Source organism: Hippocampus bargibanti, linkage group LG06 (assembly GCF_051943395.1).
Source record: "Hippocampus bargibanti isolate YZ-2025 linkage group LG06, ASM5194339v1, whole genome shotgun sequence".
NCBI lineage: Eukaryota > Metazoa > Chordata > Actinopteri > Syngnathiformes > Syngnathidae > Hippocampus > Hippocampus bargibanti.
In genome coordinates, this window is record NC_142739.1 from 5,994,028 (window position 1) to 6,138,206 (window position 144,179).

The window sequence follows — 144,179 nt, forward strand, 5'->3', positions numbered from 1 at the left end:
TCATCTGTATCCTCTTCATCGTTCTCCTCATTCTCCTCATTCTCCTCTTCATCTCCCATTCTGTCATCTCTTGTCATCTTGCTGGTGTGTGATGTCGACCCCCTTATTTCGTTGTCTTCCACTCCTCCATCCGCCACACCCAAAGCAGGCTCCCGGAATGGGTCTGCACCCACGTCTAGTCGTCTCTGAACCTCAGCAAACCATTCTCGCACCTTAATGGAACGAAAGATAGAGAGGAATACTTAGATGGATGTTGTTATTTCAAGTGTAACACTACCTCTAAAGTCACGTGGGCTACCTAAGTCAAAGATCCAAATTGCTAACATATTTCGTGAACAACAGACAACCCGCATACCTACAAGTAAGTGAGCAAATACATTCAACAATATTTTTTACTGAGCCCAAACATATACTTCCCTTTTCATCAGTCAGTGTCCCAGTCCCACTTTGATATAGGTCTTGCCCTGGTGTGAGTTAGTATGTTCTTCTTCTTTCGGCTTTTCCCTTCAGGGGTCGCCACAGCGAATTAGTGCCCTCCATCTAACCTGGTTTTGTGCATCCTCTTCTCTCACACCAGCTACCTTCATGTCCTCTTTGACAACATCCATAAACCTCCTCTTTGGTCTTGCTCTCGGCCTCCTCCCTGGCAGTCCAAGGCTCAGCATCCTTCTCCCAATATAGTCACTGTCTCTCTTCTGGACATGTCCAAACCATCTCATTCTGGCCTCTGTGCATTTCTCTCCAAAGCCTCTAAAATGAGTTGTCCCTCTAATGTACTCATTCCTGATCCTATCCAATCCGGTCACTCCCAAAGAAAACATCAACATCTTCATCTCTGCTACCTCCAGCTCTGCTTCCTGTCTTTTCTTCAGTGGCACTGTCTCCAGTCCAAACATCATGGCTGGTCTGACCACGGTTTATCCACCTTGCCTTTCATCCTAGCTGAAACCCTTCTGTAACACATCACACCAGACAATTTTCTCCAGCCGTTCCAGCCTGCCTGGACACGCTTCTTGACCACTTTTCCACACTTTCCATTGCGCTGGAAAGTATAACCTAGGTACTTGAAATCCTCCACCTTCTTTATCTCTTCTCCCAGTACCATCACACTTGTACTCTGATCCCTCTCATTCACACACCAATATCCCATCTTGCTGCGATTGATCTTCATCCCTCTCCTTTCCAGGGCATACCTCCACATCTCTAGTTTCTATATATATATATATATATATATATCTTCGGGCACGAGGCGGGGGACACCCTGAATTGGTTGCCAGCCAATCGCAGGGCACACAAAGACATACAACAGTCACTCTCACACTCACACCTAGGGACAATTTGGAGTGGTCAATCTGCCTGCCATGCATGTTTTTGGAGTGTGAGAGGAAACCCGGAGAAAACCCACGCGGGTCCAGGGAGAACATGCAAACTCCACACAGGGAGGCCAGACCGGGACGCGAACTGGCGACCTCTGCACTGTGAAGCCGGTGTGCTAACCACTCGACTACCGGGCCGCCCTATATATATATATATATATATATATATATATATATATATATATATATATATATATATATATATACACATTCCAAAAACATGCATGGCAGGCAGATTGAAGACTCCAAATTGTCTCCAAGAAAGTTGTGAGGTGTGCTGTCAGTGTGACAGAGGAATATATATATATATATATATATATATATATATATATATATATATATATATATATATATATATATATATATATATATATATAGTCGGATGGTGACTAAGAGGGGCAAGGTAGTCCACACTGAAGGGGTCTCACTCCCTGAAGGAACAATAGCAGACATTGAAAACAGCTAAAAGTACCTTGGTATACCACAGGCCAATGGCAACCTCGAACTAGCAACAAGGAAAGCGGCTATGACCAAATACCTCCAGCGGGTGAGGCAAGTCCTCAGAAGCCAGCTCAATGGCAAGAATAAGACCCAGGCAATAAACAGCTATGCCCTGCCAGTGATCAGATACCCTGCAGGAATAATAAGGTGGCCAAAGGAAGAGATTCAGACCACGGATGTTAAGACCCGAAAACTCCTCACCATGCATGGAGGGTTCCATCCCAAGTCCAGCACCCTGAGACTGTACACAAGCCGTAAGGAAGGAGGCCGGGGACTAGTGAGTGTGAGAGCCACTGTCCAGGATGAAACATCCAAGCTCCATGAATACATCAAAGAGAAGGCTCCAATGGATGATGTACTCAGAGAATGTCTCAGACAATGGGGAACAGAGGATGAGGTGCTGGAAGAGGGACAATCATGGGAGGAAAAGCCCCTACATGGGATGTACCACCGAACCATAACATAAGTGGCTTATCTCAAGAAGTCCTATCTGTGGCTAGAGAGGGCTGGCCTAAAGGACAGCACAGAGGCACATATCCTGGCTGCTCAAGAGCAGGCCCTAAACACCAGAGCCATAGAGGCAGGGATATACCACGCCAGGCAAGACCCAAGGTGTAGGTTGTGCAAAGAGGCACCTGAGACAATCCAACACATAACTGCAGGGTGTAAGATGCTGGCAGGGAACGCCTACATGGAGCGCCATAACCAGGTGACTGGCATCGTCTACCGAAACATCTGTGCGGAGTATGGACTAGAAACCCCAAGGTCAAAATGGGTAACACCTCCCAAGGTAGTAGAGAATGACCGAGCAAAGATCCTGTGGGACTTCCAGATACAGACTGACAAGATGGTAATGGCCAACCAACCAGATATTGTGGTCATAGATAAAGGGCAAAGGAAAGCCGTTGTCGTGGATGTAGCGGTCCCGCGTGATGGAAACATCAGAAAGAAGGAACATGAGAAAATCGAGAAATACCAAGGGCTCAGAGAGGAGCTGGAGAGAGCCTGGAAGGTAAAGGTGACAGTCGTGCCTGTGGTGGTCAGAGCACTCGGGGCAGTGACCTCCAAACTCGACGAGTGGTTGCAACAGATCCCGGAAACAACATCAGATATCTCGGTCCAGAAAAGCGCAGTGCTGGGAACAGCACGGATACTGCGCAGAACCCTCAAGCTTCCTGGCCTCTGGTAGAGGACCCAAGCTAAAAAATGGGGGAGGGATACCACCCATGAGGGCTGAGACGAGGAATTTATATATATATATATATACATACACACATACACACACACACACACACACACACACACACACACACACACACACACACACACACACACACACACACACACACACACACACACACACACACACACACACACACACACACACACACACACACACACTATATCCATCCATCCATTTTCCGTACTGCTTATTCCTCATTAGGATTGCGGGGATGCTGGATCCTATCCCAGACGTCTTCGGGCACCGGATGGGAGACCCCCTAAATTGGTTGCCAGACAAACAGGGCTCACGGAGACAAACAACAATCCACACTCACACTCACACCTAGGGACAATTTGAAGTGTTCATTCAGCTTGCGTCTAAGTGGGTACGCATGTGCACAAGTGCGGTAACAGGATGGGAGGTTGATTGAACGAACAAAAAAGGTTGGGCAACCCTGCTCTCCAGATGCACTGCAAGGAAAAAAACTTAGTGAAGGCTCATTGGGTATTTGAAGCTATCTTACGTCATTCTGATATGAGGCTAATATAGATACATATAGCATATGTTGCCTTCATTATACGTTTTTTAATTTTTTGCAGCTGTAGACATATTTATGGATATTTGTTATTTTATTTTTTTGTCCGAAATGGGTCTTTCAACGTTTTGGGTTGCCAGCCCCTGCAATAGGCCAACAGGCTTTTCAGGAGAGGACCTAACAATGACATGCAAGTTAAAAAGCATTTGTGTTACCCGTTCATAGCTCATGTTGGTCTTGGTGACAAGCTCGTCCAGATCTTGCTCATTGAGGAAGCGGTGTTTCAGGTAATACTCCTGAAGGATGTCCCTCCCACTCTTGGATTTCTTTGGTGGCGGGCATCTCTCCAAGTCTGAACCAATGGATGCTACCCGCCTTGAATGCTTTCGAGTTCGGGATCGCCCCCAACCGCGATTTCGGACACGTCTTTTTCGACTGCCAACACCTCCCATTTTGTGACTTCCACCACCATTTGGGCCTTGCACATTACCACTTTGATACTGAAAGAACCATTTCAGGTTGCCATTCTTCCAGGAATACCGTGAGTCCCCGAACCAACTAACAATGTAGGGTCGGGGGAGGCCGCTCTCCTCGACGAGCTGGTCATACTCTTCGGTCGTGGGCCACTGAGTCCGGACAAAGGCACTTTTCAAAATGTGGAGTTGCTCTGGAGTTTTTTTGGTCTTATCTTTGATGTCTCTGCTGCTGCTGCTGTTATTGTTGCAGCTGCTGGTTGGCATCTGCTTACTGCGTCCTCCAGGTGGAGTTTGACTCCCTTTATGAGAGGAAGAAGCGGCACGGGAAGCTGCAGTGATTTCCCCAGCTTTCCCTCCTCCTGCATCAATATGTCCTGCCTCAGAAGTCTCCGGGGAAGGAGTACAAATTGTCTGCATTTTCCGTCTTTCTGTGAACCATGCATCAATCTCCCTCCGTGTCAATTTAGTCTCCGTTCTCAGGCGACTCAGCTCTTCATCAGATGGTGTGCTGCCCTTCTCAAAGCTCTCCTCTAACACCACCAACTGCTCGGGTGTTTTCTCTTTAAACTTCTGCAGAGTAAAGTCTGGGAATGGATTCCATGTCTTCGGCCGTACCTCCTTTTCCTTTGCAGGGAGTGTGCTTTGAGGATGAGGGGAGGCTGGGGTTTCGTCGCTGGAGTCAATGACAATGGTGGCGTTCCCGCCGCTGATACAGCTCACGCCTCCTTTGCCGCCTCCCTCAGGGAAAACAATGACATTGCTGTTCTTTGAGTTGCGCTGGTTGTACCTCGTGTCACTAAACCATTTTTTAATTTCTCCCTTGGTTAGATTGGTGATCTTAATCAAACGGGCAATTTCTGCATCGCTGACAAAGTGGTGTTTAAGATAGCTGGCTTTCAACTCCGCCAGCTGCTCTTTGGACTTCTTTGGCCGCAGACTGAACGTGTCCGCACTCAAGGCAGAGTTCTCCTTGCAAAGAGAAAGGTGCAGTTACATGTGAAACAGTTTTATAGTTTGATATTGCAAAGTGCATAAATATACATGTATCTACAACTGTGCGGAGAGCACAGTATCACAGACTTTTAGGTAAGAGTCAGAAAGACAGCGATACCTGTGGGGAAAGTGAGGGGGGCTGTACAGTGGTTGCCCGTTTAAGCTCATTATTTGTTGGGGTCGACGGACAGGGAACTTTGCTGGAGCTCTGGGACTGGTTTGGTAATCCTGCCACTGTCAAGGTGATGGGATTGGTCACTGGAAGGTTCCCTCCCGGTGCAACCTGGAAACATAGAATTGGAGACCAAATACTCATTTACTGCTACTACTCGCAGACAAGTGTTAAAAATATATATATTTAAAAAAGTGTTGAAGTATATTTTTTGTTTGGTCGTATTTTTAATCATAATTAAGTTCAGTTTTTATTGACATTGTCAGAGGTGAACAGTTAAAACTGAATTTTTCCTCATGAGATTTAATGAGAAGAATCTAGCGCTTTACCCACAATGAAAAGTGACAGCCGGCGACTCTATGATATGTAGAAATTAAATAAGTAGCTGCTGTATTTGCAATAAATGATAGCATGACATTTTAATGTATCAGAAAACGTCCAGCTCAGATGTGACAAAGGGTATTACGAATCCAAACTACCTAAGGTTTTCACTTTTGCAGTAATCCGCTTGTGCTCTGATGCAATTTCGTTGCCATGCTTTTCAACTTGAGACTTCCAAACAAGAATAACCAATGAATTAACTAACTAATTAACTAAAAACTATTACCAACAAGCGTCGAAGGAAGAGAGTCTAAACATATCAGGAGAGCACTCACTAACTGTGGGTAGTCATAAGTGGTCATAAGTGGTCATTTAACAAATGTCAGAAAGAAAGAATAGGGAATGAAACCAAAAATTCTGAAGATACAAAAAGGAGAGGAGTAGCAGTACCTTACATTGCAGGAGTTTCTGAAAAACTACAAAGAGCCCTTTGGCAACACAAAATTCCTACTTATTTCAAACCGATAAACACTTTAAGGCAAAAATTAGTACACCCAAAAGATAGGCTGCCAAATGAAAAACAAAGTAATGTAGTTTATTCAATACATTGTAAGAATGAAAATTGTAAAGAGCAGTACATTGGGGAAACTAAACAAATTCTCAAAAAAATACTATCAACGTCGCAGGGATAATACTAGTGGGCCTCAATCGGCAGTACATATGCACCTAAAAGCTAGCAACCACTCATTTGACGACAATGAGGTTAACATCTTAGCGAAAGAACATAGATGGTTTGAAAGGGGAGTAAAAGAAGCGATTTTCATAAAACAGCTGAATCCTTCTTTAAACCGATATGGTGGGGTGAGGTTCAATTTGGATCATTCGTACAACAGCCTACTTGGGCAAAATAGGATTAGGAATACTGATGAGGTAGTACCGGTGGAAGTGGGCCATTCAGGCTAGTCGTTAGACAATAGGAACCATCAATGGAGTGGCAGGGAGTAGTCCTCTGCTCCCCCCAACCTGAGAGCAGGGGCCTATCATAGCAGAGTCCGGCACCGCCATGTCTGGACAGTAAAGATATATATATATATAGGGCCGAGACTACCAGTAAGTCTTTAGTGTGCTGACGAAGTTTCTTGGATAAGTAGCGACACGTCCGACACCTTCAAAGTACAGATGACGGCTGAAGAAACTTTTTCATCGATGGACCACTCCTGTACGACTGAGAGCTTACACAGACCAATGAATTAACATTCACGCAATTGCCCCAAAGGACATTTGCTACACCTGTTGTCTTTTTGAAACAGGGTTTATATGTCATTTAAATTACATTTGGTTTTGTTCCCTCCTGCCCTTTTTGGCTTCACCTGTTCTCCATCCACGCTTCCAGTATGTTAAACAGTCACCTCCCTCAACCGTTTGTGTCCTGTCTCTGTCTTTCTTGTGGTCTGGTCTTGTCACCTTTCTTGTATTTAGATCCCTGGATTCTGTCAGTCTTTGTTGGACCATTGTGTGTGTGTGTGTGTGTGTGTGTGTGTGTGTGTGTGTGTGTGTGTGTGTGTGTGTGTGTGTGTGTGTGTGTGTGTGTGTGTGTGTGTGTGTGTGCGTGCGTGCGTGCGTGCGTGCGTGCGTGCGTGCGTGTGTGTGTGTGTGTGTGTGTGTGTGTGTGTGTGTGACGGTGTCTGTGTCTATGTATGCGTGTGCGTGCCCATGCTACTGTTAGGTTTGGTTCCGTCAGGTTTTTTTGTTACTTTGATCCATGATTTTCAGGAATTTGTGAGTATACTTTAGTTGGGTTTTTTGTGTGTTTTCCACCCCTCCCACAGCCTCTTCAGCCTGCTGCCATCGGGTAGGAGACTGCAGAGTCTCCGAGCCAAGACCAGCAGACTCAAGGACAGTTTCTGCCACCAGGCAGTCCGGAGACTCAACTCCCTCCCAGCCCTGCCCAGCCTGCCCCTTCCCACTGCCACACTCGCCGAACTCTGAGTACACCCTACATGCTGTACGATCATCCTGAACTCTATTTTTTTGTTCTTTCTCATTTTTTTCTGCAAGACCTCACTTCAACCCTTTCTTGTTGTTTGTTTTTGCAATTACGACATTACGTCACTTTATGTATGTCACTTCCTCACTTTACATATGTCACTACCTCACTTTACATACGTCACTCCCTCACTTTCCAGACGACACTACCTCACTTTACATACAGAAATTACAAGTATTGTCTGTTGTCAATTGTATGTCTTTTAGCCACGTTATAAGTGCCTTGCATGTCTTGCACGCTGGGTCCGAGAGGACATTAATTTTATTAATTAATTTGTGCTGTATGTCATGCATATTAGCGCGTTTGACAATAAAGCTGACTTTGACTTTGACTTTGAAAAAAAGAAGGTACAATACAGTGAAACTCCTTTACAGTAAAACCTGCAAATGCGAAAAATATTCTAAGTATTTTGAATCAGAATCATCAAGAATGTAAAACACGCAAGAATTTTGTCCACGGAAGTACACACTGTCATAGGATCATCATAAACAAGGACATGACAAATAAGTATGGAAGGACATTCCGTCATGCAAGTGATCCATTGTGCGGTGGTGCCACACAATGACAACTATGAGACAATGTGCCAGGTATCAGGCATAACTAAAGTGATCTGTGGTACAATACTGTACAATATTATTGTATAAGAATTGTATAGTTGGTGCAGAAAATCATTGAACCATTTTAAAGTGACCAGCACCAGTATTTGGAGTACAACAATTATTAATTTGCCGATGTCCTTAAGTGCTTTAAAGTGCCTGGTGCTGTGGAATATAAATCAATGACAGTGGTTCAAGTGAGTACAGAGCTGGAACTACAATGACTATAACATGATGTTGTTCCACAGGGTTGTGCAAAATTGCAAAGACCCACTATCCAGGTTGATTTAGGTTATTGTTTGCAAGTTAATGGCTAGAAGGAAGAATCTGTTTACGTGTCTGCTGGATTTGGTGCCCTGAGGGTAGTAGCTGAAAAAAGGTGGTGGGCAGGGTGCAGAGGGTCCTGTAAGCTCTTTCCGGCCCTTGTCTTTGTTCTTGCAGTGTGTAAGTCATCAAGAGTGGGTAAGGCGGTGCCAATGATTTTTTTCCACACATTCTAACTGTCCGCTGAAGTCGGATTTTGTCCTTTTTTGTGGCGGCCCCAAACTAAAGCGTGATGGAAGAACACAGGTTTAATTTTATGTCTGCCGCGTAGAACTGTTGTAGCACCTCCAGTGGCAGGCCATGCTTCCTCAGAAGCATCGGGAAGTACATCATCTGCTGGGCCTTTTTCAGGATGGAGTTAGTGTTGACCTCCCACGTCACGCCGTGGGAGACTGCGATTCCCAGGAACTTAAAGGTCTCGACGGTTGACACAGGGTAGTTGGTTAATGTGAAGGGCAGCTGTCGTGAAGGATGTTTTCTGAATTCCACGCTCATCTCTCCCATATTGAACGTGTTATGCTTGAGGTTGCGTTGGCTACACCAGAGCTCCAGCCGCTCCACTTCTCGTCGGTATACAGATTTGTCGCTGTTTTTGATGAGACTGATGACTGTGTTGTCATCTTCAAATTTTGAGTTTGATGGCTGGGTGTGTTGAGGTGCAATTGTTCGTGTAGAGGGAGAAGAGCAGTGGAGAAAGGATGCATCCCACTAAGGCTCCAATGTTAGTGGTGCGTGTAGATGATGTTGTTCTTTCCAGCCTCACTTGTTCTGTCTGTCCTGTCAGGAAGCTGAGGATCCAGCAGATGGTAGGGACACACTGTGCTGGAGAAGTGTGGAGGTGAAGAGGTCTTCATGCATTAAAGCCAATTCCTCTTCTCAATTACCATTGTTGCGTAATACAAAATCATTTCCTCCATCATAGCTTCGCAATGAGGTCAAACACATGGTTCACTACAACGAAAACGACCCTCAGCCTAATCAGTTTAATCCAACCTCAGCCTGCTAAAGCGACTCCTATTGGTTAGCTCGGGAACAGTAACAGCAATCACCACACTGGTTTTCACATGTTCAGTAGTACAGAAAGTTATGTCGTGTGTTATTGTTATCTCGTGGTTACAAACATCACTCGTACACTGTACAGAATGTGCTGCTTGGTGTAAAATGGTTACAAAATTGACCTTTGCAGACCAAGGCTCTTCACAAGGAGTGAAGAAAAGAAACACTTTAACACTTGAAGACAGGATAATAGTAATAAAAATTAAAGAAAAATGTAAGAAATTGATGTAAGTCAAAGTGAATGCTGTTCGTAAATTTTGCAATTTCCTTTTTTTCTCATTTTTGTCTGTCTGAAAGTGCTCTACAAATACAATTGAGTTAAGTTGAGAGAGAAGGAACACATTGGATGCATGGCTTGAAGACACCGTAAGAAAATAATATGGTATGTGGCTACTTTACATATGATTGTCTGTCATACTTAAATACGCTGTGGACACCAAACAATATGAATGAAGCATGCAATTTGTGAAAAGGCTACAAAAATACAGAGGGCACAAACAAACACCTGGCTGGCAACCAATTCAGGGTGACACCCGCCAAGTGCCCGAAGACGGCTGGGATAGGCTCCAGCACCACCCGCGACCCTAATGAGGACAAAGCGGTCTGGAAAATGAATGAATTCATCAATTTTGTTACTGTTTGTCCTCCTAAGCTCTAGGTGAGCTCAGCCGAAGCCTAGGTGAAACAAACAAACAAACAAACAAACAAACAAACAAACAAACAAACAAACAAGGTGAAACAAACACATGCACAGCATACAATGCATACACAATGCACACAATTGCATAAACAGCATAGAACAATGACCCGACACCGAATGGTTGTGCCGGGAGTCCTTTTAATTGTCACTGATTGGGAACGACCAGCACCTGCGAGGCAGCAGGCAGGGCTGACAGCGCTACCCTTGGTCGCCAATCAGAACGTGGCAGTCCGCCACAAATCGGGACGACCAGCACCTGTGCAGGTGCAGGCGGGGCCGATGGGTTCCGATGGTTGGTCGGCATCGGAACCCGCAGGTACAATAGACCGGTCTCATTTCCACGCTGTGCCTGGCAGTCAACGTCCATGTCGAGCCGATGCTTCGTCCCGTGATTGTGTGAAAAGGTTCACACTCACGTCCACGACAAACGGTGCCGCTTGCACGTCCACGTCAGGTCGAGACCTCCTTCCAGGTGGCCGTCCAGGGTGACACTGGGTGTCTGGCAGTGCACACCCACGTCCAGCCATGCTGTCGTCGTGCGTGTTGAATTGAGTCGCATTCACGACGAGCCGTGCAATGTCCACGTCCACGTCAGTCCGAGACCCCACTTACCGCTGGATCACCTAGCTGCTATGGACTGGTCTTGTTTCCCCGGTGCCGGGCAGTCGCATCCACGTTAGCCCACACCGCGTCGAGTTTGAATTGAGTCACTCGACGAGCCGTAACGTCCACGCCAACGTCCGGTCGAGACCCGTTCCCATACGGCTGTCCAGGGTGCCACTCTGCACCTGGCAGTGCAACGTCCACGTCGCGGCAGGCTGAGTCCCGTTCCCATCAGGCCGCCGCCCATCATATGCTAGAGAGGCAACGGTTGCCGTCTCGACCATCGTTTCCTGGCGAGTTGGACCTTTTGGGAGACTGTTGGGACTTCTGGAAGCAGGCCCTTGAAGGGGGGGGGGGTACTGTCATGATCTGGTTGGTGACCAACGGGTGGCGCTGTTGGCCCCACCTGCACCTGCACAGGTGCTGGTCGTCCTGATCTGTGGCGGACTGCCACGTTCGGATTGGCGACCAACGGGTAGGGCTGTCAGCCCTGCCTGCTGCCTCACAGGTGCTGGTCGTTCCCAATCAGTGACAGTTAAATGGACTCCCGGCACGACCATTCGGTGTCCGGTCATTGTATGCATTGTATGCAATTGTATGCATTGTGCGTTGTGTACGCATTGTATGTTGTGCATGTGTTTGTTTCGTCTTGGCAGACTTTTACTCTTGGTTTTTTCTTTGATACTTTGTATTTTTCTGTTCAAATGATTTTAGCGTTTTAGATTTTGTTCCTGTTGACTTTATTTTAATACAATTTCTCAAATACAACCTGCTGCTCCCTCCTGCCTGCTTTTTGGGATCCACAACTGCCATCACCACCTCGCAAACCGTGGAAGTGGATGGATGTGCTTAAAAGTTGATCACTGTGCCACCCTAATCTAAGACATGTTTTTAAAAGGTGGAAGGAAGCATGGTATGCCCAATAAGGCAAGAGCCAAAGTGTGAGGCCCAAAAATTGGGACTGTGAGACAGATATGAACCACTATTCCACTGTGTTATCTCGGTCTGTCACCAAGAATAAATACATCATCACAAAGCAAACTGCAGAATGTCATGTAGTGTCAAAGATGGTTTGCCTTAATACATCTTAATAAAGCAACACTAATTTGCTCATGTAAGCCTGATATTAAGAATGCTCATTCATATTTGTTCTCCAGACTTGACTATATTTACCCGATCACTGAACACAGAGGGCAGGTCAGGTCAGCACCAACTACACATGCTACCCGTATGTGCAGTTGCCGCTGACCTGTCTTCATCAACATACCTGTGTGAACACCAAGCCAGGCTGGCCTACAATCTGGCAAGTCTGCAAAATGGACTGTAGGCCATTGGCAGCAGAGAGCTGGTGAGCAGGTATGACAGTGATGGTTTGAGGAACTGTGTGCACAGTGCCATTAAACTGTTTCCTCCTGGCCTCCTCAACTTCTTCTGGGGTCCAGCTGACACCGTGTTTCAGTCGCTGGGCTGAGAACCACACCTGGACATAGAAGTGCATTCAATCATTTTGTGGATTAACCTTGATCTTCTTCTCCGGATGATCTTTCTCAGCAGAGATGATTCAGCAATTGCCTTATAGTAGGGATGTCCCAACCATGCATTTTTTTTAAATCATCCGAATCCGAGTTTTTGGTTTTAAATAGCTGCTGATACAAAGTCCCGATGCATAAAGAAAAACTTAGCGTGCATTAGTTTTTCTCAAATTAGGATTGCAACATACAAACAGACGTGCATCGATGAAAGGGTTTATTCAGCCGTCATTTGAAACCTTTTCACCGATGGACCACTCCTGTATGACTGAGGGCCTACAGAGACATACAGACGTGTATATATTTCAAATTGTATGTTATACTGTATGTCATTATATATGTATATTATATGAACCAATTTTACCAAATAAGAATCAATTAAATGTTTTGAAACTCTCTCAAAACACAGTTCCATAGGTTTTTTTTCTATGAAGTATTCCATTGGCCAATGTACATTTTGAACAACTCAAAGTGTGTATTGGTCCACCTACAACTTTTTTTTCCATGTCATTCTTTTTGAACTGAAACACATTATGGTTTAAAATGATCAAATCCAGGAACTCTAAGCATGATGTGAACACTTATTGAATGTTAACTTTGAACCGAATACATACATTAATATTCATGCGGAGGTTGCTTGATATAAATGCACAAGTATTTTTGGAGAACTCTTTGGGGAGGGAAATGGCACCTATTTAGTACAATTTCTCATGTAAGCTTGAAGATAGAATGAGGAAATCATCCGGTGGAGTGCATTTGATTTATTCGAAGCTCAACGACATACGCGTACAGTATTTTTAACTGCATAGGCTGAGGGGAAAAGCCGAAAGGAAAAGAAGGCTTGTAAAAGGCTAAAATTAAGAATCCAGGCAACTACATAGTTGTTGCGTACTTGCATGACATCTCACATCCAGAAACGACACTATTGGTTTTTACGATTTTCAAATGCAATCAGTAAGGAACAAGCATGCTTGTCACCAAATAATTTACATTCGTAAAACTTGTATTTGAAGTGAAGTCACTTGGACGGGTCATTGCAGTCACAAACCTGTCTGTCGCTCTTTCAACCTGTTTCACGTTCAGCGAGGAGGTTTCCTCATATCAGGGAGGGCAGACATATTTGGCAGTATCTTTCAGCTTGTCTCTACCTCCAATCGAGATTCAAAACTGGAATTCGGCCACTGCCTATAGGGGAGCTGAGCGCAGTGGGGAGACGTGCGTGTGTGTGTGTGTGTGTGTGTGTGTGTGTGTGTGTGTGTGTGTGTGTGTGTGTGTGTGTGTGCGCGCGCGTGCTCAGAGGTGCAGCTCTTACACTGAGACAAAAAAATGTTCTTTCACCAATACTGGATCTGTTGAAAAGCACGCGATTGGCCCCAATTTCTGATTACGTGATGGGATTGGGACATCCCTACCTTTTAACTACCTTAATTTGCTCTTCTGTGAACTGCGTCTGCCCTGCCTTTGTCGCTGTTTTTGATGAGACTGATGACTGTGTTGTCATCTTCAAATTTTGAGTTTGATGGCTGGGTGTGTTGAGGTGCAATTGTTCGTGTAGAGGGAGAAGAGCAGTGGAGAAAGGATGCATCCCACTAAGGCTCCAATGTTAGTGGTGCGTGTAGATGATGTTGTTCTTTCCAGCCTCACTTGTTCTGTCTGTCCTGTCAGGAAGCTGAGGATCCAGCAGATGGTAGGGACACACTGTGCTGGAGAAGTGTGGAGGTGAAGAGGTCTTCATGCATTAAAGCCAATTCCTCTTCTCAATTACCATTGTTGCGTAATACAAAATCATTTCCTCCATCATAGCTTCGCAATGAGGTCAAACACATGGTTCACTACAACGAAAACGACCCTCAGCCTAATCAGTTTAATCCAACCTCAGCCTGCTAAAGCGACTCCTATTGGTTAGCTCGGGAACAGTAACAGCAATCACCACACTGGTTTTCACATGTTCAGTAGTACAGAAAGTTATGTCGTGTGTTATTGTTATCTCGTGGTTACAAACATCACTCGTACACTGTACAGAATGTGCTGCTTGGTGTAAAATGGTTACAAAATTGACCTTTGCAGACCAAGGCTCTTCACAAGGAGTGAAGAAAAGAAACACTTTAACACTTGAAGACAGGATAATAGTAATAAAAATTAAAGAAAAATGTAAGAAATTGATGTAAGTCAAAGTGAATGCTGTTCGTAAATTTTGCAATTTCCTTTTTTTCTCATTTTTGTCTGTCTGAAAGTGCTCTACAAATACAATTGAGTTAAGTTGAGAGAGAAGGAACACATTGGATGCATGGCTTGAAGACACCGTAAGAAAATAATATGGTATGTGGCTACTTTACATATGATTGTCTGTCATACTTAAATACGCTGTGGACACCAAACAATATGAATGAAGCATGCAATTTGTGAAAAGGCTACAAAAATACAGAGGGCACAAACAAACACCTGGCTGGCAACCAATTCAGGGTGACACCCGCCAAGTGCCCGAAGACGGCTGGGATAGGCTCCAGCACCACCCGCGACCCTAATGAGGACAAAGCGGTCTGGAAAATGAATGAATTCATCAATTTTGTTACTGTTTGTCCTCCTAAGCTCTAGGTGAGCTCAGCCGAAGCCTAGGTGAAACAAACAAACAAACAAACAAACAAACAAACAAACAAACAAACAAACAAGGTGAAACAAACACATGCACAGCATACAATGCATACACAATGCACACAATTGCATAAACAGCATAGAACAATGACCCGACACCGAATGGTTGTGCCGGGAGTCCTTTTAATTGTCACTGATTGGGAACGACCAGCACCTGCGAGGCAGCAGGCAGGGCTGACAGCGCTACCCTTGGTCGCCAATCAGAACGTGGCAGTCCGCCACAAATCGGGACGACCAGCACCTGTGCAGGTGCAGGCGGGGCCGATGGGTTCCGATGGTTGGTCGGCATCGGAACCCGCAGGTACAATAGACCGGTCTCATTTCCACGCTGTGCCTGGCAGTCAACGTCCATGTCGAGCCGATGCTTCGTCCCGTGATTGTGTGAAAAGGTTCACACTCACGTCCACGACAAACGGTGCCGCTTGCACGTCCACGTCAGGTCGAGACCTCCTTCCAGGTGGCCGTCCAGGGTGACACTGGGTGTCTGGCAGTGCACACCCACGTCCAGCCATGCTGTCGTCGTGCGTGTTGAATTGAGTCGCATTCACGACGAGCCGTGCAATGTCCACGTCCACGTCAGTCCGAGACCCCACTTACAGGTGCTGGTCGTTCCCAATCAGTGACAGTTAAATGGACTCCCGGCACGACCATTCGGTGTCCGGTCATTGTATGCATTGTATGCAATTGTATGCATTGTGCATTGTGTATGCATTGTATGTTGTGCATGTGTTTGTTTCGTCTTGGCAGACTTTTACTCTTGTTTTTTTCTTTGATACTTTGTATTTTTCTGTTCAAATGATTTTAGCGTTTTAGATTTTGTTCCTGTTGACTTTATTTTAATACAATTTCTCAAATACAACCTGCTGCTCCCTCCTGCCTGCTTTTTGGGATCCACAACTGCCATCACCACCTCGCAAACCGTGGAAGTGGATGGATGTGCTTACAAGTTGATCACTGTGCCACCCTAATCTAAGACATGTTTTTAAAAGGTGGAAGGAAGCATGGTATGCCCAATAAGGCAAGAGCCAAAGTGTGAGCCCCAAAAATTGGGACTGTGAGACAGATATGAACCACTATTCCACTGTGTTATCTCGGTCTGTCACCAAGAATAAATACATCATCACAAAGCAAACTGCAGAATGTCATGTAGTGTCAAAGATGGTTTGCCTTAATACATCTTAATAAAGCAACACTAATTTGCTTATGTAAGCCTGATATTAAGAATGCTCATTCATATTTGTTCTCCAGACTTGACTATATTTACCCGATCACTGAACACAGAGGGCAGGTCAGGTCAGCCCCAACTACACATGCTACCCGTATGTGCAGTTGCCGCTGACCTGTCTTCATCAACATACCTGTGTGAACACCAAGCCAGGCTGGCCTACAATCTGGCAAGTCTGCAAAATGGACTGTAGGCCATTGGCAGCAGAGAGCTGGTGAGCAGGTATGACAGTGATGGTTTGAGGAACTGTGTGCACAGTGCCATTAAACTGTTTCCTCCTGGCCTCCTCAACTTCTTCTGGGGTCCAGCTGACACCGTGTTTCAGTCGCTGGGCTGAGAACCACACCTGGACATAGAAGTGCATTCAATCATTTTGTGGATTAACCTTGATCTTCTTCTCCGGATGATCTTTCTCAGCAGAGATGATTCAGCAATTGCCTTATAGTAGGGATGTCCCAACCATGCATTTTTTTTAAATCATCCGAATCCGAGTTTTTGGTTTTAAATAGCTGCTGATACAAAGTCCCGATGCATAAAGAAAAACTTAGCGTGCATTAGTTTTTCTCAAGTTAGGATTGCAACATACAAACAGACGTGCATCGATGAAAGGGTTTATTCAGCCGTCATTTGAAACCTTTTCACCGATGGACCACTCCTGTATGACTGAGAGCCTACAGAGACATACAGACGTGTATATATTTCAAATTGTATGTTATACTGTATGTCATTATATATGTATATTATATGAACCAATTTTACCAAATAAGAATCAATTAAATGTTTTGAAACTCTCTCAAAACACAGTTCCATAGGTTTTTTTTCTATGAAGTATTCCATTGGCCGATGTACATTTTGAACAACTCAAAGTGTGTATTGGTCCACCTACAACTTTTTTTTCCATGTCATTCTTTTTGAACTGAAACACATTATGGTTTAAAATGATCAAATCCAGGAACTCTAAGCATGATGTGAACACTTATTGAATGTTAACTTTGAACCGAATACATACATTAATATTCATGCGGAGGTTGCTTGATATAAATGTACAAGTATTTTTGGAGAACTCTTTGGGGAGGGAAATGGCACCTATTTAGTACAATTTCTCATGTAAGCTTGAAGATAGAATGAGGAAATCATCCGGTGGAGTGCATTTGATTTATTCGAAGCTCAACGACATACGCGTACAGCATTTTTAACTGCATAGGCTGAGGGGAAAAGCCGAAAGGAAAAGAAGGCTTGTAAAAGGCTAAAATTAAGAATCCAGGCAACTACATAGTTGTTGCGTACTTGCATGACATCTCACATCCAGAAACGACACTATTGGTTTTTACGATTTTCAAATGCAATCAGTAAGGAACAAGCATGCTTGTCACCAAATAATTTACATTCGTAAAACTTGTATTTGAAGTGAAGTCACTTGGACGGGTCATTGCAGTCACAAACCTGTCTGTCGCTCTTTCAACCTGTTTCACGTTCAGCGAGGAGGTTTCCTCATATCAGGGAGGGCAGACATATTTGGCAGTATCTTTCAGCTTGTCTCTACCTCCAATCTAGATTCAAAACCGCCATTCGGCCACTGCCTATAGGGGAGCTGAGCGCAGTGGGGAGACGTGCGTGTGTGTGTGTGTGCGTGTGCGTGTGTGTGTGTGTGTGTGTGCGCGCGCGTGCTCAGAGGTGCAGCTCTTACACTGAGACAAAAAAATGTTCTTTCACCAATACTGGATCTGTTGAAAAGCACGCGATTGGCCCCAATTTCTGATTACGTGATGGGATTGGGACATCCCTACCTTTTAACTACCTTAATTTGCTCTTCTGTGAACTGCGTCTGCCCTGCCAAACTGCTGATCTCAGCCATGGAGGGATAGGGAAACTTCTTGTAGATACTACCCAATAGAGGGTTGATGTCCATAGCTGCACTATAAGAGGGAATGCTGCTGAGAGGAATCAGCAATTGGGGTTGAGTTGATGTATTCTGCTGGGCCTGGAAAGCAGAAAGTACCTGAACAAAATAAGGAGGAGGAGTTACAATGCCACAAAACAAAAACATGTTTGGATGTTTGGACGTGTTTTGGACGTGTTGGGATGTTTTGGCGACTGCAAGGTATAAAACATGTATACAATCTATTACTAAAACATGTTCACACACTACCTGTGCCAGGCCAGGAGGAATAACAGTGGGATTTAGTATTGATGACTTCCTTGGCTGCTCCAAGGATTGGCTGACCAATTTTCCTACTCCAAGCTTCATGGAGTCATGAAGGAGCATCTCTAGAGAGGTTGTTGGTCCCAGAGGAGCTTCAATTGGCTGCTGCTCCGCTTCTAACTTGCCTTCGCCGCCCCCTTGAAAATATTCCACGGTTTCATCTGAAGTTTTAAGAGACACGGAAATCCTTTTGGGTTCAGATTTTGTCTTCATCCTCATGATTGGGGTCTTGCTTAGTGAGATGGCACCAGCACTAGTGGCATCGGCTCCGACTTCCTTGAGTGCATCACAATACTGATCCTTGCTCAGCTGGTCACAACCCTGACTCTCAGGGGGGGTCGCAGAGCTACAGTTTATAGATGGACTGAGTACCTCCAGGCTGTTGGACTCACCTACAAAGACAGACATGAGTTGAAACAATGAGGTCATGTTCAAAGAGGGTTTTGAGGTGACGAAGCAGGGCAGAATGGGCCAAAGCGCTTTTACCCGTATCTGGTGGTGTGGGAACAACCACAACTGTTTGATCCAGCTCCAATGACGTTTGGACTTCATCTACTGTCCCATCCAAACACTCTACTTTCGTTGTCCTTTCAGCTGTTGCTTCCAACTCATCAGAGGGTAGCACCATGCAAGGCGTGGTGGATTTTCGGCGGCTCGACATTGTCAAAAGTTGTTCTACTCAGGTAAAAGACAGTCTGAGACAGAATCGTCCAGTCTCACATGTCTCAAGATCCTGTGCTCACGTAGCAAGACACCTTCAATTTCTGGTGGAAGAAATTTGTCAGAAAAGGTTTGTTAGTCCTGTTTGGATGATTTAATTTTACTGTTCATATAATTTTACATCCATCCATTTTCTAATCCGCCAATGCTAACATGGGTGGGCGCCGTGTGTTCTGGAGACGATCCCATGTGTATTCGGGCAGTAGGCGGGGTACATACTGCATTGGTTGCAGAGAACACATACACACACTCACAATCACAATTACACCTCGGGACAATTTAGAGGGTTTAACCGAAACCAAGGGGTTCGACAGATGTCTTGGATGTTCACACGGACCCAATTCAACATGTCAATAAATTACACCGACTGCAGATTATTACATATTACATATATATTACACCACTTGTCCAATCAGTGCTGCGGGAAATTCAGTTCAATAGTCACCGTGTGAATGTCATGATAGTATATAGTGCATTTTATTTTTTTTGAAATTTGTTAATGGTAACTATTGTCAAGGGAAAAAATGTGGTCGGACGAATATGTATAACATGGATTGTCATGCATCACGGAATGTGACGGGACTCAGCGTCTTATCTGCATGATTCGTTATGCCGAGATGAGCAACTCTCGTCTCATACCAGCAAAACGTCTTGAATCCTATTTTTATGTTTTACCGATGAAGGGTTTGATGGATGTGCGAATGAACTGGTTGGGTTTGTTACCTCCAACAAGGCAAATAATCACTGATTTAGCGCATTGATGCCAAACTCCGGTCGTGGAGGGCCGCCATTTTGCATTCTTTCTATCTCTCTGTTGCAACACACCTGCAGAAGCCATGATATTGATTCTGTCCATTTGAATCGGGAGTAATGCAACACAGAGAGATGGAAAACGTGCAGTACAGGAGCCAACCAGTTTGACACCTATGATTCAGAGTTTGCAATTTACATGCATGTTTTAGATAGTGGGAGGAAATTGGTGGACCCGAAGAAACTCACACAGAAATGGGGACAACATGCAAACTCCACACAGGGATCAAACCCTGCACACTGACAAATACTTTTTGAATCTAACCACCCACTACAACACAGACTATGAGTTATCAGAACCCTCCAGCATAGGGCTAAACTATTACCAACAATCGTCGAAGGTAGAGAAAAGGAGTCAAAGCATGTCAGGAGTGCACTCACAAACTGTGGTTACCCTCAGTGGTCTTTAATTAACAAAGAATAGCGAATGAAACCCAAAATCCAGAAGATACTAAAAGGAAAGGAGCAGCAGTTCCTAACATTGCACGAGTTTCTGAAAAACTACAAAGGGTCCTTTGGCAACAGAATATTCCTACTTATTTCAAACCGAGGGTGGCCCGGTAGCCGAGTGGTTAGCACACCGGTTTCACAGTGCAGAGGTCGCCGGTTCGCGTCCCGGTCCTGCCTCCCTGTGTGGAGTTTGCATGTTCCCCCCGGACCCGCGTGGGTTTTCTCCAGGTCCTCCGGTTTCCTCCCACACTCCAAAAACATGCATGGCAGGCAGATTGACCACTCCAAATTGTCCGTAGGTGTGAGTGTGAGAGTGACTGTTGTATGTCTTTGTGTGCCCTGCGATTGGCTGGCAACCAATTCAGGGTGTCCCCCGCCTCGTGCCCGAAGACAGCTGAGATAGGCTCCAGCAACCCCCGCGACCCTAATGAGGAATAAGCGGTACGGAAAATGAGATGAGATGAGATTTCAAACCGATAAACACTTTCAGACAAAAAATCCATCTAAAAGATAGGATGCGAAATGAAAAAAGTCTTCTTCTTTTCCTTTCGGCTTTTCCCCTCACGGGTCGCCACAGCGAATCAATGTCCTCCATCTATCCTGGTTTTGTGCATCCTCTTCATTGCTCTGGACAGTTGACCCCAAGTACTTAAAATCCTCCACCTTCTTTATCACTTCTCCCTGTAGCATCACTCTTGCACTTGGATCCCTCTCATTCAAACACATATATTCCGTCTTGCTGCGACTGATCTTCATTCCTCTCCTTTCCAGGGCATATCTCCACATCTCTAGTTTCTCCGCCACCTGTTCTCGCTACAGATCACAATGTCATCTGCAAACATCATGGTCCAAGGAGATTCTTGTCTAACATCGTCTGTCAGCCTATCCATCACCATAGCGAACAAGAAGGGGCTCAGAGCTGACCCCTGGTGGAGTCCCACCTCCACCTTGAATTCCTCAGTCACACCGACAGCACACCTCACAACTGTCTTACAGTCATGATACATGTCTTGCACTGCTCTGACATACTTTTCCGTCACTCCAGACTTCCTCATGCAATGCCATAGCTCTTCTCTGGGCACCCTGTCATACGCTTTCTCCAGATCTACAAAGACACAATGCAATTCCTTCTGACCTTCTCTGTACTTCTCTATCAGCATTCTTAAAGCAAACACTGCATCTGTCGTACTCTTTTTTTCTTTTGCATGAAGCCATACTGCTGCTCACAAATGTTCACTTCTGCTCTTAGTCTAGCTTCAACTACACTTTCCCAGAGTTTCATTGTGTGGCTCATCAACTTTATTCCTCTGTAGTTAGTACAACTCTTCACATCTCCTTTGTTCTTAAAAATGGCCCATTATCTGTTGTGATAGTGTCAGGCAGACCCCATCGTGCGAAAAGAGAAGATAGGAAGTCTGTGACGACTTTGGTTGTGACTGACCCGGCCGGCAAGACCTCAGGCCACTTCGAGTGGAGGTCGTATGCTACCAGGAGGAATCGCTGGTGTTGAGGCATGGCATGGAGCTCACCGCAAATGACAACCTGGATTTGATTCCATGGGCGGGTCGGCCATGAAACGGGCTGCAACGGGCAAGCGGGGGGTTGGCCAGTCTTGCCGCTTGCGAGGCATGCTGAACAGTCCTTGACCATAGTTTCCACATCTCTGTCTATACCTGGCCACCAGACTAGGCCCCTACAGCGTTGCTTGACCCTCACAATACCCAGATGTCCCTCATGAACCATGGTCAGGATGTGGGGCCTCAAGGTGAGGGGAACCACAGTACAAAGGCCCCGAGCCACACAGACGTCGTTCCAACATGAGAGCTCACCCTTGACCCGGTGGAAGGGTGCAAGTTCCTCAGGGACCTTCGTGGGCCAGCCCTCTCGAATGAAAGTCCGGAGCTTTGTCAGTGTTGGGTCTTCCGTGGATGCTGCCTGCAGTTCTTGCAGTGACAGTCGATTGGAGGGGCGTCTGGAGCATTAGGATCAAACCGCGTTCAAAGGAATCCTGTTGAGTGTCCGATGTAGGGCTTGGGGTGGCACAGGAAAGTAAATCCGCCACCACATTGTCTCTTCCTGGTGTGAACTGGGTGGAGAAATTGTAATCCTGCAATCTCTCAGTCCACCTATACAACCGCAGCGGCTTATGCCCTGGCTCGGTTGTTGCCAACAAGGCTGTGAGAGCCTTGTGGTCAGTGCGGAGTGTAAAGTGACGGCGATACAGGTACATGTGCCACCTTTCACATGCCCACACACAGGCTAGGGCCTCCCTCTCCCCGACCGAGTACTTTTGCTCAGTTGAAGTGAGCGACCTCCACGCGAAGGCTATCGGGCGCTCCGTCCCGTGATGGAGCTGGGACAGCACAGCCCCAACCGAAGTGTTGGATGCGTCACAAGTTACGAATGTTCGGCTGTCTAGGTCAAAATGGGCGAGTACTGGTGGGGAGGTGAGCTGTGTCTTGAGTCGGCGAACAGCTGCAGAGCATGCTGGTGTCCATGACCAAAGGGTGTTCTGCTTTAGGAGGGCCGGAAGTGGCGTGGTCGTGTCGGAGTAGTTCGGGAAGAAACGCAAGTAGAAGGCTGTCATGCCCAGAAAAGAGGACAATTCTGCGGGGCATGAGGGTTCTGGCAGGTGCAGTATTGCTTCTACGTTTGAGTGTATTGGACTCAGGCCATCGGCGGTCAGGCGAAAACCCACAAACTCAATAGCCGATGCCGAAAAGATGCACTTCTCCCCATTTAGGGTGAGGTTGTGGCGAGCCAGCACATCCATCACCTTGGCGAGGTGGCCGTCATGTTGGTCACCCGATGCACCATGCACTACGATGTCATCCAGGTACACGACCACACCTGGGATGCCTGCAAAGATGGTGGCCATGATCTTTTGAAAGCAGCTGGGGGCAGAGCTGAGGCCAAAAGGCATCCGTGTGTAACGGAAAACCCCCATGTGCGTTACAAAGGCTGTAAGGTTGCGACTGTCTGGGTGCAGGGGAACCTGGAGGTAGCCTTGGCGCAGGTCCAGCTTTGTGAACACAGTTGATCCATGGAACTTGGCAGCTAACTCCTCTGCTGTGGGCAGTGGGTATTTGTCGGGGATCACTGCCTTGTTAATCCTTCTGAGGTCGACGCAGGGCCGCAAACCGCCTGTCTTTTTTTTCGCCGCCACCAGGTTTGAAATCCAAGGGGATGCGTCAATCCGCTCGATGATCCCAGCGTCAAGGAGTTTCTTTAACTCGGCTGCAATGTCGTCACGCAGCGCGAGGGGCAAACGGCGAAGGGGCTGGATCACGGGGGCCACGGTAGGGTCAAGAAGTGGTTGATGGTCGAAGGCAGTTATACAGCCCAACCCCATAAAGAGCGATGGCCAACGATGCTGCCAGGACGTAGTTACTGTCAGAATCGTGGCGCCCACATTATCAGTGATGGAAACCCCTAGTGCGCAAAACAAGTTGAAGCCCAAGAGGTTGGCGCCGTGACGGGACACTTGGAAAGTGAAAGCAGGAGAGTCCTTGAGCCATAGCGCACCGTGAAGGTGGCAGTGCCCACCATGCCAATCCTGGTGTGGCCGTAGACAAACAAGTCTTCGGCGTTGGCCTTGATCGGGAGCCGAGGAAATAGGCGCCGCACGGTAGACACGTTTAACAGCGACTTGGAGGCTGCAGTATCAAGCAGGAGTGGCAAACTCACTCCGTCCAGCTCTACTCTGCACCACTTAAATGGCTTGGCGCAGGAGCCCAGTGAGTGGATAGTGGTCCGACTCGACCCGCCCGGGGAGCGGGGTGATATGTTTGTCGACGTAGGGGCGGAGCGGCACATCCTGGAGAAGTGCTTCATCTTACCACAGCGTTGGCATCGTTGTCCGGTGGCCTTGCAAGCGGGCGCACGTGTGGCGTGCGAGGCAGACCCACAGTTGGCACAAGGCGTGTTGGCCCGTTGACGTCTGGCCACATTTATCTCGGCACCGTCGTATGTAGAGGTGGAGTCGTAGGTGGAGGTGGCTTCTGGGAGTGGCGAGGTTGGAGCAACAATCTGTGCCAATGCGGGAGAGTGTGAAGGTGTGGGTGGGTTCACAAGCCGAGCCGTTAGTTGTGCTGCGTTCTCCAATTGGAACGCCATCTCCACAGCCTTCGATAGTGGGAGGTCATCAGGCGACAATAGTAGTTTCTCCCGTAGCTTGGGATCAATTGTGTGCTCCGCTAGTTGATCCCTAATCATTTCCTCCTCCAAGCAGCCGAATTTACAGAGGGCCCCTAAACACCTCAAATCGGCCACGTAGTGGTGCATTGGCTCGCCCGTCTGTTGCAGTCTTTGACGAAAGGCAATCCGGCGGACAATCACGCTCTGAGGTGGGGCGAAATGTCGGGCCAATAAAGTTACACATTCCCCGTATGTCTGCGCGGGTCCAAGTGAGCGAAAAATGCACTGCCCCTCACTACCTAAGCTGTGTATTAGCATAGCCGTTCGCTGCTTGCCTCGTTTAGTCCGGTCGCTGTCAGATACGTCGTAAACGAGTCATACCAACGGGACCACGGGACTGGTGGCTCACCGGGGAGCGCGAGGAACGAGGGGAGGAGTGCTGCGTGGAAGTCCATCTTCGTCGCCAATGTTATGTCGGAGGAACCAGAGGAGACGACTTGTCTGTGCAAGGTATTTATTTCAACTAACATCATCTTAACTTGTTGCCGTCAACAACCCTGTTTTACGACACTGCCGCGATGTCATGTGGCAGTGTGGCATATACTACACCCCTGGTCCTCTTTTTTGGGACCAGTGCTTTGTGTTGTAAATAAATAATAATAAATCATCCTGCACGGACCTCTGTCTCTGTCGCGTTGCTGTCTGTAGCAGTGGCAGCCGTAGAATTAAATGGAAAGGTCTGGCGGTCGTGGTCGTAAGTACGGGTGGTCGTAACTCGCGCCGGTTGTAAATCAGGTGTTACCTGTGTGTGTGTGTGTGTGTATATATATATATATATATATATATATATATATATATATATATATATATATATATATATATATATATATATATATATATAGATGGAGGATACTGATTTGCTGCGGCGACCCCTTGAATGAATATAAGAAGAAGATATATACAGTAAAGTCTCGTTATATCGATATTCTCGGGAGTCGGAAAAAATATCGATATATATATACTATCGATATAACGAGACTTTATTATATATATATATATATATATATATATATATATATATATATATATATATATATGGTGAGTATAGTTTTTGCTTTTTTAAATGTTGCTGTGCCGATGACCATTTTGTGTTTGGGAGCCTTTTACTGAGCGAGTTGCTTGTTCTGTCGCCACAAAGGGACATAAGTCTTCTTGTGCCGGTCCCAAGCCCGGATAAATACAGAGGGTTGTGTCAGGAAGGGCATCCGACGTAAAAGCTCGGCCAAAACAAACATGCGGATCAAACCTCTAAAGATGGAGGACACTGAATGCTGTTTAGAAGAGTAAATAAATATCCAATTACTTGGCACAGTGTGTGTGAATTGCCACAGAATTCGAATTTTCTCATCATCACTTAGAAATACGCAAAGGGTTCGGATATTTGTAACAGTAATCGGGTTTGACGCGGTAGTTCTACCAAACCGGAACTACAATAAATGATTGTTAGCTCACAATACCAATCAAAACTAAGCAACACTACCTTTGTACGCTTATTAGTGGCCATAATATTCTGCAAGTGGATATATGCCAACTGTGTGTACTAACGTGATGGCGACAGCCGTGCATTTAGTGTAAAACAGGTGTGCACGTCTGTGCTAACTTCTCGTCAGATCAAGAGTACGTTCACAATAACCCTGGCGGAGACTATTTGTATTTAAATTGTGAGTCTCGGACAATCGGGGGCGAGCTCACGACATTAGCACGTTGTTTTGAGGAATTTAAGGGAATATTTTGAGTGTATATTTTTTGCAATGGGATATTTAGCATGTGTATGTGGGCCAACTAGCCAGTGCTAGGCGTCATGAAATGCTTTCAATGTCTGCTGGCTCACTTACTGCAACTACAGGAACGTATACGGGCGCAGTGTGGCTGCCAGGCTGTCGAGGCGAGGACTCATTTCCTGGGGGTCCTCGTAGAAGCTTTCGGCGTCTGTCTCACGAAGACTGCCCAACCAGTGGCTAACGATTCAACCAAAGCCGGGCCGAGACGGCGCGTACGGTCACTGGGCTCCCCTTGGTTCCCCGAAGCCGACGGTCGAAGGTATCAGCACAAACGGACCGGTCGAGCGGCTAGGACGCCCGTCTGCAGATGCTGGGAACATCGGCCATCGCTCAGTCTTCCGAGCGGGTCCTATGTCCATCGTGTAACGCTTCATTAATGAACACCAATGTTACGACTACTGGGTGTTTACGAGTGCTTCATTGGTTCGCTGACCTAATTCTGAAATTTTGACAGCGTTTTTTTTAAACAATGATCAGCGTCATTATTCAATATGTGACGTCATTCCTCGGCGACTTTTGTTGTTCTCAAAATGTAATAATATATATTTACATGTAGATATATCGGTTTATATTTGTGAGAACATTGTCATTCTGGTTAGCTTTTCAGAGTGAAATAAATGTGTTCGTTTTGTTAAGTGCAAATTAAGAAGCTGCATTACGTCTCGGTTGCAGTGCCAGAATGTCCTTACATGACCTATGAGGGTAGCACGAGAAGCAACGCGTGGCCAGATCTGACATTGCACTTTTTTCAATATGCCCAGCCTTAAATTATTCAGTTGGTTATAACGGGGCGGACTACTAAATAGTTTTATATACAACGTTTTGCTATTGTATTCCTGTGGGTAACCCATGAGTAAACCAACCACCATGTATAATCACATAATCATTCGCTGAATTTGCACCTACATATTTCTCAAACAGATCAACATTTTGTCAACACACAATCATATGAATTCAAGAGCAAAAAAAACATTTTCCAGACAAAATCAATTAAAACAGTGCAATTTTTCCCAAAGTTGTTGGAAAAAAAGACATTTTATTAATAAAGAGGAATCATTTTAAATAGAATCAAGAAATAATACAAAGATTTATTTCATGCACAAAAAGTAGAACAAAACCACATACTGTAATTTTCACAGGTGATGGTGCTAACCATGATCTCTTAAGCATTATGTGTGTGATTCAAACTGGAAAATGTCAATTCCTGGAGAGCTGTCAACAGAAATCATTGACCTCTTGCTCCAACTCCTATTGCAAGAAAATATCGAAAGAGGAATTAGTAATAACTACAACCCAGTTACTCAACACTGACAACATTTGTCGTTCAAAATGTACTTACTCCTATCCTGGACTATAGTGTCATCAATTATAAGGATTACTAAATGAAATACCAACCCTGATTAATGCATCTTTATGATGGGCTTTTCTGTGTCTGTAGACGCTTTGGCAGAGGAGAGCGTAGAGTTTCTCCAACTTGTGCACCTCATAGCCATCAGTCTTAGTCACAATGTTTTCCAATAGCTCCTTGATAAAAATAAAATCAAAATGATGCGGGCAAAATTTCAAATTTACCAAGTGTGGAAGTAATAAAGGTTATCCCAGTTAATCTTTAAAGTCATGGCACATAAGTGTCAAGAGCAGCAATGGGTACCCAACCTTTAATTTGTCCCTGTCCACTACCAGTGAAGGTTGTTCCTGGTCACCAATTTGCGGAGGTTTTTCCATTTCAATCTGCTGCTGGTCAACAGTGTTCTTTGAGGGCCGGGTCATGAGCCTCACACTTTTCTCTACGACATAAAAAACACAGAACCACATGGAAAAACATGAATGTAGCTTGGAGTGAAGAAACACAATGATGCTTCTGTGGAAAGCAATGAAGTCATCCATATTTTCTGAGAACCACAGCGCCGAACCCAAACCTGAGTCTTTATCTCCTCTGAGGGCTCCTGAGTGCTCTGTGCTGGCATTGTCTATGATAACCACTTCCATTGGTTCAGGCTCTTGTCCTGCCCTCTTGTGCTGTGTTACGTTTCGGTTGCATGTTTGACCAGAACCTGTGTCCAGCTTTCCATGGTTATGTTCTTCAATGCTCTTTGAGGTGTGACCCACTGGGTTCTGTGCTGTAACTTCTAAATCAGACTGATCTTTGTTTGCGGTTTTGTTTTGTGTGCGGTCCTCAGCACTGCTTTCTTCTCTTTCAGTCTGAACACCATCATTTAAAGTAGATTTAACCACTTGAACAACCTCTTTGTCATCTTCATCATCGAGCTCTGTGGTCATTCCTTTCTCTATCTCAGTTTCTTCATCTGCATCGTCATCGTCCGTGCCAAAGTGGAGATCCTCTTTGGCGACGTGAGACGAGGATACCTTCTTTGAAAAGAAGCCAGAGGACCATCGATTCTTCCTACGTTTCTTCCTTTGCACTGGAGGATCAAACAATGATTTGTTGCAATTTAATGTTACTCATTTTCAAAAATACCTACCTGCGCTTTTAGGTGTATTATGTGCAGAGGAAGATGTACTTGGAGTGAGCACCGTTGGGGCTTTGACCAGCTCTCTTTGTGGCGTCTTCTCAGGCATCTTATTTGCCTCCGTCAGAATTTCGGCCTGTTTGGGTAGGACATGGTAAAAGGATGGAGTATACTGTGCAGTGGAGTAACCTGTGAACAAACACAAGTTAAAGGTGAAAATAAATTAGAAAACAGACTTTCGCTGATGAATATCCTGTCACTAAATAATGTCAATGCTCAGTTTAAACTGGGATAAACAAAGTTGGGTCAATCCAGTTGCTTGGAAAGATATATTGCTCACTCAGACATGCGCACACACACCTCTATTGATGCGTGAATCTTTGATTTCATCACACATCTTCTCAAAATTTTCATCCAATTCATGTCGTATGATGGCATGCACAGTGTCTTTAAGTGCGCAGGCCCTATGACGAATCTGGCGGTCTGTAAGAAAAAGTCAGTAAACAATAGGAATGTATGCAGTCTAATGAGTCCTTTTTAGTCCAACAACACAATGTGTACCTGAGGGGTCCCTGTCTGGGTTGTACTCAAGTGCATTCTGCCAAATGAGATCGACATCTTCAAGAAAGTCTTTGACCGTGACATACTGATGGAGGTCAATATTTGAAAGCACAGTTGACAAGTCCATAGGCTTCTTTATCACAGCAGCATAATCTGGAACCTAGGTACAATGAGAGTACAAACAGCACAAGCCTTGATACAAGTTCGATAGCGTTAAAAGCTTACTTTGGCGACCCCTAGTGTGAAAGCCAAACTTCACATTAATGTCACTAACAAAGTATTTGCGTGATTTGGAATTCACAGATAATTCTTAATAACAGATCAATTACCACCTCTTCCAAATCCACAGGCTTTGTAAAAGCCTTGAAGCGTTTATCCTGGGACAGGCGGTTGGTGACATCCCGCAAGAATAGGCGGAGCTCTCTGAGGGTGTCTTCCTCTTGTCCTGCTAGTTTTATGGCCTCTTGCTCGGCCAGCTGACGTGGCGGTGGCGGAGGAGCAATAGGAAGCACCTCCAAGGAGTGGGGTGCTTTTAGGGAAAGTGAAGTTTTGTTTCAATGTAAAATTCAATAATGCACCCCCCCCCCCCAAAAAAAAAAAAAAAAAAAAAAAAAGGAGAGCTTGTCTCACTGGATTTGTTTTTCGAGGCAGGAGCTTTGGCAGCCTGATTTAGTATCAGGTCCTCAAAGAAATTTCTCCTTTCCCGGCTGCTGGGGGCTGGGACATGGTAAACCTCCCCATAGCACATCTTAAACAACTCCTGAACCTGCACAGAAAACATTGTGATGTGAAGGACCTTTCTTTCAGACCAAACAGTGTTATCTTCTCTTCATTTTAGTAAATAGACCACTTGTAGATCCCCGGGTCGCATGGGTGCATTATGTGGGAGGGATCAATCCATGGCTACCAACTTCTCCCTTAGAACTACAGTACTGTAAAGCAGTAGACAAAGCTGCAATTGTATTTTTTTCCTCTTCAATATTACTTGACTCTCCTTACATGGACCACATTCGACTGAGAAATGACACTAAAGATAAAATGTCATTGATATTTTGGTAGATGTGCGCAATGCTTGTATCTAAGGATGACACCGTGAGGACATTTGTGGTTATTTGCTCAGTCCAACACTGCGAGCAAGACGAATCCACTGAACAAATGTGTTGTTTTCCTCACATGTGAAGTCATGTGCGGTAGCATAACACTCAGCAAATCATCACCAATGTAACACAATCTTGAAACGGGCAATTGTTTCTCAAGCTCAAAAGTGACAGCAACTCAGTTAAATATCAATCAATCATTCAAAATCAAATCACACACACACACACACACACACACACACACACACACACACACACACACACACACACACACACACACACACACACACACACACACACACACACACACACACACACATATATATATATATATATATATATATATATATATATATATATATATATATATATATATATATATATATATATATATATATATATATATATATATATACAGTAAAGTCTCATTATATCGATATTCAAGGGAGTCCGAAAAAATATCGATATAACCGGGACTATCGATATATCCGACCCTGTTTGCATGTAATTTTCTCCGTGCGTGCATAGAAATAGTATCGATATAACCGGGACTATCGATATATCCGATATCGATATAACGAGACTTTACTGTGTGTGTGTGTGTGTGTATATATATATATATATATATATATATATATATATATATATATATATATATATATATATATATATATATATATATATATAGTGAGACCTCAATTTACAAACACCTTATCTTACAAACTTTTCATCTTACAAACATCAAATTTATGAAAATTAAACCTTATAATAAGCACTATTTTCATAATACACACCCACCACGGCTGGCGGAGTGATCTTCGGCGGAAGCACGCGACCGAACAGCACCAGAGGTTAAGTTACCAACAGTCCTTATGGAAGGTGACTCTCCTTTCATAAGCCATCAACGACCATCAAAAAGGTAAATGTGTGTGTATATATAACATTTACACATTACCTTCCTTACAGTACTGTATTTAGCCTGTGCAGTCCCTATTAGTTTCAAAGTAAAGTATTAAAACAAAATTACAGTAAAAAAAGAACCTAGATTTTCTTTCTTCAATCAACAATTTTCGTCTTTCTTGCCCATCTGAATCTTTTCCTGTGCATTGTGACAAATGCATGTTTTGCAATTACATCAACATTTGAGCCTCGAAATTCCATTAGAACAGTAAAAGCACAAGGCACACCCGTTGTTTTGTCACATTAGGATTAAAGCCTTTTAAACAATGCCAATGATGTACTGACATCCAAAAAGTTTTTGTTTCTGAGTCACACATGCGCAGCGGATCTCTCCAAGTGGGTTATTTTTGGTGACCTGTCGAAACCAAACATGGTTTCCCTGATCTTCATACCTCAAAACTGAGTTCAGAGTACTGTAGACTGCAGGTAGCGAGTAGCAGGATAGGAGCAAAGGCAGGGAGGGAGCCAAGTAGGCTGAGGAAAGTGGCTTTTAATGCAGGACCGACTGTCTCCCACCATTGTCCAATATGAGGGATGTATAGGACACTGGGAGAGGTCCGCTTGGCCTCGACAAAAATCTGCAGAGCATGATATTGTGGCATGAACAAATGTTTCAATCAATATATTACATCAGAAATGTAAAACCACTGACAAAATTGTCCTGAGAATTGGCTATCCCTATTTTATTTGATGAGACAGAAAACTAATGATACCATCAAATTTCCAAGGAGAATTTTTTTAAAGAATGGCTGGAAATTAAAGGATTAATCAAAAAAAAATACCTGTATCAACCTACAAGCAATACTACAACAAAAAAAGCTGACATTTCAAAGGGGCTTGCTTTTAACAGAGGCTTTAGGGGTATAGTTGCACATTAAGTTACAAACATAATTCTGTGAGCCTGTTTGTGATTTGAAACGGTCATAAATTAAGGTAATTATTGGACATTAAATTGAATAGAAATGCAATGTCCGGCCACTAAATTTATCATTATTTTTTTCAACCAGTGTGTTTAAAAATAAACAATGCAATACAGAAACATGTGAAACCACACTATGAAGAAATAATAAAACAAATGCTTCTTAACTTTAAAGGACAACCTACGTCACTTTTGTTTCTTAACTGACATTAGAAAAACGTTTTATAGCATCTAAAACACCCAAAACACGCAGTATGATATTTTTATTCAAATGCAAAACACCAATAAAAATGACTTAAAGTGTCCAAAATCTGCAAAAAATTGAGCTGCGAATTGGGCATTTTCAGAAATTCCCGCCCCCAGTTGGTGACGTCACGCCAAGATGCCTTGCAATGCTGGAGAATCAAAACAATGGCTTCAGATTCGGAGAATATGCTTTCTTGTTACACATCCAGTTATGAATATGATTCAAATAGTTCTGAAGAGGAAAGCATACATGTTTGCGTCTGTGTAAGCACTCAGTCGTACAGGAGTGGTACACCGATGAAAAGGTTTCTTCAGCCATCATCTGTACTTCTTTAAAAGGTGTCGGACGTTTTGCTTCTTATCCAAGTGCTAAAGTCTGTCACAGCTATGATAGGTCCCTACTGAGAGCAGGGACCTATCATAGCAGAGTCCGGCACCGCCATGTCTGGACAGTAGGGATATATATATAGGGCCTAAACTACCAGTAAGACTTTAGTTTGCTGACGAAGTTTCTTGGATAAGAAGCGAAACATCCGACACCTTCAAAGAAGTACAGATGACGGCTTTTCATCGATACATGTTTGCAATCGATGAAAGAATTTATTCTGTGCCATTTTGAGGCAACATTGGGCACAAAATGGCCACCGAGCTGTTGTGAGGAATGAATCAGCCAGTTTCCACAGGCTGATAAATTCCTTCCATGGAGCTTGGATGCCCTCTTCTGGCGGCTTTTGGATGCAACACGAGGTTTTCAGACCAAACAAGTACAGCAAAATACATTGACGTGATGGAAGGACTGCTACAATGTGTCTTTTTTTCGGTCAGGGGCGTTCCTTTAGTGACGTAATGTACGGACTTGTCACCAACTCAAAAACAAGACTTGAATATTCAGCGCGAATCTTAAAACGTAAACTATAGCTATATGCGGTGGAATCTTATTAAAATACACTCAGTTGAAGTCATTTGAAGTTTTTTACAAATTATGGACACAACTTGTCTGGAGACGTCGGTTGTCCTTTAAGGCTACTTCCAAAATAGCATAGCATTGTAATTCATTACCGTCCACATGATGTGCCAGCTGACAGATTTAAAATGTGGCATCCATGGAAAAACCAGCGACACCATTTCATGCTCTCTATCGCAGGTGTTTTTTTACTCTGTGTTTTGTCAAGAACTCCACTCCGACTGGTGAACACTCATAACGATCTATGTTGTCTGTCTGTATCTATCTTGCAATGCAAATTCACTTATTATGGTCCTTGTATCAATGTATGATTGAAGGAATGAAATTAACCTAATCAGAATTATTGACATCTGTATTTTGATGGAATCATTTATGAACTCACACTCAGTGATTGACTTGTAACAGTGTTCTGACCAACCTGTGCACAAGTCTCTTCTGGTGCAGTGGCACTGGCTCCAAACAGTACTGCCATGTCTAATGTGTAAACTGTGAAATTTTCAAGACAGTGGAGAACAGCAGGAGCAAGATGTGAACTTTGACCTGAGCCGGGACGACCCTCCAAAAGGAGCCTGGGACGGTAAGAGGTTGGGTGGCTCAACACACTTCTGTGCAGAGATTGACAAAGGAAAAGATGGGATCAGCATTTTAAGAGTTGATCAAATCACAATTTGATATCATTATTAAACCTTTCAATGCTGAGAATTTCCCTTGAGACAGTCTTCTTTTGAGGTGTCTGTCCACTAGATCGCTCCTCATCTTCACTAAACAAGAGGTCATCGTCAGACACACAAGACTGATCTGGAAACAGACATTCAGTTCTGAATACTGACCGATCAAAGACATTTGACATTCTAAAATGTACCATACCTTGTGTCCTCTTCCTTTTTAAGCCCAGTTCAGCATGAGGGAACACTTTGCTGACAGTGTGGAGGATCTCCTGCAGGGCAGCGCTCAGTAATGGACGTATTGCAGGCATCAGAGCCTTGGCTGGTGACACTACAGCCCTAATGATTACATTCAGCATCAGAATTATACCCATACGTGTATGAATTTACTTAATTCTTTTTTGCTGCTCATCATTACTCTTAAGAATTACATTCCATACATGTATGTATCTGCTTAATAATTCTGGTTTGCTGCTCATTATTACTCTATTCGATACCAAGGATGTCAAACTCATCGTTTGCCTCGGGCCACATTGCAGTTCCAGCTTCCTCTCGGGGACCATTATGAATTTGAGGAAGCCATTACACCAGGGATGGGCAAACTACGGCCCGCGGGCCACATTAGGCTTTTTAATCCGGCCCGCCGAACTTGTCCAAATTATAGTAAAAAGTGTCTGAAACTCGTGACAAAAAGGTTGCCTGCCCCGTTTTTCACAACTTGAAACACGATAAGACCATCGTCACAAAGTATTAAGTTTTTTTATATTAATTAAGGCTGTACCTACCACAAATGTTACCTTGCTTAATTTACGGTAAATGTCCAAGGCTGCAGATTGCGCTGCAGTAGTCATTTATCACCATGGTGTACAATGCAATGTTTGCATTGCTTGCTACAAGCCACTCAGCCCCTTTCATAACTCTCACGTACACTTTACAGTCACGGTTTGATATAAATCTACATTTTTTAGCATCACACATGTTGTTAGCTTCTTTTGAATCTTTCTTCTGGGCTGAGGTTCTGTGCATCTATTTTGGAAAATGATATGCAAATGCACAACCTTATAACGCTTGCGAAAGTCCGGAAGAAAGAAGCAGACTTCTGATTGGCTGCCGTGCCGAGTATGCAAATTTCAACTGCAGGTAGCCTATGTCTGTGTGCTTGGCGACGGTACACGTGCACTGTTTGCGCCTGAAGGCGAGGGTGTCCGTGGCGAGTTTGTAGAGCACGCAGTCAGGACAATCCATCCATGATTTAGCGGAGTTTAAGGTATTATTGAGCTTGAATATTTCGTTGTGGAATAATATGTTTTGAATGTTGAAAGTGATTCAATTTTTCAATAAATGTTGATTTCTTAACTTTGCACCGTCGATTGAAACTTATTAAAAACAGACGCAATCTTGATAAATCACAGTGCATGTTATTTTAATCTATTTCCATTTCCTCCTCCCAGTATCTGCGAAATAGTCTGTAAATGCCATATCTTGCATATTCCTTGAGACAAATTTATTAATTGATCAGGGATATGTTTCACATTTGAAAGACAGTTAATAAATTGGGTTGTAGTGTTCTTACTGTGCTATGAGGTTTGTACACACTACGTTTAAAGGACAACCGGCACCATTTTTTTGTTTCCTACTGACATCAGAAAAACGTTTTATAGCATCTAAAATACCCAAAACACGCAGGCTGCTATTTTTAGTCAAATGAAAAACACCAATAAAAATGACTTCAAAAAGAATCCGGAAATTGCCAGTTTCAGAAGGTCCCACCCCTAATTTTGTGACATCACGCCAAGATGTCTTGCCTTGCTCGAGAATCAAAATAATGGCTTCGGATTCGGAGAAGATGCTTTCTTGTTACTCATCCAGTTATGAATATGATTCAAATAATTCTGAAGAGGAAAGCATAAATGTTTGCAATTGATTAAAGGAGTCCTCCCATGTCAATTTTAGCCGTCAATGACAACAATGCAGCACCCAGAAAATGCAGAAGATGGGGCCCAAGCTCCGTTGGAAATGGGCTGATTTGTCTGCTGGGAATTTGTGTCAACTAGTATCAAATAGTAGTCTTGGTGCAACACACAAGGATTCACCATCACATTATGTGTTTTCCTTCTAATTTTGCCATCAACACGAAGTTTTCAGACCAAACAAAGTACCGCAAAATGCATTGTGTGTCACTTTTTCGGTCAGGGGCGGTCTAAACGTGACGTCACATGGGGATCGTCATCAACTTGAAAACAAGACTTCATGAATATTCAGCGCGAGTCTTAAAACGTAAACTATAGCTATATGCTGTGGAATCTTTGTAAAATACGCCCAGTCGAAGTCATTTGAAGTGATTTTATACATTATGGACATAACTTGTTGGGAGGCGTCGGTTGTCCTTTAATTCTTTAGGTTTAGTATTTCCGGCCCAAACACTCCCTCCAAATGCTCCTGGCCCGGCCGCTCTGTCAAATTTTAGAACGCATTGCGGCCCGCGAGTCAAAAAGTTTGCCCACCCCTGCATTAGACTCTAATGGCTTCCTCAAACCTTCTAATGATTAAAATGTTTCGCCCCTCCACATATTACATACAGAGCGTCGATGAGAAGGTTTCTTCATCTGTCGTCTGTACTTTTTTTGAAGGTGTCGGACGGAGGCTTCGTCAGGGAACTAAAGTCTTACTGGTCGTATCGGCCCTATTTATATATCCCTACTGTCCAGATATGGCGGCGCCGGACACAGCTATGATAGGTCCCTACTCTCAGGTTGGGGGGGAGCAGAGGACCAGTCCCTGTGGCCCCACTGATTGTTCCTACATTCCTGACTAACGATTCCTGACTAACGACTGGCCTGTTTGCCCCACTGCCTCCGATATCACCTCATCAGCATTATGAATGTTTCCTAACCTGTGTTGCCTAAGCAGGCTATTGTATGAACGATCCAAATTGAACCTCACCCCACCAGACCGGTTTAATGAAGGATTTAGTTGTTTTATGAGAATCGCTTCTTTTACTCCCCTTTCAAACCATCTATGTTTTTTCGCTAAGATTTTAACCTCATTGTCGTCAAATGAGTGGTTGCTAGCTTTTAGGTGCAAATGTACTGCCAATTGAGGCCCACTAGTATTATTCCTGCGATGTTGATAAAGTCTTTTTTTGTGAATTTGTTGAGTATCGCCAATGTACTGCTCTTTACAATGTATTCATTCTTACAATGTATTGTTTTTCATTTGGCAGCCTATCTTTTGGATGCACTAATTTTTGCCTTAATGTTTTTATTGGTTTGAAATAAGTAGGAATTTTGTGTTGACAAAGGACTCTTTGTAGTTTTTTAGAAACTCCTGCAATGTAAGGTACTGCTACTCCTCTCTTTTTTGTATCTTGAAAATTTTTGGTTTCATTCCCTATTCTTTCTTTCTGACATTTGTTGAATGACCACTGAGGGTACCCACAGTTAGTGAGTGCTCTGATGTTTTGTCAGAATGTCAGAAAGAAAGAATAGGGAATGAAACCAAAAATTCTCAAGATACAAAAAGGAGAGTAGCAGTACCTTACATTGCAGGAGTTTCTAAAAAAACAAGTCCTTTGGCAACATAAAATTCCTACTTATTTCAAACCGATAAACATGTTAAGGCAAAAATTAGTGCATCCAAAAGATAGGCTGCAAAATGAAAAACAAAGTAACGTAGTTTATTCGATACATTGTAAGAATGAAAATTGTAAATAGCAGTACATTGAGGAGACTCAACACATTCTCAAAAAATACTAGTGGGCCTCAATCGGCAGTACATTTGCACCTAAAAGCTAGCAACCATTCATTTGACGACAATGAGGTTAAAATCTTAGCGAAAGAACAGATGGTTTGAAAGGGGAGTAAAAGAAGCGATTCTCATAAAACAACTAAATCCTTCATTAAACCGGTCTGGTGGGGTGAGGTTCAATTTGGATCGTTCATACAATAGCGTTAGGCAAAACAGGTTAGGCAACATTTGTAATGCTGATGAGGTGATACCGGAGGGAGTGGGGCAAACAGGCCAGTCGTTAGTCAGGAATGTAGGAACAATCAGCGGGGACACAGGGAGTGGTCCTCTGCTCCCCCCAACCTGAGAGTAGGGACCTATCATAGCTGTGTCCGGCGCTGCCATGTCTGGACATTAGGGATATATAAATAGGGCCGATACGACCAGTAAGACTTTAGTTCCCTGACGAAGCGTCTTGGATAGGAGGCGAAACGTCCGACACCTTCAAAAAAAGTAGATGACGGCTGAAGAAACCTTCTCATCGATGGACCACTCCTGTACGACTGAGAGCTTACACAGACATACATACAGAGCGCACAACAAATTGATACTTTTCAAATCTGAAGTCAATAATAATGAGTTATTGTGGTACAGATGACGGCTGAAGAAACCTCATCGATGGACCACTCCTGTACGACAGAGTTTACACAGACTACATACAGAGCGCACAACAAATTGATACTTTTCAAATCTGAAGTCAATAAAAATGACTGTTATTGTGGTTTACATACGAAATTTTGACATTTTGGTTCGGACTTTAGCAATCATGGAATTTCACAAGTTTGTTGGTTTCGCGGGCCGAATAAAATGTTGAGGCGGGCCATATTTGGCCTTGACTTTGACACCTGTGTTCTATAGACAAAAATTTATATGCTTCGAACAATAAAGCATTTTTGGGGTTGATCGGTGATCAGTGAGTTAACAATCACAAATCTGATCACAAAATGCTACGCTAATATTTGAACATTGTGTGTTTTGCTTGTGTATTTTGTGTAATACTATGACATACAAACCAAGAAAAGAAACAGATTTCATTAGTGGCGATACCTCTGTGCAGCAGGCACCATCTTAGACATGGCAGACACAAAGTCTTTCGCTGTGATTGCAATAGAATCAACATCAAGCTGCAGTTTCTGTGATGAGGAGTAAATCTGTGGATAGCGGCGACGTAGTGCGCACAGTGCTGCCTCCGAACATACCGCCATAATGTCCGCTCCGCAATAGCCTACAAGTGAAAGACAATTGTTTTACGCTGACCACAAGAGTCAATTATAAAAACAAAACATTTTATATTTGCTCTCAAATGCTATACCTCCAACAGGGATATATAAATTATAGCAAACGGGCCACTTCCAGCAATACGACTTGTTGGTTTTCGTAGCCCATAGCATATACTTCCCCAAAAGTAACACCGAATGTATGTACAGTATGAGTTGTACTCATGAGTTTCTACGTTAGCTGCTGCAAATTAATGGGTGTGGTTTAATGTCACTGTGAAATGTATCAGATCCAATAATAGTTGCTGTAGGAAAGCATCATTAAGTCAATGAGTGATACTGTGTTATACAATACGTCTGTGTAAGCACTCAGTCGTACAGGAGTGGTCCATCGATGAAAAGGTTTCTTCAGCCGTCATCTGTACTTCTTTGAAGGTGTCGGACGTTTCACTTCTTATCCAAGATGCTCAGTTCACTAAAGGAGCATCTTGGATAAGAAGTGAAAAATCTGACACCTTCACCTTTTAAGTTGAATTACCCAAAATAATGAATGTTTTTTACGATATTCTAATTTTCTGATTATTACCCGTATTTCAGGAAATTAAGACAATAATTTTAGAAACCACTATTTATTTATTATTTTATTTATTATTTTATTTATTTATTGTTTTCTATCCTTTCACCCTCCACCCCCTTTCAAATTGCTGCTGAGGACTGCAAATTTCCCCATTCTGGGACGAATAAAGGTTTTATGCTTCTGAATATGATTCTGATTTAAGCAAAACATAGGAATGTGTATTGACAGACAGCACACTGCAAATGAGATCTTCACTGACACATTGATTTTGGAGTTTTGCGTCATAAAAGTTCAGTGACATTTTTTTTTACAATGTCTACATTTGTAAACATACCAACGCACTTATCAGCCAGCTCCTCTACAAAATTGTCAGAGAGAGGAGGTGTCCAGAGTCTGGTGTGGATCTTCAAAATGTCCCTCCGAGCCTGCCAGACAAAATGATATCATAGCATTTAGTACATGAGTATTTTTTCCAGTGTTTATCAGACAATTATTTTGGTACATTCAAACACCAGTATCTGTACATTTCACTTTGATACATGACAACGATTTAAGTATTAGGCCTGGAAGAAATCACTGACATAAAATGTACAACCCAGAAGTAGGATTGGGCAATATGGCCTAAAATGGTATGATCTGGTAAATTTGGATACATGACTTTCCAACACTCAAAAAGTCACATATGTGCCCCACAGTTCAATTTTAGGCCCACTGTATTTTCACCTCTGCTTGGTGACACAGTAGTCAACTATCAGTTATGTTGACAATAAACAAGCTCAAGTGAGTTGAACCAGAGGAATTTTAACTTTAATGACATTTGCTATACATGTTGATATTGATGGCACAACACAAAATCTCAACTTTAGATGAGTTAGTGCAGGGGTTTGGGAGATATAGCTCACTGAATTTTCATGTTAAACAAAAAGAGGTACGGTCGCCTCCTTTGAACCATTTTCTCCACCCCATCTGTGAAATGACTGGGTCAGTCTTCACAAAACAGGGATTAAGAAGATGAGTGACCAGTTGGTGACGAGACAAACAGTTATTATGATCAAGTTTCATTTTGTTGTATGCTTGGTTCACCTCGGCCGTGTGTGCTCTGACAGATTGTACACAGTGGAGCAGAGAATCAAGGCCCCATTCTGTATTATCAGTATTAACTGAAAATACAGAATGTGCCTCCACTGTGCTGTGATGAGAATGCTCTTGAGTAAAGTTAGTTATCTCAGTCCATGGAGAAAAAAAAGAAGTACATATTGTTTGTGCAGGAAGTTGGTTAGGTCTAAAAATGTCGACTGAGGGGTGTATTCGAGGCCCAACCGAAAAGCGCGGCATGCAAAAGAGAATGTTTGTCTGATGTTACCTGAAATATTTAAAAATTTGTAATGGACCACAGAAAGTTGAGTTTCAGTTGGAGACGCGAACACTAGGTGGGTTCATTGATAACTGAGCTCCCTGCCGACAGCAAAGACAATCTCATACTGTCTGTTTGTTCAATTTGTTCGAGGTACAGAACATCTCCATTTCACTAACTTTAGCTTTTGATCAAGTTTCACTTTAAATTTAATTTTATGGATCACATGGCATGAACATTTTTAATGAAATACAATCTCACATGTGCTTGAAAAACAAGATTCTGAGATTTATTTTTGTTTAGCAGCAATGTGGACTCAACAAGAAAGCATATTATCCGAATCTGAAGCCATTGTTTTTAATTCTCCAGCAATGCAAGACGTCTTGGCGTGACGTCACGAACTAGGGGCGGGACTTTCTGAAAATGCCCAATTCGCACCTCAATTTTTTGCAGATTTTGGACACTTGAAGTCATTTTTATTGGTGTTTTGCATTTGAATAAAAATATAATACTGCGTGTTTTGGGTATTTTAGATGCTATAAAAAGTTTTTCTGATGTGTTAAAAAACAAAAAAGTGACGACCAAAATCTGCAAAAAATTGAGCTGCGAATTGGGCATTTTCAGAAAGTCCCGCCCCCAGTTCGTGACGTCACGCTAAGACGTCTTGCATTGCTGGTGAATCAAAACAATGGCTTCAGATTCGGAGAATATGCTTTCTTGTTACACATCCAGTTATGAATATGTTTCAAATAGTTCTGAAGAGGAAAGCATACTTGTTTGCAATCGATTAAAGAATGTATTTGTGCCATTTTGAGGCAACATTGGGAAGAAATCTCACACAAAAAGAGGCACAAAATGGCAACCTGCTGTGGCCACCTCCGTTTCCACAGGCTGATAAATTCCTTATATGGCACTTGGTCGCCCTCTTCTGGCCTTCTGGCGGCTTTTGGGTGCAACACGAGGTCCCCAGACCAAACAAGTACAGCAAAATACATTGACGTGATGGAAGGACCGCTACAATGCGTCTTTTTTATGGTCATGGGGCGGTCCTTTAGTGACGTCACGTACGAACTCGTCACCAACTCAAAAGCAAGACTTCCTGAATATTCAGTCTTAAAACGAAAAATATAGCTATATGCGGTGGAATCTTTGTCAAATACGCTCAGTAGAAGTCATTTGAAGCCATTTTACAAATTATGGACACAACTTGTCCGGAGACGTCAGTTGTCTTTTAAGCATGCCAGTACCTCTCTGTCAGGAAGGCCAAAGAGGAACTCTCTGTCAAAGCGGCCCGGGCGTCTGAGAGCTGGATCAATGGAGTCGAGTCTGTTGGTGGCACCTATAACCACAATCTCTCCTCTGCCATCCAATCCATCCATAAGAGCCAGAAGTGTTGACACAATGGAACTATACACAAAAGTGAAAGATTTGATCAGAAGCCTGTCTTTTTTTTCGACAACAGTGCCCTTGTTGGCATCTGTCTGCCAGTGCCCTTCAAGAGCCTTAATTTATTCATGTTTTGTGTCATTTTACCACATGTTTTTTATGTCGTGTGGACTCAATGTACATTTTTTTTTACCATGACATTCACTAAAGAAAAATCTGTGCTTGGTAGCTCTGGCATCTTGCCAGCGTTTAAGTATCAGTCCAGATTTTTATTGTGAGGAATGTCATTGCCATTTGACAATCGGTGCTGGATGAGGCACTTGTGGTTTTTTTGAACCTGTAATGTGCAGCATTTTTCACAGCACCATTTTGTTCAGTGTAGACGACAGCACTGTTGGACTGTCTCCATGAGACAGGAGAAGTGAACCAATGTTTCATTTTCATCAATGCGTGCTACAGCTTCCCGTTTACTTTCAAACTTAGCTTGTAGCCAACAGGTGCACACATAGAGCATGACATTTCTGATCTATTGGGAAAGGGCACTTCTCTTCTCTTTCATCTACAACTGCTTCAACAAAACATGAGGAAAAAGTGGTTAAGATTGCATGGCTGTCTGTTTTTATTGTATGTTGTTTATTGTTTAACTTTAGTAGTTTTGTAAAATACTTTGTTCCAGCTGCAGCTATGGTGAAAGTGCTATTTCAATCCGGATGTATTGCCTTGTGTTTTATTGACATAATCTACTGTAAGGTAAACACATCAAATTCAAAGAAACAGTTGACAGTATTCCAAAATTACGGTACGATAACATGTCTTGAAGCAGTTTCCATGAAGATAATGGATACTGTTTCATGATATTTTGTGGAGATGTAGTACCGTAAATCACAAATATATGTTCAACATACGTAGTTATATAGATTGTTGACAAGTCTTTCAAAACCTCATTTCACAATTAAGGTGTTTTGGCTCTTCTTTTAGGTCCTTTTCTAAAACGTTAATGTCAATGAATGCACGTTCTCATGATTTTGAGGTGGAGAAATCCTGACCTAAACCCACCAATCAAACCCCTGAGATAAGCAAGAACACGCAATGATTGGCATTACTAAATTAAATTCTCACAGATGTACTGTACTCTTGCCATCCCAGAGCAATAACTCACCTGTTAATCTGGTCCTGTCGACTGGACCTGACCGGAGCCAAACCATCAATTTCATCAAAGAAAATGATTGATGGCCGCATTTGGTATGCCTGGATTAGAAAAATGCATGTCAGAATGAAAGCATTTTTAAAGCTTTTTTAAAGTGGAAAACGGTGAAGAAACATCATTCTGTTAAATAAAATAAAGCAGATTTTAATTGTAATGAGCAAAGCTTGAGCAAACATTAAATACAGTATCTGAAATAAAATGTTTTATGCTCTTTATTCACCTGGTCAAACAGAAGGCGTAGCTGTCTCTCAGACTCTCCAACCCACTTTGTGAGGCAATCAGCACCCTTCCGCATGAAGAACGACACCTTTCTTTCTCCCTGACTGCATTCATTGGCCAATGCTCTAGCTACTAGGGTTTTCCCAGTGCCCGGGGGACCGTAAAATAGACAGCCTCTGCAGGCGCCCCAAAAAAATAAAACAAAACATGATGAGCAGGTTTATGATTGATCAAGCTCATGATTTGAGATCTTGCAGACTGGTCCCATTGTCGATCAGGGGGTGGGAGGGTGTAGATTAGGATAAAAATAAATACATAAGAATAACAAAAACATTTGTGTCGATGTGCATGTTTTGAATATGATATACTTTTGTGTTCAAGCACATTGCACCTTGAGCATCCTATTGGTCTCACATTCACATAAAACATACATATTTTTAACTTATTCCATGTTTCATTTCATCCTATCGGTCTCACGTTCACATAAAGGTTTTTTATTAAACTCAGTTTGTTTAATTTCAGAGGGTGCAAAAGGACTGGGAATAGCAGACATTTTAAAACGATACACAAGCTATGATAAACACGCTCGTTCATCCTATTCCTCTACAAAGGTAGTGATTTTGTTCCAAAAAAAATGTAGTGTCTACATTACTTTTCTTTCTTTCATTTTCGGGGCTGTGATGGCTGTTGATCCTGGCATGCGTGTCTAAGTGTATTTACATATGTGCAGTTCTGCGGTCGACTGCAGCAGATTGGTTGATAGAAAAGTACGTATTTAGTCAAAAAGGTTGGGCACTTGTGTAGTCAATACAGGGCATCTGCTAAAATGTACTTCAGGGTAATATAACCTCTGAGCTATGTGATATCATTGTGTAGTCACTTGTGTAGTCAATACAGGGCATCTGCTAAAAATGTACTTCAGGGTAATATTATAACCTCTGAGCTATGTGATATCATTGTGTAGATGTGAATACTGTTTACCTGGGTGGTTGTATGTGGAACCTCTCAAAGACTTCTGGGTAAAGTAGAGGAAACACCACCATCTCCTTCAGGGATGAGATGTGTTTGCTGAGACCACCAATACTGTCAAAGCGCACCTGTGTCATATTTTTTATAAGTCCCAGATATCAGAAGGCCTGTCATGTTTAACACAATTTTCACGCAATTATCACAACAAACAATATTACCGGTATTTAGTTTTCTGACTTAGTGATGATCTTGGAGCAAAAAAATTATTAAAATGCATCCTTTTAAGAGCAAGAACATAAACATTTTGCTTGAAAATATAGTATAGAGTAAAAAGTTTGGGTAAAAATGTCAATTAAATGACGAATTAAATGTAGACTTTGCATTGATCTGATCGGCTGGATCGGAGCAGACAATATTTTGCATTGTGATGTGCTGTCATTCCATAATTTGCTAAATGATCAATGACATGATTGACACATCAACAAAAGAAGAAATAACAACAAACACAATCTTCCACTGCCAGGATATTTCAAGCTGAATCAAAAGCGAATTTATTTTTATGCTAGCCATGAATAGAAAGCCTTTGCCAGGTAGGCAGACATTCCTCCTCTGCATCATCAACCATCCACTCACAAACTGCAAGTGAGTGGTAAATCGTAACTTATGAGTACTTTATGAAAAAATGTGCTCAAGTTTAACAGTCATACCTACAGTCTGTGTCACCTGATCACAAGCCGTTCAGATTCAGGGATGTATCTGGAAAAGTTGTGCGCTCCATATGTAATATGTGGAGGGGATTAAACATTCTAATGGCTTCCCCAAATTTATAACGCCCCTCGAGAGGAAACCATAACTACAATGTGGCCCGCGGCAAAAAAAATGACTTTGACACCCCTGTTCTACCGTATTACAGAAAGTCAGAGAACAGACTTACTACTACTTAAACAAATTTCTTTGCTTTTAAGATTTCCAACGTGCTGCAACAGCTCTGAAATCACTCACATAAGCCACGAAATTCAAATCATTAACAGCAGTTTGCAGAAACGAATTGTCACTACCCTCCGTTGTTTCTTAAAAAAAAGAAAATATGTTTGCTGCTTGTTTTTCACGTCTTTTAGAGTTTTACTCCTGTTCTCTCGCTCCATATTGCAACCATCTTTGTCGATGTCGTTCGATGTAAATACTGCGATGCACCATGGGTAAATGAATATTCGATTATCTAATTTAGCATCACGACGAAAGTTAAAACCTCTAAAAGAAAATGAGGTTTTCAATTGCTATGCAACAAAATTAATTTCTTTAGCGATTTTAACAGAGGTATGTCATATGTGGCGCAGATTATGTAGTAAGATGCAGCAATCGTAATAGACATGCGCCGGTGCTGGGGCAGTGGCGTTACAAAGTTGTCAAAATGTGTAAATGGCACAGCCCAGATGCATCGCAGTAGATTTATTTGATCAATTGTTACTCGAGTTTCAGTCAGTACAAATGGCCGCTGTGCTTGCAGAATACACCAGTGAAGAACAGTGCAGTGAACTGATTCTTAAGATCAGAAAGTGTATCTGAGGCTGAGGTTTTTAACAATATGGAAACAGCACACTCAAAAAGGAGTAACTGATGGACATCCTTCTCCTTCTGTTGGATCCACACTTGTCCGGTCACTTTTAAACTTTTGAAACCAGTTACTCCTTTTTGAGTGTGCTGTTTCCATATTGTTTTAAAAACCTCAGCCTCAGATACACTTTCTGATCTTAAGAATGGGTCCTTTATAGGGATTTAAATATTTACATTGCTGCCTCATTTTCTCACCGTTTTGTCTATTTGCATGGGGTCAACATCCGCGAGACTTGCTCCAGTTTTCATGCGATCTTTGTGAATTCCCAGCAAGTCTTCTTTCATAATGTTCATAGGCAGACATCTGTGGAGGTAAAAAAGGCAGATTACATGAACAATTTTTCACAAAGGGGACAGTTGGCTGAAAGGTGAAATTTCAGGATGGGCCTACAATGCAAAATAACTTAACGTGACCTTCTCTAAGCTTTGGAATTCACATACCTAACTGTTTAATGTTTCAGTGTTTTTTGCAAGTTTCTATTCTCTATAGGAGCTTAACGGCAAATTTCATCGCCTTACAACACTGGTGCTTGTCCATGGGTCATTTGGTACAGGACCGCACAAAGAATAAACTTCCCGTTTTATTCATTTTGAAACGTTTTATTTTGACAAATTACCAGATTCTGTTCCACCTGTTTACAGCAGTATGTCCAGCTCCAGGCCTGCAGTTCCACTATCCTGCCTGTTGTCTATCTGACTCAGCTGCAACACACCCGATTCAGATGATCAGCTCATCAGCCAGCTATGAAGCAGCATCAAAAGAGTGCTGATGATTTGAAACGGGTGCATTGCTCCTGGGAGAGCTGGAAAACAGGCAGGAGAGTGGGCCTTTAAGATCGAGTTAGGACTCCCCTGGTCTACAGCAAGGGTGCCCATTACGTCAATCGCAATTGACCGGTAGCATGTGGCCTGGTCTCAAGTCAATCACAAGTCGTGTAGAGTGTAAAAAAATGGTGTCTGTGCAATGTTAGTAACACATTTTTGCCCTTGCACATTGCATTCTAATCACCCCATTTTTTTAAGTGTAATAAAATAAAGCTTGTCACAAGTTACTTATGATGCTGGGTACGTGGGTCACGAGAAGTTATTAGCGCTCAGCAGGCTGAATTTATAGGTAGCGATCAGAGCTATTACGATATAGCTTTAATTATTATTCAGTAAAAGTTCATTTTGTGTACCATTTACTGATGACACTTGAAAATAATTTGAACCTGGAGTCGTGAGAAGCATTTTAAAATGGTATGCGTGAACCATGAGAGTTAAGAGGCTGCAAAAGTGTGTTGCATGCATGTGCAGCAGGTCTCTCACTGAGGTAGCCAATGGTTTCCTCTTTAACAAAGTCAAACTCTTATGTCTCCTTTATTATTCTATTTCGTACAACTTTAGAGGTCACTATGGCTGTTGCTCATCATGGCATGAGAGTATTATAGTGCGTGCATGCACGGTGACACGTCAATCTCAATCTCAGAAGAGTAGATCAAAAAATAGATATTTGGCCCAAAACATTTAGGCGTCTCTGGTCCATAGTATGTCACTCTTGACAGAGCTCAAGTCACGCTTCTCAGTAAGGTAACCACTAAAATGAAACACGGGAGCTAGCTAAATTGGGGAAAAAAACAAATCTCTTTGGAAAAGTTTTTTGGGCAGGGGAAAATGATTGGTCAGGAGACAGCAGGAGCCTGCACTTACAAGAAACACGCCTACTTTTAATACAGTATCAAGAACCTCTCTTAAAATCAGATTTTCCAAGGGCATGCACCATTCCCACACTGCATAATATGCGTTGCTGGTGGGTTGGGTTTTTCCATGCACATTGTATTTGCGGTGTATCTGATTTGGAAGGCACATTCGAACATTACCATTGTAACCAGAGTGTTGCGACCATATAGCATGTTTCATGTTTCTTGTTTATTATAATGCTCAGAAAAGAACTGCTTTCATGCAATTCATATCATATTACAGTATTTTGTGTTTTTTATAAGATTTATCCGTCAAACCTTAAAGGCTAGTCCCTGAAAATAGAAAAAACGTAACCGGTTTGTGGGGCAAAAAAGGTTGGGAACCGCTGCCCAAGAACCTCAATGACCTGAGGGCTGCCCTTCTCGAAACGTGGGATACTAAGCAAGAGCAGATAAATCGGCTTGTGAACAGCATGAGACATCATTGTCCTGCTGTAATCTATGCTCGAGGGCACATGAAGAGTTATTGACACATTTACAATTTTTGCTGTGGTGAATTCAGCATTGTTTACTTTTATTTCTGAGATGAGGAAATAAATGGATCCAGTGACTTTCTACATCATGTCTTACTTTCATGATATACCATTCTAGCGTAATATTTTTCACATTTTCCATTAATTTCGCCTAAAAGCCAAATATCCCTTACTTTTTCTTCATAGTGCAACAGAAGATAATTCCAATCAGAATATGATTTGTTAAATCACAGAACAGGAAGAGCAAACACTTAATGCTGAGTAAGACAATATGACTTGAGTTGGTTAGTTAAAGATGACCATTGAGCATTTACATTTGTGTTGTGCCTCATCTCTTACCTGGTGACAGACCTGCTCCTGCTCTTACTTTTGCTTTTACGCCTCCTCGTTTGAAACGTCTCATCTTCTGAAGTGGATGTGGAGTCACGAGCATGGAGGGCATGTTTCTTCCTGTCAGGAGATGTGGGGAAAAACTGGACATCAAATCAAACCAACGGTGATTACCATTGTGATGAACTATGTACTTAAGTGATAAAATATTTTGTCAAGTATGGTGAGTTTTTCAAGTCATTAAATAACAGATTACAAACAGACATGTCGGAAGAATCTTACCTCTCAGTACTTTTTCTAATGGGAGAATTAGAGAATTGTGGTAATTGAACATGCATTGATGAATTTGGTGCAGTAAAAGATTTTACATGTTGACAGGACAGTAGCAGTCAAACAACTAGCGTGTAGACACATTAGTGTGAGCCCTTACTTCACTGACCTGCTGGTCCTCTTGTTGAAGGAACTCTGAGGGGTTGTGGAGTCAAAGGTAAATCCACGTCTGGTGGAGGATGGGTGATCCTTAAAGTACATGCTGCGTTTTCTGGATACTCTGGTTTCTCTCGTTTCTCTTGGCTCTGGCACAATGATAATAAAGAACAGATTTTGAAAGATTAACATGTTGGTCCATCAAGTTTATTTATATTAAAAGGTCATGTTAAAACAAGTTACCATCTTGTGGTGCCTGGTAAGGAACTACACTTTTTCGCTGTCTAAATTCATAACGTCTTTGGTTGTCTTCATCAACAACATCCTCATCATCTTCAATGTCATCCTCAACATCCTCATCGTCATCATCATCATCATCATCATCGTCCTCGTCATCATCATCATCTTCATTTTCATCTTCTTCACGATCATCTTCACGCCCGATGTGAGAATAAAGGAACAAGGTTTAGGAATGGTTATTTCAGATTTTCTTGAACAGAAATGATGACTCATTTATTTAATCCACACTGTAGTTTCCCAACCATACATTTACCCATAGCGGGCATTCAAAATTAATTTTAGCAAATAGTTTGAAAAGTTGTAGGTGCAGGCTGTCAATGTTACTTTTGTATTAAGTTTGATTGCTGCATGGAAAAACATGGTTTCTTGTGCAATTGTTCTAAGTACGGTATGTTTTTACATGTAGCACTCACTTGGAAACCCTGTGGTGTCACTTATGTTGGGTGGAATTCTTGCATATCCAAAATTATCACTTTTCAGGAGACTGCAAGATTGGCATGTTTCCTCAACCATTGACATTTAAAGGACAACCTACACCATTTTTTTGTTTCCTAACTGACCCAAAATACACAGGCTGATATTTTTAGTAAAATGCAAAACACCAATAAAAATGACTTAAAGTGTGCTAAAACTGCAAATTGTGGATTTTCGGAAAGTCCCGCTCCGAGTTTGTGACGTCACGCAAAGACGTCTTGCCTTGCTCGAGAATCAAAACAATGGCTTCAGATTCGGAGAAGCTTTGTTATTACTCATCCAGTTATGAATGATTCAAATAGTTCTGAAGAGTAAAGCATAAATGTTTGCAATTGATTAAAGGAGTCCTCCCATATCAATTCGAGCCATCAATGACAGCAATGTAGCACCCAGAAAATGCAGAAGATGGCGCCCAAGCTCTGTTCGAAATGGGCTGATTTGTCTGCTAGGAATTTGTGTCAGCAAATATCAAATAGTTGTCTTGGTGCAACACATAACGATTCACATCGCGTTATTTATGTGTTTTCATTCTAATTTCGCCATCAACACGGATCAACACAAAGTTTTCAGACCAAAGTACAGAAAAATGCATTGTCACTTTCTCGTTTAGGGGGCGTGGCGTCAAGTGGGGATCATCATCAACTCGAAAACAAGACTTCCTGCATATTCAGCGCAAGTTTTAAAACGTAAAATATAGCTACGGATATGCGGTGGAATCTTTGTAAAATACGCTCAGTAGAAGTCATTTGAAGTGATTTTACAAATTATGGACACAACTTGTCCTTTAATCTCCAAAGAGACCAAACCATTTTCAATACTTAATGATCCCCCAACTTTATCCTGTCTGGCGCACATAATTTTCCACTTCTTTAATGGTGGGCCGGAGTCAGATTCTAACAGAAAAAGCACGACAGGAAGAGTCCCAAAACATGTTTTGGTTTTCAGAAACACAAACAAAATCAGAGTATTTTCTGTCACAAGAAAAGTGGGAACGATGTTGCACCGGGCAATCAGTGATGCGGACTGGAGAGCTGATCCGATGGACAGACATGGTATGACTGGATACCGTGTGAGGTTGTATGCACGTTTTGCGGAAAGCCAAAAAACAACCCACAGATGCCCTATCAATGTGAAGTTAATATATGGCTCTGCCTCTAACAAAATAATGTATATATGGATTTGGAACAAAGTCTGAAGGGTAAGAAAGCAATTGTTTTTAAGACAATTGTACTTGTCAAAATCTATGGAGACAACACAGTAAACATGTGGATATAAAGTATCACATCATTAGATCCACTGACAGATGTTTTATATTCAAATGACACTCCTTGTTTTTCTCCCCTCTTCATTAAGACACATCCTTTCAAGCCTTTCATTGGTTCTCCCATAACCAATCCTCTCCCTGTGATTCCCTGCTATTGTGCAGATGTGCGTGCCATGGAAAGACACATAGCTGTTCGTCAGTGTGTTTGGCTCGCAATTCCCCAACTTCCTGTCCTTCATCTTCGTTCCCTTCCTCATGTTTCTTTTGTGTCATCTACTAATCACATGCACTTATTAGCAAACAGCTTGGTTTGATGTGCTGTCTCCCTCTGTCTGTCATTGTAATTTTGCATGCTTGTTGGAAAGCTTAGCCGTAGTGTGAAGTTTTCCTCAGTAGTCCTCAGTGTTTTTCAATCTTTTTAGAACCAGGGCGCGTTTTTTTACATTTGAATTTTTTTGCGGCACACCACGAACCATCTCACAGGAAAGAGGCAATCAGTGACGTGTTGCTACACGGACAAATATTAAATTATCCTCCCAGTCTTTTCAGCACAGACACAGGACAATGACATAATATTGGCAGAAAATGATTAATAAATGTTTGTAAAATTTTAAATTTGAAAAATGGGCATTGGATAGTTTCACACGGCACACCTGACGATCTCTCACAGCACACTAGTGTGCCGCGGCAGTGGTTGAAAATCACTGCATTACCTTGTGTTTTAGCTTACTTGGTCAAGGAATTCTGAATAGCATAACAGAACTAACGTCTGCATTCTGCACATGAAACAGATGATTGGTCCATAGGGGGAAAAAATAAAAAACTTCCCAGACAATTTGTCATGTCTTCTCCTTGACATCTTTTTGTCCTGTGTGTTCTTGACCTTGGCTTTGGGGAATTGTCTTGAACTCAAGCGCCTTACTTTCAATTGAGCCCTGATGTGAAATGGCATTCTCCAAACTCTTTTCAGGACATTAAATGTCTCAAGAGATTTTTTTAATAAATTCCAGTATGCAGTTTTAATATTTCCATCCAATTTGTTGGTTTCATCCCCAGCAAATATGTAACACCATTAACTATTGCAGTCAAAATGGCGAAATACATAACTTATGAAAGGGAACTCATTACGCCCTCACCTTGGCTTTCCTTAGTGTCCGTAATGTCCATATTGGTTTTCTGAGATTGCCTTAGTCTGCTTCTGGTATAAACACCCATCTATTCAAGGAAACACATTTGCATCAACTGATTATAACATTTAGACTAATTAAACCATCAATTCATTTGAATGAGTACACTAATTGTATCAAACTATAGCTAGGCCCACTTTGAACTCATTCGGAAATATAATCAGAGGGGGTTGCACAGTGTGTTAAAAGACTTTTCATTAGGTATCATTACCTTTTGTTCATTGTTCAATCTGCGTCGCAGCTTCTTCATGTCATCCATTTTTTGCAGAACAGCCTCAGCCGTACTAAGGTGATTATGAAAGAAATTTGGTGAGTTACTGTTTAATAACAAGAAAAAAGCAAATCACCTGATTTCAATCAATTGTGAATTGAATGTACTCATTCAATCATTCATTCATTGTACAGTGTTCTATTTGTTAAGTTTATATATATATATATATATATATGATAAATCTTACCAAGAAATGTTCAGAAACTCACTTGGTGATGAGGCGGTCATAGAGGACAGACGGATTCCGGGTATTAAATTTGTGCTGGGTGATTCTGGAACTTCGTCGTAAAGAGTGTTCTTCCTCGTTTTTGTAGACCCTTAAGTCAACGCGACTTTTTTGGGGAGTGGAAGTCCCTTCTACTTCATCTAGAACATCTTGAATATGAACAGAAACCAGGTTGTTGGCCTGGGAGAACATACCATCCCAAAAACACATGCTCGATAAGCATGATGTGGAAAACTGAGAATTACAGTGACATGTAAAGACGGTTTACCAAAACGTACCCCCTTGTAGTTTGTCACAAGATGAATTGCCTTCCTTCCTCAGCCTGGAGGATTTCCTAAATGCACAAAATATATGTATGGATGCATAAATCGACCACAGTAATGAATCATCCCTTCGATTAATGTGGAGAGCTAACTATTTGCTTTGGCAGTATATTCGATAGACATTGAAAAACACCAGTCTTTCATTCACAAACAGAAGAGTAACTAAAATAACCAGGGAAGTTTCATTCTGGTCACGCTAATGGCAGTCTACCTCTTAGCTGGGAGATTCTTGGGTCATCTTCAACCCCGACCCTAAGCAGGCTCTAAAACTATCAAACCCACAGTAACAGAGGCTTAGGTTCTCACCTTGTGGCGTAACCTCCAGGTTTTGGTTGTATATCACTAAAGGAGACCTCAAGTTTTACTCGGCTTCTGGTCTTTGGAAAGTCGTGGAGACACCTTCTCGGCTGCTGCGCACCATCTCCCTAGCAATCACAAAATTAATTCAGTAATGGTACTCAATGAGTGCTTGAGTTCCTCCCTAATTACATCAACCCATCTAGTGTGGGATCTGCGGTGGGGCCTTTTACACGCGGCTGTAGCTGAATCAAATGAAATGATGGCGTGAGTGGGGTTTTGCAGGGGTAATTGGAAGAGATGTCCAAGCAAATGGATGTGCCTCCAAATGGCCATTCAAGATGTTGGGGTCCGGAGAGTACATTTTCGAAGGTCTGAGCTGTTAACACAGAGGTGCCAGCTGATGTTCATGGTTCTGAGTGACCTGCTGTCAAAGCCATCAACCCTTTTGGCAAAGGTATTGTTTAAAGCCAAAGATTCTGCGCCATACAAGAGGATGGAAAGAACTGCAGAAAATGCAATCAACGCAATTGGATATCCCAAGGGTCTTCTGAGCTGTACTTTTTTGCCGCCTCACCTTGGGCACTGGGTGACGAAACCCATTGCCCAGAGACAGGTTAGCTCTTTGGATCTCTGGGACATGCAAACTCCTCTAGTGGTATATTTTTTTTTGTTTTTTTGTTTGTTTGTTTTCATTTTTTGGGGGGGAGTTACAGATGAATGACAATTCTTGTATGTTGAAGTTGTCCGTTCTTTATCTTAAATGTTTTTCCTCACGACGGTCACAGGCATTTTGGTCTTTGGGAAAGATTTTTTTTGTAATTTTATTTTGAATTAACAGTCTCTTAGATTTACATTGGACATGAGAAGTGATCCAATCTCTTTTTCCTCAGACACTACAGCTTGTTGGCTTTCAAACTTAGCTTGTAGCAGACTTGTGCACATTTTCAGGATGACATTTTTGATCAACAAGGAAAGGGACACTTTGATTTTCTTGTATTTCATCTATAACTGGTTCAAACCACATTGGTGGCGGGAAAAGTGGTTAAGATTGCACGACTGTCTGTGACTGTTGTCTTGTATTATTTTGATATTTTATGTTCACTGTTCTGTTGATGCTGGTGGGGCACTCATAGTAACTCCGCTCTCCTTTGGTTGGGATGAAAGAAAACTATAAGAGCCGTGTGTTGCGCATAGAGCACATTTAACAATAAAGTTGACTTAAACTTAAAACCTGCGTTTGCTCTGGGTCCATATATATTAACGCATTCACTGCCATTCACAAATGTATTCTGGAATTGAAAATATGACGTAGAGCGCCATTCCCGAATTTGTTCAGGTTCTGTTTTTTTCTTGTTTGGGTGCCGATAAAGCGCTGGGTATGACCTCTGGCAATGTTTTTTCCTTCCACAAGGGGGAACCATTTCCCTTTTTTCCATGTTAGTTTTTGGTTCTGCTTCAGCAGTTGTTAAAGCGCTATGTAAAACAATATGTATGTATTGCGTTGTATTTTGGACAATCGCCCTCATTTCAAGATCATATAAAACTAACTAAACATTAAAAGCTATAATGGACAGCCCCTCCCACTCCCTCTTGCCCACCCTGACAGCACTGGGTAGCTCCTTCAGCCAGAGACTGCTACACCCACGCTGCAAGGAGAGGTACCGCCGCTTGTTCCTACCGACTGCTGTCAGGCTTCTTAATAATCACATGTGAATGAAAAAAACTGGACTCTTGTATTGTAAATAGCACAGCCACCTTATGTTGACTCAATAGAGTTACATATATAAAATGTGCTTTTTTTATACTTGCACTATGTAGTTATTCATGAAACATTTTTGCAGTTAGTATACATTTCTGCCCTCTGACATTTCTATTATGCTTAGAATACTTTTTTCAACCCACACCCTAACCCCTTTCAAATTGCTGCCGTGGACTATAAATCTCCCCATTGTAGGACTATTAAAGGCTTTCCGATTCTTATTCTGATAACTCCATACCATATTAATTAAAAAATAACTTTTTTCAGATGAAAGAAGGCAGTCTAATGTTTCTTACGCGGCATGGAATGTTTATGTAGTCCTAAACTTCAATATTCTGTTTGTCCTGGAATTCGAGTGACAACGACAAAAACATTGGCACTGGAATGCAGACGTTTTTGCACATGGCTGGCAGTGAATGAGTTAATAGGCCCCTGTACATACTTTCAAACGTTATTCTAACTATGTTGCTTAACCCTCACCACGTGAACGAAATATAACTAAGCCGTTATCGACAACTTCATACAGTACAGTACTGCGGGACAGCGACATAGTGCGTCTTCTTGGTTGATCCACAGCAGAGAATTTTGTACATTGTTTGTGATTGGTTGACGCTCGCTTTTTCCGCCTGTAGAATCCAATCAGCAACGACGTCAAGTGACGTCTTTATTTCCGCGCTTCGTTTCGTTCCGTATGTAACCTTTAGCTTTACAGGGCTACTTATGTGGTTGGTCTTATAGATGTACTTACTCCTGCTCACCACGTGAACGGAATTTGAAAATTGAAACCATCAAGGAAATTACCAAGTCAAGGACCGCTAACGGGTGACAAATCTCACAATTCAACCCAATCCTCTGCCATCTCATTTTGAGTTTAGCTGCGTTGAAATAAACCCTCGCACGAATAAAATTAAAAAATACTACGATGGAAGGCAAGGTGGAGGATTCCAGATACACATAAAGACACCCTTGACGCACTGGTGAAAGCGCTGAGGTGATGGTCGGATTTTAAAACTGGTTCAAGGCTCAACTGCCACATTTTACGAGTATGAAAGTTGAAAAGTATGTGAGTGACTCCCAATGATGATATTTGACGACGACTGTCAGTTTGACAGCACAACAGCAAGTGTCGTGAAAAAAAATCCAACAGTCCAGCCAACACGCATGAGTTCACACTCACTCGGTTGTGTTCTGGGCTGCCCAGGCTATCATCCAGAGAGTGACGGGTGCGTGGTGACCGCGATGATTTTCTCTGCAAAGCGGGACCAAGAGACAAAAACTCCGAGCTTGTGTCCAAGTCCATCGACCTCCTGTTTCGAGTTACTCTCAGTGGTTGAACAACAACCCCGCCGCCGTTGCTGCGTAGCATTGCCATGTCGACTCCAGTCCAAGTTATAAACGCAGTAATGACGGGCGCTCAGTCACTACAGCACTCCAATGCATCTACAGTTTGACGTCACCTGCATAGAAAAGATAAACGCATACTCGCTTCCGCCGACACGCGTAGTAGCGCGAACCCCAACCTTTGATTTCTGGCGCCACAAACGTCGTCAGAGCCGCAGTGGAAGTAAGAAAAGAGCTGCCGCGAGAAAGTATAGACCCGAGGTCTCAATTGGTCCGAGAACCCAAAACTACCAATTTCGTAACATTTCCCTATATAGTCAATACTTACACTTTTGATGACCATCAGCTTTCATCGAGTACAGTACTATATACTAAAATTTCGCAACTAATTACGACAAGGCGGAGGAATACGTTGCATGGTTTGCCGACGTACCACTACCCGCAGCAGTAGAGATCTTACGAAGAGACTGCGAATGTGTCGTTAAAAGCTAGTTGTGTCACTGTTGGGCTGATCCAAGGCTTTCAAATGACGATGACAACGATTTTAACACCCACACATGCATTTAATTTCAATGAGAATTCATAAAAACCTTATTATTTCTAGTCATAATATTATCTATACTGCTGCATAGGTCATCTTATTGTTTAGAGGGGTCATCTCAAGCACCTCAGTAATAACTTAAATTGAATTACTCGTGTTTTCAGATCAACTCAAGTGCTTTCAATAAAATGAGGGAACCACTTTCCTCTAAATTGTCTCGGGATTTCAGTGGAAAACTTGATTTCACCCAGAGTCCACATTAGTAAGTGTGGGTCATAGTGGCGATGACCCATGCCTAATACAATATTTGACTATTAGGTAAATACTGTATTATTGGGTTATGGCGGCCCGGTAGTCGAGTGTTTCACATGTGACGTCACCGTCGCGCGTCTCAGCCTGATGCATGTCCCATGCTTGAAAATGGTATAAAAGTAGCCGTCGCAGGACAGAGAGATTTCAGAATAATCTCGGACTCATACAGACGCAAAGAGACTTGCTAAGACCTGCACAGGCATGCCGGGCGTCGGACGGACATCACAGCACGACGAAACGCCCTACTCGACCCCACACCACGATCAAGCTCTGGGACACATCACATCTGCGTGTCACTTGCCTGGGAGATCTGACAACGAACCTACTTACAAAATAAAGAGAAACATCAAACTCATTACACATATCAACTCAAGAGATCGTGAGTTTGATCCCCAGTGTGGCCTCGTTGTGTGGAGTTTGCCCCTGGGCCTGTGGGGGTGTTCCGGTTTCCTCTTTCCTCCCACATTCAAAGAACATGCAAGGCAGGCTGATTGAACACTACAAATTGACCTTAAGTGTGAGTGTGAGGATGGATGGTGTTTCATCTCTGTGTGCGCTGGCAACCGGTTCAGGGTGTCCCCCACCTACTCCCCAAAGATCAATAGGCTCCAGTATCCCCGTGACCCTAGTGAGGAATAAGCGGTTTGGGAGATGGAATGAATGAATGAAGATTGGGTTATCATTTTGCTATGCTGTTAAAGCTGTCACAAATCAGAACTCATACACAGGTGGTGCCATTTATTGAAGTCATCAGTTGTCTTGGGAATGATAGAAAAGGTAACAGAGAAGAAATATGTTTAATTATATTCTGGCTACCCTATCATGTCTGCACGTTGACATGTAGCCAGTGAGCCCCATCACGATACACAGAGTGCTCATGCAATGGCTGCCAGGTAGTCTTTCACTTCTGCTGGGGTGAGTCTTTTAAAACCGGCCTCATTGCAGATGCCAACCTCAATGTTCTCTTCAGTCATCTGACCTTCAAAACTCTCCTGAAATCAGAGTAAATGTCTATGTGAAAGACTGACATACTTTTTGGAAATTTATGAACCGGAAAATATACCTTCAAAGTCAGGATGGCTGTGTGGATGGCATCTTCCAATTCCAGGTCATTGTTATACCTGGAGAATGAATCTTAATCAAAAACAATTCTGTAGGGTGCAGTTTTACAAACTTCAAAATGCAGAAGAAATTCCAGATCCATTTGTCAATAGTGTAATAGTAATAATGGTATGTAATAATAACAGCTAGTAAGATAGTAACTAACCCTTTTGGGCCATTATGTTGTTGCTCTCAACAAAACATTGTGAACCATTCCGGTTCAAATTGAGGCACACTTACTTTATATATCCTTTGCCATGCGATATAACTTCTAACGTAATTCAATGCAATTTACTGTACAGTGATACTTTGGCTTACGAACTTAATTGGTTCCCAGACAGTGTTTAAGGCGAAAAGTGTGTATCCCAAAAATTTATTTCCCATAGGAAACCATTAAAATGAGAATAATACGTTCCCAGGTCCCCATAAAACATAATTTTCTACTTTCTAATTTTCTAATCCTTAAAACTACACAAAATATACCTTATTTTATGTATAATAAATGTGCTATGGTATAATAATTAAAGAAATAAACTACAATATAATAAAGTCATTTTATTTACCTTTGTGATGGTCGTTGATGGAATGGAGTGGCCGGTTTCCTCAGCATTAAACACTTGATGAGGAACGTAACCTTTCACCATCTTGAGGAATGATCCCTTCTAGGTGCTTTGTGATAATTTTATCTCGTTCCTCATCAATGGTGTTCGGTTTAGCTGCGTTGATAGCTTTTGGCATCAAGTGTACAGATGGGTTGTGTGGGTTGTTTGTGCAGCCTGATGGGATATTTTAACCTTGCAGTCTACACTCTGCCTTTGAAGTATCAAAGTTGAAACTCTCATGTTCGTCTGCCTGTCTCTGTAATGTTTAAACCACATCGCCTCACTGCTGCGTTCTTGACCAATCACGTGGCTTTAACCGAAGACTGGGGGCGGGAAATAGAGGACCAAAACAAGACGGCTGCCATTTTGTTGTTAGAAGAAGGGGCTCGTTCGCGAACGACACATCACTCATCGAGGCAGCTCCGTGTGTATCCCGAAAAAAGTTCGGATGTCAAGGTACAATTGTCATAAATTTAACGTTTGTAAACCGAAAGGTTCGTAAGCCAAGGGGTCCGTAAAACGAGGTATCATTGTATATTGAGAATCTGAAGCAAGCTACCTTTTTTCAAGGAATGTTTTTCCATTCACATAGTTTTTCCCCATGGCAGTGGCTTTCCATGCAAAATATGCTCCCTGAGAAGGTACAAATAGCACAGAAAGAACAATCATATTTTTAAAAATGTTCTACCATATACAACTCATTCACAATTATTCAATTCAGACACCACTTCAGAATTATGTTTTCAAATCTTCAGTTATAAAAGGAATTCGGGAATTCAAATTTTCAACTCATGCAATCTACAGGGACGAATATAATAAAGATCTTAACCCCCCCAACCTGAGAGCAGGAACCTATCATAGCAGTGTCCGGCACCGCCATGTCTGGACAGTAGGGATATATACAGTAAAGTCTCGTTATATCGATATTCAAGGGAGTCCGAAAAAATATCGATATAACCGGGACTATCGATATATCCGACCCTGTTTGCATGTAATTTTCTCCGTGCGTGCATAGAAATAGTATCGATATAACCGGGACTATCGATATATCCGATATCGATATAACGAGACTTTACTGTATATCAGAATCAGAATCATCTTTATTGCCATGTAGAACACACAAGGAATTTGTTTCTGGTAGAACACGCACTAGTATCATCATCAAAAAATTGCTAAGTGGCACTATACAGTTCCATTTGGGCCGTATAGGGCCGATATTACCAGTAAGACTTTAGTTCGCTGAAGAAGCATCTTGGATAAGAAGTGAAACGTCCGACAACTTCAAAGAAGTACAGATGACGGCTGAAGAAACCTTTTCATCGATATACTGCTATTCAATATACTGATCACTTATTAATCAGAATCAGAATCATCTTTATTGCCATGTATGTCGAACACACAAGGAATTTGTTTCCGGTCGAACATGCTGCACTAGTATCATCATCAAAAACATTGCAAAGAGTCACTATAAAGTTCTAGTGGGTTACTGTTTAAAGAGTTAATGGCTTGGGGGAAGAAGGCGTTTAAATGTCTGCTGAATTTGGTGCGCATGGATCGGTAGCGCCTGCCTTAGGGGAGTAGCTGGAAAAGGTGGTGGGCAGCGTGCGGAAGGTCCAGTAGGATTTTTCCGCGCCCTTGTTTGGATTCTTGCAGTGTGCAAGTCCTCGAGAGTGGGTAGGGCGGTGCCAATTATTTTTTCCGCCGCCCTAACTGTCCGTTAATACTTAAAACTACAACATAAATGTGATAACGTAAAAACATATAACCAGAAAGAAATATTCTGAGCAAAGCACGACAGGTAACATCCAACTTAGGACAGGCACAATTTATGATCACCCGTACTTACGACCACAACCGGCATACCCTTTTTTTTTTTTTTTTAATTCTACGCCTGGCAACGTAAACGCGCTACCAGCCTGGCAAGGCGTACGACAATTTTGGCCAGCCAGCATCTCACTCTCACACAGCAATAGAATGGCCTTCCCAAAGTCCTGACTTAAACTTGTGGACAATGCTGAAGAAACAAGTCCATGTCAGAAAGCCATCAAATTTAACTGAACTGCACCGATTCTGTCAAGAGGAGTGGTCCAAGATCCAACCAGAAGCTTGCGGATGGCTACCAAAAGCGCCTAATCGAAGTGAAAAGTGCCAATGGACATGTTACCAAATATTAGCGCTGCTGTATGTATATTTTTGACCCTGCAATTTTGATCACTTTTTCCTGTTCACCCATAGTAAACATAAAAGAACCAAACTTCATGAATGTTTTTGTGACAAAGAAGTATCGGGCCCATTCACTCAATCAGAGAAAAATCAGAGTTGTAGAAATAACTGGAAACTCAAGAGAGCCATGACATTAAGTTGTTCACAAGTGTATGTAAACTTTTGACCACAACTGTACCTTTACGGTACTTTTCGAATTATAAGTCGCAGTGTTTTTCATACTTTGGCCAGGGGTAAGATTTATACTCTCATGCGACTGATGTGTGAAATTATTAACATCATTTCAAATGTTATTTTCACACTAAACCGCAAGAGGACTCTCTGGGCCTGTGTTGATCATTTCAACTTTGCTGTAATTGCAACCGCCGATGAGTCTGACGAGTTAGACGTATGTGGTAAGCAAAGTATAAGGAAACGGCACAATGTCTACCTTTTAAACAACTCCCCAGGAGTTGTTTAAAAGTTATAGAGGATTTCATTGGATTTAGTGATTTCGAGTGAAACTAATAGTTTGTTAAAGTTATTAGCGTGTTCTTTAATCTATAGTTATATCAATAGTTCCATGTTACGTCGTTACGGACATAACCAGGCATATCTGTCATGTAATGTTAGTTACAACGGCTGTCGCTGTTAGGAACGTGCGATATAAATGGGGATGTATAGTATAGTATAGTATAGTATAGTGGACACTTGTTCAGCCTGTTCTGTATTTTATTTTTTATTTCAAATTGCCTTTCAAGATGACATATATGTTTTTGGTGTTGGATTTTATCAAATACATTTCCCCCACACATGCAACTTATCCTCAAGTGCAATCTATGTATGTTTTGTCCTTAATTGTGCATTTTTTGGCTGGTGCGATTTATAATCTGGAGCACCGTATAATCTGAAAAATATGGTAACTTCTCAAAAAAGACGTCCCAGTTAAATCCTGAAGCTCAGTATTCATCTGTAGTGTAGTGTTAAGTACCCATTGAAAATATACCAACAGGGGGAAGGATATAGCCTTGTGGATAAATCAAGTCTTTAGAAAATGAAAAGTCAACTCACTGAGGGATCTGACTGGAACAAGTAAGGCTGGTCTTCATCCCATCCAGCTATCAACAACGACACCCCAAATGGACGCACTCCCCTGAAGAAGAAAAAAAAAATGCAAATAAATTGCAGCACCATGAAATCAAGTAAGGGAGATTGTGTCCAAAATAGTTAATGGTCAATGATCTCATCCTGCTGAAAACCAACTGGATTGTCACAAAGTGTATGGGATTTGGGAAAATAGTTTGAATGAGTGGCCAATGGATCATCACTCCGCCGCAAGAGTGGCTGCCTTTCCAGCAGCTCATGTATTTCTTTTTTCTACTTTCATTCCTTTCATCAGTTTGCTGCTGTGAAATGTAAATTTCTCCAATGTGAGACTCGTAAAGGCAAATCCAATCCAATCCAATCACTCGTGTTCCACCAATTCAAAATGTCCTTCAAAATCACAGTGGGAGTCAAAGAAGATGCGTGTTGCTGCAGAAATAAGAAGTGAGCGACCATCATGAAGAAATTATGGATAGACATTTGGAACAGCAATTAAATCAAATTGTAAATACGGTCAGTCAAAGCTGTAAAATACAATGTTTCCAACCCGTATATCAGGGATGTCAAACTCATTTTTTCCCGCGGGCCACATTGTAGTTATGGTTTCCTCTTGCGGGCTGTTATGAATTTGGGGAAGCCATTAGAATGTTTAATCACATCCACATATTACATATAGGGCGCACAACCAATGAATGAATAACTACTTTTGAAATTTGAAGTCAAAATTAATTACTGTTATTGTGGTTTATTACGACAATTTTAAATTGTGGTTCAGACTGCAGCAAACATCACGGAATTTCACAAGTTTGATTTGCTTTCGGGGGCCGAATAAAAGGATGTGGCAGGCCGGATTTGGCCCTCGGTCCTTAACTATGACACCTGTGCTGTATATGGTACCTTAGGAATTCAAGCAGCTCTCTAACAAGTCCCACTGACTTGGAAAAGGATTTCTCACATGTGTGCTGTTGGTTGCGGCAGAGTGTGTGTGTGATGTTCCCTCCCTCTGCAAGAGGATTGTTAGCTGACTTCAGCTGTCACTTAAAGGACAACCGACGTCTCCGGACAAGTTGTGTCCATAATTTGTAAAATGGTTTCAAATGACTTCTACTGAGCGTATTTTAAAAAGTTTCCACCGCATATAGCTATATTTTACGTTTTAAGACTTGCGCTGAATATTCCGGGAAGTCTTGTTTTTGAGTTGGTGACGAGTCCTCTACCCTACGTCACTGAAGGAATGCCCCTGACCGAAAAAAGGACACATTCTAGCAGTCCTTCCATCACTTCAATGCATTTTGCTGTACGTGTTTGGTCTGAAAACTTCATGTTGCACCAACGAGGCAGAAGAGGGCGACAAAGCTCTGTGTAAGGAATGAATCAGCCCGGGGAAACAGGCTGATTAATTCCATACACGGAGCTTTGTCGCCATTTTCTGCCTCTTTTTAGTGCTACATTTCCCCCCTTATTGCCTCAAAATGGCACGGAATAAATTCTTTAATCGATTGCAAACATGTATGCTTTCCTCTTCAAAACTATTTGAATCATATTCATAACTGGATGAGTAACAAGAAAGCATATTCTCCGAATCTGAAGCCATTGTTTTGCTTCTCCAGCAAGGCAAGATGTCTTGGGGTGACGCCAAAAACAAGGGGGCGGGACCTTCTGAAACTGGCCACTTTGACTCTGAAACATGTCATTTTTATTGGTGTTTTGCATTTGACTAAAAATATCATACTGCCTGTTTTGGGTATTTGAGATGCTATAAAATGTTTTTCTGATGTCAGTTAGGAAACAAAAAAGTGACGTCGGTTGTCCTTTAATGCCAAACTTGAAAGATTTGAGGTGTTTATATGTAACACCGACATGGAAACATTGTGGACGGTGACTGATTTTGTTCAAATTTCGAAATTAATGTCTGAATGTCTGCGATTGGCTGGCAACCAATTCAGGGTGTCCCCCGCCTCGTGTCGAAGACAGCTGGGATATGCTCCAGCAATCCCCGCAAGCCAAATAAGGAATAAGCGGTACAGAAAATGGATGGATGGATGAATGTTAATCTGGACTTTGAATAGATAACGATATATAGCCAAGCGCTACAACACAGTCAGTTTTACAGGCAGCGAATGAGGCAAAAATAAGGGAGCAAAAAAGTTGGCATATCTGGTGAAATGATTGACTTGTTTACAGGGATTGAACTGTCAACCAACAGCATTTAGAAACAAACACAACCACGGATTGACTAGGGATAAAACCCAATGTAGTCATCCTTGCAAATAAGATCACAAAAGACACGTGGCGGCGCCAGCATTTTGGGTTTGGAAAAGTGCTGGGACCACCGTTTCCAAGGTTACCGTGGGTAATACACTAAGACGTCATAATTTGAATTCGTGCATTGCACGAAAGGTTCCCCTGCTTAAACCAGCACATGTCAAAGTCCGTCTTAAGTTTGCATGTGACCATTTGGATGATACAGAGGACTCATGGGAGAAAGTTTTGTGGTCAGATGAGACTAAAATGGAAGTTTTTGGTCATAATTGCACTAAACGTGTTTGGAGGTAGAAGAATGAAGAGTACAATTCGAATAACTCCATCCCTACTGTGAAACATGGGGGTGATAGCATCATGCTTTGAGGGTGCTTTCCTACACATGGGACAGGATGAGTGCACTGCATTAAAGAGAGGATGACTGGGGCCGTCCGTGTATTGTAGGATTTTGGGCAACAACTTCCTTCCCTCAGTCAGAGCATTGAAGATGGCTCGTGGCTGGGTCTTCCAACACGACGAGGACCCGAAGCACACAGGAAAACCATGAAGTGGCTTCGTAAGAAGCATATCAAGGTTGTAGCATGGCTCAGCCAGTCTCCAGACCTGAACCCAATCGAAAATCTTTGAAGGGAGCTCAAACTCCGTGTTTCTCAGCGACAGCCCAGAAACCTGACTGATCTAGAGAAGATCTGTGTGGCGGAGTGGGCCAAGATCCCTCCTGCAGTGTGTGCATACCTGGTGAAAAACTACAGCAAATGTTTGACCTCTGTAATAACCAAGGCTAATATTAACGTTCATTTTCTGTTCAAATACTTATTCGCAGCTATAATCACACAAATAATTCGGTAAAAAAAAACATGCATTGTAAATTCTGGATTTTTCTTTTTAATTTATCTCTCTTACAGCAGACATGCACATACGATGACAATTTCAGACCCCTCCATGATTTCTAAGTGGGAGAAATAGCCAAATAGCAGGGTGTTCAAATACGTATTTTCTTCACTGCTCTACTCACCCGGACTGTGTGTACTCTTGCATGACAGATGCTATTCGCTGGACAAGCTGGCCTGTGGGGATTGGTTCTTGGTAAACAAGGAAGTACTGTTGTGCCAGCTTCCTGGCTCGTCGGACCAGAACCCTATAAGGTACAACCTTTATTAAACTCTTGTTTGAATACTAAATAATGTAAATAACATTTGACATAAAAAACATTCTGAATCTAAACAGTCAAATGTAGAAAATCTCCACCTGTAGTCAGGGCCCATGCCGCTGTAAACCATGCCTATGTGCTTAGTGATGGCCTCTACTTTGTGAACACTCTGCTCATCATACAGAATGGATTTCTGTTTCTTTTCTGTTGCCAGGACGACCCCGTTGGAAGCTGGAAAATTGGAAATGGAAAATGAGCCCTCCCAACACATCCCCAAATTGCACTTTGTTTACAACTTTCACCTTTATTCAGTAATGTATGTATGGTGAAAAATGTGGTCTATGACAATTACAAGGAAAATAACCGATATTTTAAAAATACCAAAATATCTAAATTTAACATTTATACACCTGGAGAAAACTGGAATGGCAATTAAATACACAACGTAAGGAAACATGTTTTGTTTTTTTGCCCCAAGATGGTGCCAGGTTAGGCAGCGATGGGTAAGTGCTCTTCAAGAGCCTAGGTTTTTTGTTGTTTTTCTGCAGTTTTTGTGTTTTGTTTGGTCACTTTGTGTTTGTTGTTACATCATGTGGACCTGCTGTGGATTGATTTCAGCATTGTTTGGCTACGAGAATTGTCAATGGAGAAGAATATGTGCTTGTTGGTTGCGTCTTTTTGGCAGCACAGGTGTACCAATACTGATTTTTCCTGCATATGACTGCAGTTGCTGTACAGGCCCTTGTGTTTTTTGCGCTTGAAATGGGCAGCATTTTTTTTTCCACCCCGCTTTGTTCAGCATGAATGTGGGTGCTGTTGTACAGTCTCCGGCTGGATGGATGGTTTGTGAAGCTGTACATGAGAAGAGAGGAACACCGATGCATATGTCGAACTGCAAGTCATAACTTGCAATCGAAGCAGATTTACATGACACAGGAGATGTTAGCCTGTTACTTTTTTGTCAATGGACACGACAGCCTCTGATTGCTTTCAACCAGCTTTTAAGAGATGTAAACATTTTTAGCATGACATCTTTGATTAGCCCATATTTCATGCATAACTGCTTGACACAACAGTGTATGGGGAAAAATAATTAAGATCGCATGACTTTCTGTGTCTTATGTGTTGTGTTGCATTTGTCATTTTATGTTAACTGTTTTTTTATGGCGGCGCAGGTACCCACAGCGGCTCATCTCTTCTGAGATAAGAAATGTAATATGTGCTGTATGTTGCACATGTAGCACATTTGACAATAAAGTTTACATGAACATGACCTGAGAATGAATCACACTTGACTCATTAAAATAGCTTCCAAGATCTAAGTAGTCTGCGATTGGCTGGCCACCATATCAGGGTGTACCCTCACCCCGCGTGCCCGAAGAGAGCTGGGATAGGTTCCAGCACCCCCCGCCACACTAATGAGGAATAAGCAGTACAGAAAATGGATGGATCTAAGTAGTGTCATAAAATGTGTCCCAGTAACACAAGTTAATGGTGGATATAAAAACAACGAACATCAAAATTGGGGCAATCAGAATCAGAAAGCCTTTAATAGTCCTACAATGGGGAAATTTGCAACACTGTGAAATTTTTACCTTTAATGCCAACTGATGGGGCTCCTGCTGCGACTGCAGCCAGTGCATATTCAATCTGCACCAGTTTACCAGAAGGACTGTGAAAATACAAGCAGACGGTGCATTAAAAATCATTATGGAGGACGGTTGGAGTCAAAGACTGGCGCAAAACTGCCTACCCATTTGGAGATCTCTAAATTAACGTTTAGTTCATGTAAATCAACCAGTCATAATCTAATCTTGGAGAGTGGTGGGTAAAACTGCGTCATTTAACCTATCAACATTCAATTGAGCAAATTGCATTGACTAGCATCAGATTTAAAACTCTAGCTTGTAAATGGTTAGCAACGCGCTAATTATGTTTGTAGCTGATTCATTGCACTTCAGGCAATGACGGTGCATACAACATTAGACATGAAAACGATACAAACTATTCAGAAGGCAAGTATATTTTATAAAATCACGATTTAAATATGATTGTAAACCGCGTGTTTACTGGATACCTTCGATTCAATGGCAAATGTATAAAGTTTACCTAAATGTGGTCAAAGAGAAACTGTATCCGCGCTCCGCCATTTTGTTTTTCTTCTTCTGTTGCGTTTTTTCAAATATTGAGAACACTGCCCCCTCGACAAAATCGCCGTCAATGTCCTAATACAACAAACTGCAAGATGAACTTCAAGGACTTGAGCATATGTATGGATCGTCCGTCATCCATCTATTTGAGCCTATGCCAGCCGTCTTTGGGTACGATATGAGGCAGGGGACACCTTGAATTGGTTGAAAGCCAATCGCATGCATGGATAATAATAATAATAATAACATTTATTTATATGCGCATTTCACAACTCATGGGCACTTTAAAGTCACAAACACAACAACAATAAAACCACACTCTAAGTGTATGCTTGTGTGTAAATATGTGCGTGCGTGTGTGTGTTGTAAACAAAATGAGACCAAAAGATAAATTATTCTAATTATTCTCATTTGTTAAATGGTTTGGGTTGTCGGTCATATTCAGTTGATGGTGGTTTTGGCTTGTTTATGTGATTGGTTGGAAGAGGGCAGGATGTGTTGGCGCGTCAGCGGAAAGGGGCGTGTTCGGGCGAGTTCAGAGCTCACGAGACGAGAAAAATAACAATAAAAACAGAAAAAGCTGCATTGAAACGAAGTCCATAGCTCCTTCCTCGGTGATCATTGAAATGGAGCCATCCACGTACACAAAAATACGAACCTCTCAACTTACACAATCAATGAAAAGATTTTAAACACGAAATACCGGCGAAACATTCAACCGCAAGGCGGCAGTAACCTTTGGTCCCGAAGAACCTGTGGTCAAAAGAAACAGAAGAAGAAATAACTTGTCGCCCTTTGTTGACGATATATAAATGACCGTGACCGTTTGACATGTTTTGAAGAAATATAACGTGCGAGATACCATGAATTTACCTGCATTGTTAAATAGTTTAAGATGTTCCTTGCTCCACATCGAAAGCAGACTTCTGGGGGCAGTCGGAATCGAAAGACAGTTTGGTGAGTTCATACCATGTTATAGCAACTTCCCAAGATGCATCTGAATGAATTCCGTCTGTTTGAGCAGTTAATTGTCTTACAAATGTACGGCCTGGCAATAATGCGATTGCCGCTGTGCAGTTCCAGCCCTCGTAGTTAATGGATCCAGTCCGCTCCCTTTTATCGATGATCAGCAGCACAAAGTTGGGCAGAGTATGGGGCGACCTCCTGGCGTTCTCGACAGCATCTTGTGGATGGCTGCACCCAAGAACAGACGCACCATTGAGGTCAACCGAACCAGAAGGAGGGCTGAGCCCAAACTAACCAAAATCAAGGTACACTCGACAGCCCATTTCTAATCCCGAATTCTGTGTCACTTTTAAAACAAACGTTTGGGTTGTAAATGCCAGCAGTCATACAAGTTGAGTCACATAGCACTACACTGGCATCCACTGTTTTTCTGTTTGGCCAACACATAGCATGTTACTTTTCTTTTCCATGTTACAATCCACAGGCCTCATTAAGGTTGCAGTTGAGTTAGTTCACCCGACCGAGGAAAATGCACACACTGGATTAGCATTTTTGGAATTTGGGAAGAACCACTGAGACACCATGCAAAGCCAAGAAAGCAATAGCGAAGACTAAAATACAGACACAGAACCAACGCTGACTGAACGTATTTACAATACAATACATAGTGGTTTACATAGGGCTTTAACAACAGCTGAAGCTTGAAGCTTTAACAAAGCGCTTAACACGGATAACTATCAAATACAGTACAGGAATCAAAGCAGTCACGAAAACGGCCCTTTATTGTTTAAAAAAGCGGCTTACGGTAGTTCTAAAGAGATAAATGGTTTAAAACGTTTTAGCACAGCTGTGTGGGAGCATTTTACTTTAGTTCATAAATATCATTGAGTAATTTGACACAGACAGATAAATAAGCTCAACTGAAAAACTGAAAATTCTACCTTGGTAGAAAATGCCATTGCTCCGCTAAACACGTATGGAAAACATCCATTATTGTTAACTGACGCATGCTCTGCAACATGAAAGAAAACAAGCACTTTTATCACTGTCAAAGTGAATGAAGCTAAACATTCAAAGTAAAACATCTTGAACAATGACTTGCTTACCTAGATGATCCATTGCCGTGACATGTTTTTGTTGATTTAACAAAAAAATGATTTTTTTGGGGGGTAAGTCAATATTAATTTCGGGCTGGGACCTCCAGTACCCCACGTGACCTTAGCGGTTCGGAAGATGAATGAATGAATGATAAAAATAATAATTTACCTATCTGATTCAAGGAGCAATTTTGCTAATAAATACCTTCATTTAAGGAGTAGTTTACTAAGTTGTGGAGCATTTTTTATGAGTTCATCCTGAGGATTTGGTTTTATAAAGCAATAAAAATGTGACAATATAACAGGGAGGTTGAATATAGCGCTGAAGCCAGAGGCAATTGTAGAATCTGTGATTTTGGGGGATAAAGAGAGCTAAAAGATCAAACATCTCTGGAGGTGCTAGGAATCTCTTTCGGGGTTATTCAGCAGCCTACATTTTGCAAATATCCCCATTGTGGACTATTAAAGGCTTTCTTATCTTAAAAAATACCTGGACACGCCTATGTCAAAAGCTCTTGAATATTTCTGTCTCTTGCGCTAAGTCTATATCATATGTTTGGATCAACTCTATTCATGTTTGGTCTTATTTTGTTTACTAGAAACATTTAAAAGACAAAGTACTATATATAAACAACTTCCTTTGTGCATCTTCACCTAACAACATGGCATTTTAGCATGCAACATAGGGCAGTAGGTACATGGCCTTATGTTTAGTCAAAGTCAGCTTTATTGTCAAATATCCTAATATGCATGACATATAGCACAGATGAAATTAATGTCCTCTCGGACCCAGCGTGCAAGGCATGCAAGGCACTTATAACGTGGCTAAGAAGACATACAATTGACAAGACAATAAATGTAATTTCTGAATGTAAAGTGAGGTAGTGTCGTCTGGAAAGTGAGGTAGTGACGTATGTAAAGTGAGGAAGTGACGTATATAAAGTGACGTAATGTAGTAATGCAAAAACAAACAAGAAAGGGTTGAAGTGAGGTCTTGCAGAAAAAATGAGAAAGAACAAAAAAATAGAGTTCAGGATGATAGTACAGCATGTAGCGTGTACTCAGAGTTCTGTGAGTGTGGCAGTGGGAAGGGGCAGGGTGGGCAGGGCTGGGAGGGAGTAGAGTCTCCGGACTGCCTGGTGGCAGAAACTGTCATTGAGCCTGCTGGTCTTGGCTCGGAGACTCTGCAGTCTCCTACCCGATGGCAGCAGGCTGAAGAGGCTGTGTGTGGGATCGCCAGCGAACCTGATGGCTCTGCGGGTGAGGCGGGTGTTGTAGATGTCCTGAAGGGGGGGGAGAGAGAGACACCGATGATCTTCTCAGCTGTCCTCACGATGCGCTGCAGTCTTACGGCAGGACACGGTGCAGGCGCCGTACCACATGGTGATACAGCTGGTCAGGATGCTCTCGATGGTACCGCGGTAGAAGGAGGTCGTGATGGGGGTCGGGGCTCCAACTCTTTTGAGCTTGCGGAGGAAGTACAGGCGCTGGTGGGATCTCTTGGCCAGTGATGCCGTGGTCTTCAGATATGTGCACTCCCAGGAACTTGGTGCTGCTCACTCTCTCCACTGCAGCACCGTCGATGGTTAGTGGAGCATGCTGGGGGCGCACTCTCCTGAAGTCCACAACAATCTCCTTCGTCTTCTCCACATTCAGACGGATATTGTTGTCCTTGGACCACGTGGCCAGGCGGCTGACCTCGTCCCTGTAGGCTGTCTGCTCATCGTTGTTGATGAGGCCCACCACAGTTGTGTCATCCGCAAACTTTATGAAGAGGGTGGAGCTGGGTGATGATGGTGAGCAGTCATGCGTGAGCAGAGTGAAGAGGAGGGGGCTCAGCACACACCCCTGGGGGGGCCCTGTGTTCAGCGTGATGGTGCTGGAAGTGTTGTTTCCAACTCTGACTGCCTGTGGTCTCCCCGTCAGGAAGTCCAGCAGCCAGTTGCACAGGGAGGTGCTGATCCCCAGCGACCAGTTTACTGTGAATTGGGCAAATATTGCTTACCTGTGTACTTGAAGATTTTGAAGAGTTCAAATTAAAATAAAGACACCTTGAGACAAAGCAGTTAAGATGGTTAACCATTTCATATGTTAATTCATGTTGTCATCAATTTCAATTTAAGTGTTCAGGTGAATGACTTAGTAGACAATAATCCTCAAAGACTATTTCAAGAGATAGATTTTATAAAATTCATTTTTTAGGTGGTAAGAATCATTGAGATTAAAATTTAGTGTCGCCAGTGTCATGACTGGCAAATGCCCTGCACTGAGCCACTGATGTTCCAAGCCAACTGACCTACCCAACTGTGATTCCGAGCTTGGCCATTGATGAAGAAAGTAGCTATTCGGCACAAGATCTAATGTGAATTACACAACAGATTGACATGCGTCACAAGTTAGCGCTCCATGATTTGCCTAATATTTGGGAACTCTGAGTCGCATCGTTTTGCATCTCAGCGTTTATGATTGAGGCACAAATGTGATTTTTGATGAACAAACTACGATGCAAAGCTGCTTATTTTAAGCCTTGTTGTGTTAATATGTGATTGCCACTGTGAATGCAAACTTTTCAGTGTCAGATTTGTAAATACAGTGATACCTCACCTTATGAACTTAATTGGTAACCAGAAAGTGTGTGTAAAGCGAAAAGTTCATCTGCCAAACATTTATTTCCCATTAGAAACCATTAAAAATGAGAATACAGTAATCCGTTTCCAGGTCCCCATAAAACATAATCATTTTCTACTAAATAAGCCTTAAAGGACAACCGACGTCTCCGGAGAAGTTGTGTCCATAATTTGTAAAATGGCTTCAAATGACTTCTACTGAGCGTATTTTACAAAGATTCCACCGCATATAGCTTTATTTTACGTTTTAAGACTCGCGCTGAATATTCCGGAAGTGTTGTTTTTGAGTTGGTGACGAGTCCTCACTCTGCGTCACTGAAGGAACGCCCCTCACTGAGAAAGGACATACCTTGCATCACCTCAATGCACTTTGCGGTACTTTGTTTGGTTTGAAAACTTCGTGTTGATGGCGAAATTAGAAGGAAAACACATAAATAACGTGATGGTGAATCGTATTTGATGTTCGCTTACAAAACGTCCCAGGAGACAATTTACACGGAGCTTTGTCGCCCTCTTCTGCCTTTTTTGGGTACTGTGAGTACTAAAGAGTTTGGATTGGATATTGGATATGCCTTTATTAGTCTCACAGTGGAGAAATTTACATTTCACAGCAGCAAAGTGATGAAAGGAATGAAAGTAGAAAAACGAAATACATGAGCTACTGGAAAGGCAGCCACTCTCGCGGCGCCGTCTTGTCACTACATTTCTCTCCAGATGCATCAAAATGACCGGAATAAATTCATTAATCGATTGCAAACTTGTATGCTTTCCTCTTCAAAAGTATATGAATAATATTCATAACTGGATGAGTAACAAGAAAGCATCTTTTCCGAATCTGAAGCAATTGTTTTGATTCTCCAGCAAGGCAAGACGTCGCGGGGTGACACCACGAACTAGGGGGCGGGACCTTCTGAAACTGGCCACTTCCGGGTTCAATTTGAAGTAGTTTTTGGACACTTTAAGTCATTTTTATTGGTGTTTTGCATTTGACTAAAATATCATACTGCCTGTTTTGGGTATTTGAGATGCTATAAAACGTTTTTCTGATGTCAGTTAGGAAACAAAAAAAGTGATGTCGGTTGTCCTTTAAAACTACACAAAATATACCTTATTTTATGTATAATAAATGTGCTATTGTATTGTAATTAAAGAAATGTACTGTACTGTATAATAAAGTTGTTTTATTGCTTAGAAAACACAGAAACACCCCTAGCCACACGTAGCAATGGTCGACTTAGCGTACTGGTACTGGGACGCTAAGTCACACAAACGCACACCTCTTTTGTGTTTTTTGATTATCTCCTTCTTCTGCTCGACCGTAATTTTCTTTTGTGTCCTCTTCGGCTTAACACTAGCCTGTGGTGGGGTCTTTTTCGGTCCCAAAAAAGCAAAAGTATCCACTCGATAACAAACCACGTCGGCACTGAGTGCACTGAAAGAAAGTGGTGTGGAAAACTAGTCTGCCAGCCACATTGGCGCTGTTCGATCGTGTTGTTTGGTGTTCTTCCGCCAAACACTAGTCCGCCAGCCATTGTGGCGGTCCGTGTGTTTCCCGAAAACTAGTTCGTATGGGAAGATTATATTCTCGCGAATTTAATGTTCATAGGGTGAAAAGTTCGTAAGCTAAAGCGTTCGTTAGCCGAGGTATCACTGTAAATCATTTTAGATACAGCTCTTATTGTCTTTAGATTGTGTAGGCATCCAGAGTAAGTCTCCTGTGTGCATATCCCTGACATTTATTTTTTTTAATATATTATTGGCCTCATTTACCCCTTCTTTAGCTGAACATCGAGCCCTGTCCAGAGTGTGGCCATCTCAAGCAGAAACACATTCTGTGTGGCTTCTGTTATGCTAAAGTGTGCAGAGAGACTGCTCTGATTCGCAAACAAATTCAAGCTCTGGAAGGTGGTCCTCTGGGTGCCCCCAGTGTGGAGACCATTGTTGTGTACGTGGATGAGACGCCTAGCGAGCCGGACCAAGGCAAGAGGATTGTGGAGATGCCCAGGAAGCGGCCCTCCTGGTTCGGCCACTAATGCACCTCTGGCTGTATGCAGTACACACTTTTTTTTTTTAAATGCTCACTGACTGATGTGCTATCATCTGCTGTCTGTATGAATTGTGGCTTGATCTCTTTCTGCAGGCCCAGTCCATGTGGCAGCATTTGGTTTGTTTATGCTGGTGTATAGCATATGTGCAAACCAAAAACTAACATTGAAAAATGTTTCGTTTGGTAATAAATCCATAACATGATGAAAAAATGTCAATGGGTCATCCATTTTCAAAAAAATATATTTTTTTAATTCTGGTCACGGGGGAGTTGGAGCATCACCTTCCCGACAGATACAACGTGGAGTGGTCGCGTGGGACTTGGAGCTATCTTGCGGCCACACTTAACGAACATGTCCACCTACACAAAAGCAAAACATACAGTACACATCATACAGGAGCGCCTGAGCCAAGATGTACCATTTTACATTTTACACTTCACAGATTTCTTGCAATGCATTGTATTTTGACATTGTAATATGGTGTTTGATGAACTGATAGTCATAACTTTAGAAAATTTCTGAGATTACTTTCAGAGGGAAAAACCCTTATTCAATACACCCTTCACTGTGTATGCAAGTGGACAAAAAATTATTTATTTCTTCCCATTGTTTAAAAATATTTGTCCACTTGATAAGTTATGACTATATCACTAAATAAAACTTGTCCAACTTGGTTTCAGATGATCAAACAAAATATTGGTCAATGATAACATACATAAACAGAAATTGCAGTTTTCAAATGACAATTAAAAGCTTTAAGGCATAAAAACACATTTTTGACCCTCTGTGAAAAAGTAATTGCCCCCTGAACCTAATCACTGGTTGGTCCACCCTTGGCGGCGGCAACCACATTTAACTTGTGATGAGTCTCCTGCAGGGTGTGGTGGAATTTTGAATCTGTCATCTTTCCAGAAAAGTAATTCCGCCACTAGGTCAAGCCACAGCATCTCAATTGGATTGAGATCAGGACTCTGACTAGGCCACTACAAAGTCTTTGTTTTTCTTCAGTCATGCTGAGGTGGATGGCCTTGCTGGTGTGTTTTGGATGGCCTGACATTCTCCAGGAACATTTTGGTAGGAATTAGAGTTCATTTATCACAGTAAGTATTCTCGGTCATGAAGTAGCAAAACAGCCCCAGACCATCACACTAATACCACCACATTGTGACCTCTTGGATGAGTTAATTTTAGTTGGCATCCCCTGAGAAGGTTGTGCTATGGGCTCACCAGTTTCACCCATAGTGGCTAATCTGTACATGGAAGAGATGGAGAAACAGGCCCTCACATCCTTCCGGGGAACAAAACCTAGACACTGGTTTAGATATGTGGATACTTTTGTCATAATTAAACTAAATCACACAAACGCACACCTCGTTCGTGTTTTTCAATTATCTCCTTCTCAGCGACGGTGATTTTGACGGTGACGGTCTTCTTGGGCTGAACACGAGCCTGTGGTGGGTTTTTTTCGGTCCCATCATAGTAAAATTATCAGCAAAAAGCTCCAAGTAGACGATCGACGTGTGCATTCAATGAGAGGGGGTGTGGAAAGTAGCGCCAGCTGGAGCGCTGTTCGGTCGTGTGCTTCCGCCGAAGATCACTCTGCCAAATCCGAAGGTCGTGTGCTTTGGTTCTCCGCCAGCCGTGGTGGGTGTGTATTATGAAAATAGTGCTTATTATAAGGTTTAATTTGCATAAATTTGACGTTCTTAAGACGAAAGGTTTGTAAGATAAGGTGTTTGTAAGTTGAGGTCTCACTGTATTTTCTTTCTCATTTGTTCTTGAATTTCTCTGGATTTCAGCATGATGTTTAGCTTTTGAGGATCTTTAGGTCAGCTTCACTTTGTCAAGCAGGTCATATTTAAAGGACACCCCCGGGCAAGTTGCATTCATAAATTGTAAAATCACTTCAAATGACTTCTACTGAGCGCATTTTACAAAGATTCCACCGCATATAGCTATATTTTATGTTTTAAGACTCACACTGAATATTCATGAAGTCTTTCGATGAAAAGGTTTCTTCAGCCGTCATCTGTATTTCCCCTGACCGAGAAAGCGACACACAATGCATTTTGGGTATTTTTTTTTCGTAATCGTAAAATTAGAAGGAAAATTACATCAATAACGCAATGGTGAATCGTTGGCTGTATCACGCATAAAGAGGGTGTAAGTTTAGCCAAATTCCCAGCGGACAAATCAGCCCATTTCCGACGGAGCAGAGCAGTCAACCATCAGTTGCACATCTTTTTTGCATTGTGGCCTTGGCATGTTTTCTATAGCAGACACCTTTCGTGGGTCTGGTCTGATACCTTCACTGCATAGGATATCACCCACAAATTTCAATTCTGTTGCACCCAGCTGACATTTTTCTTTATTCAGCTTCAGGTTTGCTTTTCTTGTTGCTTCGAGCACAGCTTTCAGTCTTTTGTCATGTTGAGCTCTGGTGGCACCCCAAATGATGATGTCATCCATCGAGGTATCAACTCCTTCCAAGTGCTCATATATCAGGTTGACTGTTTTGTGATAAACTTCAGGAGCTGAAGCAATGCCAAAAGGTAGTCTTAGGAATCTGTATCTTCCAAACGGAGTGTTGAAAGTACATAGTTTGGAACTTGGCTCATCCAGCTTCATTTGCCAAAATCCTGAAGAAGCATCTAGCTTGCTGAAATACGTTTGCCTTTGAAAACTGTGCCATAATCTATTGTTGTTGGGTTTTCTCACTTTTGCTTTCATATCAGCAGTCTTGTTTTTGTTGAATCTGTGTGCATTTCTTTCCACTGCATCTACATTGCAGCTAGAATCATTTAGCAGCTCTTTAGACTGTGATTTAACAGTCTCAGCGACTCTACACAGTGCTAAGGCTTTTTCCAGGTCCAGATCTGATTCTCTGAGTAGCCTTTCTCTGTTTATTATCTGTAATGCCACACACTATTCTGTCTTTGATCAGTGATTCTGTAAATCCACCGAACTCACATGTCTTCGATCTGTTTCTCAGCTCATTTGCATATTGGTCAATAGTTTCTCCAACTGTCTGTACACATGTGAAGAATCTATGCCTTTCAAACGTGTACACATGTGAAGAATCTATGCCTTTCAAACGTCACATTGCCATTTCGGAATGCAGTGAGCTTCAAACGTTTTCCATTATTTTTGAAAGCTTCATCTTGTCATCCTCAGCATCAAATGTGAAGTTATTGGAGACCTGTCGAGCTTCCTCTCCCACAACGTGTAAAAACATGGATGCTTTCATCCTCACATGGCTTTCATCAGCTCCAATTGCAGACAAATACAGTTCAAAACGTTGCTTTGATCTCTTCCAGTTTTCAGCCACTTTACCTGTTAGCTGCAGAGCTGTGGGTGAACGTAAAGCTTCCATTTTTGTCGTTTTCTGCCGGGGGTTGTGCTCAATGTCTTTCCTCCGTGGAATCTTCCGTTCCAAGTCCTTTTATCGTCCGCTTGTCTTTCAGACCAATTCTGACACCATGTGTTGCTTTGTGTAAGCGGGTTCGGTAAATGATACAACTTCTGGATAGAGTTGAGGTTCTTTATTAGGACGGATGTGTTGGTTGGAGGGAGAAGGCAATTGACATGTGTGGCTCTCATCAGACTGACCCGCAGCAGCGCGCGTGCTCCTTTGGTCGATAGCCAGGCATTACTAGTAGAACATGCAAATACGATTTGCTCATATCATTACAGATAGCGGAAGTTTGATGCATGTTTACTCATCTCGTCACACTGCATGCTAACTGTGAGCCACCTGGTAAAAGAGAGCAATCACCATATTTGTGGAGCAAACCGATCGGACAAACATCCACTTCTCTCTCGTCTCAACATCTGATGTTCGTGTGCTTGTTCGAAGTGTGGCGGTCTCCTTTGTGTGTGCGCGTAGAACCCACGACTCTGTCTGCTACCACGGATTTTAACCAATCACGGGCGGCTTCACGCAGCTTGTGCATTTTCCGAGCGCGACATTGGAGTCCAGATCTTCACCAGTTTCATCGCTTGCAGAGGGCTCGAATTGATTCGGAAGGACTTCTTTAATTGATTGCAAACATTTCTGCTTTCCTCTTCACAACTATTTGAATCATATTCATAACTGGACGAGTAACAAGAAACCATCTTTTCCGAATCCGAACTCTCCGAAGCCATTGTTTTGATTCTGGAGCAAGGCAGTGTGTGACCCCATAGTGACGTCACGAACAAGGGGGCGGTATTTTCTGATTCTCCCCCATTTCAAACTAATTTGTGGCAGTTTAGGGACACTTTTAGTCATTTTTATTGGTGTTTTGCATTTGACTAAAAATATCAGCCTGTGTGTTTTGGGTATTTTAGATGCTATAAAACATTTTTCTGATGTTAGTTAAGAAACAAAAAAAAATGTGCCTGTTGTCCCTTAAGTGATTTCTTGATTGAGAACCAGCATCACAGTAATCAAGCCTGGGTTTGGGTGTGGCTCGAATAATTAAACTCAGGGATAAGAAAGCATTTAACTTAGGGGCAAACACTTTTTCACATTGTACGTTTGGATTTTGTTTTCCCTTTAATAATAAAAAATCATTTAAAAATAACATTTGTGTTTTTAGTTATCTTTTAGTAATATCGACGAAAAGTTTTCTTCAGCCGTCATCCGTACTTCTTTGTAGGTGTCGGACGTATCACTTCTTATCCAAGAGGCTTCGTCAGCGAATGAAAAATTTTAGTAATACATACATTTGTTTGATAATCTGAAAAGATTATCTGCGCGACTGGATGGTGTAAAATACGAGGGTGGAAAGATCAATGTTATCCACATGAAAACTGGCAACAACCTTAAATTCAACCAAAAGAAATGTTCCTACTTCTGAGACGTGACTGAAATTCAAAGAGTGTCCTTGCCATAAAAGTATCCTTACATGTAACCAGGTGAAATTACATTTTCATGTGGGATCTCTTATTTGATAGCAGCTTCACGATGCTTGTATCTAATTTTTGCACATCATCTGCTTAATTTTTTTTGTAAAATAATATCTTGAGGAACCCATGGTATAGATAGATAAACCATATCTAAAATGTATAATTGTGTCATCAAATGTACATAGAGTTGTTTGTTCTGGGGACACAAGCCAGTGTATTATTGTGCCGGTCCCATGCCCAGATAAATAAATAGGGTTGTGTCAGGAAGGGCATTCGATGTAAAAGCTTGGCCAAAACAAACACGTGAATCAAACCTCTGAAAATGGAGGTCACTGATTGGCTGTGGCGACTCCTTGAAGGGAAAAGCCAAAAGGAAAAGAAGTTTGATGATCTGAAAAGTGTGACATCGAAAAAATAAAATAAAATCACAAGGAGTGCAAACACTTTTTCACACCGCTGTGTTACTCTCAGGAAAACCGGTAGCGTGGGAGCTCCCTCTCAACTCTGATAAGATTTCATCCTTAACAGGAAGCACACAGAAAGTGCACACAATTCCTGCACCAAGGCTTTATTGTGTGCAAAATGTAGATTGGTTAGAGTCTATACATCTAATCATAAAATTGAGAACTTATTCTCAAGGATATTGTGAAAAATTAAATGTGACCGTCATATTGACAAAAGAAAATTCTAATTAGAAATCTATGTACAACCGATCAAGTGGTTCTCCAGCAACCGCGTCATCACCAAAGACCTCACTGTGCCAATATTTATTCAATTGATCAAATAACGGAGTCACCTTGTGTGGTGTGTCCTGAATGGCATCTCATCATATGAGGAGGAACTTTGGAGAGGGTCACCCCTCCAGTGGCAGGGTGCAGCCTAGGTTATGTGAGCGGTGGCGCGTCTGGCTGCCGCTGCTCACCCGCAGAAAAACATTTTTTGTTCTTATCCTGTGACTGTAAAGGGTCCTTGAGAGTTTTGAAAGGTGCTTATAAATAGAATCTATTATAATTATCAGGGATGAACTTGAAGACTTGGAGTTGGATGGGAGTCACGATCGACACAATACAGAATTTCAAAATAAAATAACTTTCAACAAAGCTATATGAAATTAAATGTTGACAATGGGGTGCATGGCCCGTGATGATGAGAAAGATTGAGTAAATTAACGCTATATTTCCCCTTTTAGAAGGGAATATCTAAGAAGTTAAATGACACCATCACTGACCCCCCTTAAAAAAATGAAAGAAAATATTTGTTTATATTCTAAACTTTGATTGCGTATCCAATGTGGATTTCATCCATGTTCATTTGTGTCTCACAATTTTAAAAAGCCTTTTTTGGATCTCTTAAGGAAGAACTAATCTGCATTACATTATTTTTAAATGTGACAATAGGTCACAACTTTGTGCACATTCCATTTCTAAACACAAACCATTGCCACAGGTACTGTAGTCATCATTTTGTTTGGGGCTTTTTTGCTAAAATGGCCGCCTCAATTCTCTGGTGTTTCTGGACAGTGACCTGCAGGTGCCAGTACTTGAGATACACCCACATGAGACTTCCGTTCTTTCTCTTGTCCATGTTCATAAGGTTTGCACAATGCTTATCCCTCTTAAAAATATCTTGAAGATCAGCCTCGATATTAAGTTCACCCGTAACAGGTTCTTTGACTGCTTTCAGGAGCATGTTTCTTTCCATCTCTAGGCGCTTGTCTCGAGGCAAGATTAGGGAACAGTAGGCATTCTGGCGCTCCACAAGCTGAGCCTCAAGCTCACGCAGTGTGGCGTTGGCTCTCTGAAACCACTCGTTCTGTTGCTCCCTGGCTTGATGCAGGACAGCCGCTCCAGCTCCGGACTTAATATATCTTTGCTTCTCTTCTTCCAACCAATCACGCTCCTGGCGGAAAAGATGACACATTGTTTGGTGTATGACAGACACACGCATGCGCACGTACACACACGAATGCACGCAGGTCAAGTCACTACATACAATAGAATTCCATTTAAATTAAAATATTGACTCCACAAAATAATTCAAAATCCAAAGTGCCTGAGAATGCAGGAAAAAAGTGCTACCACAACATTAATATCATGATTGCCGCAGTCTTGCTGAAACCAGAAATGAATTTCCTATCAGAGCAAACAGCCAAAAGTGATGGCACACCCTCAACTACAGCGCACTGTCACTCAACAGAGCAGACAGAGAGGAAGAAATTTTTCAAACGCAATATACAGTGCAGCAAGAACACTCCTGAACTAAAAGGAGGTGAAATTATGTTCCAGTCCAACTCACACTTTTTTTGACTTTTTTCTCTCATTTGCCATGTGTCGTCGATCCTTTTCCAGATTTTTTTTCTCATGTTTTTCACGATGAGCGGGAACCCTTAAAAGGAGAAATTACCTGCTGTAAACGTTTCCGGTCTTCTACCATAAGATGGCTCTGGGAGATCATGGCCTGCTTGTAGCCTTTTACCCTCTGTCTCTCCTTCTCCAGTTCCAGTTCCAAGGCAGCCACGGCTCGGCGCCTCTCCGTTAGTGTCTCCTCGTACCGTGACTCCATTTCACTTTTCACCATGAGCACATCCTTATTATACTTGGATTTGACCTTTTCAATTTCTCGCTGAGACTCTCGTGTCCAGATCCAACCTGACAAGACAACAGGTGTTTCAAAATCTTGATCTTAAAGCATATTTTCCCTCATTTTAAAATTAGGAACTATTTCAAGCGAAGTAAATTGCTCATACCCTAAAATAGGGCAGACATGGTCCATTTTATGCAGTTTTTTCCCCCCCAAAATTAACTACTGTCTTAAATTGTGGGATGCTTTGAACACATTTCTATGAGGAAAATGAATCACAATCACAAGTGTTTAGTTTTTTTGTTCTTTTGACTTCAAGATGGCACCTCGAGAGTGGCTACCTTTACAGCAGACCCTATATTTTGTGTTTTCTACTTATATAACGTTGCTGCTTTGAAATGTAAATATATCCAGTTAGACTAATAAAGGCTAATTTAATCTAAGTAATTTCAAATAGTCAAAAATGACATCGCAATGACAGGTGGTCAATTTCGCCCGCCATTTTTTATTGTCAATTATGAATCATAGTGTGGAAGTGGAAGGCTTTGAACAGAACTTCTTCTTTTCCTTCCACAGTGCAGACTGATAAAAGAACAGTGTGTAAAATGTGTTGATTTGTTGATTATTCGAAACAACACTCGTAATACCAATAATAGATTTATTTTTAAGTTTTTTTTTGTTGGTTTTGGTTATAGAATTGTAGGTGAATTAATTGGATTGGATTGGCCTTTATTAGTCTTGCAGTGAATCTGTAATTAGGTGGCCCGATAGTCGAGTGGTTAGCATGCCAACTTTGCACTGCAGTGGTTGCGAGTTCGAATCCTGCTCTGACCGACCCGTGTGCTATTTGCATGATCTCCCTGGGCCCGTGTGGGTTTTTTTTCTGAGTCCTCCGTTTTCTCCTACATGCATGGCAGGCTGATTGAACACTGCAAAATGTCCCTATATGTGAGTGTGGATGGTTGTCTCTGTGTGCCCTGCGATTGGCTGGCAACTGGTTCAGGATGTCCCTATTGCCGGAAGACAGCTGAGATAGGCCCCAGGACGCCCCCCACCCCCTCCGTGACCATAATGAGGTCAAGGGGTCTGGAGAATGGATGGATAATCAACAATTATATTACATAACAGGAAGCTGCCACAGATACTCAAAGAAGTCAACTTAACGATTGCAGTCCCTCAAATAATGACGATAGTTTGTGTTACAAACGCCGTGAATTGAATCGTCAATTTGAGGGAAGTCGAAAAGTCGTTTGGGATGACATAATGCTTTCATCACTGCAAGGCTTACAAAGTATATGGTCTATCTGTGCATGCCACCATAAGCGCGCAGTTCTGTATTCAAAAATGCACATGGTTGCATGTTTTATTATATTAGCTCACTACTAGATGACACTACATTTTATGCACTGTACCTTTTGTTTGGAAAATTAATCAAGGGGCCATTTGCAATGTAGTCACGGGCATCAGCTAGTTTGTTGCACAACCCCAATATGGTAAGTAGCAGTTGGATAGCAACAACAATGGTACACACAACTGTTTCCAAGCCGGTAGAAACATTATAGAATGTAAAAATGTAAAATAAATTAACAGCAATAATCAATGAAAAAGAACAGGGTCTACTATGCATAGAAAATTGGCTCTTGGCATACATACTAACCTTTCTCTTGATGTCCATCATCGGTCATGATGATGCATTCAAAGTCATAATACAGTAGTTGTTTTTTCATTACAGTTCTGGCAGTTTTTATTTTGTTTTAAAATTATGTTAGCGTGAAATATTTTTCAAGGAGGTGTGTTCAATTTGTTTTTATTTTCTCAAAAGTAAATTGTTTCAATGCAGTTAATTTTTTCATTGAAAAATGCTATAATGTAATTGTTAGAATGGTGGATTAAACACTGTCACTCAATATTGTGCAAACTGCAATTGTCAAACAACTACTGTATTTAGCCTTCCTTTGTCTACAGCTGCAGATGTGCAGCAATACCAAAATGAATAAATTTCAAATGAACCTGGAATAATTGTGCATGATATGAATTGAAAAAGACAAAAACAAAGGACAGTAAGTTTTCAAAGGCGCTTATAAATTAAATGTATTATGATTATTATTATTATTAATATTATTATTATTAACTCATTTGTTGCTTGACTTGTTTATCCCAAGTGTCGGCAAGACGAGGCTCCCGAGTCGCGTGCGCCTCTTTAGCGCCGTCCAGTGTTTGAAAATGTTTGAAAATCAAAAAAGATGGGTTAAGGGAAAATGTAAACTGCAAAGTGAGCTGAGTTTCAATGTTTACTAACATTGCCTCCAAGATGTGAGCGCATCGTAATGACGTCCCTGCCGTTTCCTACAACGAGCATTCAATCCTCAGTCCCATTCTCATGTTGTAAACCTTGTAACCATATGTTTAACAGCAGAAATTCTATAAAGACCAGATGCGCTCTTTCTAGTCTGAGAAGACGATTATGGCTCAAATCCATGTGTTTTCTGCCTTCAAGATGCGCCTGTAGCCAGACTTAGTCGTTGCATACGTCACATGAGGATTTGCATCATCGCCTGTGACATATCGGCAGGGCATGACAGGCAGGCGGCACCTGTAACAAACTGGTGATGTGTAATGGGCCATGTATCCCAAAGGTAAAAATAGAAAAAATACTCAGGAGAACAGATGATTCAACATTTCTTCGATCAAATAATTTGCATGTTTTATTTTTAGAAATACATACTGCATTTCATTCACTGTTGCGTAGATAAGGGCACATTAGGCATGGTTCCTTTTTTTCAACCTCAAAATAAAAATTACATTAAACATTTTATTTCTTAATTGCATTCCTTTAATGTCATCGAAGTAGTTAAACATATTGTAATTAATTTATATTGTAATGGGTTTTCTGCGGGTCCTCTGTTTTATTTTTTTGTGGCTGTTCAAACGTTTGGGTTGAAAACAGTCTTATCTGGCATTCTGACATTAAAAACTAAATGGAACTTACGAAATGCAGCCAGACCCAGCATAGGCACCAGCAGAGCATAGTTCCATTGGTTGCCATCTGCGACTCCCTCCCCCCCTTCTCGTTGGTCTGGTTGAATGTTCCATCTTGGGGGGTCATTCAGGTTGTTCATGGAGGCTGTTGTCACACCAAACAAATAAATAAAAAGAGATAGAGAAAAAGATATTATGGGATACTTTTCAAGTTTCAGGTACTTTCTACAAACCAAATTCCAATGAAGTTGGGACATTGTGTTCTGTGCATCAATAAAAACATATTTTTTAAATTAATCAGATAATTTTTAAATCAATCATAAAATCATCTTCCGGACCGCTTTAGCCTCACGAGAGTTGCAAGGGGTGCTGTAATTTATCCCAGCCGTCTTCAGGCACGAGGCAGGGGACACCCTGAATTGGTTGCCAGCCAATCGCAGGGCACACAAAGACAGACAACGAGTCATGCTCACACCTAAGAAGAGTTTAGAGTGTTCAATCAGCCTGCCGTGCATGTTTTTGGAATGTGGGAGGAAACTGGAGGGCCCGAAGAAAACCCACACGGGCCCAGGGAGAACAAGCAAACTCCACATAGTGAGGCCAGAGCTGGATTTGAACTCACGACCTCTGCACTGTGAAGTCAGCGTGCTAATGACACAACTACCAAGCTGCCATTTTAAAATCACGTTCATGTTTCATTTAATCTTTAGGAAGTCTTTTCACAAATGTCAAAAAAAAAGAATAGGGAATGAAACCAAAAATTCTGAAGATACAAAAAGGAGAGGAGTAGCAGTACCTTACATTGCACAGGTTTCAGAAAAACTATGAGTCCTTTGGCAACACAAAAGTCCTACTTATTTCAAACCGATAAACACTTTAAAGGACAACCGACGTCTCCGGATAAGTCCATAATTTGTAAAATGGCTTCAAATGACTTCTACTGAGCGTATTTTACAAAGATTCCACCGCATATAGCTATATTTTACATTTTAAGACTAGCGCTGAATATTCCGGAAGTTTTGTTTTTGAGTTGGTGATGAGTCCTCACGTCACGTCACTGAAGGAACGCCCCTGACCGAGAAAGGACATACCTTGCATCACCTCAATGCATTTTGCGGTACTTTGTTTGGTCTGAAAACTTCATGTTGATCCGTGTTGATGGCGAAAGTAGAAGGAAAACACATAAATAACGCAATGGTGAATCGTTGTATGTTCCACTGAGACAACTTGATATTCGCTGACAAAAATTCCAAGCTGAAAAATGAACCCATTTCCAACGCAGCTCTGGCGCCATCTTCTGCATTTTCTGTGACGCTACACATCAGTCTTGATCCCTCAAAATGACCCGGAAGACCTTCTTTAATCGATTGCAAACATTTATACTTTCCTCTTCAGAACTATTTGAATCATAAGAAAGAAAGAAAGCATCTTCTCCGAATCTGAAGCCATTGTTTTGATTCTCGAGCAAGGCAAGACGTCTTGGCGTGATGTCACGAACTGGGGGCGGGACTTTCTGAAAATGCCCAATTCGCAGCTCAATTTTTTTTTGCAGATTTTGGACACTTTAAGTCATTTTTATTGGTGTTTTGCATTTGACTAAAAATATCAGCCTGCGTGTTTTGGGTATTTTAGATGCTATAAAAAAATTTTTTCTGATGTCAGTTAGGAAACAAAAAAATGATGTCGGTTGTCCTTTAAGGTAAAAATTAGTCCATCCAAAAGATAAGCTGCCAAATGAAAAACGAAGTAATGTAGTTTATTTAATACATTGTAAAAATGACAATTGTAAAGAGCCATATATTGGGGATACTAAACAAATTCTCAAAAAAAGACTATCAACATTGCAGGGATAATACTAGTGGGTCTCAATATGCAGTACATATGCACCTAAAAGCGAGCACCCACACATTTGACAACAGTGAGGTTAAAATCTCAGAAAAAGAAAATAGATGGTTGGAAACCGGAGTAAAAAAAGCTATTGTCATAAAACAGCAAAACCCTTCACTAAATCGCCATGGTGGGGTGAGGTGCAATTTGGATCGTTCCTACAACCGACTTCTTAGGCAACATAGGCTTAGTTATGCTGAGGAGGTGATACCAGATCAAATGGGGCAATCAGGCCAGTCGTAGACCCATACTCGGGCGGGACAATAGAAGTAATCAGTATAGCCTCAGGCAATAGTCCTCTGCTCCCCCTAACCTGAGGCAAGGGACCTATCATAGCAGAGTCCGGCACCGCCACATCTGGACAGTAGGGATATACAGTAAAGTCTCGTTATATCGATATCGGATATATCGATAGTCCCGGTTATATCGATGCTATTTCTATGCACGCACGGAGAAAATTACATGCAAACAGGGTCGGATATATCGATAGTCCCGGTTATATCGCTATTTTTCGGACTCCCTTGAATATCGATATAACGAGACTTTACTGTATATAGGGCCAAAACTACCAGCAAAAAATTTTAGTTCGCTGACGAAGCCTCTTGGACAAGAAGCGAAACGTCCGACACCTTCAAAGAAGTACAAATGACGGCTGAAGAAACCTTCTCATTGATTTGGGGGGTTTATTGTGAACCTTATGTTCACATAGACGTGAGACGATTCATCTGAATTCAAATTGTGATTTTGATTTTCATCAAGGATAAAAGGTTCATATGCAGAAATTCCCTGTGCGTTTGCAAGGGAATTATCCTGAATACACCACGTTGCCTGTGGATCAAGTTTGTACAGTTGTCGAATGATCGGGTTTCAACATCTCAAACATTCAGGATAACGACTGCCAAGGACCTGATTTTGAAAACCTGTGGTACGGTATGCAATTCTGCCATCCTGGGCTGCTTTAACATCTTATTTACGCCCGAGTCAGACTTCATTGTAAAACTAAACACACAACAAAAAGAATGACAAATATTGACTATTTAAATACAAAACATGTTTCATTTTTAAAGTATAGTAAGCGCTAAAGCCAAAATATATATGGGATCCCATTCAAAAGCTTCAACAGGAAAGACAATTGTTTTAATAATCGTGATTTCAAGATCATTCAAAAGTAATCGTGAAAATTTTATTCTCTTAATCGTCCAGATATGACCACAAGGTCACAAAATATTCGAAAAATACATTTGGTTTTCCCTGGTAAACAAATTTAAGACAACGATGACATTGAGATGGAGCAGAACAATTGTACCATGCTTGCAAGTTGACAGCCCAGCTCATCACAAACAAGGCTAAGTCAAAGCTAAAAAGCTAGCTAACATGTTAGCGCGCGTGCTCATACACGTTTGTGTATTTAATAAATCCATCGAGCGGGGCTCTGTGAATCCAGCCACTCGATGTTTGTCTGTTTTAAGGTACGGCACTGTGGTGTTGTGTCTCACCTTGAAAGAAAGTCTAGGTCACTTAAAACATTTGTTACTGCACCATCACCCAGGTTATACAATTTCAACGCGTTAACGGCGGGTCGACTTCAACGGGGGTGTTTAGATTAATGTTGTGAAACATCTTCCATTCTCTGAAATAATGAGTACATGAAAAATTGTGTTTAAATGAAATTATTTCACAAAATACATACAGAGTAAAATAAGACGCTGTAAACTTTTTTTAATTGTTTCAATAAGATCTTATATATCATGATTCCCCTATTCATTGGATAATGGAATATTCCAGTGTCACGGAAGAAGTCAGCCTTCCACATTGGTTCCGAAGTGTCGGCGACGCTCCTCTGATTGAAAACATGGCTGGGGTTCAAGCTGCTTCTCGCCTCCTCTCAAAGCAGTTTCTTTCCTGCAGGAAAGCCGTGAGTATGACTACATTTAGGATTATTCTTTACTTTCTGTGATAAGTCGCAAATCAATGTTTTAGCAGTACTGCGAATCACAATCACTGTAGTTGCATTGCTTTCGTAACTGTTGTCTGTCTTGCATAAGCTGCGTTGTGTAGCGAAGGGCTGCTTCAATGTGACTCAAGCTCTGCAGTGCAATTAGGCCTTTGAAACCCAAACAAAGCATATCCTTTGTTGCCGTTACATTCAGACCAATCACGTATGTTTGTATTTTAATTATGTCTGACCAGAAATCATTCTGCTAAATGACAAGAACCCGTTTACTTCGTTGTCCTTGTAGGAAAGATTAAAGATTTTGTTTTCAGTTTAGTAGTTCACTGAGCATTAAAGTACGTACTTAAAATACTTAGGATGCACAACATACTAAAACATTGTGTGTAGACCCATTATATTATTTGAGAAGTACATTATATGTAGATATTACGCATATCATAATTCTCTAGACCAGTGATATAGACCAGAGACCCCAACCCCCGGGCCACGGACCGGTACCGGTACGTGGGTCATTTGGTACCGGGCTGCACAGAAAGAATACATAATTTACATAATTTCCATGTTATTTATTATCTGAGTTCGAACTATGTTTTATTTTGAAAAATGAAAAATTACCAGATTACATCCATCTATGACTTACTCTTGACGCATGTCAAAACGCGTTACTGTTGTACAGTGGGACCTTGGCTTACGCACTTAATTGGTTCCCAGACAAAGTGTGTAAGGCGAAAAGTGTGTATCCCAAAAATTTATTTCCCATAGGACACCATTAAAATGAGAATAATCCATTCCCAGGTCTTCATAAAATATAATTTTCAACTAAATAAGCCTTAAAACTACAAACAATATACCTTATTCTATGTATAAAAAATGTGCCATTGTATTGAAATGAAAGAAATACACTGCACTGTATAATAAAGTTGTTTTATTTACCTTTGTGATGGTCGTTGATGGCTTGATGGAATGGGGTTCAGACTTCTCTTCCTGTTATGAAAGTCCGGTTAGGCATCTTTTTCCAAAAAAGCATTAAATACTTGCTGAGGAACGTAGCCTTCTTCTTTCACCATTTCGAGGAATGATCCCTTGTATCAATAAAGGGTGAACTTCCAGGTTGCCGCATGACGATATCAGAGTGAATTAGCCGTGGTGCACTTAGCATATTGGTACTGGGCTGTTAAATCAGACAAAGGCACACCTCGTTCATGTTTCTCAATGATCTCCTTCTTCTCCTCGACTGTAATTTTGTTTTGTGTCTTCTTCGGCTGAACACGAGCCTGTGGTGGGTTTTTTTTTGGTCCCATAACAGCAAAAGTATCCATAGTATCCATGGAAGACCATTCACCATAGTTCCAGATATTTCTGTCAATTTTTAGTCAATTTACGGCTTTCCCAAGATGTGTTCCAAATGTCCACCATTTCGTTGCAAGCAAACCCGTACTCGTCTGATAAAGTTGTCAATCACTTAAGCGATTCTTATAAAACAACAAAATCCTTCATTAAACCGGTCTGGTGGGGTGAGGTTCAATTTGGATCGTTCATACAATAGCCTGCTTAGGCAAAACAGGATAGGCAACATTCGTAATGCTGATGAGGTGATACCGGTGGGAGTGGGGCAAATAGGCCAGTCGTTAGTCAGGAATGTAGGAACAATCAGTGGGGCCACAGGGAGTGGTCCTCTGCTCCCCCCAACCTGAGAGTAGGGACCTATCATAGCTGTGTCCGGCGCCGCCATGTCTGGACATTAGGGATATATAAATAGGGCCAATACGACCAGTCAGACTTTAGTTCGCTGACGAAGCCTCTTGGGTAGGAGGCGAAACGTCCGAAACCTTCAACTTTGTACTGATGATGGCTGAAGAAACCTTCTCATCGATTGTCAATCACTTGTACACACTGCTCTTTCGGGAGAAAACATTGCTTCAGTGAGGGACTCAGTAGGACGCATCTTTTATGGTCACCCTCCCGAATCTTAATTTAGGATTGTGTTCCGTTCTGCCAACAGCATTGAAGCCCATATTTTACCTTCGTCAGAAAGCAGTGGAGTTATGAGGTCATCCTTCAATAAAAACTTTAGTTGATGACACTGTTAGTCACTTTTCATTGGAAATATCGTCTGTAATATTCTGTAATAAATACTGGTATTTTCTTCTTCTGTAATAAATACCTGTATTTTCTTTTTTTTGCTCTCAGGTCCCTGTGGCAGGAGTTCAAGGTTCGAGGAATTTGCACTTTTCCATCTATGGCAAGAAAAATGCAAAAGTTTCTGATAATGTGAGTTAAAATAATCATCCACACACACAAAAACAACTGAATAGCTGTCGATGAAAAGTTTTCTTCAGTCGTCATCTGTACTTCTTTGAATGTGTCGGATGTTTCGCTTCTTATCCAAGAAACGTCAGCAAACTAAAGTCTTACTGGTAGTTTAGGCCCTATATATATATATATATATATATATCCCTACTGTTCAGACATGGCGGTGCCGGACTCTGCTGTGATAGGTCCCTGCTCTCAGGTTGGGGGGAGCAGAGGACTACTCCCTGCAGTTGCTCCACTGATAGTTCCTGTCGTTCTGACTAACGACTGGCCTGATTGCCCTATTTTGACCGGTATCACCTCATCAGTACTACTAATCCTATGTTGCCTAAGCAGGCTATTGTATGAACGATGCAAATTGAACCTCTCCCCACCAAACCGGTTTAATGAAGGATTTAGTTGTTTTATGAAAATCGCTTCTTTTACTCCCCTTTCAAACCATCTATGTTCTTTCGGTAATATTGTTTTTGGAATATGGGAGGAAACCGGAGGACCCGGAGAAAACCCACACGGGCCCAGGGAGAACATGCAAACGGCACACAGGGAGGCCGAAGCGGGCCGCGAACCGACGACCTCTGCACTATGAAGCCGGCGTGCTAACCACTGCACTACCGGTCTGAAGGCAGTGTACATCTATTTTCTTCGAATAAAGTGCTTTTATTTGCTCTCTTCAGATCTCCAATCAGTACCCTGTTGTCGATCACGAGTTTGATGCCGTGGTTGTTGGTGCTGGAGGAGCAGGACTCCGGGCAGCTTTTGGCTTGTCTGAGGCTGGCTTTAACACTGCCTGTGTGACCAAGCTTTTCCCCACAAGGTCTCACACTGTAGCGGCACAGGTAGAGTACTCATTTTACAAATGTTGCATGTAATAACAGCTTATATATATATATATATATATATATATAATGTGTGTGTGTATGTGTATATGTATGTATATATGTATGTGTATATGTATGTACAGTAAAGTCTCGTTATATCTATATCGATAGTCCCGGTTATATCGATACTATTTCTATGCACGCACGGAGAAAATTACATGCAAACAGGGTCGGATATATCGATAGTCCCGGTTATATCGATATTTTTTCGGACTCCCTTGAATATCGATATAACGAGACTTTACTGTATATATATATATATATATATATATATATATATATATATATATATATATATATATATTATATATATATATATATATATATATATATATATATATATAGTAAAGTCTCGTACATGTATGTATATATATATATATATATATATATATATATATATATATAGTAAAGTCTCGTTATATCGATATTCAAGGGAGTCCGAAAAAATATCGATATAACCGGGACTATCGATATATCCGATCCTGCGCCGAACTGCATTAAACAAAAGCCGCCAAAAGAGGGCAGCCAAGCGCCATATAAGAAACGGAGCTGGCCATTAGCTCCCTTTTTTTTTGGGTCAGAGATGTTCCCCCAATGTTGCCTCAAAATGGCACATATAATTCTTTAATGATTGTAAACATGTATGCTTTAATCTTCAGAACTACAGTGTATTTGGAACATATTCATAACTGGATGTGTAACAAGAAAGCATATTATCCGAATCTGAAGCCATTGTTTGGATTCACAAGCAATGCAAGACGTCTTGGCGTGAAGTATATGGGAGGAAACCGGAGGACCCGGAGAAAACCCACACGGGCCCAGGGAGAACATGCAAACGGCACACAGGGAGGCCGAAGCGGGCCGCGAACCGACGACCTCTGCACTATGAAGCCGGCGTGCTAACCACTGCACTACCGGTCTGAAGGCAGTGTACATCTATTTTCTTCGAATAAAGTGCTTTTATTTGCTCTCTTCAGATCTCCAATCAGTACCCTGTTGTCGATCACGAGTTTGATGCCGTGGTTGTTGGTGCTGGAGGAGCAGGACTCCGGGCAGCTTTTGGCTTGTCTGAGGCTGGCTTTAACACTGCCTGTGTGACCAAGCTTTTCCCCACAAGGTCTCACACTGTAGCGGCACAGGTAGAGTACTCATTTTACAAATGTTGCATGTAATAATAGCTTCCAATATTTTATATATATATATATACATACACACACACACACACACACAGTGAGACCTCAACTTACAAACGCCTTATCTTACAAACTTTTCGTCTTAAGAACGTCAAATTTATGAAAATTAAACCTTATAATAAGCACTATTTTCATAATACACACCCACCGTGGCTGGCGGAGTGATCTTCGGCGGAAGCACACGACCGAACAGCGCTCCAGTCGGCGCTACTTTCCACACCGCCTCTCATTGAATGCACACGTCGATCGCCTACTTGGAGCTTTTTGCTGATAATTTTACTATGATGGGACCGAAAAAAAAAACACCACAGGCTCGTGTTCAGCCCAAGAAGACACAAAATAAAATCACCGTCGCTGAGAACAAGGTGTGCGTTTGTGTGATTTAGTGGCTGAGCACGGCTATGCTAAGTCAACCATTGCTCCCATTCTCCGGAACAGAGAAGCCATCAAAGGTGCGTCTGTTGCAAAAGGTGTTTCCGTGCTCTCAAAGCGACGGTCTCGGGCAATCGAAGAAGTTGTAAAACTTCTGTTAATTTGGATTCACGAAAAGCAGCTATCCGGCGACAGCGTGAGTAAAGCTATTTTATGCAAGAAAGCACGGCTAATTCACGCCGATATCGCCATGCGCCAACCTGAAAGTTCGGCGCTTATTGAGGATTTTAAAGCCAGCAACGGATGGTTCGAGAACATCTGAGGGCGAGGAGGAGAAGGCAATGTTGGCAAAGTGGAATGATGTGCAAGACTGGCTATGACAATCATCAACATGATGAACGATAATGTGATGCCTCAACTTCGTAAGACCTTACAAGTCAGATAGCAACAGGTGTCAATTAAGAGGTTTTTAATGGGCAAAAATGATGAGGAGTCTCCCAAGAAAAAAGAAGAGAAGCCACACTAGAGGTTAAGTTACCAACAGTCCTTATGGAAGGTGACACTCCTTCCATAAGCCATCAATGACCATTAAAAAGGTAAATAAAACTTTATTTTACAGCACAGTCTATTTCTTTACAGTCCTCATGTAATGTGGCTCTCTTTGTGACTTTATGATACAATGCAGTGTATTTCTTTCATTACAATACAATAGCACATTTATTATACATAGAATAAGGTATGTTGTGTGTAGTTTTAAGGCTTATTTAGTTAAACTATATTTTATGGAAACCCGGGAACGCATTATTCCCATTTTAATGGTTTCCTATGGGAATTTTTTTTGAGGTACACGCTTCGCCTTACACACTCTGGGAACCAATTAAGTTCGTAAGTTGAGGTCTCACTGTATATATATATATATATATATATATATATATATATATATATATATATATAGTAATGCCATGAGAGGCTAACTCTTAGCGGGACAGGACAAGGAGTGCAATGGGCGACAGGTTTGAATGCAAACAAAGGTTTTAATAAAGGGTTTCAGGCGGGATTCACAAGCAACAAAGGTTTGAATAGTGTCTCTTCCAATACTTAAATCAAAATAAAGTCTCTTCTGAGGTAAAACTGAAGACGGAGTTCTTTTCCAAGAGTCTCTAGGCCTCACCCCTCTTGACGTCCTCCTCATGTAGCCTAGCCACCTTCGCAAGGTCCAAATCCAGTGTCCTGTCGTGTGGTCACAACTGGCAATGAGTTCCACGCCGCAATCAACTTCTTCACAGAGCACAGCAATCGAGCTTGTCTTTCCCCCAAGCTCCACACTCAGAGGCTCTCTGCCTTATGAGCCTTGCCTGCCAATCCCTCCCTGATCAGCTGCAGGTGTGTGGTTTTAATTGCTGCCTTCCACCAGATGGGGCCAAGACTCTCTCTGGGTGGAGCCATCTTAGGGGGATTTGCCCTCCAGGACACAGCGTCTCGTGACATCACAATATATAAATGTGTGTGTGTGTGTGTGTGTATATATATATATATATATATATATATATATATATATATATATATATATATATGTGTGTGTGTGTGTGTGTGTGTGTGTGTGTGTGTGTGTGTGTGTGTGTGTGTGTGTGTGTGTGTATATATATATGTGTGTGTGTGTGTGTATATATGTGTGTGTATATATACACACACACACATATATATATATATATATATATATATATATATATATATATATATATATATATATATATATATATGTATATATATATATATATATATATAACATAATTGGGAAAACTAGCCATATTGTTGAAATTAATTGAATAATCTATACTGCATTTTTAGGGTGGAATCAATGCTGCTCTCGGCAACATGGAGAATGATGACTGGAGGTGGCATTTCTACGACACTGTGAAGGGTTCTGATTGGCTCGGGGACCAGGATGCAATTCACTACATGACAGAGCAGGCTCCCGCAGCTGTCGTGGAGGTAAAGACCAATACTGGTTTAAATTCTTATCATTACAAGCTTCTGTTATTATTTAATAATAATAATAATAATAATAGTAATAATAATAAGAATTGTATCATAATAAGAATAAAAATATCATAATACCGTGATACCTCAGCTTATGAACGCTTTAGCTCATAAACTTTTCACTTCAGGAACATTAAATTTGCGAGCATATAGTCTTGGCTTACGAACTAGTTTTCGGCGGACGAACCAAACCACATAGCGCCACGGTGGCCTGCAGACTAGTTTTTGGCGGATGAACACCAAACCACATGGTTGAACAGCGCCACGGCGGATGGTGGACTAGTTTTCGTCACCCCCTTTCTTTGAGTGCAAATGTGGTTTGATATCGAGTGGAGTACTTTTGCTATTATGGGACCGAAAAAGACCCCACCACAGGATAGTGGTAAGCCGAAGATGACACAAAAGAAAATTACGGTCGAGCAGAAGATGGAGATCATAAAAAAAAAACAGACGAGGTGTGCGTTTGTGTGACATAGCGTCCCAGTATCCTTATCTGCTAAGTCGACCATTGCTACCATCCTTAAGAACAAGGAAGCTATTAAGGGTGCGTGTGTGCCTAAGGGCATTTCCGTGTTGTCTAAACAACGGTCTCAGGCAACAGACGAGGTTGAAAAACTTATGTGGCAGGGTATGGCCAGTGTTCCAATTGCCCGCCTTCCGCGGAGTCTCGGTTGGTATGTGTGTGGGAGGGGGGACTCCACGTTAAAATCTAAGTGCTGGCACAAGCATGACTATCATATACTGTACTTGAGCTCCTCGTCGTGTAAATATTTGCGTTTTGCGACTTAAACATTAAAACATCGATAGTACCGCTTATTACGATACTATTTCTATGAACGCAAGGAGAAAATTACATGCGCGCAGGATCGGATATATCGATAGTCCGGTTATATCGATATTTTTTCGGACTCCCGAGAATATCGATATAACGAGACTTTACTGTACTTACCAGTACCGGTAATCTACTATTTTGGATTGCTGTTTTTGTGGCTTTTATCAGATGGAAAACTCAACATTTTGTGAACCAAAAAAAGAAATGAAAAAATTTTACACTCTGGACTCAGAGCCTTTTTTCTATGAAAGCTTCCCTTTTTGAATTGAATTCTGAAAAGAAATTAACTTCTCCCACCCGGGTGGGCCTTTGTGTGATTTCGCAGGTTTCCTCCCACATTCTGAAAACATGTATTTGTAGTTTCAGATGGATTTTAGTTTTGATCAGGTGACCTCAGAACTACATGTTAAATCTCCTTAACTCTCCCCTAGTTGGAGAACTTTGGCATGCCTTTTAGCCGCACAGAAGATGGTAAAATCTACCAAAGGGCATTTGGAGGTCAAAGTCTCAAATACGGCAAAGGAGGCCAAGCCCACCGATGCTGCTGTGTTGCGGACAGGACTGGACATTCGCTCCTTCACACTCTTTACGGACGGGTATTCTACGCATTTTACTGGGACCACTTTTTAATCTGATTTTTTGGGGACAAACCTTAAATCAGGGCACCTTGAACATGGAGCCTTGTCTTAATTTTGTTTTATGTTCAGTCGCTGCGTTACGACACGAGCTACTTTGTCGAGTATTTTGCGCTGGACCTGCTGATGGAAGATGGCGAGTGCAAAGGCGTGATTGCGCTCTGCATGGAGGATGGATCTATCCATCGCTTCAGAGCTCAGAATACTGTCATTGCTACTGGGTAAACACACACAAACAACTGGGTACTTTTATTTTTCAATGAGTACATTGCTGTGAAAACGTATTTGCCCCCTTTCCTGATTTCTGTGCTCTTTGCACAAACGTTTCAGTTGAACCATTTTAATATCCCACAAACTACCCAAGGAAAAAACTGCAGTTTCAAAATACCAACTTACTTTATTATCTCATCTCATTTTCCGTACCGCTTATTCGTCATAAGGGTCGCGGGGGTTGCTGGAGCCTATCTCAGCTGTCTTCGGGCACGAGGCGGGGGACACCCCGAATTGGTTGCCAGCCAATCGCAGGGCACACAAAGACATACAACAGTCACTCTCACACTCACACCTAGGGACAATTTGGAGTGGTCAATCTGCCTGCCATGCATGTTTTTGGAGTGTGGGAGGAAACCGGAGGACCCGGAGAAAACCCACACGGGTCCGGGGAGAACATGCAAACTCCACACAGGGAGGCTGGACCGGGACGCGAACCAAAAAAAAACGTGAAGCCGGTGTGCTAACCACTCGACGACCGGGCCGCCCCTTACTTTATCATGTTCTACTTAATTTTGAATGTATTAACTGCGATTGGTTGGTAACCAATTCAGGGTGTCCCCCGCTTACTGCGCAAAGACAGCTTGGACAGGCTTCAACACCCCTGTGACCCTAATGAGGAATAAACGATACGGATAATGGATGGATTGATGGATGGATTATTAAAGGACAACCGACGTCACCGGACAAGTTGTGTCCATAATTTGTAAAATGGCTTCAAATAACTTCTACTGAGCGTATATTACAAAGATTCCACCGCATATAGCTATATTTTACGTTTTAAGACTCGCGCTGAATATTCCGGAAGTCTTGTTTTTCAGTTGGTGACAAGTCCGTACGTGACGTCACTGAAGGAACCCCACTGACCGAAAAAAAAGGACACATTGTAGCAGTCCTTCTATCACGTCAATGCTTGTTTGGTCTGAAAACCTCGTGTTGGACCAGAAAAAGCCAAAAGAGGGCATCCAAGCTCCATGTAAGGAATTTATCAGCCTGAAATGGCCACCGAGCTCACAGGAGCTCGGTGGCCATTTTCTTCCTCTTTTTGGGTGTGACATTTCCCCCCAATGTTGCCTCAAAATGACACGGAATAAATTTTTTAATCAATTGCAAACATGTATGCTTTCCTCTTAAGAACTATTTGAATCATATTCATAACTGGATGTGTAACAAGAAGGCATATTCTCTGAATCCGAAGCCATTGTTTTGATACTCCAGCAATGCAAGACGTCTTGGCGTGACGTCACGAACTGGGGGTGGGACTGTCTGAAAATGCCCAATTCGCAGCTCAATTTTTTGCAGATTTTGGACACTTTAATAACTCATTTTTATTGGTGTTTTGCATTTGAATAAAAATATTATACTGCGTGTTTTGGGTATTTGAGATTCTATAAAATGTTTGTCTGATGTCAGTTAGGAAACAAAAAAGTGACGTTGGTTGTCCTTTAAGCAAGAGAAAAAAAAACCATTTCAATATGTGGGAAAAGTAATTTCCCCACCAGCCATTTCTAAATCACAAATGAACTGTGATGGACGACAGTTTGAGGAAAGCTGAGTCTAATTTTGATCTTTGAACTTTTTTTTTTAATGTATGAGTATGGAAAAAGTTACAAATCCATTTCCAAGACTCTGAGGCTTCAGAAAAATCACTGTCTGAGCCATTATCCACAAATGGAGAAAACTGAGAACAGTGGGAAGCATTTCCAGGTGTGGTTGACCAACTTAAATTATTGCATGAGTGTTATGAGGACTCATTCATGAAGTCGCAATATTACATAGAAGAACTCCCAAATAATGCCAAGCCTTGCCGGCCTTAGTTCAAGTCAGTGTTCACGACGAGTGCATAAGAAAGTCTAAATCGGCATCCCTGGGATACTTTCCAGGCCAAAACCACATCAATTCCAAAATAATACAAAATCTCGTTTTCACATGTGCTCCTATTCATTGTCCTCAAGACTTTTGAAATAACATTCTGTGGATTGATTAGTCAGAAAGTTAACTTTTTGGAAGATGTGCACTCCGTTACGTCTAGGATAAAAAGGTCACATCATTTGATATAAAGAACATCATACCAAGAGTTAAAGCACGGCAGTAGCAGTCTGATATTCTGTGCCTGCCAGGACACTTTGATGACTGATGGGACAATGAATTCTGATGTCTACCAGAAAATACTGAAAGAGAATGTCCGACAATAAGTTTGTATCCTCAAACCAAAGCGCTCTTGGATCATGTAGCAAGACAATGATGTGGAACACACCAGCAATTCCACACTTCTGAATGTATTTAAAAACAAAAAAAGTCCGGATTTGAATCCAATTGTGATGCAGTGATGTGATATTGAGCAGTCAGTTCATGCTAGAACACCCTCCAATGTGGCGCAGTTGATCTAATAATGTGCTGAAAAGTGGGCCAAAACCCCTCCTATCCTCACCACCATTTTTCACAAATTGATTTCAGTTCTTGCTGTCAAGGGTGGCACAATTCATTATTAGGTTCAAAGGGCAATTTCTTATTCACATTGGCCCTGGTAGGTTTTTTTTATCTTAATAAATTACATTGGGATATAGTAAATGCATTTTTTTTTAGCCCTTGCATTGTCTCCGTGAGATGTGTCATCAACGTGCAAAGAACACAGAAATCGTGAAGGGGTCAAATAACTTCACAGCGCTCTATGTGATGTAAACCAAACAATTTCTGTTTCCAGGGGTTATGGTCGAACCTATTTCAGCTGCACATCTGCTCACACAAGTACCGGCGATGGAAATGCAATGGTAACTAGAGCAGGTCTACCCTGCCAGGATTTGGAGTTTGTCCAGTTCCATCCCACTGGTGAGAAGACAACACACATGGTGAACATACAACTAAAATACAAAAGTCTCAATTTTTGTTTTCACAAAAACACATGAGCTATAGCACAACTCAAACAGGTATTGTGTATGTGTGTGCGTGTGTGTGTGTGTGTGTGTGTGTGTGTGTGTGTGTGTGTGTGTGTGTGTGTGTGTGTGTGTGTGTGTGTGTGTGTGTGTGTGTGTGTGTGTGTGTGTGTGTGCGTGCGTGTGTGTTTGTGCACGTGTGTGTGTGTGTGTAACGGAGTCATGAATAATTTATGATTATTAAATAATGCATGACTCATATGATGTTACACGTCTGTGTCGGGAAATGATTCAAAAAGAAAAAGAAACAAAATTGCATAAAAACTACAGAATTTGTCGGCTGTTCTAGTCATTTTATCGGCTAATTGTATCGAAATAATCACATTTCACCTCACTATTTATGTTTAACTGATATTCTACATTGTACACTTTCATGTACAGTCTGACCTCAGTTCTCGACCAGTTTGGATTTAGACCGGAACATTTAATAAGAATAATACATTTAATTTCTAAGCGCCTTTCAAAACTCTCAAGGACACTTTACAGTCACAGGATAAGAACTTTTTTTTGTGTGCGGGAGAGCAGTGGCAGCCATTCGTGCCAGCGTTCACTCTACCCGGAAGTAACACAGCAGTAAAGTTATGAAAGGAGGAGGAAAGGAAAGAAAGAAATAGAAAAACAAAATACAGGAACTGCCATAAGGGCGTGACCTACCTGTCAGATTGGACAGGCAAGTCATGCCCTCATACTAACACCAGCTGAAAAAGGTGTGTCACAACATCCGTGACACTCTGACGAAGGCGGAAGTGTATATGCCAAAACATGTTAGGTATTTGAACACCTAAAATACACTGTCTATAAGAAAATAATCTGTTTTAAATTAAAAAAAAATACGTTTCCTTGAGAGTTTTGAAAGGCGCTTCTAAATGAAGTTGTTTATTTTTATTATTATTAATACCAAACATGTTTATTTGCTGAATAACTATTATATCTTTCCAGGGATCTATGGAGCCGGTTGTCTGATCACCGAGGGGTGCCGTGGCGAGGGAGGTATCCTAATAAACAGTGAGGGCGAGCGCTTCATGGAGCGCTATGCGCCGAACGCTAAAGACCTGGCATCCAGAGACGTGGTGTCTCGCTCCATGACCATTGAGATCAGAGAGGGCAGGTAAGTGATCACCCTCTCAAAGCTTGCCACTCCTTAACCCTTTTGGCACCATTTTATTGTCAATAAAATATTCAATGCCTATGTCACTCTCTAAAAATTAGTTGGCAAAAAGGCATCCTGACGATGTTGCTTGGTGGTATTTTGGCGAAAACCACAGTCCAGTTTGTGGAGTATTAAGAGACAAAGATTTTTTTTTTTTTTTTTTTATTATTACGATTTTTTTTACTTAAACTTGGTACTTTTACCTTTCCCACAATCTGTAATCACATTTAATTTCATGAAAGCACACTTTTAATGTATTCTCTGTGACTGCTCTCAATCACAATAACACAAAAACAGTACAATTCTCCAAATAAAAGCTATTGTGTGCTCGTGTCAAGCCACCAACAGTAAACTTTAAAGGACAACCGACGTCACTTTTTTGTTTCTTAACTGACATCAGAAAAACGTTTTATAGCATCTAAAATACCCAAAACACGCAGTATATTTTTATTCAAATGCAAAACACCAATAAAAATGAGTTAAGTGTCCAAAATCTGCAAAATATTGAGCTGTGAAATTGTTCGTGACGTCACTGCAAGACGTCTCGCATAACTGGAGAATCAAAACAATGGCTTCAGATTCGGAGAATATGCTTTCTTGTTACACATCCAGTTATCAATATGATTCAAATAGTTCTGAAGAGGAAAATCATACATGTTTGCAATCGATTAAAGAAGCTATTCCCTGTCATTTTGAGGCAACATTGAGGGGAAATTTCTCACCGAAAAAGAGGCACAAAATGGCGACCTCCTGTGGCCACCTCCGTTCCCACAGGCTGATAAATTCCTTATATGGAGCTTGGAAGCCCTCTTCGGGCGGCTTTTGGGTGCAACACGAGGTCCCCAGACCAAATATTACAGCAAAATACAATGACGTGATGGAAGGACCGCTACAATGCGTCTTTTTTTTTTTCGGTCAGGGGCGTTCCTTTAGTGACGTACGGGCTCGTCACCAACTCAAAAACAAGACTTCCTGAATATTCAGCACAAGTCTTAAAACATAAAATATAGCTATATGCGGTGGAATCTTATTAAAATACGCCCAGTCGAAGTAATTTGAAGCCATTTTACAAATTATGGATACAACTTGTCCGGAGACGTCGGTTGTCCATTAACTCCCAGTTAAAGTTTGGTGCAAAGCTGACACAAAAGAAAAAAAAAAAATTAAACTGTAGATTCAACAACATAACTTTGATCCAAACCAAAGAATTTGCTCTCACAAAAGTCTGAGCTAAATGCACACATGAAAAATGCAACAGAAGGGCTAAATTGAAATTAGCATCGATGTTACAGTAATGATAAACCATCACACGTTTGCTACTGTACACACATAACTGAAACACACATAACTGAAACACATACAGAGCATAGCTGTGTGGGAACGACGACTGTTCTGCAGCGAAGTCGGGAAACTTTTTGGCCTCTTCTTGCCCTGAATCAGATGTAGAGAAACACAAAAGTAGAGCGTGTGGCGGTACAACGTAATCCTCCATTGCCGGCAATAAACTCTAAATTCAGTCTTGAGGAAGCATTAAAAACGAACGCAAAAGGCTTTAGATTTCAGAAATGTTGACTGTTTTTTTCTGTGTCCCTTCTGTTTGTCCCTTCAGGGGTGTGGGTCCAGAGAAGGACCACGTATATTTGCAGCTCCACCACCTGCCTCCTCAGCAGCTCGCCACAAGGTTGCCTGGCATCTCTGAGACGGCAATGATATTTGCCGGAGTGGACGTCACTAAAGAACCCATCCCGGTCCTGCCCACAGTCCACTACAACATGGGAGGCATACCAACAAACTACAAGGGCCAAGTAAGCTGCATTTTTTTCACACGCCACTCTTCTGCAACTCGAAGCATTGTGGATCTTTTCCGCTCATCAGGTCATCACTCACACTCACGGCGAGGATAAGGTGGTTCGTGGACTGTACGCTTGCGGAGAGGCTGGCTGTGCAAGTGTTCATGGTGCCAACCGACTGGGGGCCAACTCTCTTCTGGACCTGGTGGTCTTTGGCCGAGCCTGTGCTCTCACCATTGCTGAGGAGCACAAACCTGGTGAGGCCTTGAGGGATGAATGGTGTCATAATCCAAATAACTATGACAAGGTTGTTTTTGAAGCTATAATGTGTTGATGGTATTAACACGAGAGGTTTTGGGGTCACAAACACAACAACATTGAAATAAAATGCATTATTATTATTATTATTATATAAATATATCTATTATATATATTGTGTGACTGCCGCTGCTTATCCACAGAAAAACCGATCCTGTGACTGTAAAGTGACCTTGAGAGTTTTGAAAGGCTCTTATAAATGAAATGTATTATTATTATTATTATTACAGTAAAGTCTCGTTATATCGATATCGGTCCTGTGGAGAATGACACACAACATTATAACAATACTAATAATAATTATTAAAAAAAATAACAATACAAAACAATAATTACAGTATTGCTTTGAATGCAACATAGAAAAAACATTTTTAATGTAAGTAATATTTTGAAGATTTGAAAAAAAATGGAACATGCATAACGTGCACAGGCATATTGGAGGCAGAAAACATGCTTTTGAGTCGTAATAGTCTTGTGCCTTGGGTTGTTAGAATAGAAAGTGCACACAGAGATCTTGTCTTTTACATAATTCCGTCTGGTAAACAGCCCTTTCAGAAAAAAACAGCAATTTTTTTGGTTACACGCTCGATGGCAAGAGATTTGGACTGAGAATTGAATGGTTGTCTTTGGAAACAACAGTGACGTCATTACAATGCACACCATCTTGGAGGCAATGTTTGCAAACATTCAAATTAACTCCACATTTGCCACTTAGTGGCGCGACAGAGCCGAATGCGGCTCGTGAGCAACGTCTTGCCAACCCTTAGCTAGTGTGTTTGAGAAAATCGTTCATTACTGTTCTTTTTTTTTTAATTTATAATCAAGTGATATTGTGAACCAATCACTCATTGATGCTTGCTATTTTCAATTGGAATTGGAAAACTTAAAGGACAATCATTTTTTTGTTTCCTAACTGACATCAGAAAAACGTTTTATATCATCTAAAATACCCAAAACACACAGTATGATATTTATAGTCAAATGAAAAACACCAATAAAAATGACTTAAAGTGTCCAAAGTCTGCAAAAAAAATTAACCCGGAAGTGGCCAGTTTCAGAAGCCCCATTCTTCGTGGTGTCACCCCAAGACGTCTTGCCTTGCTGGAGAATCAAAACAATGGCTTCAGATTCAGAGAATATGCTTTCTTGTTACTCATCCAGTTATGAATATGATTCAAATAGTTCTGAAGAGGAAAGCATACATGTTTGCAATTGATTAACAAATTTATTCAGTGGCATTTTGAGGCAATGGGAGGGGAAATGTATCACCAAAAAAGAAGCAGAAAATGGCAACAAAGCTCGTTTCCACAGGCTGATTAATTCCTTAGATGGAGCTTTGTCGCCCTCTTCTGCCTCTTTTTGGTGCAACACAAAGTTTTCAGACCAAACAAGTACAGCAAAATGCATTGGTGTGATGGAAGGACTGCTACAATGTGTCCTTTTTTCGGTCAGGGGCGTTCCTTCAGTGACGTAGGGTGAGGACTTCCGGAATATTCAGCGTCAGTCTTAAAACGTAAAATATAGCTATATGCGGTGGAATCTTTGTAAAATCCGCTCAGTAGAAGTCATTTGAAGCCATTTTACAAATTATGGACACAACTTGTCCGGAGACGTCGGTTGTCCTTTAAGTGGCCATTTTGGTTTTTAATCCAGAACAAAACATACCTGGTTTTCATATTTCAATGTTATTTCTTTCATGACCCGCATAATTTACACTCAAAATAAAGTCACTGACTGTCAATATTTAAAGGGGTTATTTTTTATTTGAGACAGTGTAGGGCTTTTACTCTTTGTGCTCCATAATGACTGAACTCCCTTCTGGAGCACATTAGACAAACCCCTTTGCTTGTCAATATAAAAAAACCTACTATAGAACTAGTTCAGCAATCAACATACTATGAAACTCACAACCGTTATTGTAATACAGTAAAGTCTCGTTATATCGATATCGGACATATCGATAGTCCCGGTTATATCGATACTATTTCTATGCACGCACGGAGAAAATTACATGCAAACAGGGTCGGATATATCGATAGTCCCGGTTATATCGATATTTTTTCGGACTCCCTTGAATATCGATATAACGAGACTTTACTGTACCATACTTTTTTGTCAACATTGTTGTTTTGTCTTATATCACTTTTGTTGTGTTTTTGTTGTGGTCATATAATTCCGGTGTTTTATAACTAAAAGTGAATTGAGGTGAGCTTAACGTTGTGCTGATGTGTGTTTGTTTTTCTTCTCCCGCCCACGCCAGGAGAAGCGCTTTCCCCTCTTCAGTCCAATGCAGGTGAAGAGTCTGTGGCCAACCTTGATAAGATGAGGTTTGCCAATGGAAGCACGCGAACCTCTGAAATAAGGCTCAACATGCAGAAGGTATGCACGCGCGCACACACACACACACGTACACACACACACACACACACACACTTTCAAAGACATACTATGTCGAATTAATTCCCTTTTGTATTTCTACCCAGGCCATGCAAGCTCATGCTGCCGTGTTCCGTACCGGTTCTGTTCTGAAGGAAGGATGTGACAAATTAGATGTCATTTACCAGACCATGGAAGATATCAAGACTTTTGACAGAGGTAGATTTCATGTCAACCAAGTTTTGGTGCATATCAAATATATTTTATGCACACAAACGATCACATTTTTGGAATCACATAAAAAAGCCCTTCATTTTTTTTTTCTCCCAAGAAAATCACAGGCGTACACTGTCTTTCTTATTCCTATTGCGCTTCACTTCTCAGCATTATTTTTATACGGAGCCATAAGCTTACTGTGGTGTTGTGTCCCAGTAAGGAGTAGCTCAGTTGTCTGGAACTTTATGCCCCCGGAAGCATCATATCATTGCAAAACGGTCCGTGGTGAGTGACAAGACAAAGCTCGGCTCATCTCTTCCCTTGCCCAGACACAGTTCACTGGAGCTTGGAGGTGGAGCTTGCTGGCAAGTGCCTGGAGGCTGGGCCTGCACCCATGCCTCCTGGTCTGCCACTGCCCTAAAGGGTATCATGAGTTTCTCTTCTCATGGGCTCACCACCTGCGGGAGGGACTATAGGGGTTGGGTGCTTTGTGAGCCTTGTGAGCCTGGTCCAATCTCTGGCGACAGAAACGAGCTGAAGGGACTTGAAATGTCACCTTTCTTGCAGGGAAGGAGCTCAAGTTGTCACATCCACACATAGCTCAGTGTTTAGTAACAGTGCGCTCAAGATAGTTTGGACTCTGGAGTTGCCCGCGGCGAGAGGGACTGAGCAGGTGTGGGGCTAATTATTACTCCCTGTTTTGGTGAAGGGAGAGGCAGAGCTGTCAGCTGATGTGGGACGGCTCTTATGGTGGGGGAAGATACTGGTCGGCCCGGGCAGACCGATTCGGGCAATGGGAGGAGTTTGACGTCTGGGCAGCAGTGACAAAATTCTGGTGTCTCAGTGGGCAAAGCAGTGCTCTCGTAACACTGTGCAAAGTGGAGATGAGGTGCTGCTGATGTTGACTTACGATGCTGTAAATTCAAAGACCTAAATTCCACTCGCACACCTTGCATTGAGAAAGCAGAATCGACAGTCTTAACTGGTATCTCCTATTTCTGGTGCTGAAGTTATGGAGATGACTTAATAGTTTTGGGTGGTGAAGCGCCAGGGATGACATTTGTTCTGACTTCATATGGGTTCTGGATTTTGTGGGTTTTCCCTGATTGACAGGACTCTACATTAGGAGTCAGGATCACCGGTTCCTCCAGAACCATTTTGCCTGTTTTAAATCCCTCCCTACACCAACACATCTGATTCAATTCCTCATGATGGTTTCAAACTTCGACAGCACTTGCTGCTGATGTGATTATTTGGAATCGGGTGTATTAGAATAGGAAGGGATCTAAAACAGGCCATTTTTGTCTCTTGAGGAAACGGAGTTCTCTACCCTTGCTCTACATCATCCAACGGACGGGCAGTGCCTATAAATTGGGACAATGGACTTGTGCTTCCTCTGTTCAAGAAAGAAAATTGGAAAGTATGTTCAAACTCCAGAAGTTGCATGTCGGATTCGGGTCAGATTTTATTTTTCGTCCTGGCCATGTCAGGGTCCTCAAGGGCACATGGAATTTGTCCAACCAGTAAGGTCGATACATTTTTGGGCCCTAATACTCATTCCAATACCCAGCTGAGTAGTACCGATATCGCATAAATCCCAAATACAGAGTGATACCTCAGTTTACGAACGATTTAGCTCCTGAACTATTCGCCTTACGAACATTTAATTTGCGAAAATATAATCTTGGCATACAAACTAATTTTCAGTGGACGAACCAAACCACTGACGGACTAGTTTTCGGCAGATAAACACCAAACCAGGCGGTCGAACAGCGCCACGGTGTCTGGCGGACTAGTTTTTCACACCCCCTTTGAGTGCAGGTGTGGTTTTCTATCAAGTGGAGTACTTTTGCTATTATGGGACCAATAAGATCGAGGTCATGCAGAAGAAAGAGATCATCGAAAAACATGAATGAGATGTGCGTTTGTGTGACTTAGTGTCCCAGTACCAGTATGCAAAGTCATGTGGCTAAGGGTGTTCCTGTGTTGTCTAAACAACGGTCCCAGGCAATAGAAGAGGTTGAAGAACTTATTTTGATTTGGATTAATGAAAAGCAGCTAGCAGGGGACAGTGTGTGAGGGTATTATCGTCGAGAAAGCATGGCAACTTCACTCAGATATCATCAAGAGGCAACGACACCAACAACCATCACAAAGTTAAATAAAATGACTTTATTATATAGTACAGTTTATTTCTTCAATTACAATACAATAGCACATTTCTTCTTCTTTTCCTTTCGGCTTTTCCCTTCAAGGGGTCGCCACAGGAAATCAGTGTCCTCCATCTTTAGAGGTTTGATCCGCATGTTTGTTTTGGCCAAGCTTTTACGTCTGATGCCCTTCCTGACACAACCCTCTGTATTTATCCGGTCTTGGGACCGGCACAAGAAGACATATGTCCCTTTGTGGCTACAGAACAAGCAAATCGCTCCGTAAAAGGCTCCCAAACACAAAATGGTAATCGGCACAGCAACATTCAAAAAAGCAAAAACTATACTCACCATTTGATGACAATGCTCTGATCTTACAAACAGAACTTCAGTCATAAGGTATATTTTGTGTAGTTTTAAGGATTATTTAGTAGAAAAGTGTGTTTTCTTCGCCTTACACACACTTTCTGGGAACCAATCAAGTTCGTAAGCTGAGGTATCACTGTATAAGAATGTTTTTTCGTCTTATTGTGAAAAACTGCATACTTTCCTGGATGTAAAATCATTGCTATCAAGACTTGGCCAGGCACTGCTCAATAGCTTTTGTGAAAGAACAACAAGTACCAATACATTGTGCATCCATCCAGTTTGTGCATCGTTTTTGTTCATCCCTAACGGATTGGGTCGAGTACCATTTTACTCATGACTCACACAAATGTGTGCAGACTGTTTTGCTCGTGTATTCTGAAAATATACTACATCAGACCAAATCACGACTCACCACCAGTCTCATGCATGTATACTGTAAGGAGTGACTTCACTTTGCTTAACCAGACAAGAGGGAGGAGCACTAGTCCTCTGTCCCCAAAAAACTTGACACTTTGCCAGTGAGTGTCGTTACCAGATGTTGTTTGTGTTGAGAGGTGGGTCTTGCTTGCTTTCAAATGTAGCTTATAGAAGATGTGTACACATTTTCAGGATGAAAATGATCTTTGGACCACTAGACACTTTGATTCTGTCCCCTTTGTCTGGAATTGTTCCAAACAGCAAAGTGTATGTAGAAAAAAGTGTTCAAGATTGCACAGCTGTTTTTGTCTTATGAGTTGTGTTGTATTATTTTGTCATTTGATATCAGCTGTACTGTTGATCAATGATGGGCGCATGGGTACGCGCAGCAGCTCCTCTCTCTCGTGTGGTTGAAAGGAAAGAAATTTCATCAGTGCAGTATGTTGTTTAGAGAGTACACTTGTCAATAAAGTTGACGAGAATATGAATCTTGGTATACAATTGAACAGTTGTAGTTGTTGTTCAATCCAGCCAGTCACGAAAGGTGACTGTTTTTGTTTGGGAGTTGGTGCGTACTGGTGAAATGTAAGCACTTTAAAAGGATGAGGACGCAGGACGATTACTGTAATTTCCGGATTACAGAGTGCACCTGATTATTAACCTCACCCAGTACCTTTTCAAAGGAAAAACCATTTTGTACATACATAAACTGCACCTGTCTATAAACCGCATGTGCCCAAATTGAAACATAACATGTTTATAAAGAGGCGGTAGACAGAAAATGTTTTAAGAACATTAACTTTTTTTTAAAAACAATGCCTGTTACGCGGCAGCAAAACAACAAGCATTACGGTAGCAACCTAGCCCAACCAGGGCTGTTTAAAAAACATTCTGGTAAACTCACTGAGACACGGCAAAAACATCAGCAACACGTTAGCTTTCAGTAAAAGTTTTCGATACAAAAAGTCACTGAGACACGGAAGAAACGCGTTAGCACTCACTAACAAGGCTGGTTACAAAAACAGCAAGTCACTGAGATCCGTCCTCATGTTCTTCGGATTGGAATAGTGTCCGATATTCCTCACCACACTCTCTCTCATTCTCTGTTTTGTTGTCGCATTAAGTGTCACTTTCATCCTGAGGTAAAGTCACTCCCGAGCTTGTGCTGTTCTCTCCGTCACGCAACAGACCGCTTTTCGAAACCCGTGTTGGTGATGGTTGATTTTTTTCACACTGCTCCACACTATCAGGATGCACTGCCAAAGATGAATGTGAGCAGTTTAGGTCAACGATTTCTCCTTGCTGGTTATCCAAGCCTCCCTCCCATTCAACTCGGATGGTCACTTTAATGCACGGTTCACACGCATAGTTACATTCAACTTGCGTCTTCCTCTGTACATATATTCATTCGCCCTCTCTCACTCTTACCTTTAGTGCTCGAGCGCCCCAGCCGGCCGTTAGAAAAAATGCATAAATTGGCAGCATCGTTGCATAGACCGCATCGTTGAAAGCCTGTGACAAAAGTTGCGGCTTATAGTCCGGAAATTACGGCATTATATGTATTTGAAGGGTTGGAAGTGCTCGTCTCTGAAAACTCTGGGCTTCTGGTGTCTTACAGGTCAAAGGTGTGCATGTGGCTGTCGATACTATAGACCAGGGGTTCCCAACCTTTTTTGTGCCACGAGCCGTTTTAATGTCAGACAATATTTTACACGGACTGGCGGATAAATACAACAACATAAAATGATACGACAGGCATGGAAACTGCGCCAACAACAACATATGTAACATCGTCTCTGCCCCTTAGCGCTCTATGGTCACCATGGTAATGTATAAACGTGCCTTCAAAATAAGATACACTACAAAAACAAGTACAAAGCGCATAAAAAATACAATTCACTACAACTGAATCAGTGGGACCCCTGTGCTTGTTTCTCTGCAATGAGACGGTCCCATCTAGGGATAATGGGAGACAATGACACCTGAAGTTTCTTGCTTATGTCCAGTCTACTCCATAGTTTTGTTTTGGTCGCTGTCACTGCAGAAAACCCCGCTTCACACAAATAAGATGTCGGAAACTGCAACAGGGTTTTCAGTGCTGTTGTGGCGATCTCGGGGTATTCCGCTATCACTTTAATCCAAAACACCGGCAGAGTTGTTGTCTCAAACATACTTTTAAGTCCGCCATCATTTGCGAACTCCAGCAGTTGTTCTTCCTCTTGCACAGGCATGCCGGATTCACCTGGTTTGTTGACAAATGGGTTGCGGATCCATTCCTTGGCAGTTTGTCAATGAAGGCTCGGCTCAGTCTTTTCCAAAAACACTGCCAATGTTTGAAACATGTCAAATACACTGCTATTCACGTGCCATCCCCACAAATCCAGTTTGGCTTTAAATGCAGCTACTTTATCAGCCAACTTGAACACAGTTGTCATTTTCCCCTGAAGTGACAGATTGAGTTCATTGAGCAGGTTGAATATGTCGCACAAGTAAGCGAGATTTGCGACCCATTCCTCGTCACGGAAATGCGCTCCAAGTGGTGATTTTTCATTTTTCAAAATAAAACATAGTTTGGACTCAGATAATAAATAACATGGAAATTATGTAAATTATGTATTCTTTCTGCGCGGACCGGTACCAAATGACCCACGGACCGGTCCGCGGCCCGGGGCTTGGGGACCCTTGCTACAGACCACAGGTGTCAACGTCAAGGCCAAATTTGGCCCGCCCCATCATTTTATTCGGCCCGCGAAAGCGAATCAAAAAATTCCATGATGCTTGCTAAAGTCCAAACCAAAATTTCAAATTGTCCCTTTTGAACCACAATAACAGTCATTATTTTTTACTTGAAATTTGAAAACTAGCTATTCATTCATTTCTTGTGCGCTCTGTATGTAATATATGGATGGTATTGAATTCTCATACCATCCCCAAATTCATAACTGCCCCCAAAAGGAAACCGCAACTACAATGTGGCCCGCGGCAAAAAAAGAGTGATACACTTGCTGTAGACGCATCAAATACACACACCATTTTTTTCTCCCCATAAGTGAAAGAGGCCCAAATCACATTTGGAAAAAAAACCTCAAGCGGACTGTTTCTCACTGTGTGGAAAAAAAATGTCACAAATGGGCAAAATTTGCAATTGAGCAGCGTGAGTGCACACGTCGTGAGTGAGTCGGATCCCAAAAGAAAATTTGCGGGTGCCGAAACACAGGGATCGCTCAATCCCTGAAGCTACATGTACCAATATACATTTTTTGATACTTGCACTATGTACAGTATACATCTCAGTCTTCTGACATTTTTAATTTTTACTATGCTTAGAATATCTTGTTTTTCTATCCTTTCACCCCCCCCCCACCACATCCCCTTTCAAATTGCTGCTGTGGACTGCAAATGTCCCCATTGTGGGACCAATAAAGGTTTTCTGATTCTGATTCGTCTGTGTGAATGATTGACTTTTGAGTGACGTATCTTTTTTTTTTTTCTCAGATGTGGTTTGAAATTGTCTTCATGACATGTCCAACTGCAACTCGTTGCTCCATTTTCCTCCTTTTTTTCTAATTTACACTGTGACTGTTGCCCTCGTCAGGCATTGTGTGGAACACAGACCTGGTGGAAACACTGGAGCTGCAGAATCTGATGCTAAATGCTGTCCAGACCATTCATTCGGCTGAACAGAGGAAGGAGAGTCGAGGAGCTCATGCCAGAGAGGACTTCAAGGTATGTGTTGCGGAGGATTGGGACGGCGCATTCTTCTTCCTCCTCTGAGATTCTTTCTCTTTTGGATCACAGGATCGCATTGACGAGTATGATTACTCAAAGCCCTTGCAGGGTCAAAAGAAAAAGCCCTTTGACCAGCACTGGAGGAAACACACTATGTCCTATGTCGACCCCAAAACTGGCAAGGTACGGTACCTTGCATGCGTGAAAGTATGCATGAATGTAAATGCAGGGATGGAATTCCAATGCTATTAATACCCGACTGACGAGAGAGCATATGTTTGCATAGCCACAGCCTTTTGCGGTTAAGTATTATCTAACATGTACAGTACATTCCAGATACAAAGATGCTTTCTTGAGTTTGTCGATGGGTGTGGCAAATTCGGGATATGCTTCCTACTTGGACTCGTGCCTAAGTATTTATTTTGATTGCATGGTGTTATGCGACCTTATTTTTATTATTTGGCATTTTCAAATCATATTAAATCCCCACGAAATGTGGTAAATGGGTTGACATATAGCTTTGACCTATTTCACCAATTGTCTGCTTCAAATTTGGAAAGAGAATACAGTATTTAGAATACAGTAAAGTCTCGTTATATCGATATCGGTTATATCGATAGTACCGCTTATTATGATACTATTTCTATGAACGCAAGGAGAAAATTACATGCGCGCAGGGTCGGATATATCGATAGTCCCGGTTATATCGATATTTTTTCGGACTCCCGAGAATATCGATATAATGAGACCTTACTGTATTTGTAGATTTCCCATGCAATCTTGCATTAAGCTGTTCAAGCACCTCTTCTGTTGCAGACGCAAATGTAATCGGTCCTTTCTCACTAGCCGTACAGTGATGCGACATGACGGCTTAACCCGTTATGTAGAAATTGAAGTCACTTAATGTGCCAAAACTGTGATTGATGGTCACCAAAATGTCTGTTGACATCTTTAATTCATGCTCAATTCGCATAATGCTCAATCACAGGTGACCCTGGAGTACCGTCCCGTCATCGACCACTCTCTGGACGAACAGGACTGCGCCCATGTCCCTCCTGCCATCCGGTCTTACTAAGAAAACCCTTCCAATCAGGACAGTGCTCAGCAAATGTTCATTCACAAACTATTTATGGAAAACAATAATCATGTTGTACACAGTATGTAAAGGGAAACTCTCCCTTAGATTGCCTGCATGTATGTCCCCGTCCCATCTCGAACAAGTTCCATCACTCCAGCTTTGCTATTGTGATGGTGCCTTTTTTACGTTTCAGATTAGCTGCAGCCTAAACAAGGTTTTGTTGCTTTAAAGCCACAGGAAAATCTACAATAAACACAATGGATTATGCAATACGCACAAGTATAATGTTGTCTCCTTTTACTCACGGATGCCTTGGCTAAAATACATTTGTGATCTGTTGTTGTGTTTGCAGTTCCAAGTAATGAAGCTTACTATATACTGTATATGTCAATTACAAAAATGTGCACATGAAAAAAATCTGACTTGTGGTGAAGGATTGTGTTGCTTTTCTTTCTCTTCAATTCTTGACAGATTTTTAACTTCTCAAAGTTTTCGCCGGGTATAAATTGGTGCCTCGGGTTGAGGTATGTCAAAGACTGAACTGTTGATTTGATGAAAACAATTGATTGAATTTAATATTTAATTGATACATCAAGGTTTGTAAGTGTACATTAAGGTTTATTTGGTGTTGTCATTTAAAATGGTGACTTTAGTTATTTGCCTGTTTTGTCTTTCTTTTTTTCCCTGACTTGTTTGGTTTCATATCAATTAAAGAAAGATTACATAGGAACAGAATTACTGTTCAACTCCTATGAAACTAGTTAACAGCATAATAATCTAAATATTGGAAATGCAGTGATATTCTGTACATACACTTGGAGCCACAAGTCTTGATTCCCTGGCCAAAATGTGTGTGTTACTGTTGATGTTTTATTATGAAAGTGTTTGGTTCAGTTTGAATAGTTTTAGTGGAGATTTACTGTTAAAGCCATTTTCAAGACCGACTTTTAAAGAAAAAATGGACATGAAGTAAGGTCGCTCAGTTATTTCCTGACTAATGGTCGCCTCTAGTGGACTTCAATCAAACCACACTTTTTTTCATTCCGGACTGATTCAGACTTAGCACTACTGAAGACCTGGTGTTGAAATGCATGACCCACCACTGCTTATAATAGACATTTTCAGTACAGTACTTGGATCCCTCTCATTCACACACGTATATTCTGTCTTGCTGCGACTGATCTTCATTCCTCTCCTTTCCAGGGCTCTCAAGTCCCCCCCCCCACCTGTTTCCTGTTCTCATATCACAATGTCATATGCAAACATCATGGTCCAAGGAGATTCTTGTCTAACGTTGTCTGTCAGCCTGTCCATCAACAAAGCGAATAAGAAGGGGGGGGGGGGGGGCTCAGAGCTGACCCCTGGTGGAGGCCCACCTCCACCTTGAATTAATCCGTCACACCGACAACACACCTCACAACTGTCTTACAGTCATGATACATGTCTTACACCGCTCTGACATACTTTTCTGTCACTCCAGACTTCCTCATGAATACCACAGCTCGCTCCTTGAGAGTTTTGAAAGGCCCTTATAATTGAACGTATTATTATTCTCTGGGCACCCTGTCATACGCTGTCTCCAGATCTACAAAGACACAATGCAATTCCTTCTGACTTCTGTCCAGCATTCTTAAAGCAAAGACTGCATCTGTCGTACTCTTTTTTTTTTGGGGGCATGAAGCCATACTGCTGCTCACAAATGTTCACTTCTGCTCTTAGTCTAGCTCAGTCATCGGCAACCTGTGGCTCTTTCACCCCCCTGCTGCGCTCCCTGCGGCTTTAGAAAATAAGAAAAAAAAGAGTAATTTAATGTAAATTATTTTAGTTCGTTCGTTTTTTAAATGTAATTCTAAATTTGAAGATTATGGCGATTATAAATAATACAAAGTAAAACATATTCAATGTTTTTCTCGCTCATAATACACGTCACCACCATCGACAGTGGACGTATATCCGGTCACAACCGCCAAATTGCGCACGATTTATTGAATTTTTCGACCCCCAGGTAGGCCAACTGTGGATAAATCTAAGAAAAGTGTTTGAAGAAAACAAAACGTTTAATTATACGTGAGCAGATTCGTTCGGTTTACCGGTATGTTTAATATGTAATGAGAAGTTAGCAAACAACAAAAAGTCAAATGTCGCAAGACATTTCCAGAACAAACACACAGCCTTTGCTCAAAAATATCCTGATGGAGATGAGAGAAAAAGAGCCGTTTCGGAACTGATGCGGAAGGCTGATCAGAGCAAAAATAATTTTATGAAGTAGATTAAATCTAAAAATTCAGCTACATATGCTAGTTTTGTGGCCGCTCAGGAAATAGTCAGGCACGGGAAGCCGTTCACAGACGGAGAATATATAAAAGAATCATTCATTAAGTTGTCAGAAGATCTATTCACAGACTTAAAAAACAAGAGTGAAATTGTGCATAAAATCAGGGACATGCCCCTCTCTGCGAAGACTGTCAAAGAGTCCTGTGTGAAGATGAAGGTAACGTCATACAGCCCTGAGTGCAGAGGCTGTGCGCTGAGGTGCAGGAGCAGAAATCACATTAACCAGGTGATAAATATTGTATTTGCCATTTTGCAAATATTCTGGGTTTTTTTCAAATATACATTGAGTATTATATTTGTAAAATAATCTGAAAGTATTATTATTAGTATAGTAGTATTTGAAAGTAATCTTCAACTCAACGTATTTTTTCGGAGTTTAAAATGTTTTTGTTGCGTGCAGAAATGTAATTTCGCTTCTCTGTAGCAGTTCATTGATTCATAAATGCAACACACTATAGTTTGTTTATGCATATGTGACGGGTGTCACAACACTGACTGTCTTCATCTCCACGATGCTGCCGTATTAATGAAGACGAGACGCGTGGGTGTGTCTTTTTATTTCTTTTATTTCTGCAACACAGTATGGCAGAAGGGATGGGTGAAGTCGCATGGGTTTCGTCTTGTGATTAACTGCGATAGAAAAGCACATGTGCTCCAAAGTTCCACTCGACAAAACGTGAAGTAAATAATGACACAAAAAGTAATCTGGACTCGAAATGAATAAGGGAACTAATTCTCTTGGCAGTCCATCGAAGTCGAGGATGACGTCGCTTCCATTGCTTTGTGGGGTATTGGACAGTGGTTATTGGCGCTGGCGGCGATGCCACTGTAGGTGACTATGAAGCCCGATTCTGGAGCCACAAATCCTGCCACATTCAGGACATGTGAGGCCAGGACCGGGCTGGCGAGACGGTACTGAAGCAGCACAAAGGTGTCTTTGCTCGTGCCGCACGATCCTCCTCTGGGTGCGCTTGTCTTCAAGTTGTGTCACCCCTTCGTGGCATAAGGAGCGCCACAGTGGCCTGTTCGCTGCAGCAGACTCCAGATCGCTGGGCTTGATGTTGCAGTTCTTTAGAGTCTGTTTAAGCTGGTCTTTGTATCGCAGCTTAGGACCACCAGGCTTCCTCTTCGCTGACAAGAGTTGTCCATAAAGCACCTGTCGAGGCAAGCGGCAGCTAGGCATCCGGATGACATGTCCAACCCACCGAAGTTGCCTCTTTGCCAGTATGGCCTCGATACTGGTGGAGGCAGTGCGTTGAAGGATGTCGGTGTGTGGAACACGATCCTGCCAGGTGATGCCAAGGATTCGTTGGAGGCACCTGATGTGGAATGCATCAAGGCGTCTCACATGGCGTCGATAGATGGTCCAGGCTTCTGCGCCATATAGCAGCGTGGACACACACACTGCTTGGTAGACTGCGACTTTTGTTGGAGTTCTTAAGTGGTTGTTTTCGAACACACGAGTACGCAATCTGCCAAAAGCTTTGGAGGCTTGATGGATGCGGGCCTGGACGTCATCATCAATTAGACAGGAGGGTGTTAGAATGCTGCCGAGGTAGCTGAATTGTTGGACAACCTTGAGGGGTGTGCCACTGAGGGTGAACGCTGGGGTTGGAGAACTCTCTTTTGCCATGACCTCCGTTTTGGTTACATTGATCACGAGACCGAGTGATCGGTAGACGGAGGACATGGTATCAAGGGCATTTTGCATGGCAGCTGGGCTGTGGGCCAGCAGAGCACAATCATCTGCATACTGTAGCTCGTGGATGCCGCTGATCAGGGTCTTGGTCTTGGCCTGTAGGCGTCTGATGTTAAACAGGTTACCATCCAGGCGGAATTGGATTTCTACGCCGCCACCTTCCTGGATGGACTTATGGAAGAGGAGCGTAGCTGCCATCAGGAACAGGTTGAATATAGCAGGGGCCAGTACACAGCCCTGCTTCACCCCGACTTCCACAGGGAACGGGGAAGATTGCTGGCCACCAACAAGTACAGTTGCTTGCATGCCGCTGTGGAACTGTTTTAGGATGCCGAGAAATTTGGAGGGGATGCCAAATTTCTGCAGTATGGTCCAGAGAATGTCACGGTTAACTGTGTCAAATGCCTTTGTAAGGTCAATGAAGGTGATATAGAGGTCCTTGTTTTGTTCCTTGCATTTCTCCTGAACTTGGCGCGCAGCGAAGATCATGTCCAGAGTGCTTCGATCCTTCCTGAAGCCGCATTGTGTCTCTGGGAGGATGTCTTCGGTAATGTGCGATGTAAGACGGAACAGCATTACTTTTGCAAGAATCTTGCCAGCAACAGAAAGTAGGGAGATGCCACGGCTGTTGCCGCAGACTGACTTGTCCCCCTTCCTTTTGTAAATGGTGACGATGTTGCTGTCTTTCCATTCCTGAGGAAGTGTCCCGTTTTGCCAGATGTTGCAGATGAGGTGGTAAAGCTTCCGTGTCAGGAGGTAACCGCCGCTCTTGAAGACCTCAGCTGGAAGTCCATCAGGGCCAGGGCTTTTGTTGTTTTTAAGGCTCCGGATTGCAGAGAGGACCTCTGTGAACTGAGGAGGTTCATCAAGGGAGGGAACTGATGGAAGCTCTGGGAGGGAGTCAAGGACAGATGTGTCTGAAGGGTTTACTTGGTTGAGCAGGGAGTCAAAGTGCTCTGCCCAGCGCTCAAGTATTAGCTGTTTGTCCTTCAGTAGTACAGAACCGTCTGCAGATTTAACTGGGACAATGTGTTGTCTTCGTGGGCCGTGCAGGGATTTTACAGCATCATAGAAGGCGTGTGTGTTGTTGTTGTCTGCATGCCTCTGGATTTCTTGGGCCTTGCTGAGCCACCACTTGTTCTCCATCATCCTCAGCTGTTTCTGTGTTTCACCACGGATGGCCTTGTAGTGAGAGAGGAGAAGTGGAGAATGAGGGTTGGAGAGAAGTGTGGTATGGGCTTTGCGCTTGGCTTCCAGAAGCTCCTGTATGGCAGCTGAGCTGTTATCGAACCAGTCTTGATGACGTTTCTGAGTGAAGCCGATGGTCTCAGAGGCAGCTTGATGAATTGTTGTCCTCAATTTTTTCCACCTGCTTTCAACATCAAGGTCACCGTTACTGGTGTCGTTGTCCAGGCTGGCAAGTCCCTCTGCCAGCTTGTGGCGGTAGCTGGCTGCACATTCTGGGGACTCCAGGGCCCTGGTGTTAAGACGCCTTTGGGGTTGCTGTTTCTTATGAGGAGGTCGAATTCTCAGCTTGAGCCTGGACTTGATCAGTCGATGATCAGTCCAGCATTCAGCCCCACGCATGGCCCGCGTGATGCAGACATCATTTTGGTCCCGTTGCCTTGTGATGATGTAGTCCAGTAAGTGCCAATGTTTGGACCTGGGGTGCATCCATGATGTGATGTATTTCTTTTTCAGTTGAAAGATGGTGTTAGTTACAATCAACTGATGCTCAGAGCACAGAGTGAGGAGTCGGAGGCCATTGCTGTTTATTTTCCCCGTCCCGTGCCTTCCGATTACTTGTTTCCAGAGCCTGGCATCAGTACCTACTCGGGCATTGAAGTCACCCATCAGAACAAGTTTATCAGAGGCAGGGATTTTGGATATGGTAGCATCCAGGGACTCGTAGAAGGCATCTTTGGTGTTATCGTCAGCATCCAAGGTGGGAGCATAGGCGCTGATTAAAGTTGCGAAGCGACCTTTTACCAGGGGAATACGCCAGGTCATAAGCCGTTCACTGATGCCTTGGGGGGACTCAGGGATGTTACTGAGTAAGCTGCTTTTCACAGCAAAGCCAACTCCATGGAGTCTTCGCTCATTCTCTGGGAGACCCTTCCAGAAGAAGGTGTAACCTTCACCAACTTCTGTGAGTGAATCCTCGCCTGAGAACCGAGTCTCACTGAGTGCGCCAATATCGATGTTGTACCTTCTCAGCTCATGTGCGATGAGGGCAGTTCGTCTCCGAGGTCTCTCCATCCCGTCTCGAGCATCGAGGAGGGTGCGAACATTCCAGGAAGCCAGGTTCATAGTCATGGGTTTGATTATATTTCGTTTTCGACCGCAGAGGGGGGATGCCTTGGTGGCTGCGGTGGGCCACCCAGGTGTGGTGGAACAAGCAATGTTTAGGTCACCTTTTCTAGACCCTTCCCCTATAAGGGGTGAGCAGTGCGGACCCTGAATAGGGCTGCTCAGACGCACAGGATGCTGCCGAAGGATAATGTTGCTCCATCCCATCTTCGCAACGACCATCAATCCTGTACCGCCCCTGTGTAGGAATCAAGCTAGAAGCTTCCAGTCACATCCATGACCTGCCCCCGTCACTTTATCCTGAATCTCCTCGAGATTGTTCTCAAATGCAAAACATTGTAGATAACAAAACAGAATTAACAACGTGTGATCGTATAGTGGTTATTTACAGAAAATGAGAATACAACACAAGTTCACTGTTATTTACAAGATGTCCCTGAACGCATCATGGGCGGAGACTCGGCAGAACACGCGGTGCGCTTGTAATGGCTGGCGCGCAGTTCAACCCGTCACGGACACTCACGGGCAAATGAAACACGACACAAGAAACTAAATATTGTTCAATAAAAACGAAATGAAACAATTATTACCTGCAACACAGTATGGCAGAAGGGATGGGTGAAGTCGCATGGGTTTCGTCTTGTGATTAACTGCGATAGAAAAGCACATGTGCTCCAAAGTTCCACTCGACAAAACGTGAAGTAAATAATGACACAAAAAGTAATCTGGACTCGAAATGAATAAGGGAACTAATTAGATAACACTAGACAGTACAAAAGGGGAAACAAAATAAGATATTGTCATGAAAATGCACGTTAATCAAGACCAACAGAAAATTGCGACTCACCCTGAATCTCCTCGAGATTGTTCTGGAAACTATGGGCGGGACATAGTGCCGCACTGTGCGCCGTTACGTCACTTCCTTCATAATTTAATAATCTAAGTGCACAACTCCGTTACATATATATAAAGGTAAAAAACGATGATGAAAAGATGCAGTGTTGTCTTCATTTTAAATGTGAAAAGGATTTTGTGGCTCCCAGTGTTTTCTTTTCTGTGGGAGATTGGATTGGATTGGATTTGCCTTTATTAGTCTCACAGTGGAGAACTTTACATTTCACAGCAGCAAAGTCATGAAAGGAATGAAAGTAGAAAAACAAAATACACAAGCTGCTGGAAAGCCCTGTTCTAGCTTCAACTACTAAATCCTATACTTTCATTGCATGGCTCATCAACTTTATTCCTCTGTGGTGACTACAAATCTGCATATCACCCTTGTTCTCAAGCATGGGCACGAGTACACTTCATCCCCATTCTTCAGGCATCTGCTTACCACCTAAGATCTTGTTGAACAACCCAGTCAGGAACACCACTGCCACCTCTCCGAGACACTTCCATACCTCGATTGGTAAACCACCAGGCCAGAGTGTCTTAATAATAATGATATGCAAATGTATGCTAACTAAAAACAATCAACCTAACATTGTGTTTGTCCATTTAAAAACCACATGTGACCTTTAACAAGGCATTTTGTCAACATGCCAATGTCTGTGTCAGTATTAGTGAAAACGGCAACAACCCACCTAAAAGAAAATTAAAGTCCTGCGGATTTTCCCAGAATTCCTGAATTGTCATTTTTTTAATGAAATTCCTTTGGAAAATTGAGGAACAATTAATATGGGTTAGTTGACAATTTTGAATAAACACACCATTGAGTTTGTTGTTTTGCTTGCAGCGACACCAATCGAATGAAGCGCGCTTCATCACATGATAATCCACTACAATAACTACATGAACTCTGCAGTGCGGATGTCAGCGCAAACATGTATGCAACCAAGCAGCGCAGACGCAACGGACCTCACAGATCGGAGAAGCTTTGAACTACAACAGCTAAGATTGCTTAAATGACGTTAGATGACAGCAAAATAAGTCTAATTTTAGTCAAGCAAATGTAATATGAAACAATGTGTATTGAAGCTTGAAGACACATGTTATTTCTTTTGCGAGCAAAGACTAAAACACGACTGCTGTTTCTTACACGGATCATCCAATGACAATGGCCCATTTTTATTTTGATAATTCAGTATAATAACTATAATAATGAATGGGACAAACTGATCACAAGATTTATCTGGGGAGGTAAGCGACCAAGGATCAGACTGACGACACTACAGGTACCAAAGGAAAAGGGTGGATTGGGGATACCAAATTTTAAAGATTACTATCGGGCAGCACAGCTCAGAGCAGTGACATGTTGGTGTAATGGCGAGTATCAAGCCAAATGGAAAACAATTGAAGAAACAAAAGAGGGTTACCCAATTCAAACGCTGCTGGGAGACAGACGACTGTTCCGGAAAATAGAGGACTCGATGGACCCAATAACAAAATTCACCTTGAATATTTGGTATACCATAATAAAAGAAAATAAACTAGAAAATGAGACAAAAATCCTAAGGTGGCTATCATATGACGAGGACTTTCAACCAGGAAAAACGAGGGCTTCAAGAGATGGGAAAGGAGTGGTATCACAGCAATGAGTACGATAATAGAAAAAGGAGAAATGCCGACCTTCCAAAAAATAAAACAGAGTTTTATTTAGAAAGGAACGACCACTTCCGATATCTACAAGTAAGGGATTACTATACAAAAGCAATAAAAATGGATACATCAACTAAAAGAAATGACATAATACAGATAATGATTGATGCGTATAAAGGAGGGTAAAATAAAGTAATCTCGTCCCTTTACAAAGGCCTTCTGATGAACAGAGGCAACTCCACTCTATACATAAAAAAGAAATGGGAAAAGGTACTTCAAACCAACATAACAGAGGAAGAATGGTCAAAGATGTGCAAAATACAACAATCAACAACCACTTTAAGACGTTGGAGAGAATTTGGTTGGAAGAATATCAGAAGATTTTTTACGACCCCGGAGATGAAATATAAATCGGGACAGAACGGGTGCGGACAGGAAAGAAATGTAGATCCCGCACATATATTCTGGAAATGTCAAAAGTTGAAAGGTTATTGGGAAGAAGTCTGGAGGGAACAGAAAAAGATAATTGGCTACAAAATACCGTCTCACTGTATATATATATATACAGTGAGACCTCAATTTACGAACTTAATTGGTTCCCAGACAGAGTGTGTAAGGCGAAAAGTGTGTATCTCAAAAAAAAAAATAAATCCCATAGGAAACCATTAAAATGGGAATAATCCGTTCCCGGGTTTCCATAAAATATACTTTTCAACTAAATAAGCCTTAAAACTACACACAACATACCTTATTCTATGTATAATAAATGTGCTATTGTATTGTAATGAAAGAAATACACTGAATTGTATCTTAAAGTCACTTTATTTACATTTGTGATGGTCATTTATGGCTTGATGGAATGGCGTTGGAGGTCGAAGGTCAAAGGGAATTGATGTTTGGAAAGAGAGGCGCATTACATGACGAATGTAATTAAAGAAATAAACTGTGCTGTAAAATAAAGTTTTATTTACCTTTTTGATGGTCGTTGATGGCTTATAGAAGGAGAGTCACCTTCCGTAAGGACTGTTGGTAACTTAACCTGTGGTGCTGTTCGGTCGTGTACTTCCGCCGAAGATCACCCCGCCAGCCGTGGTGGGTGTGTATTATGAAAATAGTGCTTATTATAAGGTTTAATTTTCATAAATTTGACGTTTGTAAGACAAAAAGTTTGTAAGTTGAGGTCTCACTGTATATATATATATACAGTAAAGTCTCGTTATATCGATATTCAAGGGAGTCCGAAAAAATATCGATATAACCGGGACTATCGATATATCCGATATCGATATAACGAGACTTTACTGTATATATATATATATATATATATATATATATATATATATATATATAAAAAATCCTCGTCTCACCCACCATGGGTGGTGTCTGTCCCCATTTCAGCTCGGGTCCTCTACCAGAGGCCAGGAAGCTTGAGGGTTCTGCGCAGTATCTGTGCTGTTCCCAGCACTGCGCTTTTCTGGACCGAGATATCCGATGTTGTTCCCGGGATCTGTTGCAACCACTCGTCGAGTTTGGGGGTCACTACCCCGAGTGCTCCGACCACCACAGGCACGACTGTCACCTTTACCTTCCAGGCTCTCTCCAGCTCCTCTCTGAGCCCTTGGTATTTCTCGATTTTCTCATGTTCCTTCTTTCTGATGTTCCCATCACTCGGGACCGCTACATCCACGACAACGGCTTTCCTTTCCCCTTTATCTATGACCACGATATCTGGTTGGTTGGCCATTACCATCTTGTCAGTCTGTATCTGGAAGTCCCACAGGATTTTTGCTCGGTCATTCTCCACCACCTTGGGAGGTGTTTCCCATTTTGACCTTGGGGTTTCCAGTCCATACTCCGCACAGATGTTTCGGTAGACTATGCCAGCCACCTGGTTATGGCGCTCCATGTAGGCTTTCCCTGCCAGCATCTTACACCCTGCAGTTACGTGTTGGATTGTCTCAGGTGCCTCTTTGCACAACCTACACCTTGGGTCTTGTCTGGTGTGGTATATCCTTGCCTCTATGGCTCTGGTGTTCAGGGCCTGCTCTTGGGCAGCCAGGATGAGTGCCTCTGTGCTGTCCTTTAGGCCAGCCCTCTCTAGCCACTGATAGGACTTCTTGAGATCAGCCACTTCTGCTATGGTTCGGTGGTACATCCCGTGTAGGGGCTTTTCCTCCCATGATTGTCCCTCTTCCAGCACCTCATCCTCTGTTCCCCATTGACTGAGACATTCTCTGAGTACATCATCCGTTGGAGCCTTCTCTTTGATGTATTCATGGAGCTTGGATGTTTCATCCTGGACAGTGGCTCTCACACTCACTAGTCCCCGGCCTCCTTCCTTACGGCTTGTGTACAGTCTCAGGGTGCTGGACTTGGGATGGAACCCTCCATGCATAGTGAGGAGTTTATATATATATATATATATATATATATATATATATATATATATATACTGTAGCCACAAAGGGACATATGTCTTCTTGTGTCGGTCCCAAGCCCGGATAAATACAGATGGTTGTGTCAGGAACGGCATCCGACGTAAAAGCTTGGCCAAAACATACATGCGGATCAAACCTCTAAAGATGGAGGACACTGATTTGCTGTGGCGACCCCTTGAAGGGAAAAGCTGAAAGAAAAAGAAGAAGTATAATAACTATAATAATCCTTTATTGATCAGGAAAATGATGGCTAACATTTTCAATTATATCAATTTATTTTTGTCTAAGTGAGTAAATACCTCACACCATCCAAAACGTCTGGGCAACAATTGAGACACACCCTTGTGGCGTCACACGTGCGCACCGCGGCGCTGACGTGTGTACGCCTTTGAAGTGCGCCGTTCAACCCTTTGATGACTTTGATGTCTGTCAAGTGTGTCTCAGCCTGACGCATTCCCAGGCATAGAAATGCATATGTATAAGTAGTGCGGGGCAGAGATATCGGGGGAATCACGGGGCAGAATCACTCAGACTCAGACACACGCATGCAGGCTCGCAGAGACCCGCACAGCGTCGGACGGAGTTCACAGCACGACTTGCTCGACTCCACGCCACGATCAAGCTCTGGGACACATCTGTGTGTCACTTGCCTGGGAGATCTGACAACGAACCTACTTATGAATAAAGAGAACCATCAAACTCTTTACCCCGACCCTCTTTCCATGTCTTGGTGGTGGTCAAGCGGAGAAACCTGTTGCAATTTGGCCATTCAAAATCATAACACCAAAATTGATGTGGACGTTTGTACTCTGTTCCCAACTCGGGAAATAGCGCGATGAACCTCTCTCTCGCCGCCCCCGGCCCACCGTCAACTTCACCTGTAGCTGCACCTGCACCAACTCTCACTGTGGCCTTACCCTCCCTGCCCCCTCTCACGACCAGCTTTCCACAACCAACATCTGCCCTCCCAACCGTTGCCACACCCTCAGCCGCCACTCTGCCTCCTGGTTCCTGCCTGTCTGTCACAACTGCGCAGGTGAGGAACCAACTGAGGAGGATGAAGGTGAGGAAGGCAGCAGGTCCGGATGACATCAGTTCCCGACTCCTCAAGACCTGCTCCGACCAGCTGTGTGACATTGTCCAGCACTTGTTCAACCTGAGCCTGAAGCTGGGCAGAGTTCCACAGCTGTGGAAAACGTCATGCCTGGTCCCAGTGCCCAAGATTGCCAACCCCAAAGAGCTCAACAGCTACAGACCGGTGGCGCTGACGTCTCACCTGATGAAGACGCTGGAGAGACTCGTCCTCGCCCACCTGCGACCGCTGGCAAGCTCATCGCTGGACCCGCTGCAGTTTGCCTACCAGCCCAGCATCGGTGTGGAGGATGCCATCATCTACCTCCTCCATACGGCGTTGCTGCACCTGGAGAATGCTGGGAGCACGGTGAGGATCACATTCTTCGATTTCTCCAGTGCCTTCAACACCATCCAGCCCAGTCTACTGGGGGACAAGCTGCAGCATGCCGGAGTCGACCATCACCTCACATCCTGGATTACTGACTACCTCACAAACAGGCCACAGTACGTGAGGGTAAAGAACTGTGAGTCGGACAGGCTTCTCTGCAGCACCGGAGCGCCGCAGGGAACAGTCCTGGCTCCATTCCTCTTCACCCTCTACACCTCGGACTTCAACTACAACACCCCAACCTGCCACCTTCAGAAGTTCTCTGACGACTCAGCTATTGTCGGCCTCATTACAGAGGGAGACGATAGGGAGTACAGGGGACTGACAAAGGACTTTGTGGACTGGTGCCAGCAGAATCACCTCCAGATCAACACTGGCAAAACCAAGGAGCTGGTGGTGGATTTCTGCAGGAAACAATCGTCACCTGCACCATTGAACATCCAGGGTTCGGACATTGAGAGGGTGACCTCCTACAAGTACCTGGGTGTTACTCTCAACAATAAACTGGACTGGACAACAAACACGGATGCCCTAATCAAAAAGGGACAGAGTCGCCTCTTCCTCCTCAGGAAACTGAGGTCTTTTGGAGTTCAGGGGTCACTCCTAAAGACTTTCTATGACTCTGTGGTGGCATCAGCCATCCACTATGGCATTGTCTGCTGGTCAGGCAGCATCACCACCCGGGACAGAAAAAGACTGGAGCGCTTTGTCAAGCGGGCCAGTTCTGTCGTGGGCTGCTCGCTGGACTCTCTTGAGGAGGTGGGCAACAGACGGACGCTAGCTAAACTAAAAGCTATGACGGACAGCCCCTCCCACCCCCTCCTGCCCATCCTGACAGCTCTGGGTAGCTCCTTTAGCCAGAGACTATTACACCCGCGCTGCAAGAAGGAGAGGTACCGCCGCTCGTTCCTACCGACTGCTGTCAGGCTTCACAATTCCCAATGATCACATGTGAAGAAAAAAAAAAAAAACTGGACACTTGTAAATATGGGTTGTTGCAATATATCTAAATGCATCTCTTGATTCTGCACTATGTACAGTCTTGTTTATAGAACGGTTTTTGCACATCTACATTTGCACAGTATACAGTTGATATTTTTATTTTGTTATGCTTAGAATATCTTGTTTTCTATCCTTTCACTCCCACCCCAACCCCATCCCTCTTCAATTGCTGCTGTGGACTGCAAATTTCCCCATTGCGGGACGAATAAAGGTATTCTGATTCTGATTCTGATTCTCTCTCTGGCACATAATTGGGGTGCTTATATCCTCATCAGAACTCGGTCTCTCCCCATCCAGCCCTCCGTTCAGTACAATACTGTATATTGTAGTGACCACGCTATGCGGTTTTAGAATCTTTTTTTTTCCCGTAATTGGTTTAAATGTTGATACAAATGGGGGGTGATGCCTGTGCAACAGTGTTGGATTCACGAGATTGTGGTTTAATAATTGACAAGGGAGTGTTCTTTGATACTTGGCTGCATTTGGTCAGAGTTGATCATTGATAATTTTATCATCCGCAAGGCAAGTCACATACAAGAGAAGGCAGCTACAGTCCTAAGTCATGTAAAAAGTCCAATTTTCACAACAGTGCAACAATCAGCAGCATTTTAGGCATCAAAGTGAAAACACAAAACTGGTGTTTCTACAAGTGGTAAAATCTTTGGAAACAAAGAGCAGCCTTTTCAGACAGTAATCTTCTTTGCCTTTCGGCTTTCCCTTCAAGGGGTCGCCACGGCGAATCAGTGTCCTCCATCTTCAGAGGTTTGATTCGCATGTTTGTTTTGGCCAAGCGTTTACGTCGGAAGCCCTTCCTGACACTCTCTGTATTTATCCGGGCTTGGGACCGGCACAAGAAGACTTATGTCCCTTGTGGCTACAGAACAAGCAACTCGCTCCGTAAAAGGCTCCCAAACTCAAAATGGTCATCGGCACAGCAACATTCAAAAAAGCAAAACTATACTCACCAATTGATAACAATGATCTGATCTTACCGGTAATATTAGATGCAAAGATGACTTGCAATCCCCCTTTTTTGTAACTTGCATCTTTATTCTTTTTCAAACATATAGGACCATATGAAATTGAACATTTGAATACAGAGGGCCTTGTGTATTTCTACCTGTGGCCAATTTCTATAGCAACATCCTTTTATTACAGTGAAGATTCTTCAACAAGGAATGCAATCCCTTTTTAACCGATACCAACCTGCAGAAACAAAACCACGTAACGGATTTCAAGAAACTTTTTAAAAAGTATTCTTTAACATCTCTCAAGGGGAAATTCAAATTCCTCCCAAAAGTATGGTGTGAGTTCTTCCTTGTTTTGTGTGTCAGGGACAGGGGAAGCATTTTTGTCTTCAAAAAGAAGAATAGCAGATGTTCAGGTAAAGGTTTGATTGCCCTCTTGAGGCTATTATTATGCATGACGATGGATTGGAAACACAGTCTTGCAGGTCCATTCTACAGTAAAGTCTCGTTATATCGATAGTACCGCTTATTACGATACTATTTTCATTTCCCTTGCACATTTCTAGTCTTTTTATGTATAATTAGTACCGTTTAGTACGATACCCGGTTATGACGATAATCCGGTTATTACGGTGCTCCTTTTCATCCCCCGCCGGCAATTTTTGTTGTTTATATCGATATATCCGTCGCGCCATTGGTCAACTTGGTCACGTGTCTTGTTACGTGAGCCGCCATCGGTCGCGCCATTGGTCGACTTGGTCACATGAGCCGCCATCGGTCGCGCTATTGGTCGACTTGGCCGTGTGACTTTGTCACGTGACACGCCATCGGTCGCGCCATTGGTCAACTTGGTCACGTGTCTTGGTTACGTGTCACGCCATCAGTCGCGCCATTGGTCGACTTGGTCAGGTGACTTGGTTACGTGCCCAGCACCCGTGTAGCAGAGCCATTTTCATTTTCAGACGCTAGCTCGTGTGTAGCAGACGAGATTGAAGTGTTTGTGTTAAAAGGTAAAAATGGGAAGCAGAAGAAGATTGATTACTTTCTTAAATTGTATACATAATACAGTAAGATGTAAGCGTTGCAGTTGGTGTTTCCTGTTGTGTTTTGTACATGCCCATTGTACTGTATATGAATGCAATCGTTTTTTGCAACAATGTGTTTTGTCTGCTGAAGCGTGATGATTTTGAAAATTACCATACATTCCATACTGTGTATTAAAGGACAACTGATGTCACTTTTTATTCAAATGCAAAACACCAATAAAAATGACTTCACGCCAAGACGACGTCTTGCATTGCTTGTGAATCCAAACAATGGCTTCAGATTCGGATAATATGCTTTCTTGTTACACATCCAGTTATGAATATGTTTCAAATACACTGTAGTTCTGAAGATTAAAGCATACATGTTTACAATCATTAAAGAATTATATGTGCCATTTTGAGGCAACATTGGGGGAACATCTCCCAAGAAAAAAGGGAGCTAATGGCCAGCTCCGTTTCTTATATGGCGCTTGGCTGCCCTCTTTTGGCGGCTTTTGTTTAATGCAGTTCGGCGCAGGATCAGATATATCGATAGTCCCGGTTATATCGATATTTTTTCGGACTCCCTTGAATATCGATATAACGAGACTTTACTGTATTTTTTATTTCAAAAAGTCAAAGTCAAGGCCCGCGGGCCAAATCCCGCCCGCCACATCATTTTTTTCGGCCCGTGAAAGCAAATCAAACTTGTTAAATTCCAATGTTGGTGTAATGGCGAGTATCAAGCCAAATGGAAAGCAATTGAAGAAACAAAAGAGGGTTACCCAATTCAAACGCTGCTGGTAGACAGACGACTGTTCCGGAAAATAGAGGACTCGATGGACCCAATAACAAAATTCACCTTGAATATTTGGTATACCATAATAAAAGACGATATGACGAGGACTTTCAACCAGGAAAAACGAGGGCTTCAAGAGATGGGAAAGGAGTGGTATCACAGCAATGAGTACGATAATAGAAAAAGGAGAAATGCCGACCTTCCAAAAAATAAAACAGAGTTTTATTTAGAAAGGAACGACCACTTCCGATATCTACAAGTAAGGGATTACTATACAAAAGCAATAAAAATGGATACATCAACTAAAAGAAATGACATAATACAGATAATGATTGATGCGTATAAAGGAGGGTAAAATAAAGTAATCTCGTCCCTTTACAAAGGCCTTCTGATGAACAGAGGCAACTCCACTCTATACATAAAAAAGAAATGGGAAAAGGTACTTCAAACCAACATAACAGAGGAAGAATGGTCAAAGATGTGCAAAATACAACAATCAACAACCACTTTAAGACGTTGGAGAGAATTTGGTTGGAAGAATATCATAAGATTTTTTACGACCCCGGAGTTGAAATATAAATCGGGACAGAACGGGTGCGGACAGGAAAGAAATGTAGATCCCGCACATATATTCTGGAAATGTCAAAAGTTGAAAGGTTATTGGGAAGAAGTCTGGAGGGAACAGAAAAAGATAATTGGCTACGAAATACCATCTCACTGTATATATATATACAGTGAGACCTCAACTTACGAACTTAATTGGTTCCCAGACAGAGTGTGTAAGGCGAAAAGTGTGTATCTCAAAAAAAAAAAAAAAATCCCATAGGAAACCATTAAAATGGGAATAATCCGTTCCGGGGTTTCCATAAAATATACTTTTCAACTAAATAAGCCTTAAAACTACACACAACATACCTTATTCTATGTATAATAAATGTGCTATTGTATTGTAATGAAAGAAATACACTGAATTGTATCATAAAGTCACTTTATTTACATTTGTGATGGTCATTTATGGCTTGATGGAATGGCGTTGGAGGTCGAAGGTCAAAGGGAATTGATGTTTGGAAAGAGAGGCGCATTACATGACGAATGTAATTAAAGAAATAAACTGTGCTGTAAAATAAAGTTTTATTGACCTTTTTGATGGTCGTTGATGGCTTATAGAAGGAGAGTCACCTTCCATAAGGACTGTTGGTAACTTAACCTGTGGTGCTGTTCGGTCGTGTACTTCCGCCGAAGATCACCCCGCCAGCCGTGGTGGGTGTGTATTATGAAAATAGTGCTTATTATAAGGTTTAATTTTCATAAATTTGACGTTTGTAAGACAAAAAGTTTGTAAGTTGAGGTCTCACTGTATATATATATACATATATATATACTGTAGCCACAAAGGGACATATGTCTTCTTGTGTCGGTCCCAAACCCGGATAAATACAGATGGTTGTGTCAGGAACGGCATCCGACGTAAAAGCTTGGCCAAAACAAACATGCGGATCAAACCTCTAAAGATGGAGGACACTGATTTGCTGTGGCGACCCCTTGAAGGGAAAAGCCGAAAGAAAAAGAAGAAGTATAATAACTATAATAATCCTTTATTGATCAGGAAAATGATGGCTAACATTTTCAATTATATCAATTTATTTTTGTCTAAGTGAGTAAATATCTCACACCATCCAAAACGTCTGGGCAACAATTGAGACACACCCTTGTGGCGTCACACGTGCGCACCGCGGCGCTGACGTGTGTACGCCTTTGAAGTGCGCCGTTCAACCCTTTGATGACTTTGATGTCTGTCAAGTGTGTCTCAGCCTGACACATTCCCAGGCATAGAAATGCATATGTATAAGTAGTGCGGGGCAGAGATATCGGGGGAATCACGGGGCAGAATCACTCAGACTCAGACACACGCATGCAGGCTCGCAGAGACCCGCACAGCGTCGGACGGAGTTCACAGCACGACTTGCTCGACTCCACGCCACGATCAAGCTCTGGGACACATCTGTGTGTCACTTGCCTGGGAGATCTGACAACGAACCTACTTATGAATAAAGAGAACCATCAAACTCTTTACCCCTACCCTCTTTCCATGTCTTGATGGTGGTCAATCGGAGAAACCTGTTGCAATTTGGCCATTCAAAATCATAACACCAAAATTGATGTGGACATTTCTACTCTGTTCCCAACTCGGGAAATATCGCGATGAACCTCTCTCTGGCACATAATTGGGGTGCTTATAGCCTCATCAGAACTCGGTCTCTCCCCATCCAGCCCTCCGTTCAATACAATACTGTATATTGTAGTGACCACGCTATGCGGTTTTAGAATCTTTTTTTTTTCCCGTAATTGGTTTAAATGTTGATACAAATGGGGGGGTGATGCCTGTGCAACAGTGTTGGATTCACGAGATTGTGGTTTAATAATTGACAAGGGAGTGTTCTTTGATACTTGGCTGCATTTGGTTAGAGTTGATCATTGATAATGTTATCATCCGCAAGGCAAGTCACATACAAGAGAAGACAGCTACAGTCCTAAGTCATGTAAAAAGTCCAATTTTCACAACAGTGCAACAATCAGCAGCATTTTAGGCATCAAAGTGAAAACACAAAACTGGTGTTTCTACAAGTGGTAAAATCTTTGGAAACAAAGAGCAGCCTTTTTAGACAGTAATCTTCTTTGCCTTTCGGCTTTCCCTTCAAGGGGTCGCCACGGCGAATCAGTGTCCTCCATCTTCAGAGGTTTGATTCGCATGTTTGTTTTGGCCAAGCTTTTACGTAGGAAGCCCTTCCTGACACTCTCTGTATTTATCCGGGCTTGGGATCGGCACAAGAAGACTTATGTCCCTTGTGGCTACAGAACAAGCAACTCGCTCCGTAAAAGGCTCCCAAACTCAAAATGGTCATCGGCACAGCAACATTCAAAAAAGCAAAACTATACTCACCAATTGATAACAATGATCTGATCTTACCGGTAATATTAGATGCAAAGATGACTTGCAATCCCCCTTTTTTGTAACTTGCATCTTTATTCTTTTTCAAACATATAGGACCATATGAAATTGAACATTTGAATACAGAGGGCCTTGTGTATTTCTACCTGTGGCCAATTTCTATAGCAACATCCTTTTATTACAGTGAAGATTCTTCAACAAGGAATGCAATCCCTTTTTAACCGATACCAACCTGCAGAAACAAAACCACGTAACGGATTTCAAGAAACTTTTTAAAAAGTATTCTTTAACATCTCTCAAGGGAAAATTCAAATTCCTCCCAAAAGTATGGTGTGAGTTCTTACTTGTTTTGTGTATCAGGGACAGGGGAAGCATTTTTGTCTTCAAAAAGAAGAATAGCAGATGTTCAGGTAAAGGTTTGATTGCCCTCTTGAGGCTATTATTATGCATGACGATGGATTGGAAACACAGTCTTGCAGGACCATTCTATTTTTTATTTCAAAAAGTCAAAGTTAAGACCCGCGGGCCAAATCCCGCCCGCCACATCATTTTTTTCGGCCCGTGAAAGCAAATCAAACTTGTTAAATTCCATGATGATTGCTAAAATCTGAGCCAAAATTTCATATTTTTGGATGTCAACCACAATAAAAGTCATTATTCTTGACTTCAGATTTAAAAACGAGTTATTCATTAATTTTCTGTGTGCTCTATATGTAATATTTGAAGGGATTTAAACATTCTAATGGGTTCCCCAAATTCATAACGGCCCTCGAGAGGAAACCATAACTACAATGTGGCGCGCGCCAAAAAATGACTTTGACACCCCTGTTCTATAAGATTAGCTTGATATAAAAGAAATCTGGTGTTTTAACACAGAGTAAAATGCCAATGAAGCTTGTTGGAAAGAAGCTGATGTTCCACCCGGCTCAAATACAGTATTAGTCAAAATATTTCTCCTAAAAAAAAAACAAGGCACGTCAGATCAAATGTCCGACAGAAGTAATATGCTGTATATGTTTTGTTTAATTAACAGACAATCAAGTGACTTCAACATAATGGCCACGGTGAACTGATTTGGTTAGAAAATAAGGAACTGGATGATGCGACATTTTTATTAACCATTTACACCAGGGCCACAAAAACCACAACGTAGACAATCAGTAGGAGGATGCCTCCGATGCCGAGTCCCAAGGCCACGTGGTTTAGGGTCCTGGCAGTCCGGCTGCATCGCTCGGCCGTCAGCTGGTCCCCACTGTGGTTCGATTCCCGGGTCTAGTGTTAAAAAAAAGAAAGAAAAAACAAAAAGAAATGCCATGAAAAGAGATACAAAGTAGTGATGGGAATTCCAGCTACTTTCAGAGAGCTGGTTCTTTTGGCTCCCAAATGGCTCTTCATTTTTTTTTTGCTTAAATTAATTAACTACCAAAAATCATGTACAATTATGTGAAAAACGAAGTAATCATGTAAAAAATACACTATATCAAATATTTTTATTTATATGTACACAGAGAGCATTCACGAACTTTAGCTTTCCCGGTGGTTACTCTGGTCTAGCTGTCACTAATTTGCTTTTCATATTAATAATGCTATAATACAAACTAGTAAAAATGATAATAATTGAATAATAACAGCATAATGTCATAACATTTGTCGACCGTATCTGTCTACACTGATCTCCAGTGACTGCTCAAATGGCTCCAAAAGAAATGAGTCATGCACGTCCCCAGCTGCTCTGCTAAATTGTGTCACACATCGAAGTGTTTTTCTAACCTCTCCCCCTTCTCCTCACTGCTGCGTGTGTCTGTAATTCCCCCCTCCCCTTCTACCACGGATCTTGACCAAGGACGTGCGGCCTTAACCGAAGACGGGGCAGAGAATAGAGGGGAAAAAAGTGGGCTCCCATTACCGGCTCGTTCTCAAACGACACATCACTAATACAAAGCAATCAAGTTAAATGCAAATTGTCTTAAAGGACAACCGACGTCACTTTTTTGTTTATTAACTGACATCATAAAAACGTTTTATAGCATCTAAAATACCCAAAACACACAGTATGACATTTTTAGCCAGATGCAAAACACCAATAAAAAATGACTTGTGTCCAAAATCTGCAAAAAATTGAGCTGCGAAATGGGCATTTTCAGAAAGTCCCGCCCCCAGTTCTTGACGTCACGCCAAGACGTCTTGCATTGCTAGTGAATCAAAACAATGGCTTCAGATTCGGATAATATGCTTTCTTGTTACACATCCAGTTATGAATATGATTCAAATAGTTCCGAAGAGGAAAGCATACATTTTTGCAATCGATTAAAGAATGTATTTGTGCCATTTTGAGGCAAAATTGGGGGGAAATCTCTCACCTAAAAAAAAGAGGCACAAAATGGTGACCTCCTGTGGCTGCCTCCGTTTCCACAGGCTGATATATGGCGCTTGGACGCCCTCTTTTGGGTGCAACACGGGGTCCCCAGACCAAACAAGTACATCAAAATACATTGACGTGATAGAATGCGTCTTTTTTACGGTCCTATAGTGACGTCACCAACTCAAAAACAAGACTTCCTGAATATTCAGCGCGAGTCTTAAAACGTAAACTATAGCTATATGCGGTGGAATCTTTGTAAAATACGCTCAGTAAAAGTAATTTGAAGCCATTTTACAAATTATGGACACAACTTGTCCGGAGACGTCAGTTGTCCTTTAAAGGACAATAGATACACCTCTCGACATAGTTGCGTCCATAATTTGTACATTTATTTATTATATTGACCGAATGTATTTTTTAAATTTATTTATTATATTGACCGAATTTTACAAAGATTCCACCGCATATATATATATATATATATATATATATATATATATATATATATATATATATATATATATATATATATATATATATATATATATATATATATCAGAAAGAAAAGAAAGAAAGAATAGGGAATGAAACCAATAATTCTCAAGATACAAAAAGGAGAGGATACCGGTGGGAGTGGGGGAAATGGGCCAGTCGTTAGTCAGGAATGTAGGAACAATCAGTGGGGCCACAGGGAGTGGTCCTCTGCTCCCCCCAACCTGAGAGTAGGGACCTATCATAGCTGTGTCCGGCGCCGCCATGGCTGGACATTAGGGATATATAAATGGGGCCGATACGACCAGTCAGACTTTAGTTCGCTGACGAAGTCTCTTGGATAGGAGGCGAAACGCCCGAAACCTTCGATGGACCACTCCTGTACGACTGAGAGCTTACACATCTCATCTCATTTTCCGTACCGCTTATTCCTCATTAGGGTCGCGGGGGTTGCTGGAGCCTATCTCAGCTGTCTTCGGGCACGAGGCGGGGGACACCCTGAATTGGTTGCCAGCCAATCGCAGGGCACACAAAGACATACAACAGTCACTCTCACACTCACACCTAGGGACAATTTGGAGTGGTCAATCTGCCTGCAGTGCATGTTTTTGGAGTGTGGGAGGAAACCGGAGTACCCGGAGAAAACCCACGCGGGACCGGGGAGAACATGCAAACTCCACACAGGGAGGCCGAACCGGGACACGAACCGGCGACCTCTGCACTGTGAAGCCGGTGTGCTAACCACTCGACTACCGGGCCGCCCCAGACATATATATATATAAATTAATTACATTCGCTGAATATTCAAGGGGTCCTGTTTTCGAGTTCATGAAGATGCCGGAAGTGATGTATCTTTAGGAACCCCCTAAGGCAGGCCTGTTGTTTGTTGACATTGTGGATTGAGGGAGAAAGCGATACACAGGAGATTTCAAGTGCATATATTTGTTATTTTGTTTAGTCTGAAAACACCGTGTTGAGCACAAAATTACAAGGAAAACTACATAAATAACATGATGGTGAATCGTTTTGTGGCAGCCAATTGCGGTAACATGCATAAAGAAGGTGTAAGTTTACACAAATTCCCAGCGGACAAACCAGTCATTTTGGCGGAATGGGAAAGACAAGTCCAACGAACCAGAGCAGGGTGGAAGGCCACAAAGCATTCATTTGTTTGTAGTGCTTATTATGAAGAAGATTGTTTCGAAATACAGGAATCCAAGATGAGAGAGTTAGGACCGAATGTTAGGTTCAAACACCGGTTAAAAGCGGGAGCAATCCCTACAATATTTGAAAGGAAAGTATCCTTAACAATATATGGAACAGGCGTACTGCCCCCAACTAAAAGTCCCCGCACAGCGTTTGCCAAACGGGAGAGGTCCAAGGTAAGTGTATTGATGCCACATACGACCGAAGTCGATGCTATATTGCTAATTCACGGAGCTTCATGTATCGTGAATCGAATCGTGAGCCAAATATTGTGATTTGAATCGTGGGAAACCGAACCGTCGCCCAATAGGCATACATACATGTACACATTCGGTGTTGGTGCTCTGTACAGGTTAATTGGTAATCATGGTAAATCCGTAATCAGCTGGTAATCCAGAATATTAAAATATGTTCGCTTGCATACGGCTCGAATTGATACGGAAGGACTTCTTTAATCGCCCCCAGCACCGGCTGCTCTTTTATTGGCCGCAAGTAAATGTCATCAGAGCGTTTTGACGCTCGAATTAAAAATGTTTTAAATCGGACGTCAAACGCCACCCTGGCGCGACCCTCTATCGCCGACATCGCACATGCGCAATGAATGGCTGCGCTGACCCAGCGGTCGACGCTTTCAATGTGTAGGCACCTTTAGCGGTACGTGCGCTGTTGTATAACTGGTCGGTGGGCCAGATGTAAGACATATTTGAAATCATCTCGCGGGCCAAATATATTTGTAGTGTGGGCCAAAATTGGCCTGTGGGGCTGAGTTTGACATTTCTGGACTAATCCAACTCCCTTTGGGCAGTTTCCGGCGGATCACGGAAAAGCCCGATATATCCTCTACCATGACTTTGGAATGCCCCGACACAAATACAAGGTGATTATGGCTTGATATCGGTAAGGCAAGATGGCAGACGACGAAAGATAGAACCTCTGAATGTGCAACAGAAGTATGTCATATGTGCCGCAGATCATGTCGCAATATGTGCCAATCGTAATAGACTTGCGGGGGTGCTGGCGAAACGGAGTTACAAAGTTGCGCCAGTGGCTGTCAAAATGCGTAAATGCATCCCTTCGTAAGAGATAGAGCCGCCTTTAAGATGTCTTCGGGCAGCAGGTGGGGTACACTGTGAAATGGATGCCAACCAATCCCAGGGCACACATAGACAAACAACGACAATTCACATAACACCAAATAACACACACCACAATAACACCAAAGGACAATTTAGAGGCCGACCATGCATGATTTTGGAATCTGGCAGAAAGCTGAAATATTCCAAGAAAAGCCGTGCAGGTGTAGGGAGAACATGCAATCTCCATTCAGGGAAGTTGGGACCCTTGAATCAAATGGGAGGTAGACGTGCTCAGCAGATAATCACGGTGTCACCTGGGTCAAACTTAATTCAAAGCCGAAATGAAATTGTAAAAATATTGTTCAAATCCGCCTCAAAAACATGTTTTGGGACAGAAAAACGATTCCATTCTTTCAACAGCCCCTTGATCGCTGATCAAATTGGAAGTCATTGTCTGCATTCTGCACTAACCGTCTAGGACAAGAACGGAGGTTGACAACCTCCTTGGAGGCGCCGTGTTAACCAACTGGCACTTCATCTGAATGACTGGACTTTCACAACACTTCAACTAATATTGTGCAGCATCATCCAATGTGTAAAAAGTTGCCCACTCAGCATCCATTGTAACCTTGAAGGAGGACTCCTGCATCTGCGGCCCCTTCTCATGGTTTCTCACTTTCCCACAAATATTTTCTTTTTGATTTGATCTTCCTTAAGATCAAGCAAGGGATGTCAATCAAGTGTGGGGATGTAAAGCCCTTTGAGACTTTTTTGGTCATTAAATTGGATTGGATTGGATTGGATTTGCCTTTATTAGTCTCACAGTGGAGAAATTTACATTTCACAGCAGCAAAGTGATGAAAGGAATGAAAGTAAAAATGAAAGTAGTAGTAGTAAATTCTATCTATAATTACACATTTGACTAATATTCTGTTGGCCAGTGTTATTGCTCAGCAAGATACAGTGAGACCTCAACTTATGAACTTAATTGGTTCCCAGACAGAGTGTGTAAGGCGAAAAGTGTGTATCTCAAAAAAAAAATCCCATAGGAAACCATTAAAATGGGAATAATCCGTTCCCGGGTTTCCATAAACTTTTCAACTAAATAAGCCTTAAAACTACACACAACCTACCTTATCCTATGTATAATAAATGTGCTATTGTATTGTAATGAAAGAAATACACTGCACTGTATAATAAAGTCACTTTATTTACATTTGTGATGGTCATTGATGGCTCTAAATTGACACCTGTTGCTTTCTGACTTGTAAGGTCTCACGAAACTGAGGCATCACATTATCATTCATCATGTTGAGGATTCTTATAGCCTTTTCTGAATGGAACTGTTCAATAAAAGCCTGCACATCAACTGTTGAATGGCCTGCTTCTGCTTGTCCTCTTGAAGGCAAATCAAACTCTCTGTGTTGATGACCTCATTATGGTCAGCAACAAGCTCCTCGATGTCATCTGCATTCACTTCGAGTCCCGTAGATGCTGGCAGAGATTTTATGACAAGAAAAGGCTCGAGTCCGATGATTCCACGGACGCGGAATCAAACCCGACAAAAGAAGGCGGGCGGGGCGAATAAAATGGCACACTCGCGTCTAACAATCACCTAGTGCAAAGCAAACACTTGAAGCACAAGCAAACACTTGGAGCACAAGACGTAGCGATGAACTTCCGTAGTAATCATGTCACTGGTGAGGTGACAGTGACTCGTTGAAATGAAATGTAATGAAATTGCAGAACGACAATGAAATGAAGTGTCGCGAACGTAGGCCACGCCCGAGCTGTCAACTCGCATGTGACAATTTAGCGTGACTATTGACACGCTGTTCCGGTGTGTGTGTGAAAACACTAGCTCTGATTGGCTTACCATGACACATGACTCTACCGTTTAGCCAATCACAATCACTTCTATCGCAACTTGACAGAGGGGTGCGTTCAAGTGTAGCAACACAAAAACGTTGGGAAGTGTTTGTCACCGCTCATTCAGTTAGACAATGCTTTCCAAACAGCCTAGAGTCTTAAGAAGTCGTGCGCTATTCTCGAACCTGAACGCACCCCAAGTCTTGGATGACAAATAAACAGAGCAGAGTAGACGTATACGGCTGGTAGTTTCTTCAATTTATTCATAGTAACGCACCACATTTGAACTGAGGCTGAACACGAGCCTGTGGTGTTTATTTTCCGGTCCCATAATAGTAACATTATCAGCAAAAAGCTCCAAGTAGGCGATCGACGTGTGCATTCAATGAGAAGGGGCATGGAAAGTAGCACCGCGCTGTTCGGTCGTGCTTCTGCCGAAGATCACTTTCGCCAGATCCGAAGGTCGTGTGCTTGATGGACCGGCCGTGGTGGGTGTGTATTATGAAAATAGTACGTATTATAAGGCTTAATGTTAATAAATTTGACGTTCGTATGATCAAAAGTTCGTATTATAAGGCGTTCGTAAGTTGAGGTCTCACTGTACATGAAACATGCCCCTGCCCCCAAACCTACTTGTACAGTGCCATTCAGAAAACCTGTGCGGTGTCAACATTGCCTTCTAAGCTATCAATGGTTAGGTAAGCCCCCCTCTTTGTGTCAGCTGCTACAAAGTACTGGGGGGGGAACGCCATGTAAAAGCACATACAGTAAATGTACTACCTTGTGAGCTTGTGCGTGTTACTGACTTTTGGGTTAATTACACTTATTGAAGTCTAATCAACACATTTTTACAATTTTAAAATGTCCTTAAACCACCTGAACTGATAACCTAGTTTAGGTCTGTGTTATTTTGAATCCTGCACTTAATGATGATTAGTACTTTGGAGGCAGTCGCAGGGCCCCTCGTGAGGATGGGAAATACTAATCATATTTTCAGCCATTAAGCTGAGAGGACAAACAGTAGCTGATATTGTCCGTGGTCCTTACTTGCAACACAGTGCGAGCAAGCTGATGATTTGGGGAACAAAGAAGTGCTTGATGATTCTGGTCACAGGACCCCTCTTGTACAGATGAACTACAGGATTCTGTATTTAGAATTTCCTTAGCATTATTCAGCATGAACCCAGAACAATCTCAAAATCCTTCCGGTTGAAAGCAAAAATAATTTTTGCGCCATGCTAAAATGACTGTTGAATTGATTTCACATTAAACATGCACTCATCTATCAGGGGAAGGCCAAATACACCATGGATGTTGTTGATTTGTTCACTTTTCAACACTATGCATTGCGGATGTGGTTGAGTGAACTCTTTGCAGTGTTGCTATGAGAGGATAATGGTAAACACTCTATTACACAATGAGAACCACAGATGGTTATCATCGCCACTGCAAGGTACAAGAAGATAACAGTAAGGCCATTGTCTTTGTTGTTGAATTTGTGTTGTTAACAATTTATCAGTTTTCTCTCTCTCTCTCTCTCTCTCTCTCTCTCTCTCTCTCTCTCTCTCTCTCTCTCTCTCTCTCTCTCTCTCTCTCTCTCTCTCTCTCTCTCTCTCTCTCTCTCTCTCTCTCTCTCTCTGATTGCAACATCCTTCCAAGCATGATTTCCATGATTACTGACAGGCATTCTATTTATAGAGTGAGCCTTGTCACTGCAACTGCCCCACTGAAGCCCCATGATATTTGATCCTTCATATACTGAAGGACAACTAATCCTCAATGGTTTGAATAGGACAAAGAGCAAAGTCCTGACTCCACGGTTATACTGTATAAACACACATCCGGTGATAGTGTGTATTTTTTTCTTTTACTGCAAGTGTGCTGTCCTTCATTCAGTCATTTCTGTTGCACTGGCAACAAGCAAATCAGATCTTACTGTGTTAGTATTTCCGAAATAATGACCCTGACACAGTCCTTTTGCTTCGAATATCTGTGTCTCTTCCCATTTTTTTTAATTTCTTCTTGGCTTCTGACAGTTGCAATTTCACAAAACAAATGAAATGAAATGAAATGAAGATATTGTATGGGTCAGCGCCCATTTGGTCTTTCAGTTTGAGTGTCAACATAAAGCTTTCGTGATTTGTGTGCCATCACCAATTTTGAGGTCCTCCAACTAACATATGACATCCCTACAGACCGGTAGACTTAAACAAATGCTAACTGATAGATATTTCATGATGAAAGTCTATCCATTCAAATCCAATTTAATCCAATCCATCCATTCATTTTACATGTGACTATTTATGTTTTGTCTTTTGTGTTCGTTTTGTCAGGTCGCAGGGGTAGCAGCTACAGTAGGGAAACCTAGACTTCCATCTCCCCAGCCACTCCTTCCAGCTCATCCTGGCGGATCCCGAGACGTTCCCAGACCAGCTGCGAGACTTAGTCTCTCCAGCGTGTCCTGGGTCATCCCCGAGGATAATGAACAATTCATTACATGAAAAAATCCCATCAGAAAGCCCACTTGTACTCTTTGGCATTTGACTTAGCATGATTCAGACTTGATCACAGTTTTACTCCCTGGTTCTTTCTACTATCTTTGTGACTGCTTTATTTCCTAGATATGATAGTTGTCCATGTTAAGATCTTTGTTACAGCGACAGCTGTTGTTAGAGCGCTGTAAAAATCAATATGTATTGTATTGTATGTAACATAACCTAACAGTATCAAGCTGTATACTGACTGTTACATTAGATATGGATGACCACAGTGAATTTCTATACCTTACATGGATTGTTCCCCTTTCAAATAATAACTTTCCTGTCTAGGGTGATGCACACCAATTTGGACTTTACATGTTCTTCATGTGCTTGTCTATTCCATTTTGCACTGCAATTGAGCAATGAGCAGGCCAAGATTTACTTCCACTTTTTCGCTTCAAACTGGCTTTGATAGCTTCTCACTCTCTTGTGACTGACAATAATTACAACAAGAGCTACAGTAAAGGATGGGAAAGGATGG

The 144,179-nt window shown here is 42.1% G+C and overlaps 8 protein-coding genes across 17 annotated transcripts in view; 2 read left to right on the forward strand and 6 right to left on the reverse strand.

Moving 5' to 3' along the window:
* The window catches only part of LOC148896245 (zinc fingers and homeoboxes protein 1-like), a 17,679-nt gene extending 3,724 nt beyond the window's left edge, over positions 1–13,955 (reverse strand). The window contains exons 1-5 of the mRNA XM_088998422.1: positions 13,878–13,955; positions 12,193–12,405; positions 5,225–5,389; positions 3,853–5,082; positions 1–212 (exon numbers count right to left, since the gene is read on the reverse strand). The exon at positions 1–212 is cut by the window's left edge and continues 3,724 nt beyond it. Coding sequence (XP_088854548.1) covers positions 1–212; positions 3,853–5,082; positions 5,225–5,389; positions 12,193–12,405; positions 13,878–13,955 — 1,898 coding nt within the window. The remainder of the gene's footprint in view (positions 213–3,852; positions 5,083–5,224; positions 5,390–12,192; positions 12,406–13,877) is intronic.
* Positions 13,956–16,437: 2,482 nt separating this feature from the next.
* Positions 16,438–27,377, reverse strand: LOC148896246 (zinc fingers and homeoboxes protein 1-like). 2 transcript variants are annotated; one of them, XM_088999705.1, is made up of 5 exons: positions 26,547–27,377; positions 19,021–19,298; positions 18,481–18,926; positions 18,119–18,330; positions 16,438–16,677 (listed from the first exon to the last, which is right to left on the reverse strand). In XM_088999705.1, the coding sequence occupies exons 2-5, from the start codon at positions 19,193–19,195 to the stop codon at positions 16,653–16,655; spliced, it is 858 nt and encodes a 285-aa protein (XP_088855831.1). In that variant the 5' UTR covers positions 19,196–19,298; positions 26,547–27,377; the 3' UTR covers positions 16,438–16,652. The 2 variants fall into 2 exon arrangements, with proteins under 2 accessions (XP_088855831.1, XP_088855830.1); XM_088999704.1 differs by having other exon boundaries at positions 16,441–16,677; positions 18,130–18,330.
* A 131-nt stretch (positions 27,378–27,508) lies between these two features.
* On the reverse strand, positions 27,509–57,323 carry atad2 (ATPase family AAA domain containing 2). Of its 8 annotated transcripts, none has more exons than XM_088999701.1 (29): positions 56,954–57,323; positions 54,024–54,142; positions 53,673–53,728; positions 53,378–53,543; positions 53,109–53,181; positions 52,847–52,925; positions 49,916–50,104; positions 49,677–49,821; positions 49,256–49,366; positions 46,900–47,008; positions 45,103–45,218; positions 44,123–44,297; positions 43,855–43,943; positions 42,557–42,716; positions 40,290–40,380; positions 39,209–39,386; positions 34,578–34,714; positions 34,397–34,508; positions 34,129–34,315; positions 31,974–32,159; positions 30,155–30,290; positions 29,857–30,053; positions 29,525–29,684; positions 29,324–29,446; positions 28,976–29,152; positions 28,412–28,915; positions 28,149–28,279; positions 27,888–28,016; positions 27,509–27,740 (listed from the first exon to the last, which is right to left on the reverse strand). In XM_088999701.1, the coding sequence occupies exons 1-29, from the start codon at positions 57,146–57,148 to the stop codon at positions 27,708–27,710; spliced, it is 4,263 nt and encodes a 1,420-aa protein (XP_088855827.1). In that variant the 5' UTR covers positions 57,149–57,323; the 3' UTR covers positions 27,509–27,707. The 8 variants fall into 8 exon arrangements, with proteins under 8 accessions (XP_088855827.1, XP_088855826.1, XP_088855824.1 ...); XM_088999700.1 differs by having other exon boundaries at positions 29,854–30,053; XM_088999698.1 differs by having other exon boundaries at positions 28,149–28,915; positions 49,686–49,821.
* A 1,370-nt stretch (positions 57,324–58,693) lies between these two features.
* Positions 58,694–68,631, reverse strand: psma2a (proteasome 20S subunit alpha 2a). The gene is made up of 8 exons (XM_088999056.1): positions 68,501–68,631; positions 67,987–68,063; positions 66,490–66,622; positions 66,257–66,379; positions 62,947–63,028; positions 60,233–60,306; positions 59,034–59,091; positions 58,694–58,962 (listed from the first exon to the last, which is right to left on the reverse strand). The coding sequence occupies exons 1-8, from the start codon at positions 68,539–68,541 to the stop codon at positions 58,846–58,848; spliced, it is 705 nt and encodes a 234-aa protein (XP_088855182.1). The 5' UTR covers positions 68,542–68,631; the 3' UTR covers positions 58,694–58,845.
* Positions 68,632–69,296: 665 nt separating this feature from the next.
* mrpl32 (mitochondrial ribosomal protein L32) lies at positions 69,297–76,050 on the forward strand. Of its 2 annotated transcripts, XM_088999758.1 has the most exons (4): positions 69,297–69,498; positions 69,619–69,812; positions 75,013–75,277; positions 75,372–76,050. In XM_088999758.1, the coding sequence occupies exons 1-3, from the start codon at positions 69,405–69,407 to the stop codon at positions 75,262–75,264; spliced, it is 540 nt and encodes a 179-aa protein (XP_088855884.1). In that variant the 5' UTR covers positions 69,297–69,404; the 3' UTR covers positions 75,265–75,277; positions 75,372–76,050. The 2 variants fall into 2 exon arrangements, with proteins under 2 accessions (XP_088855884.1, XP_088855882.1); XM_088999756.1 differs by having other exon boundaries at positions 75,013–76,050.
* Positions 76,051–80,917: 4,867 nt separating this feature from the next.
* On the reverse strand, positions 80,918–89,215 carry ccdc127a (coiled-coil domain containing 127a). The gene is made up of 4 exons (XM_088999755.1): positions 89,112–89,215; positions 85,739–85,873; positions 82,573–82,817; positions 80,918–82,068 (listed from the first exon to the last, which is right to left on the reverse strand). The coding sequence occupies exons 2-4, from the start codon at positions 85,866–85,868 to the stop codon at positions 81,628–81,630; spliced, it is 816 nt and encodes a 271-aa protein (XP_088855881.1). The 5' UTR covers positions 85,869–85,873; positions 89,112–89,215; the 3' UTR covers positions 80,918–81,627.
* A 184-nt stretch (positions 89,216–89,399) lies between these two features.
* Positions 89,400–114,900, forward strand: sdha (succinate dehydrogenase complex, subunit A, flavoprotein (Fp)). The gene is made up of 15 exons (XM_088999759.1): positions 89,400–89,530; positions 91,760–91,840; positions 92,557–92,718; positions 96,174–96,317; positions 97,629–97,793; positions 97,905–98,053; positions 100,807–100,931; positions 101,975–102,143; positions 103,795–103,990; positions 104,061–104,232; positions 106,554–106,672; positions 106,777–106,888; positions 113,417–113,547; positions 113,620–113,733; positions 114,539–114,900. The coding sequence occupies exons 1-15, from the start codon at positions 89,468–89,470 to the stop codon at positions 114,623–114,625; spliced, it is 1,989 nt and encodes a 662-aa protein (XP_088855885.1). The 5' UTR covers positions 89,400–89,467; the 3' UTR covers positions 114,626–114,900.
* A 20,347-nt stretch (positions 114,901–135,247) lies between these two features.
* LOC148896252 (uncharacterized) overlaps positions 135,248–144,179 on the reverse strand; it is a 19,840-nt gene continuing 10,908 nt past the window's right edge. Inside the window, exon 3 of the mRNA XM_088999419.1 lies at positions 135,248–135,425. Coding sequence (XP_088855545.1) covers positions 135,276–135,425 — 150 coding nt within the window. The 3' untranslated portion in view covers positions 135,248–135,275. The remainder of the gene's footprint in view (positions 135,426–144,179) is intronic.

Coding starts and splice junctions, on each gene's coding strand:
- sdha (XM_088999759.1), top strand. CDS start 89,468: ATGGCTGGGGTTCAAGCTGCTTCTCGCCTCCTCTCAAAGCAGTTTCTT. Junction 100,932..101,974: donor TGTCCAGTTCCATCCCACTG/GTGAGAAGACAA, acceptor ATATCTTTCCAG/GGATCTATGGAGCCGGTTGT. Junction 103,991..104,060: donor CAACAAACTACAAGGGCCAA/GTAAGCTGCATT, acceptor TCCGCTCATCAG/GTCATCACTCACACTCACGG.
- atad2 (XM_088999695.1), bottom strand. CDS start 57,148: ATGGCAATGCTACGCAGCAACGGCGGCGGGGTTGTTGTTCAACCACTG. Junction 32,160..34,128: donor CAGAAGAGACTTGTGCACAG/GTTGGTCAGAAC, acceptor CATGCTCTGCAG/ATTTTTGTCGAGGCCAAGCG. Junction 29,447..29,524: donor CCCAGACAGGGACCCCTCAG/GTACACATTGTG, acceptor TTTTTCTTACAG/ACCGCCAGATTCGTCATAGG.
- mrpl32 (XM_088999756.1), top strand. CDS start 69,405: ATGAATTTACCTGCATTGTTAAATAGTTTAAGATGTTCCTTGCTCCAC. Junction 69,499..69,618: donor CGGAATCGAAAGACAGTTTG/GTGAGTTCATAC, acceptor GCCGCTGTGCAG/TTCCAGCCCTCGTAGTTAAT. Junction 69,813..75,012: donor CCAAACTAACCAAAATCAAG/GTACACTCGACA, acceptor CCCCTTCTTTAG/CTGAACATCGAGCCCTGTCC.
- psma2a (XM_088999056.1), bottom strand. CDS start 68,541: ATGGCGGAGCGCGGATACAGTTTCTCTTTGACCACATTTAG. Junction 66,380..66,489: donor GGCATGGGCCCTGACTACAG/GTGGAGATTTTC, acceptor TGTACCTTATAG/GGTTCTGGTCCGACGAGCCA. Junction 63,029..66,256: donor CAAGAGTACACACAGTCCGG/GTGAGTAGAGCA, acceptor TTTCTTCTTCAG/GGGAGTGCGTCCATTTGGGG.
- ccdc127a (XM_088999755.1), bottom strand. CDS start 85,868: ATGAACAACCTGAATGACCCCCCAAGATGGAACATTCAACCAGACCAA. Junction 82,818..85,738: donor GCTGGGTCTGGCTGCATTTC/GTAAGTTCCATT, acceptor TTGTCTTGTCAG/GTTGGATCTGGACACGAGAG. Junction 82,069..82,572: donor ACCGGAAACGTTTACAGCAG/GTAATTTCTCCT, acceptor CTTTTCCGCCAG/GAGCGTGATTGGTTGGAAGA.
- LOC148896246 (XM_088999704.1), bottom strand. CDS start 19,195: ATGTCGAGCCGCCGAAAATCCACCACGCCTTGCATGGTGCTACCCTCT. Junction 18,927..19,020: donor TCCCACACCACCAGATACGG/GTAAAAGCGCTT, acceptor CTGTCTTTGTAG/GTGAGTCCAACAGCCTGGAG. Junction 18,331..18,480: donor TTCCTCCTGGCCTGGCACAG/GTAGTGTGTGAA, acceptor TATTTTGTTCAG/GTACTTTCTGCTTTCCAGGC.